Below are 144,179 nucleotides of genomic sequence, written 5' to 3'. Positions count from 1 at the left end.
AAAAAAAACCGCAAACTTCAGATTAAGCAATCCATACCGTTGTAAAAACGGGGAAAAAAACATCCAAACAAACAAGGGGGTTGCCACTGGTAACCAAACAACTTTAATTCCCCAGATGCGTGGATGTGGAGGCCGAGCCGTCTGTTTAGTGTAAGGAGCGTTCTGTGGGTCCGCCGAGCCCATCTTGTACGGTTCTGCGGCATTATGCTATTTACAGGAAAATAACAAACAGCACCTGAAACACAATCCTAACAGGACCAGCTCTTACTGGGAACGGGGTAGCGGGAAACATATTCCCAGTGTTTGCTCTGGGCTTGGGGCGGAGGGGTGGGTGGGGTGCCGCGAGTGTGCGCCTCTGCCAGCTTTCCCCCTCGTGCCGTGACCTGCCGCTCACCCTCTGCCCGGTGTGTCCTGGCAGCACGGCAGCCTCCTGCCCCCACCTCCTGGCCCATCGCTGCGCTCTTCACTCCAGCGCCCCGGGGGGGTGGGAGGAGTACAGGGGTGCGAGCGGGAGAAAGCCACGCAGGGATGGAGGCCACATTGCAGGGAGGGTCAGGAGGAGGAGGAGGAGGAGGAGCAGGAGCGGGAGCAGGTGAGGAGCTCCGCTCTCCCAGGCTGGACACCATGTGGAGGAGGGTGGCTGCGGCCCACAGCTGCATCCGGAAAAGCTGCGAGCACAACAAGTCATTAAGAAGTAAAAATGTCTGGAGCATATTATTTCCAGCACTATAACTCCTACAGGAAGAGCCTGGTAGTAATTCCAGCACAGAGAGAATGAGATAGAAAGAGATGGAGAGAGAGAGAGAGAGACGTGGAAAGGCCTGCTGCTAACAAGGGTGCTTTTTTCAATGCCACTTTAATACATACAGTAAATGTATATGTGTGTGTACATATATATATATATATATGTACAGTATATATAAGGGGGCGTGGTGGCGCAGTGGGTTGGACTGGGTACTGCTCTCCGGTGGGTCTGGGGTTTGAGTCCTGCTTGTGGTGCCTTGTGATGGACTGGCGTCCCATCCTGGGTGTGTCCCCTCCCCCTCCAGCCTTTCACCCTGTGTTGCTGAGTTAGGATCCGGCTCCCTGTGGCCCTATATGGGACAAGTGGTTTCAGATGGTGTGTGTGTGTGTGTGTGTGTGTGTATGTATTTTTCCCACACATTTACTTTACTGTCAGAGTGTCCTTGCAGGCAAGCCTGAATTATAGTGCTGCTTGAAAGTATGTGAACCCTATAAGGATGGCTATTACTCTTAGAAAAATTATTAAAATAAACCTGAATGATTAATTATGAGCTGGTAGTGTAGTGGTTAGAGCTGCTGCCTTTGGATCTAAAAGTCACGGGTTTGGTCCCCAGCTCTGGTAGTAGTACCCTTGATTAAGGCTGTTATTCCAGTAAAATTACCAAGCTGTATAAATGGGTAAATAATTGTAACCTTAACATCGTAAGTTTTTTTGGAGAAAAGTGTCAGATAAATGTCAACTAAGAGAAGATTATGATTTACACACCTGGTTCTACTACCTCCTTGGTTTAACCAACGCAACTTGGGGTTCACTTATTTTTGCACCTGCACTACTTCTGTGTTTCTACTACACTCATGATTTCCTCTAAAGCAACATATGGAATTGGTCATTATACACTTACTGTATCACATGAGAAAGACTGATTATCATTAAGTAACTACACACATCATCTGAAACCACTTGTCCCATGCGGGGTCGCAGGGAGCTGGAACCTAACCCTGCAACACAGGGCAAAGGGCTGGAGGGGGAGGGGACGCACCCAGGACGGGACGCCAGTCCATCGCAAGGCACCCCAAGCGGGACTCGAACCCCAGACCCACCGGAGAGCAGGACCCGGGCCAACCCGCTGCACCACTGCACCCCCTCATTAAGTAACTATTCTGTGGTAAAAATAAAGGACACAAGGGCTCCACATACTTTTAAGCAACACTAACTGACCTTCATCAGCATAACATGCTCTTTTGGAAAATAAAAACAGAACACGCTTCTGTTTCTGGCTGAGGGTCCTTTGTCAGTATTGCTGTGATTTAACCATAATTCTATTTCATGCACTCGAGTAAAAAGTACCGGAGTGAGTAAAAGCCCGACTGCAGTGTGCGTTCTGCTGTATCCGCTGCAGACGTGATGCCGTCGTGGTGTCGTGCGACTTGCGGAGAGGAGGCAGACCGACAGTGTCTGAAGTTTACGAATTGCCAAAATAACTGAGGGAGGCTGCGGACGACTCCGAACGGTCCTGCGAAACCTCCGTTGCCGAAATCCTCGCGTCTAAGTGCAATTTTCCTCTGTTTGTTTTCGTAGCACCGGTCCACTTTCTCGGGGACACTGCGCGAGTGTTTGTGCGCTTTCGCACCGCTTGTTTCACGGCTTGGCAGTTCCGCGCATTTTTCTCAGGCTGAAGGTCTCCTGACTCGCTGCTCGGTCCAAACCCGATTCTTTGTGGATGAGACAGAACTCACATCTCCCACTTCCAAGGCAATTTGTCTGTGGCCCCAAGCCAGCGGAGGGAAAGCAGGCGCTCGTATACTGTACCTAAGCGCGAGACGGGAATGTCCGGCCGGTGGGGACGAGCGCCGTCTGGGAGGGCTGCGCGCGGTGCCCTCGAACCTCCGCGGTAAAGGTGCGCGGAGCCGAGCGCGGGTGCTGCAGGTGTACGCGGCCACTAATCATAAAGTGCATCTGACTGCTGTGACCCTGGGGCTGCAGGTGCGCAAACCTCCAAATTACAGGTGGGCACGAGGGAGAAGCAAGGTGCAGGTGCAAGTTGCCGCTAAGTACAGTGCAGGCATGCGGAAGGCGGTGCCAGTCCCACAGTTATATCTGCACTTTGGTACCACTGTCTGTAGAGCCTCACAATGTCCCTGGTGCACCCTGTCTGCACTGTGTTTCTCAGGCTTCGCTGTGGTGTTGGAGTGTGCGTAATTATTATTTTTTTTCTCATTTCACTATGATTTACTCTTGACTCTTACGTTTACTATATTCTGATTTATTATTCTTTATCTTACTATCTAATTTTCCTCTGTTATTGTTATTTTTTATTACGCTGTTCGCCGCGTGGTATTCGTCTCCGAATTTTTCGTTTGCGTCTGTGATGTGAAGTGCTGCGAAAGTCGCCGGAACAGAGTGCTTCTGCTGTTGGGGAAGTTGCGCTCGTTTGAGATTGCGTGAAGAAGCGCTTGGAAGGTCTTTGTGGGTATCACATTGTAACCTGTATCGTATTGTAGCATATGTTATATTGTAGGTTATTTCATATTGTTGCCTACATATGCCGCCTGCATGGGGGCACAGCGAGTAGCGCTGCTGTCTCACAACGCCCGGGTGGTGCGAGAGAATGTGGGTTTAATCCCCGCTCATTCTGTGCGGAGTTTGCACGTTCTCCCCGTGCCTGCATGTGGGTGCTCTGGTTTCCTCCCACACTCCAAAGACACGCTGTTCACGTTCCCCATAGTGTGTGAGTGACACAGAGAGTGTGTGTGTGTGTGTGTTCCGCTGATGTATGGATGAGTGACCCAGTGTAAGTAGTGTATCCTGCAGTGTAAATCACCTTAGTGAATAAGGTGTGTGGGCTGATGACACTACATAGAGTTCATTGGAAGTTGCTTTGCAGAAAGTGTCTGCCAAATAAAAAAATGCCTATCATACTGTAGCCTATGTCATACCGCAGCCTGACCTCTACGCAGTAGGCCGCATATTTTTGTAGCCGATATTATATTGTAGGTCATATTGTAGCCTATATCATTTTGTAGGCCACAACGTGGTGGCAATGGCATTCCGTCCAAAATGTTTCTGCAGTTGCGCATATAAATGTACGTAAGAGTGGCCTTCATTCACAAACTGAAATGACAGCACTGCTACCTGCGAGTGTGTAGACATACAGCAATTCCAGCAACACGTACCGACACAAACGCCGCACGAAAGGATCCCTCGGCGGAAACCGCCAAGGTTCCCTACGTCCGTGCAGGATACGCAACCGGACAGTACTGGTTAAAAATAGTAGAAAGAGATGGGAAACGCATGTGCGAGCTGTCGGCTCCCCTGCTCCGCGGCGGACAAGAGAACACGGCTTGGAAAAAAAAGAAGCTGTAAAAAAACACGAGAACCACGGGGAGATAAAAGTGACATCTTTCTTATACCGGGTGGCCAGATGTGAGTAATGAAGGGGAAGGATTCGGGCTGTGGTGTCAGAGCAGTTTGGAATTAATTCTTTGAGGAGGACGTTGTTTCCCAGAATGCAGCTGTTTCCCCCAGCACACACCTGCGGAGTAGTTATGAAACTGTCCTGCGCTGCGGCTGCCAACCATAACATCCTCCTCCTCGAGGGTCACCTCCTCGCCTGCCAAGTCTCTGCGCTCCAGCATGTGCACCACATCCAGCAGGCTTGGGGGTGGGAGCCTGTGTTCACGGAAAAATGTTAAAAAAAATTCTTTTTCTTTCTTTTTTTTTTTAAAACGCCTGGTGCCACAGCAGGGCCACTCGCTGCTCCTAACATGATGGAGCGTGTAGGGACATATGACTTGCGGATCCAAACTGGAAGCGTGTATTTATTTTCCTCTTCAGATTTCTTCCAAATCGATCCAGTGTGTGTGTGTGTGTGTGTGTGTGTGTGTGTGTGTGTGTGTGTGTGTGTGTGGGGAGGAGGAGGCAGCGGAGGAAACCAGCTGGTTGTACATCTGCGCACAAAGGTCGGCTTGGAAAAATTGCGGTATGGGTGGGTTCTGGAATATTTCCATTTTTTTGTTCACTTGCGTTAATCAAGTCGCACATGACTGCAGGCAGGTTAATATAAAGGGAGCTGTGTTGCTGCGGTCGGAGCGCGACGGGAGATCAGGGACACCATGCCGGTCCAATCAAGAGCCAAAAAACACAAAGCTACAATACCCTGCCCTGGTTCTGGTGACTTCAAAGAGTGAAACCTTCACCTTGGTGGTCAGTTTAATTAAACTGTGGATATTAGTGCGGTACAGTACCTGTGTTTACCTGCACGGTATTGATCAACACATTGTGGTCAGTTTCCTTCTGCTCAACTAACCTCTTTTTTTTTGGGGGGGGGGGGTGTCCAATACAGATGGACATGTGTTTAAATGTATTTGTTTACCAAAGCACTTACACTCTTGCTATAGTTATTTACTCATTTATACAGCTAGGAATTTTTACTGTATCAATGTAGGGTAAGTATCTTGATCAAGGGTACAACAGCAGTAGGTGGGATTTGAACCTTTATCCTGAAAGCAGGAGCTCTACCTACAACACTGCTAGCTACCCCAGTGCAATTTTGACGGTATAGTTGCGTGTTAGAAAGAAAGGACCGGCGTGCTCTAGAAGGAGCCGCAGAGTCCGTTTTCTTTGCCATCATGACACTCACTGAAGGCTTTGTCGTTGCGTGTTGTGCTGAAAGGACCTGATGATGCGTGTGGGTCAGTGATCAGACTTCTCACTGGACCACCATGTGTTCACCCAGTCACTCAATGCCAGTAGATTACAGTTGCATACATGTAGTCAAAAGTTTAAGTACATCCGGAAGGCCTGAGCAGCATGGGAGAAACTGGAAAGAGGACCCAAAGCATCTCAGTTTTGTGTCAAAAGAAAGAGATGCAGTCTCACTACGAAACAAAAACCTTCTTGAAACTGTCTTTGTATAATTTTCTGTGGTGCAAACCTCTTCTGGCTTCATGCACGATAGTAGCACAAGAGGATCAGAACCAAAAAGGCAAGAGAATCTCCTGTACCAAGTTCGCATTGCCCAGGTAATGAAGCTGATGTCTGCTGAACTGCTATCGCATCACGGAGGAGGAACAATGCTGAAAAAAGTCTCTGACTTGTTTTCCTGGCAGACAGTAAACATGGATTTACCGCCTTGAACTTCAGCTCTAGTTAAGGGCTCTGTGTTTGAGAACTTTTCTCCTGGCATCCACAGCACATGACCCTGCAACCTGCTGCCATCTCATGGTGGTAGGTTTGCATGGACTAGCTTCTGTGAAATACATTCTGTGAACTAGGTCACATGGACTAGGTTCCTTGGACTATCAGTTCACACACACACACACACACACACATTTTCAGAACCGCTTGTCCCATACGGGGTCACGGGGAACCGGAGCCTACCCAGCAATACAGGGGCATAAGGCCAGAGGGGGAGGGAACACACCCAGGACAGGACGCCAGTCCGTCGCAAGGCACCCCAAGCAGGACTAGAACCCCAGACCCACCGGACAGCAGGACTGTGGTCCAACCCACTGCGCCACTGCGCCACTGCACCCCCTCCACTATCAGTTCAATTCAATTTATTTTTTATAGAGCGCTCTTCTCACACAGTGACACATCATAGAGAAAAGAAATAAATACCTCAGACAAGGAAACAAAGAAAGTACAGAATTAGCGTAATACATTATCAATGCTTTTATAAAGGTATAAGTATGTCTACTGGCCACGGAGGAAAGTAACAAAAACTCCTGAATGAAAGTCGAAGGAGAAAAACCTCTGGGGGTCCATGGCATTGTTGCTGTATGGTAGCTTGATTTCCCAGTTCAACAAGATATGTGTCATCCATTATGACGGTTGCTCATCATCTTCAGTCAACATGGGGTGCAACTGTAATGGCCGGACGGCCTCCTCAGGTCTTATTGTAGGGAAACAATGCTCAACAAGAAGAAATTATTAGTAACTTATAACTTAAAGAAATAAGTTTAACACGTATTGACACAAAGATGGGAAAAAAATTTAAATCGCAGCCAAGTGGAATGAAATTTTGTAGTGATATGCCCGAGTGAACATGTAAGTCTTTAGTTTTGATTTGAAGACTGAGACAGATGGGACATTTCTGACAGTAATTAGTAGACTATTCCATAGTTTAGGTTCTTTATAGCTAAAGGTGTGACCTGCTGAGGTCTTATTGATCACAAGTACTTTAAGGTAACCCTCATCCAATGAATGAAGATATAGTCTTGGAATGTAAGAGTCAATAATCTCACAAAGATCAACCAAAGCAATGCCATGTACTGCCTTATAGGTCAGAAACAGGATTTTATAATCAATTCTAAGTGTAACTGGGAGCCAGTGCAGTGATTTCAGCACCGGTGTTATACGATCGTACTTCCTAGTTCTAGTGACAATTCTCACAGCAGCATTTTGTACCAACTGTAGCCTGGATACAGTCTGGTATGGACAACCCGATAATAAGGCATTGCAATAGTCCAGCCTGCTTGAAATGAAAGCATGAACCAGTTTCTCAGCATCCTACCTACATCAGCTGAAGGAAGCACAACTTCGTCAAAGCATTTACATGAGACACAAATGATAACTTTCCATCCAACAAGACACACAAATCCTTAACACAATCGGTACGCTTGAAGCTTATACCATTTCTGGTAAAGATTGGCATGATTGTGTCAAAGGTTTTGGCATTACCACCCACCACAAAAACCTCTGTTTTGTTAGCACTGGGGGTGGAATTTGCTCATAGTTTTATGTTGGTGAAACAATTAGCTAGACACACCACGTGTGATGGGTCATCAGGCTTGAACGAAACCTATAACTCTGTCATCGGTATGTGAATGGAAACTTTTATTGTGTTTACAAATAATATCACCCAGTGGTAACATATAGATTGAGAACAATAATGGACCCAACACAGAGCCCTGTGGCACACCACATTGAACTGTAGTTGAGATGGAGGGGGAGCAGTCATTAGATTTCAGAACAAATTGGTCACTGTTAGTTAAATGGGGGCGTGGTGGTGCAGTGGGTTGGGCCGCAGTCCTGCTCTCCGGTGGGTCTAGGGTTCGAGTCCCGCTTGGGGTGCCTTGCGACGGACTGGTGTCCTGTCCTGGGTGTGTCCCCTCCCCCTCCGGCCTTACGCCCTGTGTTACCGGGTAGGCTCCGGTTCCCCGTGACCCCGTATGGGACAAGAGGTTCTGAAAATGTGTGTGTGTGTGTTAGCTAAATATGAATCAAACCACTTCAGGACAGTATCCCTTATTCCAACCAGGTTTTGAAGTCTACTCCATAGGACACTATGGTCTACCGTATCAAATGCAGCACTCAAGTCCAGTAACTTAACAACAAAGACCAGCATCAGAAGAAATAAGAATATCATTAACAACACATGTGAGTGCCGTTTCAGTGCTGTGACCAGTGCGGAAACCAGACTGAAATTTTTCAGATATATTATCATGATTAAGATATTTTACAATTTGGGAAGCCATGATCTTTTCTAAAATTTTGGATGAAAACAATAGATTGGAGATGGGTCGACTATGTTCTGTAGACTAGGTTCCATGGATGAGGTTATACGGACAAAGTTTTGTGGACTATGTTCTGTGGACTAGGTTCCACGGACTAGGTTTTGTGGACTATGTTTTGTAGACTAAGTTCCATGGATTAGGTTATATGGGCAAAGTTCTGTGGACTAGGTTGCTTCCACTGACTCCTAACGGTGGAAGCAGTCTGTGAAGGCAGTCAGTCTGGAAAAGAGAGGAATGGTCTTGATGTCTTGACCTCATAAATGGTTGCGGACGACCTGGATATTTGCTAAGGAATGTTTGTCCCCACACAACGGAATTTGTGGTCCCTGTCAGTAAACAAATAAATAAATAAGCAAAGAAAGAAATAAAGTTATGCTGCACCCTCCACCCCCCGAAAACAATTAATTCTCCCAGTCAAAGCGAAGCAAATCTTGGCTCCTTTTTCCTCGCGGGAATTTAAGTGTTGTTCCCAGCCTTTGAGAACAGATGCCAGGAGGTTTGCAGTTCTCAGCAGACAAACTCCAGATGGTCCTAACGGGGCTTCTCCTCCAGCGATATTCAGCCAAACCCGTCTGGTTGGTGGGACGTTACGAAGAGACGCGCAAAGTTGATTAAAGTCACGTTTCCGAAGAAGCTCTTTACTTGCGCCACACTCTGTGTCGGCCGAAAGGGGCCCTGATGGATTTTAATTGTGTTTTGTTTATTTCCGCATTTGGCTGCGCTCTTGAATTCAGTGCTTCTTCTTTCCAGATTGTGGTCAGAGCACGGGAACAGCGCTACGGAGAAAACCTTCGCTGCGCCCTTCCACACCCTGCCGCTCGAAGCCTGTTGCTTTTTCGTCGCAGTTCACGCATTGCGTTCTCGACACGAACCCGCTCCTTTGAAAGTGCACTGAACTGAGTTTGAGTCCTGAGCAGCCTTTCATGTGGCCAAAGTTCTGCACAAGCATGAAAGCCATAACACACAAATAATCCATTTAAGATTATGATTTGAGAGATTTATTTCCCCCTGTCTGAACTGCCAAAATGCGTGAGTGATTTTCTCCTTGGTTTGGACTTGGCCCGTTTCTTGGAGCCGCCATTGTTCCGAGTCCCTGGCCTGTGACAAATGGAGTGGCTCTTACGCACCCTGTTATTGGTAAAATAAATCCCTGAGTAATGCCAACATCTCACTGAATGGCTGCCACCTTGCATTTCTCCACGTGAAGGATGACACTGGCTGCAGGTGTGTGGAAGAGGGCCACTGTAAAGGGGCCGCGCTCCCTTAATGCCCCTGCGATTGTGAGCGGTTCCTTTCAGATTGTTAACGGAGCAGAGTGAATGTGCCTACGGTGTGGTGTTCACCACCAAGGCTCAGCCATGATGAGGATGCCCGGGGAATTCTTGAATGCTGGAGACTGAATTGGTCCACCGCAGTAACTCCTGCCTTCTGACACACCTCCTGCATGGTGGGATTTTGTTTAGCCGTTCGAAAGAACTGTTGCGGTTTGGCCCAGAATAACCAGCTGGAACTTCTGCATGGTGACACCCAGACTAGTGTCATGAAGCAGCTTCTGCATGGTGGGACTCTAAAGAAATATCTAGAGCAGTTTCTGCATGGCAAGGCTTAAAATAGCCTTGACAAGCCGCTTTTGCATGGCGGAGCCCAAAACAGCGTTTCTGAAACGACTCCTGCATGGTGGGTCTTGGTGTCGGCGCCTACAGCAACTCCTGCACTGTGAGGCCCAGAATAGCCTCGAGCAGGAAGTGACTCGCAGCTGGAACGTGGGCCGAAGGACGGGGGCCTGGATTCCTCATCTGCCCCACAGCTCTGTGGCCTGCCACTTCCCCACACTTCAAACGTAGCAGAAATAACAGCCTAGACCCAACCGGGACCTGGCAAAGGCCTGCTGCCATTCTGCCCTCCACCCTCCGCTTGTGATCTCCTAGAACCCTGTTCCCTCGCTTACTCTCTGCCAGCTTCCCGGTTTGCTTGGGTCGGAAGGGCTGATGTTATTCCGATCTATTCACCCGGCTTCAGGACCACAGTGCAACAGCGAACACGGACGCTTTAGCACATGGTCACCAGGGATCACGCCCACCCGGGTGTATCGAAATGAAAGTATTAAAAGCAGAACAACCGGTTTCACAGTCACGTTCTCATTCCGTCCCAAAACTCCCTGCTTTACAATCAGTTACCCACACGCACACTTCTGTGGGGAAAAAAGGACATCATGTGCAGTATTAGTGCTTGGAAGTAACTTCCTATGGTCCTTGAGTGCATTTAAAACTTTATTTTCCTCACGGGAACAAGAAAGTGATCAACGTGTGGGCTTCATCTGCACATCAGTAGACATTACACAGGTTCCTCAACTTATTCACACTGTTGGGACTGGAAGTCTGCTCCTGATTTGTTTTGTCTGCAAACTAAAAGTCAAAATCGATAAAGACTTAGTAGTACAGACAGGTCTTTGTTGCTTTGCTCATTAGGTTCTGTGTAAATCTCAGCTATAGCTATAATAAATGTGCGTGCTGTGGGTTTCCTCTGGGTGCTGGGTAAGGTCACGTTCATCGTCGATGGGACACCAACCCATTATTGGGTACTACATAGCAACCCAGTTTCATTTTTTTCTCATCTATTGTCTAAAAGTTGCGTTTCAAAGCAAAAACAACCAGTATTTACATAACCAGCCTGTAGATGGCAGTAATGTAGGGGGTTTGTGTGTGGCATCATTGCAACGGAATGGCATCCTGTCCAAAGAGCACCTTTCCTAGCCTACCACGCTTTCAGGATTGGCTCCACACTGCTCACTCAACATATGATTATCAATAGTGAGTGAGTAAGTGAGAAACACACACACAGACACACACACACATTGTCTGAAACCGCTTGTCCCAAGTGGGGTCGCGTCAAACCGAAGCCTAACCCGGCAACACAGGGCATGGGGCTGGAGGGGGAGGGGGTCACACCCAGGACAGGATGCCAGTCCGTCACAAGGCACCCCAAGCAAGACTTGAACCCCAGACCCACCAGAGAGCAGGACCTGGCTAAACCGCCCCCCCCCGTAAGTCAGAAAATGCAATTAAAATAAATAATCAATAATAAATAAACTAGAAAATGTTAGTCTTTGAAAAACCATAACAGTCTATAATGTGAGGAGCCAGTACACTATAAATTACGTTCAACAACCAAAGTAATTTGAATTGCACAATTTTAATCTGAATTTTAGAGTTTACTGTCAAAACCTTTTGACTGCAGAAAAAGACATTTCGTGGATATGTTGCACGGGCAACTTATTTTCTTAATTGATACATAAGATTTTTATTCAAATAAATCATCATTTTATTCTCCTCGATGTCTGTTCATACTTACATCTACATTCTGAAACTCAGAGATTACAATTAGAAACAGCACAGCCTTTTCGCCATTTTTAGACGTGTACTATTTCCCCAGTAGCAATGTTTCTTGGATGCAGATATTCAGAAAGTCATTCCCTGAGTCACCTTTCCCAGTCGTTGTCATTCTTTAGTCATCTTTCACAACGATTACTCACATAGTCATCTTTCACAACGATTACTCACATAGTCATCTTCGGATCCTACTGTAAACGTACTATAAACACTACTTTGTTTTTAACATATTACTACATTCATAAGCACACAATCTACCCTTTCCATGGAAAATAAGTATCTGGCTAATATATCATGGGTCTTGCTTATTTACCCCCACCCCTCCTCTTTGGACTATTAATGTTAAAGCCAGATCAACTGTTTTTTATATAATCATTGGACCTTACCATGACAACGCTGAAAGTTGCTAGGGATAACAGAGTCTGGTAAAAGAATAAATGTCATATATAAACTAGCCAGTGGAGCAGGTCTCATCGCAGGTAGCTTGTTGGATTTTGTGCTTGTAAGTATTAAAACTTATGAAAAATACTTATAAAACCAGTGTAGCTCAAGTATTCCCTGTTAATTGCCCACCTCTTCGCTTTGGTCCGAACACTTGACCCCCCTATTAATAGATTCCACTTCATAACTAAAGAGCCCAGATGTAACACCGCTGAAGTCATTTAAATATTGGAATCGCAGAGCTTCCCGTGAACTAACTTCGGCATATTGATCTTTTCGGTCGCATGTGTTTCCGATTTCCTTTTATTCCGCAGGTCGTGAACAGCAACAGCAGCAAACAAATATCAACACAATTTCGCCACACAGGACGTTGGATCTCAGCGTGCAGCCGGCGTGGCGTGGCTACGAGGTGCGCGGGGGGAACAGGCGCCCGAAAGCGGTTAACACCATCACATGTCCGATTCTTCCGTGTTGGCTTCTGAGCCCAGGGCGCCCTGCCCTCGTAGTCCAGTTACATGCGGTAACATGTTGGCATTTCCAACAGCCTTTTTCACAGCTGTGGATGGTAGCAAAGTTATATAAAACATTCCTTTAGGTTAAAGTAAAATTAAATTAGTTTAAATGCTACAGCTTTTATTTTTTTTATTTTACATGGCTTTCCACACACACACACACATCATCATCTGAAACCGCTTGTCCCATACAGGGAGCCAGAGCCTAACCTGGTAATGGAGGGTGAGAGGATACACCCAGGACGGGACGCCAGTCCATTGCAAGGCACCCCAAGTGGGACTCAAACACTAGACCCACCGAAGAGCAGGACCCAGTCCAAACCACCACACCACCTCTTACTTGGCTTTCCTTCTTGTATTATCCCAGACCGCCATGGTGTGTTTTCTGCAAAGAACTGTGACAGCATAAGTCGTGCGTTAAAACGGCACATCCACAGCACAGTATAATATTTTTTTAGCTCCCTTTCGGTACGAGAAAAGCAGTTACCGTTCGGTTTATTGTCAAAGGGGAGGGAGCAGCTTGACGGCAAAAAACCAACAACTGACACACATCCAGCGCTCTGCTGATGGAGAGACTGCAGCTGAAATGTCCTGCACTTACTTACACATCCCGCTATTATATGGCTATTTAATTGCTTTGGCGGAAATAGCAGTAACTAGTGTTTCCATGTTTCTGTTCACTAACTTGGCCTGTTTGTGTGTTTTTACTGTTTTTTCCCCACTGAGCAAACACAGGTTGGGGTTTGTTGAGGTTATTTACAGTGGAAAAGGTAGAGTATAGTATGAGCACAGTTTCGGTTTCAGAGTGAATACGTGTGTTTGGAATACATTTGCTGCAATGTAATAAGAGGAGTGATGTAAAATGCTGCCTTTTATCAGTTACTTAATACATCAAGTATATTCTTAATACTTTTTCCAGTTTGAACTTTACTGCTTCACTTTACTGCTTGACTATGGTAAAAAAACAGAAAAGTCGTGTCTGAAACTCATGGTATATAGTGTCCCCTTCTGGCAATTTCGTGCATTGATAGCACAGCACAATAAAGGTTCCCTTTGCCAAAGGACACAGGGACAGAAGAAATGCCCCTAATGATGGATGGGCTGCTATCATGCAGCACTGCTGGTGTTACTGTTGCAAACACATTTTTCCTGAAGCTCTTTCAGTCTTTAGCTTAAAGACCACAGAAGATGTGACAGAACTACTGAGGCTATGGAAAGCAGTCTTTTCCTCATCAGTTCACTGGACTGCTGGCTAAACTTAGACTCGATAGAGTGCCCTCCATGGTGCTATGGCAATGTATCTGTTAACCCAGTGCTGCTGCAGCATTCTTGGCCTCCTGGGCTCACAATGAACTAATGTGAACCATATTTACAGTGCCTTCAAACATTAACTTTATACCCCACAGCATGGTGGCACAGCAAATAATGCTGCTGTCTCACAGGGCTTAGATGGTGCAAGAGGATATGGGTTCAATCCCTGCTCAGTCTGTGTGGAGTTTCTATGTTCTCCTTGTGTTTGTGTGGGTTTCTTCTGGGTGCTCTGGTTTCCTCCCACAGTCCAAAGACATGCTGTTCAGGTTCCCCATAGTGTGTGAGTGACACAGAGAAAGTGTGTTCCACTGATGTATGGATGAGTGACCCTTTGTAAGTAGTGTATCTAGCAGTGTAAGTCACCACGGTGAATTAGTGTTTAGGCTATGGAGAGGAGCATCTAATAAATGCACATTACTTTCAATTCTAAAATATTTTTCTTCTTTTTAATCACAGTGATCATTTTACATTTTGTCCTTAAGAAGAAGTTATTTTTGCTTTTTTTTTTTTTGCACAGCACTGGGGCAAAACAGCACACAGACAGACAGTACACTGAGGAAAAGCAAATAGTGTGTGCTAAGAGGCAATTATTTTTATTTTCTTCATGTACACAAAAGGTCCACAATAAAAAGCACAAAAGTTTTTCAGTTCTTGCTCCGATGTGGTGGAATGACCAGTCTGTTTCACTCAGAACTGCTGACTCAACATTCAAAGACCTCAAAAATCAATGCTTTCAGACTCACTTTTCTTCTGATCTCCATTGTGCCCCATAAATGTGTACCGCGTTAAACTCAATATGCAGCTACTCATGCAATGTATACTAACTTAAGACTGTACTCAAGAATCATCCAAATCTCTCCTTCTGTTGGTGTAATGCATTGGACAAAGTTCATTAGTTAGTTCCTCATTCATCAGATGACATATTGGACAACGAGTGCTCTCCAATGGGCTTGCTGGCAGCAATGATTTCAGCATCTGTTCATTTGACGTTCATGGTATTGAGGTCTTCTTGAAAGGTGGAACGTCACGTTTTCGGTGGTTGACCCTGTCTGTGGTTTCTCTTTTTTTTTTTTAACCATAACTACTCTACTGGTCACATTCAACATGGATAAAACATTTTTAGCTGTGTTGCGATATTTTGTCACATGTATTTAAAACAGGGGGGTGCAGCGGGTTTGGCCCGCGCCTGCTCTTCGGTGGGTCTGGGGTTCAAGTCCCGCTTGGGGTGCCTTGCAATGGACTGGCGTCCCATCCTGGGTGTTTCCCTCCCCCTCCAGTCTTGCGCCCTGTGTTGCCAGGTTAGGCTCTGGCTTGCCACGACCCTGCTTGGGACAAGTGGTGTCACACAATGTGTGTGTGTGTGTGTATTTAAAACATCTAATTTGTGCTGACCTAAGCTGAAATTTATTCGACAGAGTGAAACAATCAAGCTGTCCACACGTGGTAAGGCCAACGAACACTCGCGCTGCGATACACTGATGTAGTGGCTCGTCCACGGCCTCGTGCAGACGGAGTCATTCTGTTACACTCAGGAGAGATGCTCTGTTTTGACTGCTTCTAGCAAACACAGACACATCGTCCGCACGACTGACTTCACATTGGCGGCAGCCTGCAACAGCATAAACCCAGAATTAAACACTCCGAACTTTCTCAGCTGAGAGACAAGCAGTTACATAATTTATGAGGCAAAGATTTAAACGCAAGGAAATGATGTGAGAGATTTGATTTCCATTCGGTTTCAACACACTGTGAATATTTACACGGAGCAGCTGGACGTGTCTGTAAAAGGGGGCCGATGCCAAAAAACAAGACACTCGCTCTGAACTACATCAAAAGTGTTTTATGGGTCTCAACAGCTGAGTCCAGCCTTGAAATTTACTGACCACAGAAAACTAGCATGTTCTGACCAAGCCATTTTGCCAGCCACATTGCATTATTATTTGCATTATTTTAACAGACTGTACTGATCTGCTCCTACTGTTTGTACAGATTGTTTTTTTCTCCCTTTCTGAGATCATCAACCAGTATCAGCCTGCACTATGGCCAGATATAATAACTGACACATAATTAAACATGTCACAGAAATTAACTAGAAACTAGAACACTTCATCTCTAGTATAGTCCAACATACAGGAGTTGGTTATGGTTTGGTGTCAAACATGAGAAACAGGACAATAACAACACTGTAACCACAACATCTAAACAATAAATAACATGACAACAGCAGTGTACAAGTGAACACTGTGCAAACAAGGAGTGTAATTATCAGATGTAGTGCAACACAAACAAAGTGTAAAACTTGACCAGTAGGGGTTGAGGTTGCTTCCTGGAGCCGGATAGCTTCAGGAAGGAAGCTGTAGAGATGACATGAAATCCGAACGCCCTTGGACTCACGAGAGCAGTTTGGTGGAGAGCTGACATTGATGTCTTCCCAGCTCTCTTCCTCATCCTGGCGGTGGACAGGTCCTTTCTTGATGGTCGCTGACAGCCAGTGAGCTTCGCAATGGGGCAGACCACTCTCTGCACCCTGGTCTTGGAGAAGGTATACAAACTATTATACGGCCATGGTGTTTAACTAGACTTAGTGATAGGAACGTTTGCAGCAGAAAGCTAAAACACATTAAACCAAATACTCTCAACTTACCTCCGAAGCCAAACTGTAGTATTGTAACGACCCGCGTTACCGTGAGTTTGGGCAGGAATACGGGTCTATTGTAAATAGTTGAATTATGGGAAAAAATGTAAAAAAGTTTTCAACCATTGGGGGGACTTACGGGGAATGTAATGGGGTGACTGTGTTTGCCAACAAGAAAAAGAAAAAGCTTGGGGGTGCTAAGCAGGCTAGTTTGAGGCACAGGTTCTTGATGAAATGGGGTCCTTGGACCAAGAACATTATTTTCCTGTGTGCTGCTCTTCAAACAAAACATTCGTTATGAACACTGTCTGTATGATCTTCCTCGGTCCATACAAACTCAGCGTGCTGTGCGCCATAATATAGAATGCTGTTTGTTAAGTATTTGCTTACTAACAAGAAAAGCTGCTCTAGTAAATGATTTAATACTAAGTTACGAGTCCAATTTCTTCTTTCCAAAACCTGCCTCAGTGAGTCCAACACGGTTCCGCACGAAACCCCTGCAGACGAATATATTTCCATAAATCTCATTCTATACTTTGTGGAGATGGAGTCTGTGTTCTTTTCAATAAGAAACTACAAATAACACCCAGAAATTGTGATAATTTCCCTCATTTGAAGTTCTACCTCTAGGTTTAAAGTCAAAACCCAATAATTGTGTTTCATAACTTATCCTATCATAATGATGTACTCTTCTTTTCTCAAGGAATTCAGTAACTTTATAACCAATTTAGTCATTCATTACTCATGACAAAATTATCTTGATGGGTGATTTCAATATTCATATAGATGTTTCGTCGGATACTTTCACTAATGGTTTTACGTTTCTCTTAAATTCCATCTGTTTTACTCAAGTTAATGGTCCTACTCATTCCCGTAACCATATGCTCGATCTCGTCATAACCTACGGTGTAGCTGTTCGTCATCATGTAAATATTATTCCTTTAAATTAGACTATTTCCAATCATTACTTATTAACCTTTGATCTATACCTGCCGGTGCCGTCAGACAGTAGTAAAACTAAAATCATGCAACATATTGATGAAAATACTACTGCAAAAATTATTGATTATAAAAAACACTCTGATTTTGGAACAAGTCCAGATATTGATCAAATGGCTTTTGAGTATAAATGAGTGGTGAAATTCTCCTTAGATTCTGTGGCTCTACCAAAAACTAAACTTATTCGAACTGTAAGAAACTCATGGTGGTTTGACAAATCAACTCATACAATAAAATTAGATTAGAATATCGTAAGTTAGAGCGGAAATGACGTTCAACTAAACTCAACGTTGATTATGTAGCCTGGTCAGATTGTTTAAAAAATTATAGAAAAGCACTTTTCATGCCAGATCCAAATAGTACGTAAAATTAATTGATGAAAAACAGAGAAACCCTCGTCTCTTGTTTGATATCATCGCTTACTTAACTGGTAAACACAAAGATAAACAAAGTGTTTCAGCTTCTATTACTAATGATGAATTTATGTTGTTTTTCAATAAAAAATTTGAGAATAAGTATCCAGGCATCCATAGTGCCCTCTAGTTCGGTCTTAGCCAGCTTAAGTAGTTCTGATGATGATGATAATATTAGTTGCTGCCCACACCATTTCAGTAGTTTCAATGTAATAATTGTAGAAAAAATTATGCTAATTTGCTCTATAAAAAGGTACTACCTGTGCTTTAGAGCCAATCCCCACTAAATTATTGAAAGCTGCAGTTTCCCTGCTTGCAGAAGCTATTGTTAATACAGGTGGTCCCCGACTTACGATGGGTTTCACGGAACGTAACCCCTAACTTCTGTAAGTCGAAAATGCTTTTAATACACACCTCTGCAAGACAGACTGGGTGATGCGGATCGCTGCCACTGCCCAGCATTGCAAGAGAGTATCATACGGCATATCGCTTGCCCTGGAAAAAATCAAAATTCTGAATTCGAAATACGGTTTCTGTTGAATGTCTATCGCTAGCTCACCATCGTAAAGTCGAAAAAATTGTAAGTCGAGTCATTGTAAATCAGGGACCACCTGTATTGTTAATACGTTGTTACTTAATGGCTGTATTCTGAAAGCTTTTAAAGTCACCATTATTAGACCCCTAAAGAAATCGGATCTGGATTGTAATAACCCATGTAATTATAGACCCATCTCCAATCCACCATTTTTTTCCAAAATTTTAGAGAAGATCGTAGCTTCCCAAATTGTAAAATATCTTAATGATCATAATATATTGGAGAAATTTCAGTCTGGTTTCCGCACTGGTCACAGCACCGAAACGGCACTCACACGTGTTAATGATATTTTCATTTCTTCTGATGCTGCGACTTGAGTGCTGCATTTGATACTGTGGACCGTAATATCCTACTGAATAAACTTGAAAACCTGTATGGATTAAGGGGTACTGTCCTGAAATGGTTTGACTCATATTTAGCTAACTGTGAACAATTTGTTCTGAAACCTGATGACTGCAACTACGGTTGAATATGGTGTGCCACAGGGCTCTGTGCTGGGTCCATTACTGTTCTCACTGTATATGTTACCGTTGGGTGACATTATTCACAAACACAATGTGATTCCATTCATATGCTGATGACACACAGTTATATGTTTCATTTAAGAATGATGACCTCTCACATGCGGTGTCTTCAGATGATTGTTTTACCAATATAAAACTATGGATGAGTAAAAATTTTTTTGTCTAAAAGTCAACAAAACAGAGGTACTTGTGGTGGTTGGTGATGCCAAAACTCTTGACACAATCATGCTGATCTTCTCCACAAATGGTATAAGCTTCAAGCGTACAGATTGTGTTAAGGATTTGGGTGTCTTATTGGATGGAAAGCTGTCATTTGTGTCATCTAAATGCTTTGACAAAGTTGTGCTTTCTTCAGTTGAGAAACATCAGTAAATTAAGGTGATTCCTATGTAGGCAGGATGCTGAGAAACTGGTTCATGCTTTTGTTTCAAGCAGGCTGGACAATTGTAATGCTTTACTATGAGGTTGTCCATACCAGACTGTGTCCAGGCCACAGCTGGTACAAAATACTGCTGTGAGAATTGTCTGTAGTCAACTGTCTTCTTTGTTTCTTTGTTCAGATTTTTTTTGCCTTATGCTTGTGTTAAAGCGCTCTGTGTCACTGCGTGAGAACAGCACTCTATAAAAATTAATTAAATTGAATTGTCACTAGAACTAGGAAGTATGACATTATAGCTCTAGTACTAAAATTGCTGCATTGGCTCCCAGTTACATTTAGAGTTGATTACAAAATCATACTTCTGATCTATAAGGCAGTACATGGCATTGCTTTGGTTGATCTTTGTGAGATTATTGATTCTTACATTCCGAGACTATATCTTCATTCATTGGATGCGGGTTACCTTAAGGTACCTGTGATCAATAAGACCTCAGTAGGTCACGCCTTTAGCTATAAATAACCTAAACTGTGGAATAGTCTACCGGTTACTGTCAGAAATGCCCTGTCCTTCTCAGTCTTCAAATCCATACTAAAGACTTACATGTTCACTCAGGCATATCACCACAAAGTTTAATTCAATTTGGCTGTGTTTCAGTTTTTCCCACCTCTGTGTCAAAACGTATTAAACTTATTTCTTTAAGTTAGTAATTTCTAATAATTTCTTCTTATTGAGCATGACCTGAGGAGGCTGGCCGTTACAGAAGCACCCCATGCTGACTGAAGATGAGCAACCGTCATGATGGATGAGACATACCTTGTTGAACTGGGAAATCAAGTTACCATACAGCAACAATGCCAGTATTACTTGTAAACTTAGAATTCTTATTTAATCTAAAATACCCAGGAGGGGTGGGCAGCCGCTGGCATTAAGACCGCCAGAGTTTTTTTCTCCCTCCACTGTCAGTTGGGAGGTTTTTGTTCCTTTTCTCCGTGGCCAGTAGACATACTTATAGCTTTATAAAAACACTGATAATGTATTACGCTAGTTCTGTACTTTCTTTGTTTCCTTGTCTGATGTATTTGTTTCTTTGCTCTGTGCCTGTGTTCAAGCGCTCTGTGTGAACAGCATACACACACAAACATTGGCTGAAGCCACTCGTCCCAAGGGGATGGGGGTTGCGGCAAACCGGAGCCTAACCCGGCAACACAGGGCGTAGGGCTGGAAGGGGAGGGGACACACCCAGGGCAGGACGCCAGTCCATCAAAAGGTACCCCAAGCGGGACTCGAACCCCAGACCTACCAGAGAGCAGGACCCAGCCAAACTCACAGCGCCACCACGCCCCCCATGTGTGTGAAGAACGCTCTTTAAAAATACATTTAAATGAAGGTGGAGGAGGGGGGAAACCAGATGCTGATGAAGACAGTCAGTGATGGTTGTGTAAAAGCATCTCAACTGCTCTATACGTGTTAAGCCCACACACGCTAGTCCATCACTCTCTACCATGCGTTTCATTTACAGTTATTAATTTAGCTGACACCGTTCTCAAAAGCAGCTTACAATGATTTACCCATTTGTACCACTAGGTAATTTTATTGAAGCATTGTAGAGTAGGTGTTAGGGTTAGGGTTAGGCTGTTTCAACTACACATTGCAAACTTTTTTAAACTAGAAAGGATTTTGAATTGAGAGGAGATGACACTGTCACATTAGTCTCGCTTTATTGGACCATTGGTGGATCACTGCTCTACTTGCTACCTAGTGCTTGCAGGCACCATCTAAAACTGGGACACCAAAGAGGGGGAAGGACATTGAGCCTCCAGACAGAACTCGTGACTGGTCACCTTGCAGTGAGGACAACCCAGTTGCTATGATGTATAAATTATAATTCATCATATTGTACCAGTAAATAATTTCATTCCACTTAAGAATTCATAGTGGGCGCAAGACCACACTAAACAAGACTCAAGGGAAGGAGAGGAGAGGAGATGCCTGGTCCAGAAGGAAATGCAGGCAGCAATGGAAGAGGAGAAAACCAGCAAGGCAGCTGGAATGCAGCAGCGGGGAGCCTGCACAAAGCAGGAGCAAGCCATGGAGCGCAAGGTCTCATGGAATGAGCTGCGGAAAGCCGAGCCTCAACGCATTAAATTCCTGATCCAGGCTGTGTACGATGTTCTACCAAGCCCATCCAACTTGTGCTGCCGGGGAAAGGTAGAGACTTCAGCATGCCCTGCTTTCCAAGAGACAGGCATATTGGAGCGTATGCTGAGCAGCTGCAAGAAGGCTCTGAGCGAGGGGCGTGACCGTTGGAGGCATGACCAAGCTCTGATGGCAATGGCAGATAACTGCAGAGGGATGGCCGGAAGCAAGTGGCTCTACCAAAGAAGAACTAAGCTAATTACCTACATAAGAGCTCGAGAGACCTGTCCGATATTACTGCAACAACTTAGGTAAATACAACATTAAGTTATTAAAACAGTGATTTCATCACATTATCTAAAGTAATTAAGTGGGATATTTACACACACACACATTTTCAGAACCGCTTGTCCCTTACGGGGTCACGGAGCCTAACCCGGCAACACAGGGCGTAAGGCCGGAGAGGGAGGGGACACACCCAGGACGGGACGCCAGTCCGCCACAAGGCACCCCAAGCGGGATTCGAACCCCAGACTCACTGGAGAGTAGGACTGTGGTCCAACCCACTGCGCCACCGCACCCCTGGGATATTTACGTTTACATTTATTCATTTAGCAGACGCTTTTCTCCAAAGCGACATACATCTCAGCAAAAGTACAATTTATCCATTACATTAAGAGAAAGAGACATAGCTGCAGACATGTGACTCAAGGAAACCTAGTTCGTTACCTACCACTTACTGCACTGAGGTTCAACGTTCAAGTAGGTGCATAAAACACAGGACAGACAAATCCTGATACCCTCCTACCAAATTTTTATTTTTTATATAATACTATAAGATACACAAGCAAGCAAAAACAATGCCGGAGTAGTGGCTGAATAAAGGCTTTATCTGGTGATGAATATCAATCCACATGGTTATGTTTTTCTACAGTAAATATTAAAATTATCCATCTGTCCATCCTATATAAATAACGTCTTGCCCGGTACAGGCTCATGGTGGTCCAGAACCTATCCTGGAGGTAGGATACACCCTGAACAGGACACTGATTCATTGCAATCACACACCCTGCTTTAAGAGCAAAGCAGTGTGGTATTCTCACTACCGCAAGGCATTTGCCCAAGGCAGGGCTGCAGTGTTCTGGGGCCTATCTTTGAACCATGGGCCTTAAGCCGTAGTGAGTGGACCCCTGACGCTTGTCCATCACGGGTTCAACACACATACTCACACTGAGTGACCAATACAGGTGTCTTTGGACTGTGTGGGAAAGCCAGTGAAGAACATACTGGAACAGACTGGAACAAACTGGAAGGGCATTGAACCCACGCCCAGTTACTGTGGGTCAACCGCTCTACCCACTGCGGCACCCGAACAGTATTCTTAAACAAAATTCTTGCATTTAAAAAATAAACAAATAAATAAACAGCAATATGCATAGCCCGTAGGTCAGCTGAGTGGCGACTTTAATGCAAACAAAGATGTGATTGAAGAGTCCAGCAACGGTTCTCACGAACCGCTTAAACTGTTTTCAAAAAATAAAAAAGAGCACAGACACGGACTGTGAGGCTGCGGAGTGACACTGACACGCAAAAAGTTCCTCAGAGTGTGAAGAAACCAAGCGCACAGACGTGAAAAGCAATCGCCTCAACACGCCACAGTCACACACGCCACACCGCTCAGCGATATTAACTCCTTCTGCTGGGGTGCGCGAGAGGTCGCTGAGCTCGACGAGGAGGAGTTTCCGCCCAATACCGCTCAGCCCCGCCCCGTCCCGCCCCTCCAGGCCCCGCCCAGCCCAGTGCTCTCCAGCTAGACCCCGTAGCGGAGGGTTCGCGCAGTCCTGCGAAAGCGAAAACATACGCTGTACCTACATATAACTAAAGAGAGAGCGTGCAGCAGCGGAGGGATTGAGAGGCGCGAGCAGCGGCCCCGGGGCGCTCCCTGGCGGACGGACAGCGGGCAGGCGGCTCTGCTGCTGCTGCTCATTATGGTCGCGCGCGGAGGGCTGTTCTTCTGGTGTCTCCGCTGCCGTGGCGTCTTGTAACCCAGCAGCGCCGAGTCGAGTCTGTTCGTTCCGCGCGATGAGCGATGGCGCAGAGCGCGCCCCCGTGTACGAGCAGGCGCGGAGTCTGCAGGACGCGGGCGCTGACTGGGACCTGGCGAACGACGTGTTCGAGTGCTGCTGCGAGCAGCCGGTGGGCGAGCCGCTCCCGCCCGGGCTGGACGGACACCTGCCGCCGCAGGAAGCCATGATGCTGGGCCTGGTGGAGGAGCCGTACCCCGGCTACCACAGCCACCACGGGCCCGGCGCCGCGTGCCTGGACGTCGACGCGGGCGGCGTGGCCGCCAGCAGGAGGCGGAACCGCTCGAACCGCTCGAGCGGCTCGAGACAGCGCTTCGAGGTGGTGGGCGAGCTGGGGCCCGAGGAGGTGCGCTGGTTCTACCGGGACGAGCGGAGGACCTGGAAGCCCTTCGTGGGACACGACTCGCTCAAGATCGAACTGATGTACCGCAGGTTCGGCGAGCTCACCCCGCCGCCGGCCGGCGCGAGACGCAGGGAGCTCCCGGACACGGAGGACGCCGCGCAAGCGCAGCCGCAGGGGGCGGACGCCGGGGGCGAGCCCTCGGAGGAGAGGGGGCTGCTGGAGGTCGATCCGGTGTGTGTCCGCGGGGGGCTCTACGAGGTCGATGTCCGGGAGAGGGAGTGTTACCCCATCTACTGGAACCGTGAGTGCTCGAGCGCCGCCGCAGCCGCGTGACAGCAGCGCGTGACAGCGTCGGCGTCGCGGCCCGCAGCAAAAACGCTCCGGGAACCGAAGCGCGGGCGCCCCACACGTGCCTAGAATTTAGAAACCGGCTGCCAAGTTAACCGGATCGTGACGGTTTGCTTTCTGTTGTTGTTGTCATCGCATACTGGCAGGGGGGCTCGTTTTGTTCTGCCAGTCTTTTTGCGCCTCTATACTAATACTGCATGTGTATCATGTATGTATAGAAAATATATGTATTTGCTAGAACCCGGGGTAGGACGGACACACACACACAGGCTGAGGCCGCTTGTCCCAAGTGGGGTCGTGGCAAACCTGCGCCTAACCCTGCAACACAGGGTGCAAGGCTGGAGGGGGAGGGGACATACCCATAACGGGACGCCAGTCCATCACAAGGCACCCCAAGCGGGACTCGAACCCCAGACCCACCGGAGAGCAGGACCCGGCCAAGCCCGCTGCGCCACCGCGCTCCCCTCCCTGGGGTAGGAGCTTGGAAGAATCACAGTTCATTCAGCTTGTCTTCTTTTTTACCCCCTATGGAGCGCTGCACATTGTAGTCCAGTGTGTCTGTTGTCCCTCCCATTGGACTGTCCCCCTGTCCTCCACAAGACAGTACATTGCTATGAGAAGGTGGATGCCCTGGATCTTCTCTGAACTACTGTACCAAACACCCCTCCAATGCCCAGGGATACCTGCCCTCTCTTAATGCCCCGCTGCAGTTTTTTTTTTTTTTTTTTTTCTTTTTTTTTTGAGTGGCAGGATGCCTTGAAGGTTTGGTTAGCCTTTTCTTCCTGAGAAGCGTGTTCTTACCGACAAGCACTTTAAAGGCATCTCCATCCCACTGGCTGAGTTAGCTCTTGTTGGGAACTGGACAAGGATGGAGCGTCAAGTCCGTTTTCCTCCTTATTTGTTTAGTTTATACAGCGATCCGGAGAGGTCTCGGTCACGCGGAGCGCGTGTAACTCACTGAATTGAGTGACTCGGTTTCAATTAAAAAGACGCGAGTGTTGCGAACACCCTGGGAAAAGCCTTTTATTGTGAAAAGTACATTTCTGATTCGTGAACGTGGCCCTTCGAACCTTATAGAATTGTGAAAATAATGAAATCCTCTCACTTCTAATCTTGACATGAAAACTTTACCTGCACATTTCGAGTTGTGTTTTGCAGAGCAGGAACGCATTCCCGTGATGCGGGGGCAGTGGTTCGTCGACGGCACGTGGCTCCCCTTGGAGGAGGACGAGAGTGACCTCATTGAGCTGGAGCACTTGGAGCGTTTCCGGGGACAGCCCATGCAGGACACCTTTGACCCCGACGCGGTCCCTGCGGCCGTGGACAGCAAGGACGGTGAGAGCAAGCTGGGAATCTTGGGTAGGGAGAAGAGCCTCGCGAAAGATCGGCCGAAATGTGTCATACGGCCAAATCTGTGATTGCGGTGCTTAAAGACAGGGTAGCGACGTCGCTAATTAGAATTTAACACCTATGTAAAGTAACACATTGGCAAAGCGGGATGGCGGGAAAAAAGGCCTGCAAAACGGGGTACGGGAGACGTCGAGTCGTAGCGAATTGGAGAAAGTGGTGCCGGGCGGCGATGGGTGAAAATCGGCAGCTGAACGATCGTACGTGATCGGTGTCGGTCGGCGACGGGCGCGTTTATGAACGAACGCGCAGCGAAGCACTAATTTTAAACGGTGTCGTGGCAGCTGCCCAGCGCGTCTAAGAAACGAACCTGTGTTCAGTGGCGTAATGAGCTATGCTGCGGAACGACGCCCCTCTCCGGAGCGCGGTGCCAGCAACGGCCTCGGCAAGTCATCCGGCGGTCATTTGCTGCCGTTCACGTTCGAATTGCTTCGAGTGCAAAATGTGTTGCGCAAAATAACGAAGGAGATGCTCTTCGGAGAAATCGAGAAGTAGGTGGTTGAGGATCCGCGGAACGGCATCTGGTTTGCTGTCAAAGCATGATAAATGGTTTTTCTCTAAGTGGGGAAATAGGGGGGAAATGTTTCATAGGACACACACACACACACACAGAACGGAGCAGTGCACCGCAGTGGGACGCAGCGACTCGTGTTGCTGGTAGCCAGTGTGTAGGTGCTCTGAATAGTGGCTTTGTATCCTCTGTGACACATGACATGCCCCCCCCCCCCCGCCAAGTGTGCCACCGCCCAGAGATATAAACCGCAAAAGGACCTTTTCAGGATGGCGTTCCTAACGGTCCATTTAATTTAATGGCGGAGCAGCGCCGAACGAACAAAGCGTCGAGCGGCAGGATCTCAAAAACGAGGTCAGACGTCCCGGGAAGGAGCTTTTTGTCCCCCAGCACCCGTGGTCCCCGCGTTAAGTGGACAGCCCAGCAACAGCCCGCTTGTACGGAAGGATTCATAGTCGAAAGCTTTCTCGTGGGAAATATGAACTTTGAGTGTTGGAGATTATTAATCCTTTATTATCTCATATCGCTTTCTATCTCTTATTATAATAAAGCATCTTATAATGCTTTATTATTAATATCTTGTCTTTGTACCATCAGCACTCAGCAGGAGAGTCTTCTAGCTGAGAGGAAGAAATACTGCGCTGTACTGTGTTCACATCAGAGCCTCAGCGTGGTACAAATGGGGGGGGGAGGGGGAGACACCCCAGGAGGAATGTTTTCTACTGCGGTCTGATTCTGATCACTGTATTGTACTCACTTTTTTTTTTTGCACCATTTACAGTAACGCAATCAAAGTTGTCAGTAATGCCTGGCTGACCTCCCCCCCTTTTTAGTCAATATGGAACAGGTTTTCATCACATTTTACGCATTATTGCAAATTTCTGCTTGAAAAGCACACACACACACATTTTCAGAACTGCTCATCCCATATGGGGTCACGGGGAACCGGAGCCCACCCAGCAATACAGGGCGTAAGGGCGGAGGGGGAGGGGACACGGACGGGACGCTAGTCCGTCGCAAGGCACCCCAAGCAGGACTCGAACCCCAGACCCACCGGAGAGCAGGACACGGTCCAACCCACCGCGCCCCCCTTGCTTGAAAAGCATCGCAGCAAATAGCAGATTGAAATAAGATGACACACACACACACACACACCGGCGAACCGGAGCCTAACCCAGCGGTATGAGGCTGGAGGGGACACACTCACTCCGTCACAAGGCACCCCAAGCGGGACTCGAACCCCAGACCCACCAGAGAACAGGCACAGGCCAAACCCGCTGTGCCACCGCGCTCCCCTGCTAAGATGTTCCTTACAGAGGGCTCTGGGTTCAGATGGGTCGAAGAAGGACGCGTGGACCGCACGCACCATGAGCGTTCATTGGAATACTAGCACACAGTGAAAGATATAGGCAGGAACATAAAGAAGTGATGCTTTCGGTTCGAGGACCCCTTTTCCTCATGGACCTGCATCTCAAACCAGCCTCCCCAGCTTGCTTGGCGCCCCTCAGGTTTTCTCCTTTTCGCTGGCCAACACACTCACCCCTTTATATTTGCCGTGAGTCCCCACAGCGGTTGAACGCTGACTTCACATTTTACCCACAATCCAGCTGTTTCCAATAAACAAACCCATTTTCCCGCTCAAGCACCCAATAACGCAGGTCCTTACAATACGTTTTAACTTAACGCAAATGTATTGAAGGGTTAGTGCTTTCCTGTGCGTGAGCGCACCTGAGGGAAGCGTTAGCCCCGCTCGTGCCGGCGCCGCCTGCTTTCAAAACCTCTGCGGCGCTCATCTGGGTGCGGCAGCAGGTGAACCGCACCCACCCTGCGGTCACGCGATCGCGTCGACGCACGGAACCGGACGCTCGCGGCGCTGCAGGTTATGGCTCAGGAAACGGACACGATGCGCTATGCGTACGTAACATAAAATACGGCCCCTGCCGTGGCGCTTTCATGTGCGAATTGGCAATAACGGTGCATTCCTGGCACGCTTCGTAATATTGCGCAAAACGTCCGTCTGTAATTACACACGTGCTTAGTGTGCGAGACACCTCGCCTCTGTAATTAGTCGCGTACAGAACCGCGGTGACCCTGTTCCTCTGTAATTAGAGCTTTATTTAGCACGAGGGTGATTCTCTTGCTCTCAGATGAGACATATTTAGTTTTACGCCTCCTCCATCTGTCATTAAAGTTGTAATAAATAAGATGCACAGAGGCACAAGGTCCCCTTTAAAGGTAATGTTCCACGATGGTGAGCGAGGGTGGCCTTTGACCTCTCTGACCTCTCGTACTGCTCTTTCGTTGACAGGTAACCTCCCATAAGGGAGCTCTCTCGGCAATATCGCGGCACTCTACTGTGCCACGCTGCGTTGCCGAGACGGATGTGCCCGTTATTGCTGGTCAGACCTTGGCCTGTAGTGCTCGGAAATCGGCCGTTCACAAAATGTCTACCTTTTAAAGACTTAAATGAGTAGCCGTGTGTCACGCTCATTCCCTTAGGCCCTTCACTTTCATATGTCAGCTGTAGAAGTATCTTAATGGATGGCACAGCGCCTGGGTGGCGTGAGAGAACGCGGGTTCGATCCCTGCTCGGTCCGTGTGGAGTTTTTGCATGTTCTCCCCCGTGTCTGTGTGGGTTTCCTCCGGGTGCTCTGGTTTCCTCCCACAGTCCAGAGACATGTTGTTCAGGTCCACCCACAATGTGTGAGTGACAGAATGTTCCACTGATGTATGGATGAGTGACCCAGTGTAAGTAGTGTATCTAGCAGTGTAAGTCACCTTGGTGAATAAGGTGTGTGGGCTCATAACACTACATAGAATTCATTGGAAGTCGCTTTGGAGAAAAGTGTCTGCTACATTAATAAATGTAATGGGGTGTCCCCCTACCAAACGGTTCACACACAGTGGCTGAAGCCGCTTGTCCCGAGTGGGGCTGCGGCAAGCCGGGGCCTAACCCGGCAACACAGGGCGCAAGGCTGGAGGGGCAGGGGACACACCCAGGACGGGACGCCAGTCCGTCACAAAGCACCCCAAGCGAGAATCGAACCCCAGACCCACCAGAGAGCAGGCACAGGCCAAACCCGCTGCACCGCCACACCCCCTCAAAACAGTTCAGTTCTAGCATTTTCTGTAGAATATCTTTGTAAATCATTACAACTCGATTGAGATCACTCAGAATGCTTTTGAAGCCTCTGCACTTGGGGTCACGAGTTCAAATCCCACCTCCTGCTGTAGTAGCCTGGAGAAAGGTACTTACCCTAAATTATGTTTACTTAAATTACTCTCCAAAGCATCTTATGATGATGTTAAGTCACCAACTGTTTATCCATTTACACCTTTGGGGAGTTTTACCAGAGCACCTTAATGTGAGTACCTTGCTCAAGGGTATTACAATATTAAGTGAGATTGGAACAGGCAACCTTCACATCTGAAGTCTGAAAGCAGCAGCTCAAGCAGCAACACTAATAGCTGCCCTCATATTGTGTTGCTGCAGTAAAATTACCCAGCTGTGTAAATGGGTAAATCAGTGTAAGTAGCTTAACATTGTAAGAACTTTGAGGAAAAAAGTGTCGGCAAAATTTTTTCTTTTTTTTTTTTTTAAAGTTAAACAAATGTAAATATGGAAAGCACCACTTGTTGATGCTGTTAACAGCTGTGGGAGTACAAACGGGTTCCGCAATCTGGAGGGGCACCATTGCTGAGATTGCTGCTCTCCTCATTTATTAGTCTTCCTTCAGTCCCAACGGAGGAGGCATGAGCAGACGTCTCGATGCAGAGCTGCACTACTGTATGGTAAATTGGGGTTTTTGACCACACGTTGTAATCGTTGCAGGTGAAGTCAGCGATGGGCTATGCTTTGCTGTGATCCCTGACTCTGCTGTCACTCAGACTGCTCACGCCTGTCACTGAGCCACCAGCCCCCCTCCCCGTCTGCCCGGAAGCATCGAGCCTCTTTTCTGCACCAGGAGCGATGCCTGCGAGAGCCAGCTCATGAATTAATTAGTGCGCTGGAAGCTCTTGAACAAAGTGCCCGTTCATACATAGCAGGGGTGGTTGTTGGCGCCGCCGGCCCTAGGTGCAAGAGGAGCAGTCATCGGAGACGGACTTTACACGCGGGAGATAACCGTGAGAGCCGGTTTTCGGACGCTGCGCACAGAGGCATCGTGGACAGAAGACACATTATAAATAGTAAACAATGTCTTTTACAGTAAACAGAAAACACAACTGGCAATATCCAGAATAATATCTTAATAACAGTAACATCCAGAATAGCATAGTGACAAAGAATAGTACAGTACTATTAGTAAGATAAGTAACGTAGTAATAATAGTAATATACAGAATAATGTAGTAATAACAGTAACATTCAGCCAGTGTTTAAAGGGAGCTTTCCGAAGAAGCCTGTCCCCGAATCGTGCTCGTGTTTTCGGTGCCTTGCTTTAGTACCGAGTTCTTGTTGTTTACCATGGAGGGAACGAAAGGGTTTTTCTTTACCACGGTGCTGAGGGATGTGATATCAGCACTTTTAACCGCACGTCTTCTGAGACGTGAGCTGCTGCCTCTGTGCCGAACTGCGTCCGGGAGAGCCGTGCTTTGGGCCGCACGCCCCCCTGCGACGGTCATCCTCGCACGCTGCGGTGTTCGCAGGGTAAATGTGCCGGTGGTTGTTCCAAGGTGATGACGGGTAAGTGTCAGCCAAGTCCTCGTCCACCAAGAGTCCAGCGCAGACTCGTGGTGGACGAGGACTTGCCCGTTGTCCTCTGGCCGCGGTGCGGGCTGTTGTGTGTTTGTTTTTTTTTTTTTTTGGCTTGTGTCGCAGTCTGGGGGTCACAAGCCGATGAGAAGCGTGTTTCTGGGGTTTTCCGGAGCTTGTGATGATCGACAGACGATTAAACCCAGACAGATTAAAAGCTTTGTGCCTCTTATCTGGACCGGGCAAATCCAGTCACGTGACCTAATGATTTTTTGATTCTAAGTCAGCTCCGTCGAAGCACTTGCATATTCCGTTTTGGGAGGTCAGTGGCTCCGTGATTTCACTCGTCGATCACTAGCAGGTTGGTCGGTGTTGTACGGATGAGTTTAGGCTTACAGAAAAGCAGTGTGTGTGGAAACGGGCAGCAAGACATAGGATATGTACATCCCACTGTCATATATACTGTGCGCGTTGTAAATACAGTAATGCGTTCATTTCCCGTTATTTCCACTTTGAACACGTCAGACATTGGACGGCAAGTTGAAAGAATATATTCTTATTTTTTGTCTGACACACATCGTCTGAAACCACTTGTCCCAAGTGGGGTCGCGACGAACCGGAGCCTAACCCGGCAACACAGGGCGTAAGGCCGGAGGGGGAGGGGACACCCAGGACGGGACGCCACTCCATCACAAGGCACCCCAGGCGGGACTCGAACCCCAGACCCACCGGAGAGCAGGACCCGGCCAAACCCGCCGCACCACCGCGCCCCCCACTAGTCTTATTTTAACACCGTTTATTTTGCCCAAAGAAATTCTTCCTTTCTAGATGTTTTTGGGTTATACAGTGTGTCAGCTGTAATCACGTAGGACTGAGTCAATCAGATACGAACAATTATAGGTTCAGATTGAAGTAGGAAACGTCTTCACGTTGTACCTTTCCTGAAAACCTCTTTACAGACCTCACATGTTTAGTTGAGCCTGTCGTTTGGCTTCTCGCCTTCATTTGCCTTTATTAAAATGTCTTTAAGGACCTACGTCGAAGAAGAACGGTTTTACTTGGAACCCTGAACCTCATTTGGCCTCCCGTTTGTTTCCAGTCATCCCGACCCCTCCCTTTTTTGTGATAGAAATGTGCCAGAATAAAATATTTAATTGCCAAAGAAAAATAAGTGCACACGGTCCAGAAAATGCCTCCCACTTTGCGATACAGATGATGTGGGGGATCGCAAAGTGGGGATGGTGTCCCGCTCTGCCGTGTCTTTAACCGCTGCCGTCTCCCCGTCTCTGTCCGCCCCGTCTCCGTAGCGATCCAGAGTCTCAAGCTGAGCCGCTCCCACGTGGACTGGCACAGCGTGGACGAGGTCTACCTGTACAGCGATGCCACCACCTCCAAGATCGCTCGCACCGTCACGCAGAAGCTGGGCTTCTCCAAAGGTCTGTCCCGCATGCCTCGGAAACTCATCCGCCGCACCGTCTTCCTTCTGCTAATTTCACCGGCGCCGGCTCGCTCCGTTCAGTCGCTCGTTCGCCGTGTTTGCGTTCACTTCTGAGAGAAACGTGGTTTGAATTGTTCTGGTCAGAATCACTCTATCGGTGGGTAAGCAATTTGGAAGCAGTTGAGTGTGAGGTGGGCAGGTTGGACGCAGAGGACAGTAGCGGTTCAGACATGCCTGTATTAAAATGATGGGACGCGGAAAGTGGGGATGCCTCTCCTTTCGTAGGCGAACGCAAAGCGGTAACGCAGAGAGGATGGGAAAATGTAAGAAAGGAAAAACAGGAAACCCATCACCGTACTCAGAGTTCATCTTGTCCCTTGTAAGCCTTTACCTAGAGTTTACCCTACAGTCGTGTTTATTCCTGGCTCCGCCCCCGTCCAGCTCTGCCCTGCTAGCCTTTTTGAGCCTTTGGAGTCTGACACGTGTTCAGCAGTCGTAACGATAAGCAACGAGTGCGTGTGTGGATAAAGAACGTTCCCAGTCACGTACTCGGGACAGCCCAAAGTGGACCGTAGCACAGCCGGTAACGTGGTGGTTGGAGCTGCTGCCTTTGTACCCAAAGGTCACAGGTTCGATTTCCACCTCCTGCTGGAGTACCCTTGAACACGGTACTTACCCTAGAATTGTTCCAATGACAGTACCCAGCTGTATAAATGGGTTAATAATTATAAAATACCTTAATCTATAATTAAGGTAATAAATAATCATAATTATAGTAATAATCTACAATTGTATAATTATGTATAAATAATATTTGTAAAATACCTTAACCTAAGTTGCTTTGGAGAAAAGCGTCAGCTAAATGAGTAAATGTACAGTAGTCCCCCCTTATCCGCAGGGGGTATGTTCCAAGACCCCCAGCGGATGTCTGAAACCGCAGATAGTACCGAACCCATATACTATGTTTCTTCCTATACAGAAGAAGAAGAAAGAAAACTAAGGACCAATGCCCAGGTCCTCATAAGTATTGATTTTTTTTAAATAAAGTTTTTTTTTAATTAAAAAAAAAAAGGGGCGTTACTTGAGCACAAGCACCGAGATACCGCGACAGCCGGTCTGATAACCAAGACGCTACTAAGTGACTTAACGGGCGGGTAGCATATACAACGTGGATTTGCTGGACAAAGGGATGATTCATAACTCGGGCAGGACGGCGCGAGATCTCATCACGCTCCTCAGAACGGCGCACATTTAAAACTTACGAATTGTTTCTTTCTGGAATTTTCCACGTAATATTTTCGGACCATGGTTGACCGCGAGTAACAGAACCGCGGAGAGCGAATACACGGATAAGGGGGGGCTACTGTAAATGCAGCAGACCACTATGAACCAGACTGAAGATGCGGTCTCTGTGCCCCCAGCTTCCAGCAGCGGGACACGTCTCCATCGGGGGTATGTGGAGGAGGCGTCCCTTGAAGACAAGCCCCCGCAGACAACGCACCTCGTCTTCGTCGTCCACGGGATCGGACAGAAGATGGACCAGATGCGCATCATCAAGAACACGGCCATGTACGCCCCGTTCACTGTAGCGTTAATGAAGCCCCAGCTTGATGACACTGATTGACCTTCTGCAGCAGAAGTACACATTCATACAGCTAATTTCTTTTTTTTAGTCCATGGTTGGGTTCTGCAGAGTACCGAGTAAAACACTGCATGTTTGACCCTTCAGGCTGAGGGATGCTGCTCGGAAGATGGAGGAGAAGCACTTTTCGGACCGGGACTCGGAACACGTTGAGTTCCTCCCTGTGGAATGGCGATCCAGGCTGACGCTAGATGGAGGTATTCTGTGGTTTGCCTTCGGGTTAAATGTTGGGTAATTTAGTTTGTCTACAAAACAGTGACTTAAGTTCTAGTTAGTGATTCGTAAGGCTATTGATGTTAAAATATGACTGCAATTTGCGTGTTTTGACAGCCAGATAGAGCTTCAGATTTTATACTTGCATACTTGGGTTTGATGTGGTGTATCAGTGTGATATCGCTGTTCCAGACACCGTAGACTCAATCACTCCAGACAAGGTTCGAGGCCTGAGGGACATGCTGAACAGCAGCGCCATGGACATCATGTACTACACGAGCCCTCTGTATCGAGACGAGGTGAGAACTGAGGCACTCGTAACCCAAGACACACACACACACACGAAGACTAAAGAGAGGAAAACGATCAATGTCCCTTTTTTGAAGAAATTTAGAAGCTGGCGCCACCTAGTTAGTGACACTGAAGCACATACAGTATTGACACTGCAGTAAAATGGAAAAATGATCAAAGTCCATGTATTTAGCAGGCAGTGTAAATACAGCCCAAGATGACAGAACGATCGGAGTTCATAGGGTAAGAACGAAGTCATCAGTTTTATTGGTATCTTCAGTATGGCACATGGTCGTGAGTAAATCTGTTTTGTTGCGATCGGTCGATTAATTTTAGGTTGGAAACAGTTTAAATATGAAAATTTTAGAAACGTTGGACGGTTTTGGTGGACTGCCAAGTTTGAACAGCTAAAGAAACCAACACCACGGATGAAGAGGATTGTTACTCCCACCTGCTTTCCATAACATGTTTACGTGAACATGATTCATTGAGTCTTAATTATAATGTTGATGGACCTTGATTGTTCTTCCCTTTCCATTGTCTCACACACACACACACACGTAAAGACACCAGTCCTCATCAAGACAGAGGGAGTTTCATTCATTGCACTGTACTGGCCTATAATAATGGAGGTAAACACGGAAATCTTACCGCGGCGCCGAGGCCTCGACCATATGGAACACGCAGGCCTCTCTGTACACGAGCAGAGACGTTTTGTTCACGGATGTAGAACGCACAGTATGAATAATGGCTCGGCCAGAGATGCTTTCCAATTACGCCGAGCGTGGTGTGTAGAAACAAGATTTAGTGGAGATTAATCTGTGGATTAATCAATGCGGACTCGTATTTTCAGCAGAACAACTGCGGTGAGGTGTAAGCACGTTGGATGAAGTTGTGCCATGTGGGTTTAGATTCCAGGACCACGCAAGAAGTCGGTTTACGTGAATATATGCGTGTGATAATTTATCACACGCAAATATATTTGTTCTTCGTGGCTGTCGGTGCGAGGACCGCACACGGGGAGCTGACGGAAGCATCGTGCGTCGCTCAGCCGTTCCCTGTGGTTGTAACTAGAGCAGCGGCAGGTGCTGACAGCGTGTGTCCCGTGCACACGTTTCTTGCAATATTGGCTAATGGTACAAAATGATGCACACAATGAGCGTATGTAGATATTTGGATTAAATTATAACGAATTATGGCTTGTTTTAGATAGATGTTCCCCCCCCCCCCCAGCTTTGGCTATCATGGTATCATTTGAGGAACATGTAAAGAGGTGAATGAGTTATATTATCTATCCACACACAAACACGGACACAGAGTTATGCACAGCACTTTCACGGAGCGATGGAAATGTTAATGGGTGGGATTTACGGTAAATGTCGGGATTAAAAATGGTGGCAGTGTCCGGAATGCTCGGATTAGCATCTTCCCCTGCTCGCAGATCACCAGGGGGCTGACGCAGGAGATGAACCGACTGTACTCGCTCTTCTGCTCGCGCAACCCGCAGTTTGAGGAGAAGGGCAAGGTCTCCATCGTGTCCCACTCCCTGGGCTGCGTCATCACCTTCGACATCATGACCGGCTGGGACCCTGTGCGCTTCTACCTGCAGGAGGGGCTGCAGGCGAAGGAGATGGAGGCGTGCAGAATGAGCTGCGAAGAGCGCCGCCTCCTGGAGGAGCTGTACCGCACGCGCCTGCGGTATGGAACGCTTGTGCGCCGGAGACTCCTAAACGCCCGCCTGGGATTCACGCTCACATTGTAGAGTCGCGCCTGAATTCGGATTCAGAGTCGGCATTTCTGCTCTTAGTCCTTCGCTTTCATTGACAAACCCTTTGTCCTTCAGCTCATTCTCTACCTGTCCTCCTCTTTGTGTAGCCCCCCCCCTCATTCATTTGGATATCCCCCACAGGTTAAGAGAGCTGGAGGATCATCTTGAGAGTCTCGAGTCCCCTGCAGTCCTACCTTCTCCAGTGTTAAAGTTCAAGGTATGTCTTATTTTCCGGCTCAGAAACCGCTGTAGAATTTCTTTATCCTTCTCTCTTTTAAGGGAGAGAACTTGTGCTTGGGTCCTCGCTGGAGAATTTTTTTTTCCTCCGTGTTTGTCCTCTCCCTTTCGATACCAGGTAGAGAACTTCTTCTGCATGGGTTCGCCGCTTGCTGTGTTTCTAGCCTTGAGAGGCATCCGGCCAGGAAACGACGGGACACAGGATCACATCCTGCCCAAGTCCATCTGCCAGCGCCTGTTCAACATCTTCCACCCCACAGACCCGGTGGTGAGCCTGCGTACCAAGCCCTCGGTTATCTCGATTGACTAAAGAGTGCCCCGTTGGATATTTCATCAAGTCACCCAGCACTGACTCTGTGTTTCTGTAGGCCTACAGACTGGAACCTCTTATCTTGAAGCACTACAGCAACATTGCACCTGTTCAGATTCACTGGCAAGTGTCTACCCTGTTCCTCGCACACACACGCACAAGTGCAATTTCACACGGCACCGCGCGATATAGAGTGTTGACAAAGAGAAGGAGTAGATCTTTGTCGTGAGTGTGACAGCGCTGTCCATCGGTCTCAGGTGCAACACCTTGAGCCCCACACCTTACGACCAGATCAGGCCAACGTTTATCAACCCTGTGAAGGAGGCCACGTCGGACACGGAGAGCAACCCCAGCCCCAGCACGTCACCTGTGATGGCACGGCGGCACTATGGGGAGTCCATCACTAACCTGGGCAAAGCCAGCATCCTGGGTAAGGGACCGCGTTCTGCGCCACATGCATGCGCGTAAATTGAGTACTATTAGGTGTGTGTGATCCTGGACCAGTAGTTTTGTCCACTTCTTGACATCTTATTCGCCTTGGTAGTTGCCGCTCGGACGCAGACGCTTTATCTAGCAGAGGCGTTTCTGGTGGCAATATCAATAAAAATAATTTTCACCGATCTCTCGCGTAACAGGGTCCCCTACAGTGACTGACTGCCACTGTACTGAATTGTAGCATTGATGTCCGTTTCACGGTCATTCTGCTTGCATAAATATTCTTTGTGTGATGTTGACAAATATGGTACGGTATAGCCACACACATACGCACTCAACTCCACATAAACAGAAAATTCTGTCTGTCCGTTTTCAATAACCGCTTTTCCCGATAAGGGTCGCGGTTATCCGAAGCCTATCCCAGACACACTGGGCGCAAGGCTGGGAGGGTTACACCATGGATGGGATGGCAGTTAATATCTGGGTAGCTACACATGTGCAGTTGCACACTAAGGGCAATTTAGAGTCACCACTCTACCTGAACACACACACACACAGTCATTCACCCATTCACACCCCAAGGGCAATTTCGCATCACCAGTCCAACTGAACTGCATGTCTTTGGACTGTGGGAGGAAACCAGAGCACCTGGAGAAAACCCACACAGACGCAGGGAGAACGCACATACTCCACACAGACTAAGTGGGGGTCAAACCCGTGTTCTCTCGCCCCATCTGGGGGTTGTGAGGCAGCAGCGTTATTCACTGCACCGGTGCGCGGAAAATTACGAAATACAATAAAATTGTTTAACAGTGTACAGTTTTATGTCCAGTGCAAGTCAACATTGTAGAACCATGGCCTGTGGCAGTGATCGTGTCAGCAAAAGACAACCATCGACTGTCAGTCTAATATCACAACTGATAGAGCAGTTCAAGTCGAAGGTTCAGCCTTCTGAGGATTAAAAGCGTCAGATAAATTTAAAAAAAAAAAAAAAAAAAGTAGACTTTATTTTTTTGTTAATTTCAAACAAAATTAAAATATAAAGTCATGGCTATAAGACAACACTGGATGCAGCATTTTGTAGTAAAGGGAAACTTATTTATCAACATGAAATAAAATTGAAAAGAGGGTGACTGAAATGTAACAAAGGTGTTTTTTTTTTTTTTTTTTACAAATGTGCTTGAATAACAGTAATAAAAGTATTGCCAGACCTGCTTTAAAAAGTACCATTTGTCCAGAAATTTACTTAAATAACGGAGGAAACGTAACTCGTTAGGACCCGGCTCTGTCTGCGTGTCTCTTATGGTTAACTGTTGGGAAAGTTTTGAGCGAAACCCGGCAAACTGCAGATAAAGAAGCGGTATGTTAATGTTTCTTACGCGTCCTCTCTGTGGTTCGCGTTCTCACTGGGACATTTACCCATGTATGTAACTGGATGGACAGTGATGGGGTTCGAGAGGATCAGCGTAAAGTAGGATGACTGCTAACCTCTGAACTACCCCAATGGGAAGGTGCGGCAAGCATCGGGAAGGGGATCGGCGGCATCCTCTTCTCGCGCTTCTCCCGCTCCACCAGCCAGCCGTCCGGCGTGGAGAGCGGCGCTGCTGAGGGGGAGAACCAGCCTTCGGAGGCCCAGACCTGCGTGTCTCCATCTGCCTCAGCCATCATGGACACCTCACGTGAGCGAACTCTTCCTCCCCCTCCAGACTGGGACGTTTGTAAGGCAGTGATGGAACAGAGCCGTTCCTCCCTATGTCACACACATCACTCTGTGTACCTGTGATTTGAGTATTGGTTGAGAGCATCTACGCTTACGCACACTTGGACGTGTTGTGTTTCACCAAGTTTTGCAACTGATGGCATAGCTGATGGCCGAGGGCTTCTCAGGTCTTTGGATGATGCGTGCCATTTTCGTCCACTACTGGTGCTGAGCATGGGGCAGCTGGTTGCATAGTGGTTAGAGCTACTGCCTTTGGATCCAAAGGTTGCGGGTTTGATCCCCACCTCCGGTTGTAGTACCCTTGAGCAGCACACTTACCCTAAACTACTCCAGTAAATTACCCAGGTGTATAGACAGGTAAATAACTAAGCTTGTAATAACTGTTATCTTAGCATTGTCAGTCGCCTTGGAGAAAAGCATCAACTACGTGAATAAATGTAAATGTCAGCATAATGGTGATATGTGTTGGAGGGGATCAAAATCCGCATCCGTCGAATGCAGATTTAAACTTAAAAATCCACACAGATGCAAACGCGGTTTTCAATAAATTGAAGTGGAAAGTATAATTTTTACTAATCCGGACGCACATATCAATTAAAAGATAAAGAGGAATATTTATTTGGTTTCGGCTTTACCCGCAGGAGTAATTATCCTTCTCCGCAATTAAAAAGCATTGGTTTATGCTCAAATTAAAATTTTGTAAGAATAAGCATTCATTCATATTTGAGTGTTTCCACTTAAAAACACAAAACAAATTGCATATATACGAACTTCCACAAATCACCTTACGCTATGCAAAAGACCACGATGACACACACGGGATGCAAAGTCTTACAAAGTAGTCCTAATGCATTTCGCTGCGTAACTAATATACATGCAAATCATCGAGTAGTGATCTGCATATAAAGTTGTATACAGGCAGTCTCCGGGTTACGAACGTCCGACTTACATACAACCCGTAGTTACGAACCACGGCCCCCCCGTGAAGCCTATTAGATATAAAAAATTTGAGCGGCATAGAGGGGGGTGCGGTGGCGCGGTGGGTTGGACCACAGTCCTGCTCTCCGGTGGGTCTGGGGTTCGAGTTAGATACAATGATTCGTAATAATAAACGGGCTCTACTTCGTAACTCGCATCAAAACATTGTGTCTACAGCGTTTCGTCGGCTCATGGGCACGTGGGTCCAAGTTAGGACGAAGACTTCGGTCTAAACTGTTTAAGAAGAGTTTCTTTAATGTTTTTTATACCTACACGCATACACATTCTCTCTTCATCCTCCTCTTTCTCTCTATTATGAATACTGTAGTAACATTTATTATTAATATTAAATATTACGTATTATTACCACTGTATTATGTTAGATATTTTAGTATATCTGAAAGTGTAATTCTTTTTTGCATAGAAAGGTAGAGTATAGACTACATATTAAGACAAACATTTGACTGACATCAGATACAAACTGTACCTAATTGCTCCGACTTATAAAGACAGATTTGGGAACGGAACTCGTTCGTAATCTGGTGTGCATGTAGTAGCGTACAATCATTATCGCTATTGCCCCTGGACTTTCGGACAGCAACACATATAGATATAAAATAAAGCTTATAATGAGATGTGTTGCTTTGACTACTTTCTTCCCCGCATCAGCTTCGTATCTGCCGATAAAATTCGATGGATTTCGTATCTACCAAAAGCGCTCTAAGTTTGAAAACGTTCAGGTTGGAACTTTGTCGCATCCCTAGCCCCGGCCTGCCCATACCATAGTTATTTTATGCATGCTGAATGTGTGGATGAGATGTTCTCGGGTGACGGAACTTGTTTCTGTTTCAGTTGAGCTGGAGCGGCGCGTCGACTTCGAGCTGCGCGAGGGCCTGGTGGAGAGCCGCTACTGGTCGGCAGTGACGTCGCACACATCCTATTGGTGCTCCCTGGATGTGGCTCTGTTCTTGCTGACGTTCATGTACCAGCAGGATGATGTGGCTGAACCCAGCACCCAGAGTCCTGAGTCTCTGTGACACACGGTGTAGCTTCCTCTTTCTACATACTCAGAGACGGATGTAGACACACACACACACACACACACACACACACACACACACACACACATCCTGCTGCTCTTGGGAATTGCACAGCTAGAGGCATGCAGTCTGAATGCTGTTTTGTCTACCTGCAATGATGGGTTTGTCTGTGCCACTGTCTAGTCCCATCACTTTCACTTGTCCTGATCACTGGGGCCTTAGAGGATGTCTAAACGAGGATCTTGCAGGGATGCTGGCAACAGTCCTGTGTCAGAACTTGCAGCCCAGCAACGCGTGCTCAGTGTGAACCCAAGCTTGAGCTCGGTCTACCGCAATTTGGGTCTCGGTCCTCGTTTCCCGGTAATTGTCTCTAGTAACCATGGACTCTTTCTATTACCTGTATGTTGAGTTAGGCTCTAAATCATTGGCAGTTTGGGGGAAAAAAAAAAAAAAAATGTGTGCTTAGTATGGGCTGTAGTGTGGCAGAGGTGGCTACAGACCAGCAGGACTTTCCAAATAAAATAGGTTTATTACAAAACCAAAAGAACAAAACCCCCCCTTTTAGGCAAAAGAACTAAAACCACTTCTTCTCCAGGTCACCCTCCCAACCAGGCCTTCACCAAAGCACTGCTCTCCAAAGTGTTTGGACAAGCTGCCTTTATCGTCCATTTAATTGGCCGTACAGCGTCAGCAGCTGGCCGTCATCTCTCGGTTAGGGCAGGGGCAGTTCCTTGGGAGCTGTCCATCTTGCTGCTCCTGCCTTGGCTTGGATTGCCCACTAGCTTACGTTATCTTTCAACATTAAAAGTTTTAAAATTATTTTAGTTAAAAATTCCAAATGTCTTTCCCAACGCCACAGAACTTTAATTCTAGTAGGGTATTAAAAGCTTGTCAGGTAAGCCTTCTCTGATTTGGCTCTGCTAAATGAGTTCATCGTAAATGAACCAGAATTTGTCACATAGGATGTTAATTGTTTACAAATGGGATTCTTTATCTGCAGTTTTTTTTAAATAATTCTTTTAAACTGACATTACAATTTTTCCGTTTTAGAATATGCTTTTCCATTATGGGGCCAAAATTTCTTTTTTTTTTTTTTTTTTTTTTTTTTGTCTCGCCAGTTTTTCCATTCAAGGGACAATGATTAAGTTTGTTACTCAAAGCTCCGGCTTTGTTCAACACAAGGGTCTTGTGTCTGGTTTACAAAGGCTGAAACAAATTTTTGCCTGTTAAAATTTTCATTAATGCTATTTTCAATGTTGTAGTGGTTTGATAATACTGATGTTTACGGAGATTTTGCTCAAGTCAAGTCGACATTTTTTTTTCTGTACTCTTTTTGTGTCCAGTAGATGTCGCTCTGTTTTTAGAAACTGTAGACTGAACTGAGTAGCTTGCCATTTGGACCCGAGTTTGACAGATGCGCTGCGGCGCGTGGAACAGTCCAGAAAAGGGACCTTGTCCCTTTGCGTCGGGTCGTGATGTCTCCCTACAAGCGAACCCAGTGGACTGACGGAGACTGTCCAACGTGGATGAGACTGGACCACACCATGGCTCTGAGGGATGGGGAATGGGTCCTTTCGTCAGTTCTCCTATTTCTGCCTCGTATTCTTCTCTCATTGTTGTTTCTTTTTGCCTCTTATTGTTTGTGCATTGCTAAAATAAGTTTTCTGTACTTTTATATTTGGTTTTCTTCTGAGAATTGACAATATTTAATCTTTCCCCCTTTATCTTTTTCAAATAATAATATTAAAATGGTTGTTACACGAAGGTGGAAATATAAAAAGATGTGGACATGACAGTGCAGAGCGTAAAGAAACGCAGTGATTTGTTTTCCCGTTTGTTTAAATCACAGCAGTTTAATGCGAAAATGTAGCGAAACGCAGGATTAGAAGTGATTTGGAGGTTGTTGTGAAAACAGGGCCTCTTATTCTGTTTTGTTTCCGAGCGCTGATCCTGCAACTGGAGCATGTAACACTTAAAAACGACAAACTGGGACCTCAGGCTGCTGTCTCACATTTAGCGTGAGCTCCAGACAATATGCACCCGGGGTCTCCCTCAAGGACTGTTCTTTACTCTGTTCACTAGCTCCTGTCCTCCAGCTGAACCTCTGTATGCTGTTTATTTTCTAGATGTTATTTATTTGCATTATTTCTCTACTTTGTATCCATTTCTTCCTCCCCAAGCAAAGCACAGCACATACGGTACGTGTAGGTTATGGTTTAGATGTCAAAGCGTGAAGATGATGTGGTGCTGCTGGAACTTCCAAGCACGTCACTGTGCTTTTGACTTGCTTCAGGCCGGGCCCGTAGAGGACAGACCACGGTACGAATCCTTGAAGCCGTGAGCTCTGGCCAGTGTTACTTTTTACTCAGCGTTTGTCAAGATCAGTCTGTCTCAGCTGAATTGTTTGCACAGAGTGCGTATTTTTCGGCGAATTTATTGCACTACTACGTAGCATGTTGAACAGTGCCACGAAACCTCGAACCCAAGACCTCTTCTTGCGCATTTTGCCGAAGTATTTTTTTCGGATCGTCTCGCTTTTCGCACAGCGCTCCGTCCGAGGACAAGTCATTCGCTGTAGCGTTTATTCTCGAACGCGGGAGCGGCAATAACTGCATCGTTACGAGCCTTTCGGACGGATTGTTTGGAGTAGCGGCAACGGTGCCACGTCATGCAGTCAGTCATTTTTCCACTCAAACTTCTCCTTTCTCTCGAGTTTTCCCTTTTTGCCACCTGAAACGAAGCGACCCTCAGCTCTCGGCTTCCGCTCATTAACGGAAACGCGTCTTTGTGTCGTGTGTTCTTTGTACGTCTGATCTCCTGTTAAGTGCTCTGACACGTCCTGTGGTGCTCTACTTGATAAACCATTTTGTTCATGAAAACAAGCCGTGGCTCTGGACCTCCTTTCGCCTCGCCTTCTGAGCCCCAGCGCTGCACGGGGATCAGCCTTTTATCCTGCAATGTTGGAGATACTAGCTCCACCGCGGTAGCTCTTTGAAACCTTGAGTGCGGCACTGAGATGTCGACCCTAACGTTGCCGCAGGGATTGGCGCGCTCGCGCTGTTCGTGTCCGAGGCGTCTCTGCGAAACATCCCTCAATTAAAGCGGCGCTTGCTGGGATCAAAGTGTCTGTAAACCTGTGAAAATATTGGCTAATTATGAGTATGACCAGCAGCGCGCCATGGTTCTTCTACCCTGGTCTTGTAAAGGAGATGAAGCAGATGATGGCTCCAGGTTCAAGGAGCCTCTTCTCTTACGGAAGGTACGCAACAACTGAAATAACAAAATATTTGCTTGAATACCAGTATGTTTTTGTTCCAATAAAATATACAATGTAAATTACCATATTCGGGGTGGTCGGTAGCACAGTGGTTAGTTACTTTAGAAGGCTGCAGGTTCGAATCCCACCTACTGCTCTAGTACGCTTGAGCAAGGTGCATAATCTAAATTTCTCCAGTGAAATGACCCAGCTGCATAGATGGGTCCGTAATTGTAGGGACATTAACGTTCTAATTTGCTTAAGAGAAAAGCGTCAGCTAAATGAATAAAACATAATGTACTGTTTAAGTGTCAGCTGAACCGCGTAAGACTGCCAGAAAGGTTTGTGGCCGTGAGGATGCCTAGTAGATGCTCTGGGCCGGTGCCCTTATTGCCTGCATACATGACTTCTTACTGGACCAGTTTAGTGCACTGCAGCATTAGGTGGGATTTGAACCAGCAACCTTTGGGTGGAAAGATAGGAACACTTACTACTACATTACCAGCAGCCCTGTGTACATGCAGCACATACAGGATGATGATGCAAGGTCCTCCAGCTTTATCTGCTCCCCCAGCTGGATGCAATTCATCTGGTCTTTGCTTCTTCTCTGTTCAAAGGTTCGCATGAATGTACATTGTGAATGCTTGACATTTAATTTGAATTTATATGCGGGTGCGGTATGAGTTATGCAACCAAGACCTTGGATGGCGCTCGTAGTCTTGTGCGAGATGCGCTTCTCCGACCGCGTGACTGACATCAAACGCGTTTCATCTGACAGCGAGCCACACTGCTACTGATGACGTGTTCCTGAAGGTCCTCTTGGGGTCTCTTTTGGAAACGCAGAAGGAGGATAAATATCAGATCTCGACAATAACGGCCGTTTCGCTGGCAGATTCTACCTTTTGTGACTCGCTTTGTCAAAGTGACCGAAATTTTAAAAGAGGGGTATGCCATCAGTGAAGCGCTCCCTTCAAACACGATGGTAAAATTATACACGCGCACAAAAAAAAAAGTGGGATATTTTCCTGTATTCTAGCAATTTTATTCAGGATCTTTTAATACGTCGCAGACATATTACATTTAAAATACATCAGCATTGTCATCTGTGAGATAAATCTGTCCAAGTGCGAACGTGGTTTGTCTCCATTCTCTCTGGTGGCCTCATATCACACTCAGCACTACAAACCCCAAGTTACCTGTCTGGGGTGGCACTACATCCTGTCCCGACTTGCACCCTTCCTTCTCCCTGGCTTCATCTTTCACGAAGGCTGCCAGTTGCTCTTAAGATCGCTGATGTCCTCCAGGGATCTCAGTGAGCTGCCAGGGTACCTGTCAAGACAGACGGGATGGTGAAGCACTGGGCAGAATGATTGTGGCCCATCTGCCTTTCCAGCACCGTCACTGGACATGCATGTGGTGTCCTTAGCCATTGAGATACATTCGAGCTCCAGGTGACAAGTAACTGCTCTCATCTGATTGCTTACTAGAGTACGAGACTAAGGTCAAGTAAATGTTTCTTTGCCCTTCAGGAGGAACAATGTCGCAAATTGCTGTCGTGCCCCAACGGCAATGAATGGATGAACAAAGTGGATGGGAGAGGCGGGGCGGTGGGAGCGGCGGTACGATCTCGCTGCGTCCGCAGGACTGCGGGTGGAATCGGATACGTAGTGCTCCGCGCCAAGCATCTTTTGGCACCCGGCGAAGTCCGTAGGCCAAAGAGCAGTTCATCCTTACCCGGTTGGTCTGGCTTAAGCCATAGTGACTGTGTAACTGACTGCAGCAGAGACAATACAAATGTATATATGCTGTGGTATACCGAACATATATACTCTCTTTCGATGTTGCTTTAGTGGGTTACATATGTGTGTATATATGGATATGCGTATAAAAATACATCAGATATAAAACCATATTTATACAGTATATGAATATGGTTTAACTCTGAATGCGGGTGGCATGGTGGCACAGCAAGTAGCACTGCTGTCTCACAGCGCCTGGGTGGCGTGAGAGAACGCGGGTTCGATCCCTGCTCGGTCTGTGTGGAGTTTTTGCATGTTCTCCCCATGTCTGCGTGGGTTTCCTCCGGCTGCTCCGGTTTCCGTCCGAAGACGTGCTGATCAGGTTCACCCGTAGTGTGTGAGTGACAAAGAGAGTGTGTTCCACTGATGTATGGATGAGTGACCCATTGTAAGTAGTGTATCTAGCAGTGTAAGTCACCGCGGTGAATAAGGTGTGGGATGATGGCACAACATAGCATCCATTGTAAGTTGCTTTGGAGAAAAGCATCTGCTAAATAAATGTAAATATATTTATGTACAGTGCTACTCGAAAGTATGTGAACCCTATAGGGATGGTCATTGGTGTGTATAATTTAGACTCCTGGTTCTACTTACCCACTTGGTTTAACCGATCTGAGTTGGGGTTCACTTATTTGTGCACCTGCATTGTTTCTATTGCGCTCATGATTTCCTCTGCAGCAACATAGCGAATTGGTCATTGTCATATCATGTGCCATCAACTCGGGTTCGAGTCTTGGTGACTCGATAGACCGGTGAATTAAAAAGGACTCGGTTTTGCGCTAGTCTGATGAGATCCTCGAGCGTCCGCCCCGTCATCACTGTAATCGCATCGATCCATCTCATTGGTGGTCTTCCTCCGCGCCTCGTACCCTCGATCTTTCCAGTCATGACGTCCTTCTCCAGTGATCTTTCCCTTCGAACCGTATGACCGAAATATGAGCAACGCACCTTCATCAGTTGCGCTTCAAGTGGCATTTCCGATTTGATTTGCCCTTCAGGAGGGACGATGTCGCAAATCGCTGTCGTGCCACAACGGCAATGAACGGAAGAACGAACTGGATGGGAGAGGCGGGGCAAGCGGGAAATTGGTCATTACACACCCATTGTGTCGCATGAGAAAGACTGATTGTCATTAAACAGCCGTTTCATGGTAAAATTAAGGGACACAAGGGCTTCACATACTTTCAAGCAGCACTGCATTGATATATGTGTGTATTTATACATATAAAATGAAGGAATCTGCGTGAATTGATTTGTTCTGCCAAAACCGGTAGTAAGGTCCTCTGCAGACCGTACTCCGTTCTGACGCAGCCGAACGTTTAGTTTTACTCTCTCCGAATGCGGGAGTTCCTCCAGCGTGTGCGTTCCGCTAGCAGCTCCGGCTTTCTGCAACACGAGCCGCAGGAGTCCTTTCCAGGTCTCCAGGCCCAGTTTATATCCCTCACAGCTGTTTCCACTTGGTGGCTTTTGTTGTATGTAGATGCTGGAAAAAGACCACAAACCACTGTCGTATCCAGCCGGGGCCCAGCCGGGGCTCAGCCGGGGGTGGGCGGGCTAGGCTCTTGTAGCGCGGGCTCACGCTTACACGCGTTTCGGTGTTTACCACGGATTTCCCCGGATTTCTTAATTAATTCAGCCGTCTGGAAGTGACCCGCACTTGGACGTCACCGAGCATACGGTGCAGGTGGAGACGTTCCCCGTTAACGGACGTTAGCGTGTGAGCTCGCCTTAAACGTGTGGACCTCGAGCCGAACTCCGAGAGTTTGCGCCGGAGCGAAGCCCCGAACGTCTTCGCTTCCGCCCTCCGCCGCCAGCCGCGTTTCATCACCCCTTGGAAAATGTGCGGAGAAAGAGGTGCGTGTGTCATGGTGGTACAGTTTGACCGTACGCCTGTTGCCTTAGAATCGCTGAGAGCGGAGCCGTGTGGCTATACAGCATCGGGAGGCACGATTCACCTCGAGTCTAGACGGGTGTCACCCGAAAGCTCAGAGCAGCTTTGTCAGCCTTCGTCATCCTTCCGGCCTTGAAGATACGCCCTTGTTCTGTAAGCAGCCTGAAAAAGCATCGGGACCCCTGTCAGGAGCCCTACGAGCTATTTCTTCATTCTCCTGTTCGTTCTGAAAACAATGTGATGGGAAGCTGCATTTCTACTCTGGAATTCAGCCTTTTTGTTGTTATTTCTCAGAAAGCCGTCTCATCCAGATTTCCGCGGACGACCCATGCGTTGATGCGTTTCGGCTAGAGGCGATCGGGGTCGCACCCGCCGAATAGCTGCTTGCAGATTCCCGCAGTCCTCCGGGAACCCAGTGCCGCCGTTCGTCTGCCGCGGCGTGCTGGGTCGCACGCTCTTGGCTGACTGCGTCCAAACCCGAGGGGAAGCGAATTCCTGATCTCCGCTGTCGATACATCTAAAGGTGCATCAGAGGGATGGGCACACCTATTTGTCAGGCTTTGAGAGGTGTTTTAAAGTTATTGCACATCTCTGACCCACACTGTCTCCATTGTCCTTTCTGAGTTATCGCCTGCACTGCAGAACCTGAACCATCTCCTTCACAGGCACTTAAGAAACAGCTGATTTCCAGCAGCATGAGGATGCGATGGCACGGTGGGTTTAACTGGGTCCTGCGCTCCCCTAGGTCTAGGGTTCGAGTCCTGCTCGGGGTGCCTTGCGATGGACTGGCATCCCGTCCTGGGTGTGTCCCCTCCCCCTCCAGCCCTTCGCCCCGTGTTGCAGGGTTAGGCTCCGGTTCCCCGCGACCCCCTATGGGATGAGCGGTTCACAAAATGCGTGTGATTTCCAGCAGTGCTGATTAAACGTACTTCAGTGATGTGGCTGGTGGTCCCGTTTTACCATCCTCATCCCATGTAACGTGGTTTTTGAGCCCCATGCTGGAATAACCTCAGAAGGTCAGCGTGACCAAACCTGGCAGGACGGTTGGGCCCTTCGGCACTGGCTGGAATAGCAGATAAACACGGGGCCCAACGTGATCTCTTTCCCAGGACCGTGTCGCCGCTGGTAAAGAAGCAATTCCTGTCCCCTTCCAAACCAGCGCCTGTCGGCTTCATTTCTGACATTTAGACGCAGTAATAGTGCAAAGAAAGGCACAAAAAAAAGAAAATTACTAAAGCAATCTGCAGCCCACTAAACAGTCAGAGCTGGCAAAGGATGTCGTCACAAAATTCAGTTTAAAAAAAAAATAAAAAATTGTGGACGCAGCCACATAAAGGATTGAACACTTCAGATATTCGTGCAAACGTAATTTCCGTCGATTTTCCTTCTAAAATATCCTCTTACAGGACAGTCTTGTTTTCGGAATAAAATTCAATTGTAAAGAATAATAAGGTAATAAAAGGAATAACGGACATGAAAAATCTATAACTGTATCCCTCACCTGTCAGAAGGAGTTCCTGCGTTTGATAGCACACTATATCACTCTATTCAATTTAGACTCACATGTCAGTTTTGTGTGATTTAATGTAAAGAGTTTCTTCCTTCTGGGCAATTCTTGGGCTTTCAGTCCCTGCTCTATGACCGACAGCGCGATGGTTCCCCTGCTCCGACTTTTTACCTTGATTTACCGTGTCTGTTACGTGGGACAATTCAATACAGCAGCGAGCCGCATGCTGAGATCCTCTTGGCCGTTGACTTTCAATGGACGGCCGTAATTTTGCGCCACGGAATAAATTCAGACCGGGCAGCCTGATTTATGATTAAATTAAGCAATCAATTTAACTGGCTCGCTGGCAAGTGGTTTCTGTTTATACCCTTTACTTTGTTTCTACTTTGTGAGCTCAGCAAAGTGTTGCGTGTTCGCCCCAGCTGTCCTTCACCTGGAGCGGGGCTCTTTCGGGACGACGGTGCTTTGGCCCTCTGGTGACAAAAAGGTGGAGGAGGATGAGAAGGAGAGGTCTTCGCACCCAAGTGCCGCAAGCGAACGTAGGTTTATTTACCATCCGGTCTGGATGGAGTTTCCCCCCCGTGTTCGTGAAGGTTTCCTCTCGGTGCTCTGGTTTCCCCCACAGTCCAGAGTGTTTCACATTGGTCGCTCTGCATTCTCTTAGTGTGTAGGGAATGAGTGTGTGTGATTGACCTGGACTGGTGTCATGTCCAGGCCATACCCTCAATAGCCTCGTGATATGTACTTCCAGGATGGGCACCGCAGCACTGTGACCCTGACCTGGGATAAGTGGGTACTGATAGCGAGTGAGTTTAAAACAAAAACAGTTAACGGCTAAAATGGGGCCTTTCTGCTGCCGATCAACCCTAAGAAACTGCTCACAAGCCTCGGTGTAGCTGGGACTTGATGAGTGGGACCAGAGATGTGTGCATGCTGTATTTGCAATTTTTTTACATATTTATACAAATCTTTTTTTTTTTTAACTGGAGTAATTTAGGGTGTTCAGGAGCACTCCAGCAGTTGGTGGGTTTTAAACCAACAATCTTCACATCTGAAGGCAGCGGCGTTAACCGCTACGCCTCCTGCTGGGCCTGTGTGGACACGCAGTAACCGTCCACGATGTACAGCAAAGCTCTGCTGTTACCTCCCGCAGCTCATCTCCGTATTCATGTCTTCGTGTTCTACATTCTGAGCTGCGACCGTCCGAAGACGACGGCGCTGACTTGGTCTGTTACGTTTCATGATTTTCTGCTGCTTAAACACGTAACTGCTGCCGACATTTACCTTGTGAGCCTGAAATGCCTTTTTCCTGTCGGTCTGATTGAGCTTTAAAAATTTAAATTTTGCTACAATATTAGTGTGTGAAATTTGATTTCGGAATGCTTGTAGCTAATGCGTCACGGGAACGTGATGTCGTTGGAAAATAACACGTTCTGCCCCAAGCGATGGAGCTGAATATACTGTAAGTGATTATGTTATTATATTAAGGACGTTTAAATGTGTTTAAAAGCGCGTGATGGAAACGCTGGGCTTTCGGAGCCCGTGCGCTCGTAAATCCGCCCTCTCGCGAAGGAGACCGTAGGCCACACGGGCGCGTGAATACAAGCGGGGTTCTTTGGAACCTGCCAGCATTTACCTGTGCGGGAAGGGGACGTAACGTGATCGGTTTGAAGAGGCAACCCATCATACTGTCTCACACGTTCATCGACTCGTTTATTTTCGAAATGCCGCTAATATGGAAGGCCGTCAACTCTCCCGGGGCCCAGCTAGGGCTCTGACCGAGGTACTCTCGAATAATAAAGTACGGCGCTGTCTGGAGTCACATGTGAGCACAGCCTATTGATCCACTCATGGGTTCATCAGCTTGGCTGCCAAACCCCTGGCAAGACCCTAGTGGAGTCTTTGCTCCTTCTGGGCTTCACTAGGGTGTCAATGAAAGATATGGTAAAAATGATCTTACCTGCTCATTTTCCTCCTCTTGACATAAAGATCAACTGGATGTTTTTCCTGCCAAATATTTGTCTCATGGTTGATCAATGACCATATATTGTATAATTAACATGGTACCTATTTCTATTATTAACAATAAACAACTATGTATCGTTCAGAACTGACTTCTGGCGGAATACATCAGTTCTTAATAATTTAGAACACGTGGTTAGTCAGGGTTAGAAAATTCTAGCTCTTCTTTGGTTGTTCTTGCTTTTACCGTGAAACAGGTAATTGTTTAGGACATGTACATCGTTCCAAGTGCAGCATCTGCTACCAGTGTCACAGCAGGAGCAAACTGAGTCTCCTGCATTCGGCGAGTTTGAAATTTAATTTGTCAGCGTTTCGACGCTACTTTGTTCTTGCTTTTAGGCAGGGACACCGGTGCTCTTGTATGTTGTTTGCATCAGCTGCGTGCAAGTAAAAAACTCGTAATGAGCGCACAAAGTACTGTAATGACCCGCGTTACTGATTTAATGAAAATAGTTGCATTATGGGAAATCTGTAAATAATGTCCGTAACCGCTGGGGCTACGTCGGGGGGAAATGGTGGGTTGACTATGTCTGCTACTGTGTTAGGGAGAGCTTAGGGGCGCTAAGATAGGCTGGCTGTAAGTGTAGGTCCTGGAAGAAAAGGGGTCCTCGGACCGAGAGCATTATTCCCTTTGCGCTGGTGTTCGAATAAATCGTTCGTTATGAACGCTGCCTCCGCATCCTTATTCGCTCCATCCAAACCCACGGCGCTGCGCGCCACAGTACTATGACATGCTGAGCGACAGCATTCTCTATTCGCTCTTGCTTTTAATGTTCTTATTGCCTTTTAGGGCAACGTTTTACAACAACGGCAAACTTTAAAAGGAATGAAAAAGACACAATTTCACGTATGGTGAGGAGGTGGTAAATATAAATTTAGTGCAATAATAAACACTGTGCCACACACTGTGGTCGAAACACCTTTAGACACTGCGGTTAAACGCTGTGTTAAAAGGAACAGTTTGGATGGGTCAGATGCTGCAAATCTGAACCTTTGTTTTTTTGTTGGCACCCTACGCTGCACCCTGTACCACAAGTAGATATGAGGTACAAGGTTTTTCCCAGGTCTCTGATGGAGCGGCATGGACCGAAGGACTGAAGGCTGTTCCTGGTATGTACTACGGTGTCGGGTGCAGGGTGAGGAGCGTCTGACAGGACTGAAGATTCCAGTTCTGCAAATATCTTTATGCTCTGTATGGTTATATAGAGTTTACCAGGGGTTAAGTAGGGAAAACGCGTCACAAAGCACTCGTCCGAATTTTAAAAGACAAGTAGGTGCAGGGGTGAGGAATATGACCCCCGTGTCCCTGTCTCTGTTCCACGGCTCTGCGATGTGCAGATAGACACACCCTAAGGCAGAGTATCTCCATTTGAGTTACAATGCTCAACTTTCCAGTTTCTTTTTATACTTCAGCTTTCAAAGCATTTTTTTTTTCATCCATTTACGAGGACCGAATTTGGATTTTGCAAGCCTCCTGACAGCTGAGCAGAGCGAGATTTTTACATTTATGTGTGTTCATTCAGCAGATGCTTCTCTCCAAACTGACTGAAAGTGATTATTAACTAGGATTTAGCCGATTGATTTATCCAGGGTAACTTAAGAGTGTCAGATACACCGAACACCCTGCCATCATTCACTCATTTGTGCAGCAGAGCAATGTAACACACTCTTAAACACACACGCACACAAAATACACACACTTCAGTCAATTTAGAGGCACCAGTTCCTCTTGATACATGTCTTTGGACTGTGGGAAGAAACCCATGTGAACAAGGGCAGTCATGAAAAGGTATTTATGTATGGTTGGCATTTATATGTCCATTTTATTCTGTGTATATTGGAATTTTCACAGGTTTTTTTTTTTTTTGTATTTATAAGTAATTGCAAAATATTTTTATAAATGTCTAGTATCATGTTTTATTAATTTTGTGTAAGAGAGACATTATTGTAGCATATCTCATAAGGTTAATGTGCTGGCAGGGTTAGACATGGGTTTTGGCTTTATGCTCAGTTAATACTAACACACACGCACACAGAGGCTTTGTTAAGTGTGTGATGTGTAATAGCTGGGAAAGAGCTAAAGAAGCAGAGATAAACAGGGGCAGCTGGTAGAGTAGTGGTTTGTGCTATTGCCTTTGTGCCCAAAGGTTGCAGGTTTGATCCCTAATGCTAGCTGTTGTACCCCTGAACAAGGTACTTACCCTAAATTGCTTTAGTAAAAAAAAAAAAAAAAAATTACCTAGCTGTATGAATAGGTAAATGATTGTAAGTGTATTATAATTGTGATCTTAACATTGTAAGTTGCTTTGGAGAAAAGTGTCAGCTAAAAAAAATAAACATAGACTAAAAAAAATGGAATGTAGCTCTACTAAAACAATACATTTACAATCAACTTAATGCATATGAGGTGAGAACATAATTAGACCACTGATCTCCATAAAACTTTTTTTTTATTGTACTGTATGTGCTACCAAACCAGCAGAAAGTGGTTATACATTTTATTATATGAATACGTAGGTAACGACATGATCATGGGTAAACAGCTCATTTATAATTGCGCCGCACGTTAACACATAATAATGATCATTATGATAATGATCTCTATCAGTAATCATGAGCACAAGACCTAGACTAAGAGCTTCCACTGAGTACAGTTACAGTTACACCCACCCTGTAGCTACATTACTTCACTTGCTTCACTGTCAATACTGAAGCAAGTTGATCATAAAACTGCTGCCGCGGCTTTATTTTTTTTATTGAACAAATCACACACAAAGAACGTTAATTCGGAACAGTCAACCTAGCCGGGGGGGGGAAAAAAAAAAAAACACCAGTAACAGGACATTACATCAAGACCTTAAAAAAAATTACAATAATAAACAGTCTTAATGGCCTTCTATTATCACACTCCTCAATAGTGTTTATGTACTGCTTTAACTTCTTTAAGAAAAACAGAAAATATAGGTTTTTTTACTAGCAAATTTTGACCTGTGTATATGATATTTAGCCAAAATGATTAATAAATATATGCTGTTTCTCTGTACATCTATCAAAATGAAGGAACCCAAACAGTACACATTAGTACAAAGAAAAATCCTTACACAGTTTATCAATAATAAATTTAGAGACATCTCTCCATAGCTTTTTGATATAATGGCAGTGCCAAAACAGGTGAGGCACCGTTTCTGGATGCAGGTTACTGTTGCGGCTATCGTGATCGACTGTCACGATAGACTTTTTTTTCTTTTTTTTTTTTTTTATTATGAAACAAATCACACACAATACCAGAACATTAATTCAGAACAGTCAACCTAGCCAGGGGGAATTTTTTTTTTTTAAAAAAGAAAAAAAAAAAAAAAAGGAAATTATAAAACACTCCAATAACTAAATATTACATCAAGACCTTAAAAATATCACAATAAGAAAGTCTTAATAGCCTTCTTATTATCACATTCCTTGATAGTGTCAATGTACTGCTGAACTTCTTTAAGAAAAACAGAAAATATAGGCTTATTAGCAAATTTTGACCTGTGTATATGATATTTAGCCAAAATGATTAATAAATCAATGATATAAGCCTGTTTCTCTGTGTGCTTATCAAAACGGAAGAACCCAAACAGTACACATTCATAATACAAAGCAAAATCCTTACACAATTTATCAATAATAAATTTTGAGATCTCTCCATAGCTGTTTGGTATAACGGCAGTGCCAAAAGAGGTGAGGCACCGTCTCTGGGCGAAGACTACAAAAAGAACAATTTACATCGATCCCATCCTTGAATTTTCTAAGAAAATGCTTGACAGGATAGAATTTGTGTATAATCCTGAAAGAGATTTCCCTAACCTTGTTGGTTAAGAAATATTTGTGAGTCAACAGCCAAACTTTCTCCCATGGGACCTTGTCAACAAAGGAGTTCCAAAAAGCAGTGACATAAGGTAAGGTGGCAACTTCATTCCGAAACAAAGATCGAACCGCTCTGTTATTATTTCTGAGAGACTGCGAAAAACAGATCCTTCCACTTGGAGTATCAACTGGGTTCACTACAGAAACAACAGCAGGGTGAGACACCTCCAAGCAGTCACAGAACCATTAGGAATAGCCTGCATTACCAGGCCAAACTCTTCCCTTTGGAGAAATCCAAAACATGATATAAAGTCAGTGTAACTCATGAGAACTCCTCGTGAGGTCATCAGCTGGCCCACTAGAAGGGTATTTCTCTCAAACCAACTCCTTAAAAAGATACTCCTACCCTTATACAGGATCTCATCATTGTTCCAAATATAGTACCGGTGTGGAGAAAAGTTGTGCTTGTAAATTAGTTTTAGCCAAGCCAACAGCGCCTGTTTGTGAAAGGCTGACAATTTAACAGGTAACTTCTCTATGTTATAATTGCACATCAGAAAGAAGGAGAGACCGCTGAGTTGGTCAAAAACAAATTTCGGAATGAAATTCCAGATGGAGGCATCATGTCTCAGAAATTGCCTCATCCAGTTAATTTTAAGAGTCATGTTCAAACTAGCAAAGTCCAAGAAATCAAGCCCACCATTCTTATATGAGTTGACAACCACAGACTTCCGGATATAGTGGACAGAGCATCCGGTCTATTGTTTTAGCAGTTTTGCTGTCTAAATGTACCGAAGAGGCAACATAAGTGAGCCTAGAAATACCTTCTGCTTTGGACAGAAGAACCCGCCCTTTTAAAGACAAGTCCCTCTGCAACCAAAGATTGAATCTGGTCCTTGTCTTCTCAATCATGGGGGAGAAGTTAAAAGCAATTCTGTCCAGTGGATCCTTAGTTATCTGAACCTCTAAATAATTCACCTTTTCTTTAACAGGGATGCCACTAATAGATGTTACAGGACAATCCTTCAAAGCAAGCAGTTCACATTTTTCAAGGTTAAGGCACAAACCCGAAGCCTTCGAAAACACTTCAATCAACTCAACAGCAGGTTGCACCTGTGAAACTCTCTCAAGAACAAAGCTGTATCATCCGCAAACTGACTTATAATAAGACTTCTCCCTGCAATAGAGATACCCTCCAAACCACTTAACTTAATAAAATGACAAAAGACTTGAGCGACCAGAAGGAAGAGGTACACAGAAATTGGGCACCCCTGCCTAATACCTCTTTTAACAGCGAACCTTTGAGAGGTGCCATGACTCAACTTCACAGAGCTGTTACCATTCGTAAAGAGGGCTTTCATCGCGCTACAAAAGTAGACTGTCACGATAGTCGTGGCAGTCATGTGGTAGTCGCGACAGTCACGTGATAGTCGCGATAGTTGATCGCGATAGTCACGACAGTCGTCCGCGATCGCGACAGCTGATCGCTATCGCGATAGTCGTTACAGTTGCGTGATAGTCGCGATAGTTGATCGCGATAGCCACCACCGTGGCCACGATAGACGCAACAGTAGTCGCGACAGTGGTCGTTGCGGGGGGTTGTCGTGAGAGACGCGGGAGTGGTCATGATAGTCGCGACAATGGTAGTCGCGGGAGTGGCCTCTCGCTGTGTGCCGGTGTTCCAATGACTGTTACTTTGTTGAGTAATTAATGAAATGAAACTGTCTTGCGTTGTTACGAAAACTAATGTTTACACTTTAAATAATTGTGTTACATTTTGATGGAATTTGGTAATTCAACCAAACCAGACCGCTACGTAGCCTACGTTCCTCCACCTCTGCCTGTTTGATGGTCCAACTCAGAAAAGATCCAAAAGCACAAAGGTTTTCGGCTCTGGCTTCGATGTGGTGGAATGACCTCCCCCCTCTCACTCAGAACTGCTGAATCTCTACATTTAAAAAGGGTCTTAAAGCTCACCTCTTTTGGACTCACTTCACCCATGATCTCTTAAGTTCATGCAAGGTGTGAACATTCATGTTATGACTTTATAACTTTGAGATCATAACCATTGAATAACAGATTATTTTTCACGCCATTACTTGTGTAATTTAAATGTTTAATTAAAAAAAAATTATTGGAGTGTGATTAGGAATTGTTGATTATTTGGGTAAACCTTTATACAGCTACTCGTGTGATGAACGTTGGTTCATGTGATGAAAAGTAACAAACCAACTGTACTGAAGAATCACGGCTCTGCATCTAAGTCCCTCTTTCTGCTAATGTGATGCACACATTGTATTTTCTATGAGATGTTCGTCACTTTGGAGAAAAGCGTCTGCTAAATGAAGAAATGTAAAAGTAATATTTTAGTTCAAAAATGGGTGTCAATTTTGCTGGTCAGGAAAGAGCGTAACATCTAAAAAAAAAAAATACCCACTGGAACTAATTATAATTACTGAGAATTCACCTTACAGGCACTTTTCAGGAGGGCATCACCTCTGTAAAGTGGGGAAAAGTACTTTAATTGCTGCAGCATACTGACTGCACTCTGGAGAAAGTGTTTTGACCCCAGTATTCAGCCTCACGGTTGCCACACATGTGAACAAAGGAAGGAAGTCTTCACTTCAGGTTAATGGGCAGAAAATGAATTTATTCACCCCGAAGTGCGATTTTCTCTTATCGCTCAGTGCTCGACACTGTTCCTTTAGTTCCCTGAAGGATAAGCCATGTTCATTCCAGCACTTGCTGACTATCCCAGCAGGCTGTATTAAACAGAGGAAATAAAAACGTACTCCACGATTCAGCTCTCCAGGGTCTCTTGATTAATTTGTATCTTTCTCCTCTGATTGTGATCTTTTTTTTTTATGAAATGGCCATTGATTTATGGAAAGCTTTATCTCAAATCCAGACTTTAAATTGAATATCTGGCAAGGAGAAGCGCTTTGGCACGGATGGGCCCCTGAATGCTCTCGTGCTCTCTCTGCTCCGTTGGCTCGGGGTAAGAGGACTATTCTCTCGGGCAAAAATCTTTGTCTTGCCGTAGCAGACAGATGTAAGAACACCAGTTGCTATTGACTAATCTGTTTGTTTGTTTGTTTGCTTGCGTATATATTTTATTTGTGAAGTTCCCTACAGGGATTGAAAAGGTTCATGTTTGTCGAAAAATAGACGTTAGACACGAACCGTACTAACGATTCCGACTTACATAGAAATCCGACTTAAAGACAACTGAGGAATGGAACTCGTTCGTAATCCGGGGACTGCCTGTATGCTACCTGTGGATAGAATAATTGATATAGTGAGATATTGTGGGGGGGGCGTGGTGGCGCAGTGGGTTTGACCGAGTTTTGCTTTCCGTTGGGTCTGGGGTTCGAGCCCTACTTGGGGTGCCTTGCGATGGACTGGCATCCCGTCCTGGGTGTGTCCCCTCCCCCTCCGGCCCTACGCCCTGTTTTGCCGGGTTAGGCTCCGGCTCCCCGCGACCCCCTATGGGACAAGTGGTTTCAGATGATGCGTGTGTGATATTGCAGATTGTTGAAAACACATAGAGTCAAATATACTCTGGACGTTAGGCAATGAATAGTGTAAATGAATTTCGATGCTTTGAAGCAGGTAGGGACATGCTGTTCTGTGAGACCGTGGTCAAAACAGCTGATGCGACACAGAGCCAGGTGATGGAACAGGCTGTGACATCGCGATTTCCCTCCGCAGTTCACAAAAAATGAGGATCAACGCGGAGTTCATTTCCACTGAATGCGTAAGGACAATCGCTCCTATCAAAACTCATCTGAGGAAAATTCCATTCCCATTCATTGTGCTTTTCTTGCGGAAGCCTCACGATTGGTTTGTGTCGCCTGGACCCTGACCTTATCCATCGATGGGCTGGCGATCCCTGCTGCTGACTGATGTCATGGAGAGGTAACCCTTCCTGTTATTGTCCAACACATTTCTGTCGCCTTTTCATACACTTGTGGATTGCGGTTAACATGTATGCACTTTAAAGATTTTTTTTTTTCCTTGTGAAAGAAGCCAAAGTGGGACACATGGGAACAAAATTAATTAAAACGTTGGAAACCGGCCTTTCAGATTCCACCCAAACAAACTCTGACAGCCGTTTTATGACTCCTACTCGGTGGAATCTCAGAGGAAGGAATATCTTCTAAACTGAATGTTTTCATCAGCCTGAACTATTTGTAATCCTTTCTTTTATATATACTGTATGCACTCCCTGAATAATAATAAAGGAAATAATACAGAAAGGCCTGAATAAAAATACAAAACATTGATCAGATTTTTTTGATCTGATTCTATGTCAACAGGCATATGAAAATTTGATTTATGTCTTTGTAGCTTTAATCGTACCAAACTATGTGGAACAGCACAGTATATAGATAATACAATATGTAGCATTATGCTTTTCTTAAATTTGAAGACTCCTACAGCTATTTGCATCACACTGTCTTCTCTGAGGAGGGGTGCAGTGGCACAGGGGGTTTGACCGGATCCTGCTCTCCGGTGGGTCTGGGGTTCGAGTCCCATTTGGGGTGCCGTCCTGGCTGTGTCCCCTCCCCCTCCAGCCTTTTGCCCTGGGTTAGGCTCCCGCGACCCTGCATGGGACAAGTGGTTTCAGACAGTATGTGTGTGTGTTCTTTATACAACTAAATGTACTTGAAATAGATATACCGTAGTCCCCCATTATCCACGGGGGATATGTTCCAAGACTCCCAGGATGCCTGAAACTGCAGAAAATATTTAACCCTGTATATACTATGTTTTTTCCTATACAGAAGAAGAAGAAAGAAAACTAAGGATCAATCCTTAGGTCCTCATAAGTACTAATTTTTTAAATAAAGTTTTTTTATTCAAAAAAGGGGTTACCTGAACACAAGCACTGAGATGCATCGACAGTCGATCTGATAACCGAGATGCTACTAAGTGACTAATGGGCGGGTAGCATATACAGCGTGGATACGCTGGACAAAGGGATGATTCCCGTCCCGGGTGGTACGGCGCGAGATTTCATCATGCTACTCAGAACGGCGCACATTTAAAACTTACGAATTGTTTCTTTCTGGAATTTTCCATGTAATATTTTCGGAACGCGAACCCGCGGATAAGGGGGATTGCGCTACGTTTCTCTACAGTTCTATGGAGTTTTCGAAGCGAGAGGAGGACTGTGCTCGTTTTCTTCGTAGGCCGCCGTCGCGAGCGACTCTCGGATAGAGGTGGGAAGAGTGTGACCCCCATTCATTTGTCCGCTGCTCTAGAGGGCCGTTGGGAGATGCCCTGCTCTTGTGACAGCTGCAGAAGGTCACGTGACAAAAGTGCTGTGTTATCCTCAGGAGTTTCCCCCACACTGCTGCCAGAATGTCACCAACACCACTGAGAAGATCTCCAGCACACCCAGCAGGGCTATCTTCCTCCATAGCGTGAAACTTGGTGAAACCTTTTTAACCGCATCATTTATTCACACATTAAAGTCTCTTTGAGAACCTTGAGGGGTCTCGGAGATCAGAAGCATCTTTCTGAATTCCGCTCAGGCTCAATGTGGTATCAGAAACTCTTGCTGGAGACAAACTATTTTAACAGTCAACTTCTATTGGGACATAAGTTTTAAAAGTCTTTCACAGGCTTTAAAATAAGAATATTAGCTGTATCCCTTGTGACTCCACCACCAAGTTTTACTGCTTTTTCTTGTCCATGTAGTTCTAGAGTTGTAGAACAATCAAGAATGTATTTATGTTTCAGTTGAACATTAAAAGCTTTTTTCTACCATAGGCTACTGCTTTGGAATTTAGCTATCTTCTCCCTACTCAGGAATTCAAGGCAAAACAAAATAACTCAACAGGACGCAGCGGGAATAAGGAGTGGTCTGATTTTGAAGCCAGTTTGTGGTTAAAGGGGATACAGAGTTCAGCGGCCGGGCTACCGTCTTCTTAAAGTAAAGTATTCAACTAAAGGCCGGATGCTTCTGTCATTACGTTTGTTTCTTGTTTTGTTCATTTTTGGGAGAAGTGGTTTTGTTGACATTCTAATCACCTGCAGAGTACTCTATAGAGCAGGTTTTGTGGGCCGGGTACCGAAGCCACATTTGAAGCCATGCTGTGTGAAACCGCGTGGGTTCCCAGGGTCCCCTGCATTAGAGCTGATTGACGGGCTCAGTGTGGCAGCATGTCTCGGAGGGATTCAGTCACTCTTGCGGTGCCAAAGGTACGATTCTGAGCCCCCGTTGCCTCCAAGAGCGATCAGGCGGGCTTTGCTTTGGTGCCAGCTCTGAAGTTTGCTTTGGAAAACCATGTTGATGTGGAGATCCCAGTGCCCTCTCCTCAGCACTATGAGACTCACGGCACTGGTGCCCATCTTTATGGCATCTCCTACATACTTCAGATTTTGGCTCCTGGGTTGTTCATCAATTTCCAAAGCTGTGTAATTCTGCTTTGACTGGTGTTTTTTGTTTGTTTTGAATTGAAGACTTTATTGTCATTGCACTGCTGAGTAATATGACGAAATTATAGAATTTTCTGAGGAAATAACCCTTTAAGCCTTTATGGTACACCCCTTGAGGGCGTGAGGTCATATTCACTCCATGGGCTGGTGTATACACAGAGAAAAGCTATGGGTGTTGACCGTTTTCCCATTCCTCGTCACGTGGGGAGGAAATAAACCCCAACTGGGTTTTAAAACACTGCAAGAAATGCTGAGTGTTATTTTTAAAATGTGATTTTAAACATTATTGTAGGAATTGTTTTGTTGGCAGACACCATGTGTTCTATGAATCAAAGCAGATTTAAAGAATATCATCGGCATCCTCAATCTTTCATGCTGTTTGATCAACAGATGTTTAATTATACTACTATTTCCCTTTAATTCCCAAACAGTGCTGCAATTTTCTATAGCTCTCCAGTTAGTCGATTGACCCTGGTTTTCACTTTCAAGAGCTGCTACGCCTCGTTAGGTTGCATAGTTGCCTGTTTCTTAAATTGCTGCACCGGTGTCACTTGAAAGTTCATGTTTTTCTAATTGCAGTTTTCTCAGGTAGTTGATTTCACACAAGCATGTCAGCGAGAACAGGTAATAGAGTACAAGCTTACCTGTTATGGGAAGAAGGCGTCCCAGGGTGCAGTTATCCATTTTCACAAACTGCTTCTTCAAACAGGGTCACAGTAATCCAGAGCAAGTCTTGGGAAAAACAGGGCATAAAATAAAGGGAAACCCTTCATAGTGCGGGACAGAGATCTCATTGTCTTACACACACACACACACACATATCCATACAAAGGACAATGTGAAATCATAGGCTCAGCTAAACCACATGCCTGTTGTACCGTGAAAGGGAAGCCATTGCATCACTGGGAGAACCTCTAGACTCCACACATGTAAATCTACAACCATGAAGCCCCAACTCTGATTGACCACCATGCTGTCAATGGTTTCGACACAGTTTTAAGACAAAAGCCAAGATGGGGCAGCACATTTGAGTGTACTGAAATAGTCGTGTTTTTTGTAACTGGACAGTGCGATGCCTTCATGAACGCACCCATAGAACTATTTCGGTAAACTTTTTCTTGTGTGCTCTCCCATCTTTGCTTTAGTTTCACATATTCGGAAGGTTCAGAGCACCTTTAACGTGATTGTTCCAATGGAGTTGAGGGTGTCTTCTGTCTTTCCAATATTTCATACAGTGTGGGAACTGATTCTAAAATAAAGGTAGTGTTTGAAAAGAAACCTCTGCATAATGAGGCCTCCACCTGCATCTTTGACCTTAGGACAAATAAGTGGCCTAAGCAGTCCAATGAACTGTAGGGGACATTTTGCATGAAAAACATGAAATATAATTCAGAAAAAAACCAAAGAAAAAAACGCAAGGCCCTGTCGCAGACTAAAGTGGTACATTCCTTACCCAAGGATACCCTATTCCTGTTGGAACCAGGGTATCAGGGTGTCAGATGTTCAAGTGTCAAAGAACAGAGCTCTCCTCTGATGCGAACTTCTGGTCCAGTTCCCTACAAACTCTGAATAACTGCTTTATTATATGCATTAGTATATTCTTATTTTAATACTACTTTATTCGTTGCATGTTTTATTGTACGTATCATTATATGATTGCTGTTTCACCGTTCACTGGAGATGTCCGTTTCACACCCAGCCCAGTGACCACACTGGGAATGACTCTCCTGTTTCTGTTGAAATGATTCCTGACTTTGTCACTTGTGCCAAAACTCATCTGAGCTCCTTTACAGACCTTGGTAGCTCTTAAAAAAAAGTTAATGAGCCTTGGTACAGCGCCCGTCTCTGCCCCTTGGAATGTGCACATCAATCCTTTGCTGAATTCCTAAAAAGATACTATGGATTTCTTAGCAGATCGGTAACACTTAGCACAAATATAAACCCAGAAAGCAGTACATCATGATACAGTAGCAAGGACAGTATATACACACACACACACACACACATTTTCAGAACCGCTTGTCCCATACAGGGTCACGGGGAACCGGAGCCTAACCCGGCAACTCAGGGCGTAAGGCTGGAGGGGGAGGGGACACACCCAGGACGGGACGCCAGTCCGTCGCAAGGCACCCCAAGCGGGACTCGAACCCCAGACCCACCGGAGAGCAGGACTGTGGTCCAACCCACTGCGCCACCGCACCCCCTCTGACAGTATATATATATATATATATATATTTTATATTGAGGAACAGTGCTCTAAACTTAAAAGGTAAAAAAGGGTGTTTCTGTATTACATCGGAAACAGTTATCGTGGTGCAGTTGCGAAGGGTGTCTGGAAATACGGTATTTGTTCCTTTCGAGACAGAACTCTGCACGTATGGGACCTCATTTCAGCTTGCTGTGTAATAGGTTATTTCAGCCTCAATTTTTGGAAGTAGCATAAGCAGTAGTCCTTCATTTATTGGTTCCATTTTGGATTCCACCGAAAATACCCTGATTGTGTGTCTGTTGTTAAGCCACTTAGAGCTTAATTCAGCACAACACCTTTTATAGTGTAAGAAATATTAATATTCGACAAAAGACACACCACTTTCCACTCTAAGGGCAAATGGAAGACACATTTTACATGAGGCTGCCAAGTGTCGACATTGACTCAATGGCACTTAACAGACCCAATTTTTGTTTTCCCTAAACCGTATAATAATAGCACCCAAAAATTATAAATAGCTGGGGAAAAAAAAAGAGAGATGCCATCTGCCAAGCCACCAGTGTGGCCGAAAAAATATCAGATGATCGGAATAAAGGAGAGGAGAGGTGTCATCATGCCAATCACTCGCTGTCCAGGCTGGAAGGGTGTACAGCCAAGTAAAAATAGATGGTAGATAATAGGGCTTCTGGGATTCACGCTGTCATTCTGCTGCTTCGGCTGTAAGCAGAGAACCGTCTGTATTTGTTGAGGTACACCGCAGCAAAGCCCAGCCCAGGTCTTCATCAACCAGCCCCACGTCCTTAACCACGACCTGGTGTCTTTTTTTCCGCCGTGCCATGTTACACGTTGGAAGAAGCTATTATCTGTCATGTTGTGCTTAACAATCTTTAAATCTCTGCTCTCCCTCTTGTATTTTTCTGCTGTCGCCGCTGCGATATGAGACAGAGATGGAGACTCCTCAGAGCCCGCGCACATTATTTCCCCTGTGACCAAGCCTAACTTGGACTCAGAAGTAGAACTGGATCCTTCCAGGGACTCGCTATTGATCTGCTAAATTAGCTAGTGCTGAAGGTCATCTCACAGCCCAGCAGTGTGGTCTTGTGCCACAGGGGACCTGAGGTGAGTGCATGTGGGCTGATGGAAAGGGGACCACAGTATTTTACATCTGGACAGAATTTGGAACAGCCTGAGGCATGAAAAACTCACTGATTGACTTTGTTCGGTATTCCATAGCCTGAGAGTGATTTAGAAGGACGGTTAAGCTGTCACATATATTCATTTTTTTTTGTAGTTTTTTTATTGTTAAAATGCACGTCAAGATACTGAGCCGGGATCAGCTCCGAGACAACGGCGTCCCAGTGGTGGGGATGTGGATCAGAGAGACGCTTGTGTGGGAAAGCTAGAAGTGCATGACTCTAGCGGTATTGAGGGTGTGTGTCATACGGAGACGTGAGGGTATGTTTTCACACTGAACACTGCACCCGTCCACTGATGGTATCAGGGCTGGGGGGTCAAGGGTCACACACATGTCCCACACATTTTATAGTGTTTCTTTAGCGTGCAGCAGGTAGGACAGCGGTGTCAACCGTTGCCTCGGGCTTAAAAGACTCACGTTTGGAATCCCTGCCTCTGCTGTACTGTCTCTGAGCAAAGTCCTTATCCTAAATTGGACCAGGCAGCATAAATGAGGGAAAAAACAATGAGCAGCTTAATATACAAACCTAACATTATAAGTCGCTTTTGGAAAAATCTCTCAGCTAATTGAAAAAATAATAATAGTTACCTTTGTAAGAGAAATGAGAATTTGCTATTGTAAAATTATGAGGATATGCCTGGATTGTTCCAAATCTCTTTTTGTTTTGAGTTTTGGTTCTTTATGGGCCTTCTGATCTGTATGGGATTATCGTTCTTTATTTTGAGTGCTTTCTGAGTTAATGTCTGTAACATATTACAATAATTTATTCAGATTTTTTTCTCAGCCTGCAAAAAAAAAAAAGAAAAAAAAATACCATTCATTACTTTCAACATCCATGGAAATTCTGATTGTTCTTCACATCTTGTGATTTATGAATCCATTGCTGGAAAAATCTTTTTCTCCTTAGGTTATTCATATGCATATGTAATGCGCCATGAAATTATTCAGTACGCGTTTGATTTTACATATCATTTTTGTTATTGATAGGTCAGCCTTGACGTTTTTAAAAATAATAGCCTTTGCTTGGGCCATACATAGCAGCTGTAATAGTTGTAAAGGAATGGTGGAAGGACAAGCTGTCACAGTAAAAGAAATTGTTTGCTGCTATTGAAAGGGAACTGAAAGGGAACTGATGCTTGTGTCAGATGTTGGGCTGTCACCCTTGCAACATAACACGCATCAGTGTGTGTACGACTATAGCTCGGACATAGCACGTTGTCATTAACACCTGATAATGCACCAGCAGGCTGTGGACCTGAAAGCCTTACTGCGCACTGAGATATCAGTTGTTTTGAAAGCCTTGTTTGAAAACTCAAAACTTATCATTCCACAGAGTCTGACAATGGTCTCAGGGGCACTGAATTTTACAGCAATTTAGAATCCAGCCAGGTTCTGGCAACAGAACGGCACTAACAATAAATGGATAAGCTTACCACGAGGAAGAAATCTAATGTGGACTGTTTTTAGAGGTCGCCCAGAGCAATTAAATGGTTTGAAACAAGTACATTTCATCAGGCTCAGTCTTTGTCTGAATATAAACATATTTAATCTGCTTTCATATTATTGTTTTTTAAATTTCATATGTAAAATATTTAACTCTTTTGTTGGAAGTTTGTGACATTGAAAATCTGCAGTTGATTGGGTTTTTAGAAAGCTCTCTGATTTTGATATTGAGGTATACAGTTCCAGCCATAAATTTGAGTATATCCTGGCAACCTGGGCAATACTAGTATGAAATTAATTAGAGAGAAATTGAACAGAAGAGTCAAAGCAAATCAACCTCCAAGTCTCTTATCCTACAAGTGTTTGGAATTTGATGCAGAAGAGCTGGGAAGATACTGACTGATTTCCTGCTCAAATTTGTTAAACAATGCCTTACAGAAAAAAGGAGAAAAGAATCTTGTTTCCAGCAGGTGTACTCAAACTATTGACTGTTACTGTACTTGTAACTGTGTTTCAGTTTCAGTGTCAAGTTTACTTGACCCTACTAAATAAATGACTATGACCTACAGTACTGTTAAATTTTATGGCAGTTATAAAATACTGATAAAAAAAAAACTATGATTTCCCAAGAGAATCATGGAGCCATGGATTCTGTGAGTACTAAAAGTTCCACTCACTTGAAAGACGGATCATTTCAATGCCTTAAAATATAATTAAATTTCACAACTGATTCAAAATATGAAGTCGGGGGTGTTTGGCCATGCTGCCAAATGTCTTCAGAAAAAGTGTGTGATCTAAATGGAATTTGAACATAATTCTACATGGCTTATGGAATATATGGCTGCGCAGAATCAATAATAATCAAATCTCATTTGACTTTATTAGACAAAACTAATCTTGATTAATGTCATGCTCTGGATCTGCAGTCATTTCTAAAGAATTAAGTGAAAATTGACTGTCTTCTATTGTAATATAGTGTACTGGTCTATAAAAATATCAAGTCAAAATATGACTAAGTTGAATATTACAAGCCTTTTGACACGAGAGGGGCATGGTGCACACAGCCTACATGTACTGTATATCTTTTATGCTTATATCCTTCTGTTGTTTTGTATTTTTTTCCGGCACTTTGAAATTTAAATCCATGAAAATAACGTTTTCCTGTCACCGACGCAATAAAATAAACACACCTATGAGTGAACAAACATTTTATTCACAACATTTTAAAGAAACTAACATCTTTTCAACTGCTAAAGAAGTCATTCCATATTTAGCCAGTTCTTTGTAGGTGGGCTCTGGTACTACTTAAAACTCTCAGTCTTCATGGATATGTCTGTGAACTTTGAGTATCTAGATTCTGGCAGCAAATTTACTCCAACTGTGCCAAGTTGGACAGCAAAACACTTTTAAACTGCAATTTTCAGGCTATGGCAGATTTTCAGTGGTATTCAAATCTTGAATTTGGCAGAATACTTGGTTTTGGCCATTCCTTTGTAGTTTGTATTTGTTTTGGGTAATTGTCCTGTTAGACCTTGAATCTTGGCCATAAATGCAGATCTCTTGATGACTGAAACAGGTTCTCCTGCAGGGCCGGCACACATTTGGCTCGATCCAATGTGCCCGTGGTAGCAATAGGCTTCCCAGTCCCTCCTACTAAAAACAACTCCACAGCATGATGCCACCACCAGCATGCTTTATTGTAGGGATGATGCTACGAGAGCGACAGGCGGTGTTTGTCACCAAACACAGTGCTTCATTTTCAGGCATAAAAGTCAACGTTGACCCTAGACAACAAAATCTTATTTCTGAAGGTCTCAAGGTCTGTCACAAATATAAGCATCACTGAGTGCTGATTGGTAGTGCACATAAGATGGACAGATGGTTTGTCCAATCAGTTATGTTACAGCTGGCGGGGACGGAAAAAATTAAAAGTGAAGTACCTGGAAAGTTTTGAATTGGAGAACCAGTGTCTGTAAGAGTGTACGTAAATGTTAGAGCTTTGGTTTCTAAGATAAACGTTTCACCTGTCCCATATGAAGACTTGAAGTTTGTTGTATTGAGAAACTTTGCTATCTGAAGTGGGGCTGTATAACAGTTGGATATTCACTAGAGGTTGGTCTTCATACGGCATTTCTGGATGGCGGTCACTGGAGTGAGTCTTCACTGGTCAAGAGGGATGTAGCACTGTGGGAGACCACTGCGTTGCTTTCTGATGAAGGGAACCACAGCGGGAGATCAAGTGTGGATGGACTGCAGAAACTGCTGAGAGCTGCGGGGCGAACAAAGGCCGACAAGGCAAAGCAGCCATGCGCCCTTCCATCCAGTGATCCCAGGTGGTGTAGTGGTTACATCTACTGCCTTTGGACTCAAAGGACCCATGATGAAACTCTAGCCCCTGCTGCAGTACTCTTGAGCGTGGTACTTACCCTTCGTTGATGCAACGAAAATTACCCAGTTGTAACTGGGGTAACTAACTGTAGGTAAGTGTAGGCTACAGCAAGAATAATGACTGCAGTGGTGGTTTGTAGATGTTTTGATGGACTCAGTTGCATGTATGTGAGAGCACTGCTGGTGTGTTGGGGTTATAGGCCTACTGGTGGAATTTAAACGTTCTAGGACTGCCGACCACGTGGCGTTGCTGTGGTTGCAAGCCATGGTGGGAACATGCGCCACCATAGCGGTCAGCGTTGCTGCTCTTTACCTGTACTGCTTAATTTGAATCTCTTCACTTTCAGCAATTAACATTAGCTGTACCACAATTAAAAATGTGGCCTGTGTGAATATTTTCTAGATAAAATAATATACAAAATGTTCCAAAAAAATTACAGAAGGCAGACGTTTAAAGTATGATTTGATAATTAGGTTGTAGAAGTAGTTAGGTTGGTACAGTATAATTTAATATCTACTCACTCAGTGACTTACATTTTAGTAGATTATTATTAACTAATGTTATATTCGACGACAGGTTCTCGAAAAAACTCGATTGTTCTTATGAGACACGTGCCGCGGTTCTTTATTGCACAGACGTTTCATTTCGTGACAGCGTTTTCCATGTGAAACACAAGTTTTCCACGGCTAGAGAGCGAGAACCGAGAAAAAAAAAAAAAAAGAAGCATACCGGCTTTATCTCGACAAGGAAAAGAGTGAATATACGTGCTGAAATTTTCTTTGACTTGTTTAATAGGAGAATAGTTTGGCGCGGAGACCAATGAGAGTGGAGCGCGGCACGCAGACCTGCTCCACGTGACCGAACCGCCCTTAAGTGGGGCGCTGCTGCCACAGCTATGCGGAGCGCGTCGCGCGCGCAACTACTGTGCTGTTAACAGCGGTGAGAGGGGGACGTGCGCGTGAACGCGAAATATGATCTCAAAGAGTCCGAGGAGATAACAGGGTCGTTTCCCCCCCCCCCCCCCGTCGTTGAGGGACTGACCAGGGCTAGTCAAGTAATCACAACCGAGACTCTTTCCACGTGGAAGTGCACCAACTTAAGTGAAAAAGGAAGGAAGGAAGGAAAGAGAAAGTGGTAGGTGGTCTACTCTACTCCTCCTTGTGGACTCCTGTATCATTCGTTTCATGAGTGTGTGGTGAAGAGGTAAAACGCGAAATGCCAGCTGTCAGGCTGTGCAAAATTCCTGCGCGCGGCGGGACACAGACGCAATTCGCGGTTCAGTGAGTGGGGTGTCGCGCGCGCGGGAGCGTCTGATATACCTCGCGCACGCTCGGGAGCTTCCTCGTGGCGCGGTGCTGCTGATGTCGCTGTGGCGCTCAGGCGATTTACGGAGTGATTTACGAGTCGTCCAAACGACACGATGTTCTTATTCACCAGGCTGTGTTTTCTTCGCTCGGCTCTCCCGGTTGTTTAATGGGCAAAATAGCTCCCAACCTTGGCGCCGCGCTTCATTCATGGCTTCAGAGTAGCAGAGACACACACACCGGTGACCGGTCCGGACTGGCGCGAAAAAAAAACCAACCCAGCCACACTGTGACTGCGGCGGCTCAGCTCTGAATCAATTATTATTATTTATTTGCCTTTTAAGTTTTCGTTTAGAAATACTATGCCGGCGTTGAGTCCGGTGTAGGAACAAGTATTCTAAAATGAATAGCTGCACGTACAAATAACCAGCGCGAGCTGTCTGAGTTGTCGAGCTGGTACTTTCTGCGTCGAAAACTGCTCGATACAGGAGACACAGACAGAGCTAAGCAAAACGCACAACAACGATTACTGAGTGTATGTGCAAACACCGCGCGATGGGTAGACATGCATGGTAGTAGAGTGTGTATATGTGTGCGCATTCCGGGGTTCTGGTGGACGTATCGTGTGTGTCGCGCATACCTGTGTGGTCTTTACGCAGACCGTGAAAGATGCCCTTCCCGTGACAGCGCTCGTTCCCCTTTTTAATACGGTTGAAGACAACTACTATTGTCGACACACAGACAGACAAGACACCTACCAAGTTGTTAAGGGGGGAATCGTACCGCAGTGGCTGTGTCAGTGTGTAGAGGTAACCTTGCCACTGCCACACACAGTACACACGTTGGCATGCCTGCTGTGGGAAACATTCAGGTTCCCTGGCCATATGAAGTCAAGTTCTGAGACAGACAACGTCCCACTCACTCAGTCATGCTTCTTTAGCTCCTTTGTGGATGTAATTGGTTGGCTGAGCTAATTTGATCCGTAACTTATGTCGAGCTGGTGAGCCTTAATGGTATTGGAGCGTATTCTGGGCTTTTTCCACCTTTTTAAATCTGAAGTTGCCTGGTGGGTGTGAAACATCCCGTGCTCATGTTTCTTTGATGTTTTGTAAGCTGGTTTCACCTTGTCCAAATTGATTTGCATCAGGCCTTATCCTGTTTACTTGATCCAGCTGCCATGTTTACCGGAGTGGCGATTTCCTGTCATGCTGACACCAGAGCGGGCGGAATCCTTGATGTTGTGGAAGTGCGATACATTTTATTTCAGGTGTGACGAATGTGGCGTTGGTCTGCCAGCAGGTATGTTGACGCGCCTGTCTTGTGAAGTAAAGTTACCGGTTTTTTGATGACCTTGACATGCTGGTATGCAAGTGCGGTGCAGCGTTCCAACTTTTGACTTGAAATGTCATCCAAGTGTGTGGCAGGTGTTTTTTCTTCCGAGGCTTTCTACTGATAAGGGCAAGTTAGACTTGGCATTCATATTTTACCTGTGGCATCATTTGAGGTTTTAAATTACAGGTATGCATGTTTCTCTTTCCCTTTTATATTAAATCCATGTGTTGCTGAGAAAAGGACTGGAATCACCAGAGATGATGCCTTCTAACTGCTCACCAAGATCCCCCTGAAGTGTAACTTGGAAAGGGAGGATGAGTGAAACGTTAACCGTTGAAAGCGAAAAGGTTCAAATTATGGTAAGAGATCAGAGGTGTGGCACAGAATGGGGCTGAGCTGCCTGACGGAACTTCTCGCTGGCTGCTGTGCCACTGATTGATGGCTTTTCATTGATCTTTTATCTTAGGACCTTGGAATGCTCCAGAATGTTCAAACTGTCACTAATGCAGAAGTTGGTGGTGTTTGTAAAGGCCAGTCTTACTTGACATTGGATAACTGGGTGATCAGAAAACAAGCTTGTGTTGCATATTGTGGCAAACTGAGGTAAGGTCTAGAAGCTTTGGTGAAAGTGGAAAATTAACAGGACTTTTGTTAGACAGCAGTAATGGTGGGAAAACTGGTCAGAATGCAGTAAAGGACAGCTAAGTTTTTTCTTTAGTTTAAGAAATTTTGCTTAGACTAGAATTCATTTTAGTTTCGCCATCTGTGTAAACATTTCAAAAACAAGGTCCCCCCCCCATCAGATAGGAAAACTGTTGTGGCTCTCTTCCCTGTCGTTGAGCATCTGCACAAACTTAATATTTAACTAGATGCACTTTGTCCACCTGAACTACTTAATGTTTTAAGGTCTATTTGACTTGTATCTAATGAGATTGTGCCATTAGGAATTAAAAAGGAATGAATGGCATGTGTTTGGCAGGGAGAGAATGGTACTTAATCTTTCTGGTCTAACTTTTTAACCTGGGATCTACTGTTGGCAGAAAACTCTGGATAAAGCATGGTGCTGGGGAATGTTGCTCAGCCAGAACTGTAATCAAGCCTTCTTCAATTTATTGGATTCATGCTGACAAAAGCTCTGAAGTAACTTATTAGGAATGGTGTTATTGACTTTTTTTTTTTAGGAATTTTTTGTTCTAAAAGGTGCAGAAGGCAAGTTTGTGTGTAGAGCTCTCTTCACAATCACAAAATCTCTGGTTGGATTTTACTTGCGTTCTTTTGGGTGAAATACTTGCCTTCAAGTCCATCACTTAATGATTTCACTGTAGGAATGTGTAATCTTTAACTAACTTAGTATAGTGTACATAAGTAAAGTTGCTTTGGACAAAGCTGTCAGGTAAATGATACAGATGAACAGTGATGTTGGGGAAATTCAGGTAGGTTTTAACTCATAGTGTTGGAAATGTATTATTTCCTCTTTTTTATATATAAATTGTCCCATGAACCATTTCTACTTTTTCAAATGACTCAACCTTTTTTAAACTTGCTTTTTAAACAACCACAGTCTACCCAATGGGGAACCATTCTGCTGAAGTGTTTAGCAAATAGCTCTGTGGAAACTACATGCTTCAACAGAATGCTCATTGTTCCTGGCAGGCCATAGATTGCACTTTTTTTTTTCTCTCTTCTCCTCCAGAAGGCAAGAGCTTTGTGCTCTACAGAGGGTCAGTTAAATTTATAAATTTAGCTGATGTTTCTCCAAAGTGCCTTAAAATGTTCTGCTGTCTAACTATTTACCCATTTATACAGCTGGGAAATTTGACTAGAGCAATTTAGGGTCAGTACCTTGCTCGCATAGTATCTCTAACAACTATGTTCTCAACTGCATTTAGAAGCTTAATTTTCTGTTCTAGTTTCATAGTAACTTAAATACCTCTTAAAGATGCAGACATCTGAAAGAATGGCTTTTCCACAACAAATGCTCAAGAATGGAATGGAACAAAATAAGTGATATGTTGATTGTCATTGAAATAGCTTGTTCCTTGCCATTGTCTTGCACTGTGAAATTAGATTGATCTGAGTGCAAAATGAGCCTACTGTCTAAATTTAATTTTTAGCCAATTCTGGGTAACAGTGGTGCTACCTCACACTCCCTGGATGGTGTGAGAAGATGTGGGTTCAATCCGCTGCTCACTTGGTGTAGTTTGCATGTTTTCCTGCTGTCTGCGTGGGTTTTCTCGGGTGCTCTGGTTTCCTCCCACAGTCCAAAGAGATGCTGTTCACCTGTAGTGTGAGTGATAGTGTGTTCCACTGATGTATGGATAAGTGACCCATTGTAAAGTACTGTACAGTACTAACATTGTAAGTCACCTTGGTGAATAAAGTATGGGCTGATAACACTACATAGTTTAGAAGTTGCTTTGGAGAAGTGTAAGTTTTTGTTACATTAAAATGGAAACTGAAGTGTCAGTTGTTTTCATGTGTTAAATGTTAGAGGGGAGAAGTGTAAATTTAAAGGATGACAGATTAACTGTACCCCAGAGACTGAAAGTGAGAAATGGAAGCCTGCATGCCTTTGTTAGTATAATGGTCTGTGTAGACTACTTAAAACTTGTCTTCCTTCAGCATGTTTTTAAATAGATACATGAGATTTTACTCCTGCATTATCTTATACTTTAACTTCTTAATTTTCTGACTTAGTGCTGTTCTGCTGAACAGTTAAGCTTGCATAAGGGTTTCCAGAAGAATGACAGGATTCCACATTTCATTGTGGACAGGGTTTTATGGTGATGTTTTATTGCATGTCCTCCTTTTAAAGTCTGGATCAGGTGTGTTTATTATCAAATAGGTGATTGCTTGGATGGACTTCATGACAACTTTGTGTGGAGAAATTCTGCAATATTCCTTGTAAGGAATAGGGACAGCTGGTATTGTAGTGGTTAGAGCTACTGCTTTGGAGCCCAAAGGTTGTAGGTTTGAATCCTACCTCCAGCTGTTTTACCCTTGAGCGAGGTATTATATCATAAATTGGTCCAGTTGACCCAGCTGTACAAATGGGCAAATCATAAGTTTCTTTAGGGAAATTCTGTCTGCTAAATGAGTTTTGAAAAGCTTCCCTTTACTCGACTTCTATTATTGCTTTGTTCTAGGCGGTAATGTGGCACAGCAAGTAGTCCTATCTCAGCTCCTCACGTCTCATGTGTTTACATGTTGTCTCTGGGTTTCCTTTTGGTGCTCTGGGTTTCCTCCTGCAGTCTGAGGACAGGTGGTTCAGGTAAACTGGACACTCTAAATTGTGCTTTGTCTGCGGTTATCTTACAACTAACTGGAATTCCATCCAGGGTGTACCTACTCAGTGGTGCCAGGACAGGCTTTGGTTCATTGCATCTTTGCTCAGGACAAGCAGTTACAACAAATCATTCATGCAATTTAAGTATCTTCTTTTAGGGGGTGCTCCCCTCTATCTCTCTGTAGGTTCCATACACCATGGTCTCACTGGCTGATTTTCACTTCAGAGGCATCTTAACAAATAGTGTCAGTGCAAATGTTTGGGAAAGGTGTACACTGGTCTCCAGTCATGGCAAAACGGGATTAATCCTTTTAAGGTTCATTCTTGTTATGAGTATAAAAGTGCAAAACACTTCTTGAACTATGTACATACTCAGAGCAAAGGGAATTGAGCTGCAGGGATTTCAGGAAAGTACAACTGTCAGTTTCCTGGGAAGTCCTGTTCCTGGCTGTAACGTCACTGTGAATGCCTGGGGTGTAACCATGCATAACAGAGCACGAGTATTGCATAATCCCTGCCTTTCTTCAGGTTCAGGTTGAAGTAAATCTCTGCTACATTCCAAGCAGATGGTAAAGCACTATGATTCTTTAAAGTACAGATTCTCCTCGACTTACAATGATTTGGCTTAAGATTTTTTTTTTTTTTTGGACTTTACAATAGTGAGCTGGTGATCCAAGTACAGTTCTGAATATCTAATTTTTATCCCCTCACCCAGGCAATTGATATATGGTGTGGTGATCTCTTGTGATGCTGGGCATCCTGGGCAGTCTACCACATGGACACGATACATATACCCGCGTTTCTACATCGTGTTTTGTGCATCCGTAATGTTACAGATGCCCATCTGTGTCTCCTGCTACTGGTGGGAAGAGGAGGGCAATTTCTCTTGAGGAGAAACTCAAGATAATTGCTCAGCATGAAGGTGGCAAGTCCGTAATGGCCATTGCACGTATGCTGTGTTATGAGGTTAGGCATATTAAATGAATTCTTGACTTATGATGGGTTTTGCGTTATGGATCTTATACATGCCTGCTAGCCTGATTAAGTTCTGAAATGCATATGTGTAAAAAGTGGCTTTTCCTCTCTTCTCCTCCCCCGTGTAGTAGTCTACCCCTGGCTCAATCATGAGTGCCAAATCTGCCATCAACAAGGACATCTTCACACCACGAGACGAGAAGATGCTAGCAGCTGTGCAGGTCAGGAGGCGAACAAAGAAGAAAATCCCCTTCCTGGCTACTGGGGGCCAGGGAGAGTACATGACCTACATCTGCCTGTCAGGTAAGCTCTCCCATTGCCACTACCTGTTCTTTGACAAGTCACTTCTTTAGACACAGAATACTGTTGGAGAGGTGGAATCCAGTAGGTTCCCTAATATGAATTTCACTTCCTTGGTCAGTACCTTCTTTAGACTTGATAGTCATTCTTTGAATTGGGCAGAAAAAAATTGATAATATTTAAAACTGCAAGTTAGTAATACTTGAGTGAGACAGTTAAGGTACACTGTCTCAATTTCCCGTTTTTCAGACTGAATTGTATTGAGTTGAACAGAGAATACTTGGCAGTAAATCCTGGAGATTAGAAAATGTAATGTGCCAAGTGATATGATGTATAGTAAAGCCCATAATAAAATACTTGGCAAATGAAACTAAAACAGGTGGTGGTATTTTCAATAATGCAAATATGTTCTGGTTTCATACAATTTAAAATGGCACTAACATTTTCTTCAGTGAATTCAAATTAATTGCATTAATCTTAATGTCATCCAGTATCTTCTAATCAAAGTAACAGCATATGCTGTCATTGGTTATTTTTTTAAATGTTTACACCTTTTTGTATGTCTAGGTTCCCCCCTCCACCCCAATAGTTGAAACCCACAAAAGCTCTATGGCAGACATTTAGTCAATATCCTAACTGAAGAGCACCCATATTTATACAATTTGCTCAATATGTCAGTAAACCTTTTGTCAACCTCCTTGTTCCAATTCTGTCATGACTTCTGTAATTGTTGCAGGCAGATGCGGTTCTTCTCATTAATGCATGAAATTCAGCTTGAGGTCCCTGGCACTTTAGTAGGGGGGGTATGCCAACAGTGTTCAGTATTCTGTATTTCCTGTCCATGAGAATTTATAAGCGGATGTCTGATTTGGACTTATCAGCCTGCAGTACCAGTGAATGTTTTGAAACTCTAAGTACTCTTGGTAATTCTTATTTCAGATAGGTAAGCTCGCATACTTCTTTGAAACAAGTGTTCAGTTAGCTGTATAATCAACACAAGCATGAGTTAAAATGCATAATTTAAAAGGGATTCTTTCCTTTTTCTGGTAGCAGGTATGCATTAAATAGTGTAGTCGAAGTTTTACTTCAAATGTGCACAGAGAAAGTTCTGTTGACTAATGGATCCACTTTGTGGAAAGTCATGAACCGTACAGGGATTTATTCAGGTTCATCTTTTGGTTTGAAGCCAATACCCCAGTCAGTGTAATTACTGATACTTTTGCTTTAGCCCCTTAATTTTTGGTGTGGAGCATATTCAAGTTCTGTTGCAAAAAGGAGTGCACAATTTTTTGTAAATGTAAGGTATATTCTTTCACTTCAGAAAAACTGCCCTTTACATACACTGAAAGTACATTTTACTTTTTATTTAGCAGACTTTTCCTCCAAAGCTACTTTTGAAGAACTCGATGTAGCATATCAGCCCACACGCCTTATTCACCAAGGTGACTGTCACTGCTATAGAAACAATGTACAATGTGTGGCTCATCCAAACATCAGTGACACATACTTTGTCACCCACGCTATGGGTGACTTGGTCCTCAGACTACCTAAACAGCATGTCTTTGGACTGTGGGAGGAAACCGGAGCACTTAGTTAACCAATGCAGACACGGGGAGAACATGTAATCTCACAGAATGAGTGGGGTTTGAAACTTAAAACTTCAGTTTTTGTGTAATCCAACTAAAGTGTGTGAATCATGATTAAAGCTCTATGAGGAACATGACCTGCTAGTTTGCATTTGAATATTCAAGTATTTTTTTTTTTTTTTTTTTTTTTTTTTTAATGGTTGCAGGGTGGTGTACAAGGCGCAGTTTCATGGTCTACCTTGCAGAATGTGTGCCTTGAGCAGAAATTTATTCTCCAGAAGCTGTAGATCTCATGAAATGCCAATCTGGTTCCCTGTCCCCAGGTAGCCTCTGCATAGTCAAGTCAGCCATGACCACAGCAGTCCTGAAGATGCTCAAACACTTCTAGCACAATTGCTTCTCGAAGGCTGAATGAGGGTAGCAGCAGTCCATAACCCCTTTGATAGCTGTGTTGCACTGACTTCTTGCAACGTGCGTTTGGAGGTAATTACTGGCAGATTGAACCTTGCTCTTGTTTACAGCAGGTGTCCAGAAAATGGCCTGCTGAGTTCTGATTTACTGCACTGGTGGCAAACACTGTGAATGGGTGGAATCTCCTGGCTAGGCTTGGCCTGCAAACCCCTTTCTTACCCCTGGAGTCTCACAAGCTTCATAAGGAGAGTGATTGATTCTTTCACATGTAGAATACATTGTGTCAGTGGAAAAAAACACTTCCGCATATTCTGATCTGATAGTCAGTGGAGACTGGAGCCAGTGAAATGCAATCTGTTTAAACAGTGGTTTGCTAGTCTTTGGAGAGTTAGAATTGCAGTGGTACATGCTATGAGTTCTATAGTATAAACAATTTGTAGTGATGGATTTGCAAAACAGTGAAGTCCTGTTCCCCCTACACTTCTGTCCTTACCTCCTTCCTTTTACCTGAAAACTGGGAACTTACACCTAAATCATGTGATCCTGACCACCTTGGGTTTCTGGTAAGTTAGTTCAGTTTTTTCCTAATCTCCATTTGAGTTGTGTATTTTACCTTGAGATTCATATTTTTAACTCAAGCTGTTTTTTGCGCATTTACTTCAACTGACTGGGAAAGGAATTTAGAAGGATGTGCAGTTTTCTCATGGAGTTGATGTGAGTAACCACCACTAATTTCTCCTTGACTAAATGTGTTCAATAATTATTTCCTCTTTGGTGTCAAGATTAACATTTTGCAGCAGTTAGTGGCGACACTGATTTCACTCATGATCAGTGCTGGGAACCTGAATATACAGGTTTTGGAGGAAACTATCAATTGAAGGAAGCAAACTAGCATACATTCTCATGTGCTGAATACAGGAGTTGGTCTATATTGGTGTTTGTTTTTACAGTGCAACACTGGCTATGAAACTTGCACATGCATCTGCAAGTACAGTGGCTGGTGTAAACACACTCCATTTGCTACTTTTCCAACAGGGTTAATAGCGTGACAGTGCCACACTTGCCTTGGGTGCCTATTACACTATTTTAATCATTACCCAGGGTTCTTGAATTTAGCATTCCTATTGTGTGTGGTTTTTTTTAATACAGTAGCTTCTCCATAACTGCTAATATGTGGCTTTAATCTGTTCTAAATCTCCATTCTTTTCTCTGGGCTCCCAGCCATTTTTATGTTTTTCAGTTTGCTGTTAATAAGCTCACTGTGCTCCAAGGAGTATAGGTCAGGGAGGATTGATCTGTGTGTGCAGTTTTAGGAGGAAAATATTTAGTGATGGCTGAACTACAGGAGGCCTAAATGTAGTATGCAGGTTCCTCCTTGGCCCTGTTTGAGGTTATCAAATTTGGTCGTAGTTGCTGTTGCCCAGTGCAGTCTACTGACTGTCTTCAGTTGCATTCCATTGTAAGTAAGTGCAGGTCAGAGTAATGTGGTGATGGGACTTTCATGCTGAAATTCCTTTTGAAATGCTAATAGCCTAGGGTGTGTCCGTATTCCTGAGAATAGAAATATTGAGACTCGGAGGTGTTTTTCCACTGACACAATGTAGTTTTATAGGGGCAAATTCGTTCTTTCCTCCAGACTGCAATTGTAATTCATCTGCTTTTCTCTATGTCCATTGGTGCAAAGCTCCTGAAGACCTAAGTCTGTGGAAGCCTTCCAGCCACTCAATATGCCATAGGCATGGGGGTTATGCTGTTGAATAATAAATTTGGCATGTAAACAGTGAGATTGGTGGCTGTTATCTGGCATTGTGGTTTTTTTTTAATATACATTGCTTTACTTCCATCACATTTTAAAATCACCCTTTCTTATCCTGATGTGAAAGTACAATATCTTCAACCAAGAATTACATCTTGGGGGGGGGGGGGGGGGTAGTCTCTGCCCCAGTGACCTTGACGGTAATGGTTTCAAACAGAATATTTTAAGCCTGTTATATTCAGCTCATTCTGTAGCCTACATGATAAAAGGCTTTAAACAACTTGATGTATAGCTGTAGCTCAAAAGACTAGAGAAATTATAGGTTTAGATGGTGGTAGTTTTTGTTTTCAGCTTGATACTGTGGCAGGTCTAGTATGGGTGTATATTTGGTCACAGACCCATTTTATAAGGCATTGATTCTCACACTGGTTTAACATTTTTGTCCAGGCTGTGATCACTAATTTGTTAAACTCAGAAGTTTGAGGGATGTGGTCCTGTGGCCCAAATGGCATTTAGTTTTGTGAGTGTAATCTGAGGCCTCTTTGTGACTCTCTAATGTTGGAAACCTAGAAGCAAGCTGTATTGTTCAGTACGGTCAACTTGTGTACTGCAGGCAGTTTTTCCACTGTACTTTTGTAAGGGTATGGAATGTGAAGTTGTCTATTTGATACAAATGTATGATGCTGGGCAAGATTGTAAACAATTCTTTCATAGTTCTCTAGAAAGCACAAATTCTTTAAGCAGTTTCATTGCGCTTTTGAATTTCTTTGGGTATCTGTGTGATTCACTGTGATCATTCCAACTGTCAGATTACACTCCATATTTCTCAACTTTTACTGTCAGTACTGACAAAGGTCCAACTGCCTTTAGGGATTTGTTTTCTGGTTGCATGTTGAGTCATGAGCCTGGCTTCAATACTCAGGTTTTAATGGACAAACGCTTTGGGGACTTTGCCCAATGTTTTTATGTCTCCAGTATGAGTCAGCATCTGGTTAATCCCAGAAAGTCATGGGAGATTTTGGGTGTTAGTGAATTTACGCAGCATGTTTTCTGTCTTTATTCAGTGCACTAATTAAAAAAAAAAAAAAAAATGTACACAGTATTTGAGGGCCATTTGTCTTTAAAAGTGTAATTCTTGCACGCTTTGAGTGAAGCCTTAATTTAAAATGTCTGGAATTGCTCTGAATAAAATATACACTACTGCCTGTGGACATGAAGTCCAAAAAGTTGCAAATGTGGTGTTCAGAGCTGATTTCCCCCCCCCTCAGATGTGTGCTTCTGCTTGTCTTTACATTGGGGAAATACAGGGAAGTTGATATGAAATCATGTAGACCCTGTGACTTAACCAACTACACATGACTACAAGGAAGTGGAGGGAACCACCTCTTATCTCGTGTTCCTCCTGTGACTCTTACCCAGCACTTGGTGTATCACAAGATTTATTGTGATTCACCTGAGGAGGAAGAAAGAGTGAGCCAGGGTGGCATTTTTCAGAGATCTGTTTGTTTGTAATGGCTTTGTTTGGGATGTTAAATGTGGGAAGAGTTGGATGGTTATCTGTGCAAGTTGTGCTCTGGTGGAGAGCATGATGGTGGGCTAAAGTTGCTGGTGGATATCTCCCCCCCCCCCGTAGGGGAGCTAGAATGGCAGATGTGTTCCCTCCAAGGTGGGGAGAAGTGCAAGATACTAAAAGGTGTGCAAAGGCCTCCTTGACCCACATTGAGTACCATACCGGGTATTCAAATGTGCATTGGATGTACTGATATTTTTGTGAAGATTGATAGTTCTTTGGAAGAAGGGGGTCATTCTGAAATCATGGCAGAGAGCAGGAGGGATTTTTATTCCTAAGGACAAGGATGCTGTTGGGATGGGCTAGTTTAGGCCTTTTTAGCCTCCTCAGTGTTGAAGGGAAAACTTTTAGTGTTGTGGCATCCTTCAAGGTGACCAGGTTGGTTGATAACCTCTGTGCGGGCTTCAGGGATGCTTGGGGTGCTTGGAACACATCCAGTATAATATGGCAGTAGATACATACTGCCAAGAGAGAAAGATCTCCATGTTTTGTTTTTGGACTTGGCAAACACTTTTGGGTCGATCCCACACAGTTTGCTATTGGAAGCATTCAAGTGTTTCTAAGGTACCTGAGATTGTTACAAGGCTGGTAAAAGCCTACTTTGGGGATATTCAGTTCTGATCAAGTACAGAAAGCTATACAACATCTTGGCATCGATTGGAGTCATGGCTGGATGCACAATTTCACTTTTTGAGTTCATGATGGCAGTGGAAGTTATAAGGGCTTTCCAATGGGTGAGAGGCTGCGGCATGAGATGTGCCTACACCCTGTTTGAGCATTCATGGGTGACATGACTATTACAGCTATGGCTCCTTGTACTCATTGTCTAAGATGGGTGATAATTTGAAATGGGCTAAATTGATGGTTAAGTTAGTCTCTCTCAATTGTTGGTGGAAAGGTGGTGCAGGAGAGGTTTTGTATTATGAGGAGGCAATTCCAGAAAAGCTAGTTTAGAGCCTGGGAAGGTGGTATGATTCCTTATCAAATAAGGAGCAGGTTGTGGCACTAAGCCTGGTGGCGATAAAAGGTATTAAGAGCATTGCATCCCTTCTGCCTGGGAAATTGAAGTTGTCTGCGATTTGGGCTGTTGACATGCATTAAATGGCCACTTGCAGTATAGGAGTTTTTTGTCCACGAAATTCAAGTTGACATAGGTTATTAGTAAGGTGGTTTAGTGGTAGGGAGTGCCATGTTGTTAAAGTAGTGTAGTGTTGAAGTTGCTGGTGACAAATTTTGGTTGAGGAATACGAGTGTGAAGTGGGATTGGAGATAACCTTCGTGGAGTCTAAGATGGGTTTGTAAGAAAAGTGGTGGATTTGGTAAGCAGGGATGTAGGGTGGAACCCCAGAGATGCAGTCCTAAGTGCGAATGGGGCATTGCAGCTGTTGGGCGTGGTTGTTCACGTACAGAGGAGGAAGGTGGGATTTGGCTCTGTCCAAATATGGTGGCTGTGGAGCGCTGCCCCGGAAGTGGATAAACGGCAGCTGGCCCTGCATCTTCAGGTGCAGGAAGAGGAGGCGAGGCGTGCGAAGGCAGTCGTGCTAATTAAGCAGGGTCAGTGGATGAATTACACTGCCTTTAGTTGTTTTAAATTATGGATTAACTCAAATGAGAAACTTTTTATCATTTGAGCACACACAAACTTTTCGTTTGATTTGTACACTTATATGATTAATCTTGCAATAACAAATATGAATAAAATGTACCTCATGCTCTACTGCCACTAGCCAGCTAGAACTTTGGGTGCACCTGCGCTTAATTAGTAATTAAGTAGCAGCTGAAAAAATGTCGCAGATTTTCTCGGTAGACTTGTCGTCCTCCCTTAGTCACTCTTGCTGCTTTTGAAGAGCACGCAGTGATCCATATTAACTTATGCTGCCTTTGCTCCCAGTTATTTGATGAAGCCCGTGATGTATTTATCATATGCTCAGAACAGATCTTTAGCAACATAGGGCAAGCTTTAAGCTGTTAAACTTTAGCTACATGAAGCCAATTTAACACCGGTATTGTTTGTCCAATGCCAATGCATGGTTTCAATTATTTTACATGCGGGTTCAAGAATACCACAAATAAAATGACTGTCAAATAAGACTGCAAGAAACTATAAAGGAGGCATATTTTACATTTTGAGCAAAAAATGGTTTTTGAACAGTTAATTTGTCATTTTTAAAACAAAGCAAATGAAGAAATTTTGTTTTTCAATTTCAAATCAAACGAATGAAAGCAATGTACACGGGCGTACAGGTATGACTCCTACATTCCATGCTAACTTACATCTTTCGAGGGCCAACCGGTTGGTTAGAACAGCTCTTGGACATATGTCAGAATAGCTGTAATACGATTGGTCTTGTGCAGATGGGAGAGTGTTACTGTGCAAGAGTGGATGTGTCTGGGTAGGTGGGGTAATGCACAGGACTGGAAGCTACTGACTGATGTGGGCAAAAATCTCCAAGTTCTGCAGGTTATTGTGGCTACTTCATTGTGTCTGGATATGATGTTGTATTTGGAGTGTGAGCAGATCGTGCACATTGTAGAATTAATAATGCCTTTTGAGGATTCTGTTGAGGCATATGAGTGGAAAATGTTAGTGTGTGGATCTGCTGGCAGAGGGCGGGCTCATGTGAAACAAGTAGAGGTAAGTGTTGGGGGATTTGTGGGCAAATTGGCTACATTGTTTGGGGATTTTGGTGTCAGAAGTTGGTCATTGAGTGTGACATTGAAAGACCTGTCTGTGGCTGCTGAGAAGGCAAGTCAGTGGTTATGGTTGAGTGGAGAGCAGTGTAGTCACGATTGCAAGTTGGACAGATGTGTAGTGGTCATTAAAATTAATGGCAGGTGGCTAACGATAGGAGGCAGCTCTATGTAAGGAGGCATGGCCTTGTAAATTGAGTTGGCTTAAAGTTTGTAGAGTGGTATGTTTGCATCTTTTGTTGGCAAGCATGGAGGTATGGTGCAATCTGGGATGGGTTGGGTATACAGCAAGTTTGACAACTACTAAACACTATGAAATGAAGTGCAGTGGTATGGTTGGTTCAATGAATAGAAAGAGATGTAAACAGATTTTAAAGTGGTAGTGTAAAGTGTGTTTTGCAATAATTCTTTGGAAAAGAGGGGTATTGTAACCTAATGTAGGTGAATGTGGGATGTATTAATACAACAGCTATACTTGGTCTGGACACTAATTTAAGTGAGGTTTCAGGAGAGACTGTCAGGGACCTGACAAGAGTCTCTGCGGACTGTACGAAAGTGGCTGGTGCCATTCTGGATTGGGAGGGATTTGGTTCCAGTGGTTAGAGTTCAGGATTCTGACAGCTTGAGGGGTAAAAAGCTGTTGCACGGTCTGGTGGAGCTGGCTCATATGCTCCTGTATCTCTTCCCAGACAACAGGAAGCTAAAGAGGTTGTGGGAGGGGTGTGTGGGGGTCCCCATGATCTTGGAGGCTTTGCAGGCATGGTAAATGTCTTGTAGGGAGGAGGGTTGAGTACCAAACATCTTTCCAGCTGTAGTCACTATGTGCCATATGGTTTTGCAGTCAGAGACACTGCAATTCCCATACAACACAGTGATACAGCTGGTCAGGCTGCTTTCAGTGGTGCCCCTGTAAAAGGTGTACATGATGTGTGGTGGCACACTAGCCCTCCTCAGCCTCTGCAGGAAGTGTAGGCGCTGCTGGGCTTTCTTGGGTCAGTGACGCAGTGTGGGTTGTCCAGGCGAGGTCATTGGTGATGTTCATCCCCAGGAATTTGGTGCTGCTGACTCTATGGCAGAACTGTTGTTGGTCAGTGGAGGATGATGGGTATGAGCTCTCCTGAAGTCAGTGATGATCTCCATTTTCTGCACATTTAGGAAGAGATGGTTGTTCCTGTACTGCACAACCAGCTGGTTTGCCTCCTCTCTATATGATGATTTATCACTGTTGCTGATGAGGCCTACCACAGTTGTCGTCAACAAATTTGATGTGGTTGGAGCTGGATTTTGCGGTACAATCCTCCTTCAGTAGGGTGAAGAGAAGGGGACTGAGCATGCACCCCTGGGGGGGGCCCTATGCTCAGTGTGGTTGTGCTTGAAGCCCTGCTGCCAGTCTGAATGACTGAGGAAATCCAAGATCCAGTTGCAGAGGGATATGTTCAGGCTTGCCTTGTCTAGTTTTCCTGTGAGTTGCTGAGTGATGATGGTACTGTTAATTGAGAATCAGAAAAACTCTCATTTCTTGTTTAATACCATTAACTGGTGTAAACAAAGATGAAGTGTTTCCATTACTGATGAATTTCCCATTTTCTTTTTTGAATAAATTGGAAAATATTCAGGCATCCATAGTGCCCTCTAGTTTTTGGTCTTATTCAGTGTAAACAGTTCTGACAATTACTTTCTTCCCGCACTGTTTCAGTAGCTTCGATGTAAACTGTAGAAGTTTTGCTAATTTGCTCTATAAAAGGGACTACCTGTCCTTTAGACCCAATTCCTGCTAAATTACTGAAAGCCGTAGTTTCCGTGCTTGCAGAAAATGTTAATATTGTAACGACCTGCTTCACCATGTGTTTGAATGGGAGAATGCATTAATTGTAACTGGTAAGATTTGGGTGGCTGTGTCTGCTGCAGGAGGAGAAAGAAAACAAAGCCTGGGGGGCTGGGAAGGCTGGCTTGAGGTGCAGGTCCTTGAAGAAAAGGGGTCCTTTTGACCAGGAGCATTATTTCCTGGTGTGCCGGTGTTCTAGTAAAATGTTTGAAATAAATACTGCCTGTGGCTCCTCCTCCTCCCCGTCCAAACCCAGAGCGCTGTGTGCCGCAATATTGTCAATACGTCGTTACTTAGTGGCTGTGCTCTGAAAGCTTTTAAAATCACCATTATTAGACTCCTCCTAAAGAAATCAGATCTGGATTGTAATCACCCAAGTAATTATAGACCCATCTCCAATCTACTGTTTTAATACAAAATTTTAGAAAAGATCGTAGCGTTCCAAATTGTGAAATACCTTAATCATAAAATTTCAGTCTGGTTTCTGCACTGGTCATAGAACTGAAATGCCACTCACACGTGTTAATGATATTTCTTCTGATGCTGGTAAGATCTCAGTTGTTACTGGACTTGAGTGCAGCATTTGATACTACAGACCATAGTATCCTACTGAATAGACTAGAAAATCTGTTTGGACTAAAGGATACGGTCCTGAAGTGGTTTGACTCATTTAGCTAACAGTGAAGAATTTGTTCTGAAATCTAATGACTGCACTTCCTCCATCTCAACTACAGTTTGATACGGTGTACCACAGGGCTCTGTGTTTGGGCCATTACTGTTCTCAAGCTATAAGTTACATTGTGTTTACAATTATCACCCTGTGGTAAGTTTTTCATTCATATGCCTGATGACCCATCACATGTGGTGTGCCTTGTTAATTGTTTTACCAACAAAACTATGAGCAAATCTCTTTCCGCTCCCCAAAAAATGCCAACAGAACAGAGGTTCTTGTGGTGGGTGGTGATGCAAAAACTATTGACACGATCACACCAGTCTTTATCACAAATGGTATAAGCTTCAAGCGTACAGCTTGTGTTAAAGATTTTGGTGTCTTGTTGGATGGAAAGCTGTCATTTTGTCATCTAAATGCTTTGAAGTTGTGCTTCCTTCAGTTGAGAAATATAGCTAAATTAAGACTATTCCTATGTAGGCAGAGAAACTGGTTCTTGCTTTTGTTTCAAGCAGGCTGGACTATTGTAATGCTTCACTATCAGGTTGTCCATACCAGACTGTATCCAGGCTACAGTTTGTACAGAATTCTGCTGTGAGAATTCAGTAGAACCAGGAGGTATGACCATATAACACTAGTACTGAAATCGCTTTATTGGCTCCTGTTATGCTTAGAGTTGATTATAAAATCCTGCTTCAGCTCTACAAGGCAGTACATGGCATTGGCTCTGGCTTACCTTTATGAGCTTATTGATTCTTACCTTCCAGGCCGATACCTTCGTTCATTGGATGCAGGTTACCTTAAAGTACCTGTGATCAATAAGACCTCAGTAGGAGGTTGTGCCTTTAGTTAAAGAGCACCTAAACCGTGGAATAGTCTACCAGTTACTGTCAGAAATGCTTCATCTGTCTTCAATTCCAAACTAAATGATTACATGTTCATTTAAATAAATGTAACTGGTGCAACAAGTAACACTGCTGCTTCAGTGCCTAGGTCAGGGGTTGGCAACCTTCCGCATTAAAAGAGCCATTTGGGCCCGTTTCCCCCCAAATAAAACCCCTCTGAAGCCGCAAACCCAATTTGATCCCTAAAATGAAGAAAATGCAGCATATATAGTTTCATTACACTTATGCTATGTATATGTCACACGGAACACAGGGAGCCGGGATGGCTGAACCCAAGTGCAGCGTTGTTTGTCCGGAGACGAGGGATGAGACAAGTTTCCGGTGTCGGGAACAGGTGAAGGGTTGGGGTCAGAGCAAAGATCCATGGACGAGGTCGGGAGACGTAGCGAAGGGTCGGTCGAACGGCGAACAGGACAGGAACGAGGATCCGTGGTCGGGAAATGAAGCGAGAGTCAAAAACCGGAGGACGTGAAACGAAGCGATGCTTGTGCACGAAGTGTCACGGGAAAGGGGGGTTGTACCTGAGGAGATTCTGCAGGGGAACGGGAGCTGAAGAGGGTCTTTATGTGGTGAGTGATTATGTGAGTTAGTGCGGAGTCAGGTGCTTGTGCTGTGGGCATGGACTTGACAGTATATAAAGACTATGATTTGTTACATTTATGAAATAAAGGAACTACAAAGAGAAAACGACTGACATTTTATTTCTAAATTATGTGTAACAACCAAAACAACATTCTTTTGAACTTTTTTTTTTTTTTTTTTAAAAGACACTGGCACATATAAGTTTTTATCCCTTATTTGTGGATTTTTTTTTTTTTTTTTTTTAAAAGAGCAAACAAAAAAAAATGCCAGTTTATTCTAAAGGTTGCCGTCATCGGTTGATTTCCTCAGTCGTGTAGCTACAGCAGTCAACCGCCAACCTGAATATAAAACATAACGACATCAGTTCAGGGTCCAATATAAAATATATATTTGCAAAATAACTCATTAAATGATTTTGTTCACTTGGTTAATGTGACTTCTGCTCCTGAACCTCACTGCACAGCTCATTAATATCAGGGCTGTAAGACATCACTTTAATCTTCACGCAGGATTGCAAGCTGTCAAAAGTTTAAGACAAGTCACTTGCTGGGCGGTGACAGGTGACGCATACAATGGTATCAACCAATACAGAGTTGGGATGCAAATTTTAATCGACAAAATATTACGTCTTATTTTAATGCTACAAGATCACCTTAATCTCCAAAAGAATAACTATTACATTGATAAAACTAAACAAAATAATTTAAATGAAATAGCCATTTATTCACATTTTTCCAAAGCCACGGGGAGCCACGGCAGAGGGATGAAAGAGCTGCATGCGGCTCCGGAGCCGCGGGTTGCCAACCCCTGGCCTAGGTGGTGTGAAGTAGAGAATGTGGGTTATATATCTGTTTAGCTTGTGCAGTTTGTATGTTCTCACCATGTCTGTGTGTTTCCTCCCACAATCGATGAGCTGTATGTTCAGGCAGATTGATGCTGTGCGTGTGTGTGTGCGCGTGTGCGCGCCTACTTTGGGCTGGCATGCCATCCAGGATGTAACACGCCCTGCCTTATGACCAGTGATTCCAAGGTTGGCTCTGGATTACTGGGATACTACTGATGGCAAGCAGCCATTGAAAATGGGTGAATGGATTTTACCAGCTAAAGTTACCTGAACTTGCATCATTGTGTGAACTGTGTGTGTGGTTTGGCCCATTTGTGACACATGAACCTGTTCAGTGTTAAATTTCTTTTCTACTCCTGAGTATGACAGTGACAAACCCAAAACACGACTATGAAGCTAAATTTACAAAATTTTAAGAGAACAAGCTAAGAACTAGATGTTGACAGTCAAAAATGCACTAACGCATATCATGTTTTCAAAGCTTTCATTCGGGCACCTGCCTGACAGTCCTTTTGTACTGTCTAAACTGTACAGATGTTCAGGAAAGAATATTCTAGGACTCTTGTTCAAGGCTGAAGTTACATATTTAGAAATGGTGAGAACTTGTGATTTTCGCTATTTGGTAATTTATTGACAATTTAATACCACGGCTGCCCTGTGAGTTGCTGCGGTACTACAACTCTATAGAGGCAACAGTTGAATTGAAATATGGGTTGAAGTTGGCGGGAGAGAGCTTCTTATTAGATGATTGCAGTGTGTCTACATGTAGGAATCACAGTTTGACTTTAGGAGCACCATTTTTCACACTCAGTCACAGATTAATTTAAAGATCCTTTTTTTTTTCCTATGCATATTCACAGTGTTAATTGGTATTGTTTCCATGGCACACAGGGTCATGTTAATGGTAGCCATTTATGCTGATGATCTGACCTGTAGCCGCAGGGGCCCAAAAATTTAAGTTCATAAGTGTTGCACAGTCATTATGCAGATGAGAACTTTTGTGAAAATATGTCGTCTTGCCCTCAGGGTCAGGACACCTGGGCCATGATGAAAAGTCTGGAAAAGATTAATTGGTGGATGTAAGACTAATCTGTGGCAAGCCAAATTCTTGTGCTTAATTAGTGGACTTCACGAGTAAATTTACTGAATCTAGTTCCAAAAGGGTAATCTAGATCCGAGTAGTTCTATGAAGGGCACATTTTACTGAGACTAATAAACCAGCGGTTTGTGTGCCTTTGGACTATATGAAGTCTGGTACCAGTTACTCTAAGGTACAGTGAGGACTTTCTGTACTAAAGTTATTAATGAACATGCAGTCAAGTAAGTTAATGCTTCTTTTGGAACCAACCTGGTTCCCCTGTGGATTGATGGCAAGCAGCACACTTGATTGGTCTTGTGCCGACTTATCCCAGCTGGCTGCTTCACTGCGTGTCTGCCAGGAAACTGTGAATGTTTGCACACTGAAGGCCACTAGAAAATGTGACAAGCAGCCAAGTACCCAGAAGCCTGAACTGGACCTAGCAGGAGAGTTTTACACAGCTCACTGGCACAGAATATGTCTGTGCTTCTCTGTCAGGGTCTTGCAGCAGCAGGAGGGAGAGACTATTTTGACTCACCAGTCAAACTGCTTCTATTGAAGGCTCAAGACTTTATTTATTTTATTTATTTATTTATTTATTTATTTCCCCCCCCCCCCTCTCCACAGAATCATAGAATTAAAAGACCAACTTCTGTCTCAAGGTCCCAGCAACATCCCACTCACTTTTTTTAATACTGTATATTGCTCAGCATCTATATAGAGGTACAGAATCATTTATCTTTGCTGCTGAGAAATTTCTGTGAGTATACAGATTTTGTAACTGTTCTGTCCATTCTGCAAAGGAGTGGACTAGTGGAAACACTGGTGATTAATCCTTCGCATGGTTCCTTGTATAATAATCCTAGTCCAGTTTTGTGAAGAGTCTGGATATCATGAATTTTATCATTTTGGTATTGGTGAGATTTTAACATTTATATAGATTATCTGTGCCAAAATGTCACGCCACTGTTGTGGATTCTTACTCCATTTCAGTATACAGTGGGGGTTCTTCTGCAAAGAATTCTCTCCAAGCACATAGTTTGATGGATAGGAAGTTCTCCCAGTATTCAGAGGAAATTGCTAAATGTCCCTTGAACAGAAAACTTTTTTGTAAAGTCACCGACAGCCTTCAATAAGCAAGATTTCTTGCTGTTTAAACTGGCACTTTAAACTGATAAATTTGCAAGAAGGGTGCCTCCTACTTTAACCTCTTCTCTTCTTCAGTTCCCTGTGAATCCTTAAGTCACAAGGGTCTACAGCATCCCCTGGACAGCCTTTGCATGCATTCCATTGCCCTTTGCAAGATTTAAGGGAGGATAAGCTATGGCAATGAATAATAAAAACCCCTTAGGTTTTACGTGTTTTGATGCTGTGTGAAATTTTTCTGTCTTTGGCACTCACTCAGAGTGCTCTTACTGGGGCTGTCTAGTCACCTTGCTTGAGGACCAACTGTGACAGATGAATTTAATATCCTACAGACACAAAGTAGGCCTCCTGGTTGTGTCTGCAGCTTGTCAACATTTGCTTTGTCACTCCCACTCTGGCACATTTCCTCTGACGTGTTTGCCTTCCCAGTCAGCCAGGAGGGAGCTCTCCTGTAGTCCAAAGGCATTTCATCAGGGGCAGTAAAATACTGCAAAAATATCCTAGGAGCCTCTCCTTGTATCACCACACACTTCTAAACATTGATGTCTCCTACAGTTTGATCAGTAGTGCTCTCACATTTACAATGATGAGCATATGGACAGCATGGGGGTGGCAGACTACAGTCTCTGAATATGTTGCTTCCCTCCAGCTACCACTTTTTCAGGTACTGAGAAACTTGTATAGCATAGTGTGATTATTTCAATATTCTCTTCCTTTATTCAGAGATGCACTACACTGTATGCTCAGTAATATTTTTACAGTGAGAATGTCACTCAGTAAGACACAAATACTGGAGGCATTCAGCTCTGTGACATCTCCCAAAGGGGTTTAAGTGGAAAAATTCTTGTTCCCATGGAAACTTGTGCTTTTTAGCCAAAAAGGATTTCCCAGGAGTGTTTCATATTGTGGGGGTGCAGTGGCACAGCAGGTTTGGCCTGTGCCTGCTCTCTGGTGGGTCTGGGATTCGAGTCCTCCTTGGGGTGCCCTGTGATGGACTGGCATCCCGTCCGGGGTGTGTCCCCTCCCCCTCCAGCCTTGCGCCGTGTTGCCGGGTTAGGCTCCGACTCGCTGTGACCCTGCTTGGGACGAGCAGTTTCTGACCGTTTCATATGGTTGAAACGGTTGTGTGCAGAGCAGGGCTGGAGAGTGAGGAGTGTGGAACTGTTGTATAGTCATAAGTGTCATGTGTGATCTAGGGTGTCCCACCGCTATCGGGGTTTCATGATGAGGGGGAATGGACAGTGAAGAATCTGATTGGCCTGCAAGTGAGGTGGACATTGCCAAGGCATGTTGAATACTGTGTGTGTGCGTGCGTGCGTGTGTCTTCTGTAACTTTGAAGACCGCTAGGAAATTTGTGTATCCTCTGCAGATCAGTCTGCAGAACCACACAGTTTCACACTTGCATTTATATACAGGCTTATTCACAGTGAGTAACTGTGTTTTCATAAATAATTTTAACATATACTGTAAATTGTGTGTTGCATGTTTGCGATTAATCTTGCTCACCATGATCACTGCTGTGGGCTTGTTGTGAATAAGGTCTTGTGCTAAATGTGGTTATCCTGTTAAGTGCATCTCGGCTAGAATGGCCAGCCCTTACAGGGAATGTTTTCCATGCCTCTTGTACATGTGTACATGACTGAAATGTCCCAAGTGCATGCTTGTTTATGCACACTTTGGTCGCATAGTTGAAGGTGTGTCAGTAATGTAGGTCTGGTAAGCCTCACAGTTCTCTGGTATGAAGAAAGTACTTGACCACTGGTTGACCCTGGCCAAGGGAAGGATTCCAGTGTCCGCCTTCTAAGCTGTACGGCTCTTCCAAAGGCCTGAGCAGAACACTCCCTCACACTCTCATTGTAAACAGTCCATACCTAGACTTTTTGGACACTGCAGGGTGCCTGCTAACACTGTAGTGGCTGTTGCGCTGCAAAATTAGTTGACTTTCTAAAGATGTCTTAAAAAAGGGCATTTGTCATTTTATAATTGTTTGTTTTTTCAAAACTCAGCATAGGAGTTCACTGACTTATGGGGCACAAGTTTCCTTGAAACACTGATTTGAAAGATTCATTCATTCTTTTAACACTCTTTATGACTTTGATTGGCTGGCCAGGGCAGTTTGTTTTTCTAGAAAATTTACATGAAAATGTATTAAGTGCTTAAAAAAAAATTGAATAGACATCCTAGTATCCATTTATCCCCCACTACAGATATTTGTGTTCTACTTTGTATGCAGCTTATAGCTTCCATCCTTTGAGGTAAGTGAATGTGGTTTGAGTCAAATTAACACTGATGTGGACTGTCAGTGAGTGACAGTCCATTCCTTTAAGGTAGCTTATTTTTAGTTACCTTTTAAACAGTTTTCCACGTGTTTTGAGATCTGTTTGACTTGTATATTTTATGGCTGGCATTACAACCCTTTAGCATTTGCACATTTTGTCTTTATTTTGCCTAAATTACTGTGTACTTCAAAATCTTAGTTTCTGAAATTACCTAAAACAGTGCCTTTGAAAAGTACTGTCTTATCTGAAAATAGTACTAATAGTTCAATCTAGTACTAATCCTCTGTAGTACTTTGTGCAGTAAACTTTTAAAAACTCCAGATTATCCATTTCAAATGCTTTTGAGGTTGAAAGTCTGACTAGAAAGGTTAATTTACCTTTATAGTTTCTATAATCAAGGCTTGTGGCAATTTTTACTAGTCATACTTTACTTGAGAAGAGATTTGGTATTGAGAGGGAACAGATGGATGACTTTTTTTTTTTTTTTTTTTTTTTTTTAAAAACATGGCAGCTTTTCTAACCATGTTTCCCCAGACTCCATTTCTTCCTCTCCTTTTGAAACGGTCTGCACTGGCAGCACATCCTGTGGTATATTCCTTAATGGCACCCATTGCATGTCTTGGGAATCGCACAAACCACCCGATTAGGAGTCATGTCAGAAGTGTTACTGAGGACCCTGCTGCAATGCCTGATAATCCCATGATGTATGGGTTGGCAAGGACAGACTGAGAGCTGAAGAAGATTAATAAGGTTTGCTACTCTAGATTGTGCCTGGGTAGTGGAGTTGGGGGTCCTGTGTTTATACACTCAACCCTTACATTACAGGGTCCTGCACAATAAAAAGCCACTACAAGGTTATGAAAACATACACCCTCCCCACAAAAGGGTTATTCTGTGTAATGGTATTTTTGCCTCTTTTACATTTATTCATATGGCTGATACTTTTCTTCAAAATGACTTCCAGTGAACCCTGTGTAGTGTTTAGCATGTTCCTTTTCATTCAAGCTTACTTAGAATTCTTGATCCACTACTGCATAGATGACTCACTACAAGTAGTGTATTTTTCTCACACACTACATGCAGTTATTCACCAATTTGCTGACAAACATGTCTTTGGAGTGTGGGAAGAAACCAAAGCATCCAGGAGAAACCCAGGCAAAGTCAATATAGACTGAGCTGGGATAGAATCCATGGTTTTTCACACTGCCCAGGTGCTGTGAGGCAACAGTGCTGCTTGCTGCACCATTGTTAGTTCCACATCAGGTGGTGGTTGTATCAGCTTGAGACAGATGCATTCTTGGTATCTCAAATCTGAAAGGTTTTAGTTCCTCAGTGATGTCAGTTTTTGGCTATTTTCTTGCTGAATTGAATGTATTAACATCCACGTTACCCAGGAAACAGACTGCTGTGAAAGGGTAGGGTTCGAATGGTGGTGGCTGGACTCCTCTAATAAACATATAGGGCAGGTTTGGATTGAGACAGATTGCCACAATGACACAAGGAAAATTTGAATTCTCTACTACCCATTAATTTCATTGATACTAATCATAAGGTAAATTTGCAACTGAAAGTGGTGGTAACTTTTGACTTTCTAAAATAGCTACATTTCTGATCTATTTAAATGTGGACTTCAAATCACATAATGTTACAAGCATAAATAAGACCTTAATCTTGTGAAATTGAAGATTGAACTTGATGCATGTTGTGGTAGGAAAGAACAACATCAACTTTTCTCTGTTACAGAAGCCTAATGCAATATGTGAGCCTCCTGGGAGGGAGACACAGAGGGCAGGCAGAATACAGATACTTATACACCACAGGGTAGGGTTAATAATGACTGTTAGTTCAGTCTTTGACTTCTTCCTTTGTGTGTTCCTCCTGTGGGGGTTGGTTCCTTCTTTCCTGCAGGAAGGTTTTCTTCATGTGGTGTTGCCATCTTTTCTTTACACAGCAGCAGATCAAGTGTGGTTGTAATGTGTCCTTGCAGATGCAGCCCTACCACTCACACCACACATTTCTGCAGCAACCACAATCACTGATTCATAGTTCAAAGGTGAATGAAGGTCCTTACATTTATTCATTTAGCTGATGCTTTTCTCCAAAGTGACTTACAATGTTAAGGTCACAATTACTACATGCTTACAATCATTTACCCATTTATACAGCTGGGTAACTTTACTGGAGCAATCTGAGGGTAAGTACCTTGCTCAGGGGTACTACAGCCAGAGGTAGGGATCAAACCTGCAACCTTTGGGTCCAAAGGCAGTAGCTCTCACCACCACACTACCAGCTGTTCCTAGTTTGTTTTTGGGGGTTTTTTTTTGTATCTATTGTTTTACTTACAAAAAGTAAAACAATAGATACAATTTTTTCTCACAATGTATTCATGCCAAACTGTCTTAACAGTACAGTGACAACATGCTTGGCAGGGGAGTTTGGGAACTCAGGTCAAATGTCTTGGAAATGTTTATTTAGGGAGTCAATTCCTAGGTTTGTGATGTTGGCAATATTGTTACTGTTGGTATGAGGCCAGTTACTGTATGAAAGACAATTTTAGCATTACCTAGTGTTTGCTTCTTTTAAAATGTTCCATCTTGGAACGGGAAAGGCATTAAAAACAAAATTCTTTACAGATGGAATTGCAATACAGTAGTTTTGCAGAAGGCTCTCATTGCCATAGTAGCTACAGTTTCACTCTGCAACCAGTATGGTACTCTGTACAGTTTAAAGTGCTATTGCTTTGAGAAGACTTTAGGTGAATAGTGAGCTTCATGTTTCTAATGTTTTTGAACCCAGTATACACTGTGTATATTGCTTATTTGTGTATCTTATATTTAAAACAAAAAAATGGTGGGAGGGTATCAAGATTTGTCTGCACCTACTTGATCAATGAACCTCGCTGCAGCAAGTGGTAGGTAACAAACTAAGTTTGCTTGAGACTTTCATGTCTGCACCTATGTCTCCTCCTCTTCCTGTAATGCATAAATTGTACTTTTTGCTGAGATGTATGTCGCTTTGGACAAAAGCATCTGCTAAATGAATAAATGTATGTGACAATTCTAACATTTGTCACTTTATTTTATTCTCTGTAGGGTTTTTTGGCATTTATCTGAAAGCACTTGGGGTGGTTTGATGTGATCTTTGAGACTGTATCACACATCCTTCTGGGGTGAGGTAGAGCCCCAGTGGTTTTCCTGCCTGTTGCCTTGTGGCATGGCACTGCAGTGTGGCAACCTCTAAGCCTGTCTTTGCTGCCGGTAATCGGACGTGTGGAAGTGTGTTCGACAGTGCGGCTCAATTGTCACATTCTTGAAACTGCACAGCTTTTGGAGGGGTGGTCTCAATTAGCAATCAGCTTATAACTAAAAACAGGTGAGGTGGCCTGTTATGAAAGTAAAGGAAAAAGACTAGACAAATCTATAAATGCAAATCGTGCTGCTATGGGATTCACGGAGACTCCCTACTGTTGTGCATGTGCTCAGGGCAGTGGTTTGCAGTACATGCAAGAATTCCAGGGGGGGTTTAAGCTGGCTCTCTGTTCTGTATGCCTGCCATTGTTCCAGGTTAATTAGGCATGTCTGCGTATACAGCAGAGCCCCTTCAGCATCCTGACCCACTACTTCTGGGTGAGGTACCAGCTCTGGCAGAGTGGGGAATGGACATTTTCCCCGAACATATGTCACAAATATGCCTTATCTGCAGAGCCTCTCATTCTGATCTTCAGTTTTTTTTTTTTTTTTCCCCCCTCTTCTCTTCTTCATTCCATCTCCCACTTCTTTCCTTCTCTCCTCTTTTGTGTCAGTAAATGAGACAATTCCAAACCCCTTTCTTGTCACTCCCAAGACAAGACATTGATCAGCCAGCACAAGCAGTGACTGTACCCCAACTGAGAAATGGTCTCTGTGCAAGACTAGGAAAGTGTGTGTGCAGGATTTTCAGCAATGGCAGTCATACTTTGATTTGATTCCCTGTGGGCTGCCTTTGCTATAGGCTTTACAGGAATAGAGAAAGTAGATCTGACCAGTCTTCATCTCCACATCACACCATAGCAGCAGGGGGCTAGGGGTTTTTGTTCTACGCTTTATCTTTTTCATTGTCCTTCCTCTATCATTCCTTAACTTTCTTTGCCCCGTATTGATTTCGCCTTTCAAAATGGCAGTGTAATTGATTTTATAGTACAGTCGCACTCTGTACGTTTTTCCTGCCTGGCAGGAAGCATAAGGGCTTCAATTGGCTGACTGCCATATGACCCCAAAGGGAGGCCTTAGCTGCTTCTCTTCGGACTAACAAGCGTGCTGATTAGCCGTAACAAAGGCCACCTCTTCTGCAAGCTGTGTGTCTGCACTCCAGCCTCATCTGCCTCTCGAAGGGGAGGAAGTACTTCCAGTCATGGGGACAGGAAGGCTTTTAAAGGGTACTTTTAATTGGATTCATTTTGCAGCAAGACCCCGGTTGAGATGATTTGCTGTGCGGGTGGTGACTTCAGTGGCACTGCAGAGCGCTGACATTCAAGGAAAGCCAGCATGCTGTGGTCCTTGATGTGGGCCGTATGCTCTGCAGCTGGGCACAGAAGAGCTGCCTTCACAGTGCAAAGTGTATACAAAATGCTTTTGATTTTGCCTGTTTTCCTTCAATACCATGAGCTTTGACAAAGACATGTCTTTGCCCATTTGCTACAGTACATGTAAATTTTTGTGAATGTGCAAAATTATAGCTGTTTAAACTGTTAACTGCTTCTGCTTTTAATACTGCTGTTTGCCTTTGGATTCCATGTGGCTCAAGAGCAAAAGGTACAAAACTTAAAATGGTTGGATGGCCTCCCTGGAAACAGTGTCTGTCTTTGGAGGATGTACAGGTTGTAAGCCAGGCTTGATAAGCTGTTTCTTGTCTGATGCCATCAGGCAGAGAGGTGGGGCACCTTGGAGCCTGTCTGTGAGCAAGACCCTGCAGGGTGTGTCTCACAGGGCTGCTGCGGCACATATGCTGCTGTCCCCTTTAATGAAGCTTGTTTTCTGGAAGGATGGAGCTGTGCACCCACCCACCCACCCTGAGTCAACAGTCCTCTGTGCATGTGAAGCTTCTGCTTGATGTAGAAACTAGTGATTCCTGTCTGTAATGCAGGCATTCAGTCTGACTGAAACCTCCAGGTATGTTGGAAGGCTGTTCCATTATGATGCATAAGTGCAAATGCTTTACTTCTATCACATGTCTGCAACTGTCTTTTAATGTAATGCACAAGTTGTATGTCGCTTTGGAGAAAAGCATCTGAGAAGAATAAATGTAAATCTCTTCACAGTATAAATAAAAAGGGGGAGTGGAAGTTTGTCACAATACAGTAATACAATGGAAAGCTTTAACATTACACAAACATTGATCCCTTTGACAGTCACATGAGAACATGAATGACTGTCAGGAAGGAGACTCACAGGAGTTTCTCTGTTTCATTGTGTAGCTGGAAACAATGCTGCCCTGTGCTCCTCATGCCCTGGGTATAGCACCCTCTTCCACCTATTGCCTTGTTGGTGTCACCTCTCACCCAGCTGCAGTGACAGCTCCTGTTTTCCAGCTGTTTAGTCGAAGCTTATAAAGGCTCCATAAAGTTAACAGTGAAAGTGGGGGGAGTGGAGGGGACAACCTGCTAATGACCTTGACTTGCAGTCAGTGGTGAGCAGGGGTTGGGGGGTAGTGGTGGGTACTCATTTCCTGTTCTATATGATTAGTGCCATAATACATGACAAAACACTACTAGGTGCTTCTCGTGGCAATTCTTGTAAATTTCAATTCAAAACTTGTTTTCCTTTTTAAATCTGCACAACTTAATGTACTAAACATTCAGATTTAGTTAAGTGATTTTATTAGAGTTGGGTTTGTACACTAAAGTAGCAATAGATTACCAGTCTGTACCTCTGGGTCAGAGGGTTGTTGCTGTTTGACATAAGTCACTGAGAGCTTTGCCTCTTGGGGTCAGTCAGCAAGTGGTCTCTGAAATTTAGCAGAGCTGAAATGAAAGCTCTGTAAGATGTCTTCTAATTTGCTGATGTATCCCCACAAATGACATTTAGAGTTGTAAAAATTCTCCCTCCACCTCATGGCCCTATATGGATGTGAAAACCCATAGCTGGTGGAGTCCTTTGAGGTAAAGTGTTGAAGACTAAGTGTATTGTGGACAGATTGATCTTGGATCAAATCAATCTAAAAATCTCTAGAAGCACAAATGATGACTGATCATACTTTAGCCACATTTAGAGAATTAATGCTCCTCAGCTGATACTTTGGAAAGTGAAGGGAGAAGACAATTGGATGCATGGACTCTGACAATAGACTTGCAATACTAAGCATGCATGGACTCTGACACATGACTTCCAATACTAAGGGTGCAAGTGGAGGACAAAACATTCTGTATTTGAGTCAACATAAATTTAACATCTTAAGGCATTTAGGAGCAGGACTGTCAAATTGTGTGGGGACTGCATAAATACAGTTCCTGGAAAAACTGATTTGTCCATCCACAGACAAAGGTCTAGTGGTTTTTTTTTTTTTTTTTTTTTTTAGCTCTATATTAAATGAAAATTGGTGGTGGTAAACGGGTTTCATAATGACATTTATACTGTGTTCAACAGCTACCTTGTGAAACATTACCTGTCTTCTGTTGCCATGGAAAAGATACTTATTTGACCATTGTCAGAGGTTAGGGAATATCCAAACCTTAGATTTTTTTTTTTCTTTTATTTTAAAAGGCGTGCCTATCAGAGGTACTATTCAGTGTGTCCTCTACAGTATTAACTCAGCTGATGGATTTCAAGTCTTAACAGTGGTGTCAGCTACATCTTGTGTTCTGTTTTGAGTGAAATAAATACAAAAGTGGCACCAGTATGCTTGTGAACACACATTTTCATTGGACACTTTGTGTGGATTCTTCTGCGGATTGAGGATTTCATTAGTTAAGGTTCAGCTTCTTCTTGGTTATGCAGCAACTGGGCACGTTAATGTGTCCATTGCTGTGGGCACAATCTCTGTAGGAATTTTTCACATTTTTGGGGTTGGGTATTCTTTTGAGAAGCAAGGACATTGTATTGTCAGTTTTGCTCTGTTGCCAGTTTCACAGTGCTTCCTCATAGACATTAACACAACTGTTTTATTGAGATTTTATCAAATTATGCCACTAAACATCCAGCTGAACTCTTGCATGGAAAACAATCTTGTAAAGCAATCAGTATTCTCCACATGCTTCCGATGCAACCTCTAGCTTTAAATTGCTACAGTTAAACACAAACTGCACAATAGTGATCATGTCAGTAAATGGAACTTTTCCTTTATCAAGGAAAGACAGCTTTCCGTTATCTTTTTAGGTCTCGGCTTTCCCAATGCTTCTCAAATTGCAACGTAATCCCTCTAGCTCCACTTTTTACTTACCCTGAGTAATCCTTATTTACAGAAACTAAAAGAAGACTGAAGGCTTTAAAGGCCTGAGTACTAAATATACAGAGAAATAAATAGTGTGCGTTTAAACGCTGTCAGAGGGAACACTGTAATAATACCGTTTAACATAGTGTAAGAGTACAGCTCCTGGGCATTTGGGCTGGGCTGACAAAGGCTAGTTGCTTGTGCTTTGAAACTATACTTTTTAACAAAAAATGCACTGTACCCAGAGCTCCTGGGCATTTGGGCATGCTGCTGTAATGAGCAAGGGTAATTATTGTAGCCTTTTATGGAACTGTTCTGCTCAACTTGAGGGTTTTTTCATAAGTAAATGCTGCTTTTGACATTATCGCTACAGGGGTTTGGCACTGAGCTACCTAGGAATTGTGGTTACTTGGCATTTATGCTAAGCTTTTTATGCGTGGCAATGTAACACTTTTTGGACGTAATTGCCTTTTTGAACGCCGTATTTAAGCACAGTTTCAGAAGGAAGACGTAACAATAGAAAAATAAATTGCTCTGATTGCACAAAATGTCCCCAGTTCTAAAAATACAAGCCAAACATCCTATTACTCTTTCCCCCCCCCCCCCCCCCCCCCTTTGCCTTAGCCTTCTATTAGCACTTGAAGATTTGTCTCAAAGTTTAGGAAGTGGGAAGAATTCTTTGTGATCCCCTCTATGTGAAGCGCAAGCCCCCTTGTTCTCCAGCAGTGAGCTTCCGTTTTGCTTTGTCGTGTGTTGTTCTACAAACCTAAACCTCAGGCTCCACAGCATTTTCCTTTGAGCAGGGTGTGCGTGCGTGCGTGCAGCTGTCAGCATTTCGGTCCAAGAAGACCATTGAAGGCGGTGTTGAAGCCACTTGTCCTACCAGCTGAGAAAGTCCCTAAAGAGAAGGAGAAATTTGCCGTTCTGGGGTACATAGCTTAACATGCCATACTTGTATAGCGTTCTGCTTGTTTTGAAGACTGATTTGTGAGCTCAAGCCTGAGAGGTAAAGCAAAAGAGCATTAACCAGTTTTGGGAGTGCAGATCTGCCGTAAGGCCTTCACCTTTAATCGTGTGCTCAGCTTCTCTGTTGTCAGATGCAATGCACTTCAGTAAACTGGCACCTGAGGCCCTTCTGTCACTGCTGAAACGTGCTCCTCTGGAGAAGCTGGTCGTTTTGGGGAAATATGACTGGAAATGGACTGGGGCTCTAAGCAGGCTGAGGTGCCCCAATTTGTTCTTGCAGTCTCTCCTGCTTTAGGCTGTTTTTTCTAGTCTTGTGGTCTGTCTCTAGTTTGTCTAATTTTGCTCAATGTCTTTGGATTCTCTCTCCGTTCTTTTTGCTTTCTCTTCTTTTCCTTCTTAGTCTTGTGAAGGTGCTGAGCCAGCAGGGAGATGCTGAGCTGTCTCTCCAGAAGCAAAGCCAAAACTGGCAGATGGTTGCTGCTGTGTGTGTGTTTTTTCTTAAGTGATGTGGTTACTCTGCTTTATAAGGTCTCTCTGAAAGCAGGCCTTGCAGACATGAATGAGGGCTTGTTCCTCAGGGATGCTGGAGTCTCAACTACCAGTGTGGCCCTTCTTAAATTGTGTTATGAAGGGGTTGAAAATAAATCTCCAAGTTTTGCTCCAGTGCTTTTCAGTTAGCTTATGCAAGGAGTTCCACTTTTTTTTTTTTTTTTTTTTTTTTGTCAATTTATTTTTTTAAGCCTCACTGAGTTTCCCCACCCTTCCCCTTACTCGATCTTGGTTCATTGGTGTCTCATAGTCGCTAAGATACTGCAGATGCTGTAACAGCTCCAAGAAGATTTTTGCATGAGTCTAAAAACTGTTTTGATTTGGCTTTGTACCATGGCGGTTCCCATTGCAGTATCATTTTTCTGGTTCTTGGCTCCAGGATTTTGTGTCCCTGGTGAAATTTGTTGAGGACAATCCGCATGAACGTGCCCACCCCACAATCCTGTCCTACCCATAGCGTCTAGCCTCTGCTGCGCTGTAATTGAGACGTTGTCATCCAGATCATTCGTGCAGAAGGTGAATAATGAGAATGTCAGTGTTGCAGTACTAAATGAATATTTTATAATGTAATCTGCAGAGCTGCTGCGATACTTTCTCTGAGGGTCATGACACCTCCTTGGTGAGGAGTATGCTGCTGCACAGCACATCTCCAACATGAATTTCTAAAGTTTTTGAATAGAGTAATACGCACTATTCAGTGTATACTGTACTCTTCATTAAATGTAACACGTTAAGGCAACTGAGATGAATTTTACATCTTTAATATGAAAATGGCCATTTTGGTCCTCTATGTTTGGAAAAACAAAGCAACTTTTTTTTTTTTTTTTCCCCATTTGAATATTGCATAAAGAGGTTTAGTTATGAATTCATTTTAAATGTTTGATTAACCTTGGCTGAACTATTTTTACTTTGTTCTTGGCAGAATATGCATATGCTTTCTAGAGCTATTTGTTACAAAAATTTTTTTTTATAATTTAAGTTGTGCTCCTCGAAGTTTCGTGTCTGAGATACTCTCTTCAAAGCACCTCTGTCAGCATCACAATATGATTAAACAGTGTTTATCCAGCTCTTAGTACAGCTTTGTCTGTATCTGCAGTATCCTTGTGCTAGTCTATTCACCTGTTAGTGTTATTCCAGTGTCTTCTCATTACTTTCTTGTGTTTATGTAGCTGATGAATGAATAAATGTAAATGTAATGTAATGAACACATTGTATTTTCTCTGAGATGTCACTTTGGAGAAAAGTGTCTGCTAAATGAATACATGTAAATGTAGCTGCATAATTGTTTCTGTAATTTTTTATAAATCCAACTTTTTTGATTTTCTTTTTATTTATTTTTAAGATCAAGTTCAAGGTGGCCTTATGCCTTTCAGTCATGATGTATAAAATCATGAGCACTAAAGATCAGCCATTTGTCTAGCTGTTATACTTTAGAACAACACATTTTAGACTCAAGTGATCAGACCTCATTCAAATGGAGAAGGCTATCAAAGGATATTTTGGTACATTTTATGATCATCCTGGGATGGCATGGATTATTAAATTTAAGTGCTTTTGCTATCTGTGTTGTCTCCCCCTTCCTGTTTGAGCTGCTTGTCACAAAGTGCTCCTTTTTCAGCCCGTCTGATGTGCAATGAACATATCCCTTGGTTCTGGCTCTGATCCTGTCAACAGTTTTGATTAAAGATGGTGTTTAGACGTATTTCTGTGGTGGTGGCATATGCATTCATCTTCTCCAGTTTATATTAAAAAAAAAAAAAAAAAAAAAAACAGCTTTGGATATTCCCTTTTCTTGTTAGGGTGGTGTCTTTAAGATTGCCAAATTTCATATCCAAAATTAATCTTTCCAGTGTCTTTGTACTATTATTTAGGAAATTATTAAAATGAAGGTAATGCTATGACTGTCAGTATTAGGAAGGTATTTCTGTTGATTCTCTTTTTTTTTTTTTTTTTTTTTTTTTCTCCCTCCCTCTCTCTCTCGCCCCCTCTTTGATCAAAATATTTTCTGTTCAGCTTTGTATTTTCATAGCTGAGCTGATTTGCTCATGGAAGTATTTTTTCTGGAAAGGTGATTTGGAACATGGCTGGATGGGTAGATTAACAGGTTTACTGTTGCTGGAATTGATCTTTTTCCAGACTGTTCATGGTTCTTTGGAACCTCGATGGGTCACAAAGCTTATTTTTATTACTGTTCTCCAGAGTTTCATCACAGTTATACACACAGATTTGAAAAAAGATCTTGATCTGTGCTGATAATATACTTGTGTTCTGTATGTCCTGTGTATTCAAGTCTTTAAAAGAAAAAGCTTGTCAAGGCCTTATAACTGCTATTGCTGGTCATTGGGAAAATAACCACGTTGCATAGGCTTTCTTTATTCTGGGACTCGCTACAGTATGCAGTAATAAATAAAATTAAAGCATGCAAAGGTTACACTCTAACAAGTATTTGTTTTCTTGGCTTTGACCATGTTTTGAATATATTTTAAACTGGGAAGTTGCGGTGCAAGGTAATGTATTGTTTGACTTTCCTTGAAATATTCAGCTTTATTCAGTTGAAATGTTGACATTCAACAGTAACAAGTGACTTAAGATCACGTATGATACATACGTATACCCTAGAGCTCTATTTACATTCATTTTGAAGATGCTTTTCTTCAGTAACATCCACCTCCAGACAACCATACGGAAGTGCATTGTACCAGCAGGCAGGTCTACATGCAGGCAGATGATTCTTGAAGTGTGGCAAGCAGTTGTCTCAAAAGGCTGATACATGAAGAGTGCACACCCCTCTGTACTCCTACGATAAATCTGTCAGCAAGGTCAGCTTTGAGTCACACTGGGACAAATTGCTTCGTCATTCTATCAGCACACAGTGGAAATCCCGAAGTCCCCATTTTGAATGTAAAAGAGATATCTGTTGCAGAATGTCTAGTTGCATACCAGCCCCTCGATACCCATATCTGATTTCGGTAACTGAGAGCAAACGAAGGAATTCGGCAAAACTTGTTCTGTTCGCCTTTACTTCAGCAAAGGCTTCCGGGCCACTTGCAGGTTGTTGCAGTCTTGAGTACAACAGTTGACTCAATGAATCTGCCATCCTTTCAAAGCTCTAACCCTTACCTTGCTAGGGTGTAATTGCACGAAGACTCAAAGTATTAATATAGTGCATACTTATGTTATCTACAACCTGTCTCTGAACAGACAAGCCATTCCGCAACAATCGGACAGTTAACTCAAAATTTTGTCCTGTCGTGACGTTGTCATTCACATACTTTTTTTAAAAGTGTTGTACATTTTTGAGAATATTTCCTGAATAGTTTTCTGGCAGTTGTTCTAATGAAATTTAGTTGTGATTTTGGGGGAGGGGTGTGAAATTAAACTGTTTTTCCAACATTGTCTTTCTGTCCCCAGTGGGACCAAATCCACTTCTTGATGGCATGACAAAAGGGGACGGACACACACACACACACACACACACACACACACACACGCCGAAACTGCTTGTCCTAAGTGGGGTCATGGTGGACTGGAGCCTAACCCAGCAACACAGGGCGCAAGGCAGGAGGGGACACACCGAGGACGTGACGCCAGTCTGTCGCAAAGCAACCCAAGCAGGACTTGAACCCCAGACCCACCAGAGAGCAGGCACAGGCCAAGCCCGCTGCAACATCACTCCCAAAGGGGATACAGAACATGTCAATATAATTTATATCCAGCTGTTCAGTTACATGGCTGCTACAGTGCTATGTGACTGCCTGTCTGTTAAATGAGAATTTGTTTTTCTTGAATATGGAAACAATGCAGTCTTTCTACAGGTTCCACCCTTGGTCATTCCAAGGTCTTAATCTTTGAAATGTAACAGGACAGTTTCGATACTGAACCTTTTGTACAACACTGACATCTGCCCTATGTTTACATTCCCTTTGACCTTGTGAGCTGCATGCTTGCACTGGTCTTGCAGGTCTTATATGAAAAGACATGTTCTTTCAGGCCTTCTTTGGTGCTGGATCCAGCTGAGGATTACAGCTGTTTGGAGGCCAAGAAGTCATACTGACCCGTGGATAGGTACTTTTTGGTGGTACTATATTTTGATAGACTTGTAGCATGCTGAGACGATGAGAAAAGGGGGCGGAGCCCGAGGGAAGCTGCCCACAGCTGAGACTAACTGCCGCCTCTATGTCTTCCCCCCCGGGACTCCCAGTGAAAGAGCGAGACAAGAGACGAGGTGGAGGCAGACAGCCAACGCATGCCCGATCACCGCTTTTCAAAACCCTGCACACGCCCGCACCTTTGTCCCCGAGCCGCACGACAACACCGCAGTCCTCAAAGTCCTGCCCCCAAATACCCGTTCCCGGTGCCCCCCCCCCCGTTCTGTCATTGCACCTTATTGATTCAAAGGAGCACGAGCACTCACCTGAGCCAGCCTCTATCTGTTGCAAGACTGTATCCTTTTCTTGTTCTAAATGTGCAAGGAAGTCATCTACATTGTGGCATAGTCCAGAAATGTTGTTAATGGACTTGGTGGATAAACAGTTTTAGAGAGCAGTTACAGATTCTTGGTGGGTACACATTGCAGGGGCATTGCAGTTTTTTTTATAGATGTAAACAGTGATCCAAATATTTGTTTTGAATTCTTTAAACGTCCATATACCGTAAGTACTTGCAGTTAATTTTACATTAATTCGTTTAGCTGATGCTTTTTCTCCAAAGCGACTTACAATGTTAAGGTTACAATTTAGTTTCCAGTGAGTACAGATGGTAATCAAATTCATGCATGAATACTGTTTTTTTTTTTCTTTTTTTTTTTTTCTTAATGAAGGAGTGGGCAGGAATCTCCACATTCTGTTTCACAAGGAAGGTCCAAGGGTTGTTCGGTAAAAATCACGTGTCTAAGACCATTCGTCCTTCTTGTAAAAGGGTGTTTTCATGTTTGTGATGCATTGCTGAAGAGCATATCTGCTAAATGAGATCAGTGCTCTCCAACAGTGAAAGTAAAACTCATAATAGTGGACAGCTGCAAAGGGTGACAGTTTTGTTGCCTTTTGCTATAAATTTGCTCTTATCCACATTCTCAGAAATCTGCGAGTGCTGAGGAACCAGAAGTTGGGTGTTACCGGAGGTGGAGTGCTCAGCACCACTGGAATGAGTTAATTATACCATGTTGCATGTAACAGAAAGGAGGGAGCTGCTGAAAGTGGTTTATTTCATACTTGAGTTTTCGGAAGGACAACTTTTCCTTCCCACTCTTCCTTGTTGGTTGGAGTGCTGTGTATCATAGCACGTGTATTGTGTTGCTGACTGGGTCCCACTTGATTGAGTGCCCAGCAGATTGCTGCCAGGCTCAGGGGAGACGCTAATGACACGCTTGTCATTCAGAGGCTTTCATCGCAAAGAAAGATGTATTGTTAGCAACGTGTCCGTAAGACTCTGGAATAAAATCTCTTTTCCTTGTGTGCTCTGTTGTTGAAATGTAGTGTTTTTGAGCCAAACATGCAGTGTCTCACCTGTTGGAGTTTAAGGGCCAGTGTCTCTGGAGGTTGGTTGCATCAGCAAATGTGTGGTTTTCAGTTGAGAAGGGAAAGTGTCCCAGAAGATCTTTGGTGGTCTCTATTCACAGGAGAAACCACTTTGGTTTGAAACAGCTCAGTGGTTCTGAATGACAGGAAAAGACAACACTACGGTTATCTCTTCCGGAGAGGAGAAATATCTGACAGTCTTGTCTTGCAGCAAAAGAAATGCCTTCCTCTGAAACAAAAGTTCCCTTTGAACTAAGCTGTGTTTGTCCAGATATCATGAGTTTAAGGTAGTGTTACAAACCAGAACAACTCTACTTAAACCTCTGTCCACTGGGAACAATATTCAGGGACTCGACAGCTCAAAGAAATTATTTCGGTCCTCTGTAAGCAGCAAAGATTTCTGAAGTAATTAGCTATGTTGCTTGGTGCCAACCTGGATCTTCAAAGTGGTTCAGCATTTGCACAGCTTGTCACAATGTTTTACTCATTTTCGCTTTCACACACACTTACATATAACAGATTTTTCCATTTGTTGTTTCCGCAACACTCGGACACTGGTCCTTTTGAGTCACTGACTCAATAGTGTGACTCAGCTGCTCGGTAATGCTGTACCTCCAGATCAGCACTCTTTCTCAAGGTGCACAAAATGTACGTTTGCACTATATTATATTAAACTGGATTTGGAAATCATATTTAAAATCATTTTTGACCTTGTTAATCCGATTACTATGAAAAATATGAAACCAGGCTTTTCTAAATAGTTGTGAAAGGAAGGAGTGGGTTGGGGTCCTGCCTCCAGAACAGTAATGATGGAAAAGGACACTCTCCCATGTGCTGGTGGGAGCAGGAAGCTATAGCAGAAATGACTTGTTACCTTACCTAGGCCTACCGTAGAAGGGATTAGTCGGTACAGATGGTGGCGGCAGTGAACCTCAGGAGCATTTCGATGGCCGACTATAAACTTTTTTGCGGAGTTGGTTTGCTCAAGTTGAATTTCTTCCTGGCGATAACTATGTGTACACATGGTGACCTCACATTGCGTTACGTCAGTCTTAAAAATAACCAGTCTAGACCTTGAAGTGCTGCAGGGGTAGAAATACTCATCTGTAGTCCAAACAGAGCGGCCTTATTTCAGTCTAGGGAACTGACAGAACATCTTTGTCTCTAGCCACTTCACATATTGATGCCACAAATCATACCAGATTTATTAAAAGGGGATATTAAACTGAATCCATTTGTCAGGCTAGATGATACCTCTTCCAAAAACCCATTTCTCTTCTGTGAAGTGTGTAATGTATATTGAAGCGTAAGCATTCTGTGGTAGAGATCAATAAACTCAAAAGGGTAACTTGCAGAAGATGGGCTCAAATTAGGTTGGATAATTGCTCAGGCGTAGTGTTTATTATGTAAGTTAAGTACATAAATTTGTCTCTCTTGCCAGAAGCAATTTTGTTTTGGCATGCAATATATATATTTTTTTTTTTTTTTTTTTTTTGGGTAGCTCTCTCTCGGGGCTTTGCAGGGCCACAAGGGAAAGTTGTTGTTGGCAAGTGTAAAGTCATCCATTGTTCAGCCTCCCATTTAGCGAAGCAACCAGTAGAAGAGCGGAAGCTTCTTTTTCCTCTTGTTTACTTTACTATTTTATTGGTTCAAGAATGTGCTGCTGATAAAGGCATGGTAAGAATTAGTGTATCTTGTAGTGTTGAAGTATGATTGTGTGCTTTGGACTTCGGGTTTCATTGTTTCCTCTCCCATTTGGGTTGTTCAGGTTGTTTGTCTGTGGGGGGTTGGTACCAAAAATCAATGTTGATATATTCACAGAATATTGAAAATGTTAGCTGTTGTGCTGCCCTGTAAATAAACTTGTATAAGTTAATATTGTCAGTATTTGTTGACTTTTTTTTTTTTACATTGATAATATGGAGCCATATTTGGTGAAAGACATTCAGTCTCTGAAAATCTGACTTTATTCCAACTTTATTTCTCAGTGACAAACAAGAAGCCCCCTCAGCTGTCAATCACCAAGGTCAAACAGTTTGAGGGCTCCTCCTCTTTTGCTCGAAGGTCCCAGTGGACTGTGGACCAGCTCCGACAGGTCAATGGCATCGACCCAAACAGAGTAAGTGCACCTTTCCCTGCCTTGATACTAGCTGTTGGGTAATGTTAAATATTTCTAGTAGTTTAGGGAAGGATGGTTTTCATACCAACAGTGGTAGTTAATGATCTGTGTTTGAGTACCAACCTTTGAGGACACCTGACTTTAAAAAGGCCCCTCCTTTTTAAGGTTAAGTTTCAGCCAGAAATCTGTTGGCACCAAATGACAGAACAGCAGATGGTGGATCGGGGGGTACCCAGTTTACTAAAATAAGCTTATTACACCAGACTGTAGTTCACGGTACCGACCAGCCAGCCCCTAGGCTTCAACAATTTGCTTCGCTTATTTATTATTATTGTACTTGCTGTTAACCTCTTGTACAAGTCAGGGTCACAGTAGTCCGGAGCCTATCCTGGAGGAACAATGTGCAAGGCTAAGCCAAGTATGTCCTGGAGAGGACACCAGTCCATCACAATATTATTGCAGTGTGTTGATTTCCAGTGTGCATACAACTTCGGGGAGGAGTTCACATGTTCACTGTGCTGGACTTTTACAAGTACTTTGTCACGCAAAAAAGACATGCTGTATTTATCTATATGTCATGACTTAATGATATGTCTGGCTGAGGGAGGTAATCTATATAATACAGTTGCAATCTAATGATATTTTCTCCATTTCAGACGTTAAGAGTCAACATGTCACTTACTGTGATTTTACGTGTGGTCCTCTAAACAGTGCACAATGATTGTGGCCCTTGGCCAAAAGAGGGTTAAAAGATTTAAATGATTGTTTAGAGTTGATGTAATACAGTTATGCAGGACTTGCTGTTAATTGAATCTGACATCCCTCCATTGATGTCACTTGGGGGTTGAGGTGGGCGGAGGCTAAGAAGTGCTTTGTATCTGTGGTTCACACAAGTTGCTTGTCCTGTCCTGGTCTCCATCCAGTACAGCAACAGTAAATCTGCCCTTTACTAGATTTATGCAGTTCTGTGTTAAATGTTTTTCTGCTGCCTTCTGGATTTCTCGGTCAGACACATTTGGGCGTTAAAACCACTGCCATAATTTGATTTAGTCGTTTACGGGACTGTAACCTCACCCCTTCTTCTTGACATGTTTACCGACCACCCTTTTCCCACAGGACTGCCCAGAATTCGACCTGGTTTTTGACAATGCCTCTGACCAGTGGGTAGCTGGCTCAGCTGGGGAGAAGTGCACGTTTGTCCAGATTCTGCACCATGCCTGCCAGCGGCACAGCGGCGAGCGGAAACCAGAGTTCATCAACTGCCAGTCGAAGCTGCTTGGAGGTACGCCAAAGAGATGTGCGCTTCCATAACTTTGCCTCTTATCCCCGCCCCCCCCCCCCCCCCCCACTTTGGCTAGACAAGCTAGCTTTTTGGCCCCAACTGCTTGGCTGTGGTGCTAGTGGGACTCCCATAAAACGCGGGGCTGTTTTTTCAACACTTTTGGAAGAAACTCTTGGATGCTTGTAGAAGGATTATCTTGGGTGAAAACGAATATTAGCAGAGTCATTCGAAGGTTATCCAGATATGTTTTTTCCTCCTCCCCCCCCCCCCCCCCCCCCCAGGCCTGGACCCTAGATCTGACAGTAAATAACTTTGATGGATCAGGTCACAGCCACTCTTTAAGGAGCGCTCACCAGACCAGATGGTGCTACAACTAAAATATGAAATGTATCCTAAATTTAATTGTACATTGAGCTCAAGTGTTGCTGTTGATGCACATCCGTGACCCACTAGTGTACAGTTCAGGCCATGTACAACAGTGACAGTCCTCTACTATCAAATAACAAATGCCTCACTAATCTTGGTTGCCTCCTGGGCTATGCAGTTTCATCCCCATCTGGTTCTCCTAGTGGCCCAGGGCCAAGCCCAGAGAGGGTGCTCTTCTAGCAAACAGAACTGCATTGATGCCAGTAATGTAAGCCTGTTACAGGCTTTCTTGGAAGACAAGATGCTCAAAATGATCAGAGACTAGAGCAGAAAAGATGGCTTCCAGAAACAAGGATTTTGAAAAAGCAGTCCTTGGAGCACTAACTTCATATCCAGAAGGTTAATGCACTTACAACCATTGTGTGAAACATAATAGTGGATGAGGCTGCTGTACCTCCAGAATACAAATTGAGTGGAATTCTAAAAGATACACCTTTTAAATACACTTCAAGTTTTCAAACTGGTTTTTGTATGATTTTAATATTTTGGGAGAATGACACTGATACTCGGTTTGAATGCGTCACCTAGGCAGGAAGGTAATGAGAAATTGTCCCATCTGTTTGGGTGCCTCCGATTTATGTAGGGAATAATAATTTGTACAGTAAGGTTTCTTTTGTCTAGAAGTCTCTAGCGGTGTTCTGACTGTTGGTGTTATCCTGAAGGGTCAAGCAGCCTGTTACCATATGTCGGTTATCTTGGAACAGGAGTACCCTGTTAATGCTTTGACTCACTAGCCCTCCCAGTTTAAGTCTCACACCAGTGCAAAACAATGATGATGTGGCTGCTCAGGTGTGGGACAATAACTGTGTGGGTCACTACTTCTCCATTTCCCTGCATCTTTTGACAGTGATTTTCTGTTCTGCATTATCGCAGTTCACGTGAAACCGGTGTTGAGGATCTGGAAACTCTGAAGAATTGTTCCAGTACAACACTTCATTACATGGTTTTGAAGTGTTTACTAGCGTTGGAATTTAGTGCGCCGTAAATTCCAGCACAATGTAGAATCTATGTATCTTAGCCTTGATTTACAAAACTGCAGTCCTTCCACACTGTTGGCGAGTGTGTAGGACAGGCCTTGTTTGAGTACCGTCGTGTTCTAGATTTATTGGTTATGGAAACTATGATTTTTAGTGGAAGATTTCTGTCCACTTGTCCAAGTTTTTCTGTGGACTTTGGCCGCAGTTGCTGTTTGACAAGCGGGGATATTTGACCAAGCTGCAAGGATTTGGGTGATTCATTTATGGCTTGTTGATTCATTGAGGAATCTTGTGCAATTTTTGCAATGCTCTGTAAATGGTCCTGGTTGTTAATCACGTGTTCTGCAGCACTCTTTGTAAGACGGTATCGGCCTAGAAAAGGAGCTAAATGAAAAAGGAGGGACCTTGATAACAATACACTGTTCTCTGTACATTTCCGCTGTCATTATTATTCCTGTTAATCATTCTTCTGGAAAATGCTGTGGGCCAGGAGTAGTATCTAATAAATTTGGTGGGCTGTGTAATTTGGTGTGACTTGAAAAATAAATTGGAATTCAAATTGTTTAATTTTCTTTTGTCATCAGCATTAGATTAGCCATGCTCTTCCGAATCCTTCACGTCTAAGGTGTCTGCAGCCCCTGTCTCTGCTGAGGGAGTGGGTAGCCTTGATCTGAACTTGTATCAGAAAGGTTTTGGTGTTTCCCCCCCCCCCCAGAAAAAAGCTGCTTGTTGATACTTTAAGAAAATCACTTTAGCTGAATTGAATCGGCTAATATTTAGTCTTGATGAGTACATGAAAAATTGTGCTGTGTAGGTTACTTTGGTCACTTGAATGAATCAGATCAGCATATCTGTAATATGCATACTGTAATAAAATGTTTCTTTTAACTTGGTTTGTTGCTGTAGATGTATGATTGGAACAGGGAGTCTGAAAAAGGTGATGTGAAATAGCCTGTGATGTTGGTCTTGCTTCAGCTTTATTGGATAAAAGCAAAGTAAACAAGGGCAGTTTACTTCTTCTCTATTGCTTTTTGGAAGTATGTGTATGGGATGTGGTTTTGTGGAAGCCTGTACCACAAATGGGAGTCTTCAAAAGCGCACTTTCTTTTGCTGCTGTCATTGGGGTGGAGAGCCTCCCTGGTAGATTATATCCTTTCTTCCCATCAAGGTTACCGGACCATGTCTGCGTTTTACCCTTTCCAGTTTTTACATTGCTAATGTGTGTAACACTGTGCAAGTAAAGTCAGTCCAGTCAAGTTTACAGTGTTTTGAAGCACTAACTCTTCTAATGCTACATCTCAGTGTCTAATACGTAATCCTGGCTATGCTTTCCCAGGCATATTTTGAAATAAATTATGCTTCGAAATGGTATCAACTAAATTGGTTGTGCAATGCTTGCATAACTAATCTGCCATTTAAAAGAAAATGTCAGCATAGATGTAAAAATGCCAGAAGGCCATCAAAAATTGAGATGTTGTCTTTTCTGTTCTTGCTCAGTAAGTTCGGTCATTTTCCATTGCAAGAACTTTTTGAACAAAATGAGGGGTGCGACAGTATCGAACCAGTGTCCTCGTCAGAAGGAAGGTAAGAAAGAAGTCCTGAAGATATTGTTTCCTACCATGCTGCCAGTTTTTGTTGTGCACAAGATGTCAAAATTGGGTTTTTCAGCTTTTGCAGAGTAAATCATAACAATACATGTGAAAATTTCCAAACGCACTTTTAAATCAAACTGCGATATGAACATGATTAACTGCTGCAGTGATTCTTGCCTCATTCTGTGTGATGTTGCTGAGCAGCAAATGACTGCTGGCACCTCGAAGCGCACGGAACTCTGCGCCAGCCTGAGACATTTTTATAATCACTAGTCGGCTTTCCAATTTGTTTTTATTTTGTTTAAACACAGCTGCTTTACATTTGTTACATAGAGCTCCAGCAAATACAGAAGGAGAAAAGTAACCCTACCAAATCAACATGGCGTAGTTATTTGGAACAAAGTTTTCCTATCAATGTTGTTGGAACGTCTCTCACCAAAGGTTTGGTCCGCTATTAGTGAAAGTGATGACATCGGTCATCGTGACGGAACTTCAGCCATAATCAACATAATTTTATTGATTGCAATAGGTTTTAAACTTTGCAGTGCTTTTGGCAGGCGACTGCAGTTGAGAAGGCTACTGAGTAGCAGTCTTGTACCTGGCGAACTCCGTTTGAAGAACTCGCGAATGTACATGATCAGGGCGAGTTACGGTGCACATTGTTCTCTTTGCTAGCAGAAGAGTTTGGAGACTGAATAAATATAAATGTGCTATGCAAAGTCAGCCAATATTTATAGCAATCACTAGTGTCGAATGTATGTGCATCAAAACTTTGGGAGCCAGAACTGGCTTTCAAAAGAGATGATTGTTCATAATGCATTACTGGTTGGAGAGACCACCCTTGGCCGGTCAGTTGACTTCATCAGTGTTGTGACCAGGCTGTCTGGCACAAAAATCCAAAGGGCACAAGATGAGAGAGCAGTGGTGAAGGACTTTTAACAAATAAGCAGATGTCCATGATACATTCCATAAAACACTTATTACAGGGTTTCCATTTTATTGATTATTAGTGTTCAACTAGTGTTCAGTCCTTTTACCCAAGAAGGCTGTTGGACTGTGGCGTTGGCTGAGTAATGCCACGTGGGTTTTTTTTTTTTTTTGGGTCAGACTTTGTCTTCATTTATTTGTATTTGTAAATGCATGTAAGCGTGTTTTTCTAAACAGTTTACCTAATGGGTTCACTGGAGAGGGAGTTTAGGTTCCTCCCTAATCATCTTAGTCTGGAGTTAATATTTAAATGAAAATACTGTAGCGTGCTGTGCTTTTCCTTTTGGATGAGGCAAAGGAGGATGCACAAGCCACATTCATTATGAACCTATATTGGAACACCCGCTTACAGCGAGAGGTATCGACACAAACCAACGGAAAAACGCTTTCAGTCCGAGAACCCTTTTTCCTCAAGGACCTACACCTCAAGTCAGCCTGTTCAGTCTTCACCTTCTCACACTGTCCAACGGGCACTCACTTCCTTATAATCCCTGTTAGCCCTCACAGCCATTGTACAACTATTTTAAATTTACCACAATTTACAGCTATTTACAATAAACATCTTTTTGCGCTCAAACCTGACACTCCCCAATAATGAGGGTCGTTACAATACTATCATATTTTGTTGTGGCATAACATATTAGAGCGTGAAGTGCCGCTTTGCCTTGGAGCCCAACTTCTGCTGAAGCGCCACAACTTCAGGAAATGGCATTTTCTTTGTGTTTCTGGTTGTCGATTCCACATGTTGGCTGTGCAAGTACAATTCTAGGATGACCTTTTCAACAGTAGGCACTAAATATGGGTTGTGGAGAAACAATGCCTTTTTTTAATTTGTAATAATGTTAATTTGTCTGTGCTTATCCAAGATTTGCCTAACTTAACACGTAAACTGATGGCTATCTATCTGTAATTAACCTTTTGAATTTGTAGATAACGAAGTTAAGTGGCGAGAAGCTGGAGGATGTTGCACAATGTTCCATAGCCATTGGGACTCATTAGGAGCTTATGGAGATGATGGATTTATTATATTTTTCAGTAATTTTAAATTAATGTTTGAAGTTCATAAAGTCCTACAAAGAATATTTATAATTTTATCTAGGATTTTTGTAGACCCCAATGAGCAAATAGTGTAAACTGAGGGGCATCTGTATTACTGAGATTCTGCATGAATTAATGGTAATTATTTTGGAGTTGCAAACAAATTGAGTTGGACAAATGGACTTCTGGGTCCAATTATTTTCACAGGTTGGTCTACCAATGTACTGTTTTTTTTTTTTTACTGTGGTGACTCAAAGTCCTGTGATTGGGCAAAAAAATAAGCTTTGGGGGAAATCCATTATGTTTATTCTCGGTATTGGAAATTACTTATATGTGAATAAAGGTTTAGCCACATGATTAAAAGTGTGAAGACTGAGTTAAACACTAAAAGTGTAAAGATTTGCCAGTACTGAAGTGCGTGACAATGTTCCCTTCAGCGCTAAACTTGATGAATTTTATTAATTAAACGGTAGAGCATTCTTTTTGGGGCAGAAACGAAGGTCTATATTTACATGAAGGCAGGGCAGTGATCATCGAGGGTGTCTGAGTGCTGAGCGGAATGCAGTTTCCTGCTTGGTGGGTAGAAATGAAGCCTTGTTCTGCAAGAAAGGTCACAAGTCTGTAGGATGCCGTATCCTGCGGGCACCTCCTTGCGTGGGGTGACCTTTCGGAGCAGCCCTGAACCAGCAAGCCCCAAAAAGGGTTCCTTGTCCCTCGCGCTCACCAGCAAACATGCCTCCAACTCCTGCACGAGAACCTGCGTGTAAGAGTGCAAATGCTCTCAGAAGCGACTGCTCTGGTTCTCTGCGAATGACTCATGGCGTTCAGCACCACCAAATGAGGAGGGATGAGATGAATCAACTGAATTGTTTTTTCCAAAACACATGGCTTCCACAACTTTGTACATGCTGTACAACACAACTTATTTTTGCAGTAAATGACAGCTCTCGACTTCTGATGAAGAAAAGATAACCTAGGGTATTGCTAGTGTCCTTTGGAGGGTTAAACTCAGCCTTTACACTTTTAATCATGTGGCTAAACCTATATTCACATATCAAGTAATTTCCAATGTTGAGAATAAACATAATGGACCTCCCTCTGCTGTATTTTTTCACCTGAAAACCATCCATGAAATTTCTTCAGCACTTTATCTAAACGTACAGTTATGATGGTAATTGCCTGTGCTTTGTCTCTCTCTGCTGCTCGAACCTTGGTTGATTTGATTTGAATTAGGCTGCTTACACAACCATAGCAGGAAGATGTTGGCGCCATCGCCGTTCTGCTGCGCACGCTGTGTTCAAAGGCTGTCCAATTAGAGCGGTCCAGAGAGCGCCTGGTGACTCCTGCTGCTACTTGCTCCATCGTTCCTGTGGCAGAGGGGTTGTCTCCCAGGGCCCTCAATGCTTAAACTAGCAATAATAGGGCAGCTGAGAAGGGTCCTGTGTCACCGTCTGCTTGTAGGGTGCCATTATCCTTCTGCAGAGCACATGTCTGTCCGTGGAAATTGGCACGCTGACAGTGCCTAGGCAATGGGATATAACCGGTGTCGAGATGCACATGCACACGTACCGGGCAAGCGCTTGTAGCTGTGCAAGTGAACACATGTCAGAATCCCTTGGATGTTTAGCTGGAACCTTGTGAGAAGGGAGATGGAAGTCATAGGTGTGCCTGTCACTTGGTTACTGACTGACGCGCAGCTTCCTGTGTATGTTTTCGTGATATTTAGTAGAGATGTTCTGTTAAAAGTGTAAACAGTGGGCCTTTTGAAGCTGCTCTGGTCCAGAGGATTGTGTTCTCCTGGAGAGCCCAGCGAGACATGCAACGGGGGAGTGGTATTGGTCAGCCAGGAGAGCGGTCCGCGGTTGGACGCGGCATCTCGCCCCTCCAGTGGCTCTGTGGATTAGGGAGGACCGGTGGATGTGCGATGAATATGCAGACATGCACCATACATTCCTCGCCACGGCAGATTGAGTGCCGCTGCTGGTGTTTGTACTCTCTCGCCCCTCGGGCAGCAACTGAAGAGGTCATGTTGCTCTGCGAGAGTCTTTTTTGTCACCTCATTCTGTAAAGGAGAGGAGTTCTTCTGCAGCTTAAAGGAGAAAATGGTGTAATTCTTCCATTGACTACAGCACTGTGAACTGAATATTCAGCAGGTTCTGCTGTTTGACATTGCTGGGAAGCTTCAGGGGAGTCAAGCCAGCAGAGCTTTCATCTTGGATCCTTGCGCCCCGAGGATGCCTGTGTCCATGTTGCACTTTCCAGGGGGCTCGAGAGAGAGGCAAGCTTTGTTTCCGCCATGAGCCACAATGTCTCCCCCCATTTGTTTATTGTTTCTGCACCCCCGGTAGCACACCCAGGCCACAATGGGACCTTTTGTGTGTGTGCCCCACCCACTCACCATGGAAACAAAGGCTGCCTTCAGGAACTGTAGCCCCAGTCCCTGTGAATCAGTCCTGGGCTGTGGAGAGGGGTCCGCTGGGCACCACGTAAACCACTCCTCTTGCTAAACGTGTACCATCTGCTGTTTCCTCTGTGTACAGTATGTGCGTTTGTGCTGTTTTACCTAATGTGCAAGACATGAGTGTCTGTGGCAAAGGAAGAGACTGCAGAACACAAATCTCTCGGGTGTGGAAAAGCTCAGAGGATACTGGAGTGCTCACACATTTATAGGTAATTTTCTCCCCAGCTTACCGTGTTCTACACATTTGTACAGTTGTCCGTTTTTACTGCGGCAGTTCAGTGTAAAAAATGTTACTACAGCAGTTGGTTGGATTTGACCCTGGAACCTCAAAGTCTAAGGCAAAGGCTTTACCCACTATGCCCACTATCTGCTCTCCATTCAATCATCTACACATTTCTGGGGAAGCCTTACCTCATATGCTGCTATTGCATGTGAAGTTCTAAAATATGACACGTCAAAGCCGTGCTCCAAACGAACTGTTCATACTGTATACTCAGTTTCTTGCACATGCAGCTCACCGAGATGTTGCTCTACACACCCAGATTTTGTCCGAGTTTGTACATTAGAGACTGAGACCTTCTGGTTCTCTCCTTCTGTTGTGCATGATAAAGTATGTGCTGTGTCACCTTTCCATACTCAACTGCATCTTGACTCTCCTCTTTATTCCTGCTGCCGGTCTCAGTTGCGTCAGAGTGGAAATGATTGGAATGAAGACTGATGAAGAGCTCCAAAGGACTCGATTTCTCACTGCTGCCACCCTTTGCCTTTGCTCACAGGTAACAGTATACTGCACTCTGCAGCAGGCAGCGTGACCAGCGCCGTGCAGAAGGCCAGTCAGGCGCTGAACGAGCGCCAGGAGCGCCTGGGTCGGGCCGAAGAAAAGACGGGGGAGCTTATGAATAGCGCCCAGCAGTTCGCAGACACGGCACACAAGGTGAGTGTAGCCCGGGGACTTTGACCCCCAGCGTGGTATTGCACTGCACTCCAGTGATGGCATTGAGCCACCAAAGTACCTGACCTTTGAGCACCTTCTTAGATGTAAGGGAAGGAATCACTCCCAGTAGAGCAAAGGTGATATTTATGGTTCACGATGTAATGAAGCTCACAGACAAGCCAGCTGTTCCCTAATTGCAGGGGAGAAGCATGATTGGAGGGCCACTGCAGCAGAGTGGCACTGAGAGAGTGAACCTGCCTCCGTGCTCTCGCTCCCTGTGTTTAACTCTGTAGTGTCACACTCCTCATTAATTTGCAGACCCCCCTGTAGCTCATTAATTCAAGTGAACTCTGGCCGTGCCTCGTACAGTTGGGTGCAACACTGCGCTCTGCATCAGCCTTGCGTGTGTTCTATGTAACCTTGTAGTCACGGCAACAGCAGAGTTTCTGCACAGCTGATACGAACTCCATCATAGCGTTACATTGTTCATTTGGTATGCCAGCACATCTGGCACTAACACACTTCAGGCATGGTTCTTTTGCATATTATGGGGGTGGTGCAGGGCTGTTGCCACACTAGTCCTAGGCTCTGGTTTGGGAGATGTTGACAACAGAGCCCAGGGTGCTGTTTTTTGCTGCTGTGTACCTTGTGCAGCTCATCCACATCAGAGCCCAGAGGAATCAATGCTTCTGTCCAGGTAGAGCTGTTCTAACACCTATCTGTGTGCCCCAGCAAGTGCTGCAGAGGCATGTAACTTCTTCTCTGTCTGCACAATTAACATAACCCTTTCAGTATCTTTGCCATGTTACTTGTGTCCTTTATGACAGGGTGTTGTCAGCTTAGCTTTAATCACTGCAGCAGTCTCTCAGAGCACAGTGGTCTGAACTATAGTGCTTTGCTTTCTGCTATGTAAGATGAATGAATGAATAAATGAATAGTAAATGAAGATAATGACAGACTAATTGAGTCTCCTTTGATAGATCACTGCCCCTTCACTGTTAAGATGAATTCCCCTCTGAGTGAGAATTATGACTAGATGAGAGCGTTTGGGCCTTTTTCACTTGCAGGGGACATACAACTGCAGTAAAAAAAAAAAACGGTTTGCTCCAAAAAACATCCCATTTTTGTACAAGCTATTAAACATCCTATTAATTTGCCTGCTAACTAGTTGAACATCTTGTTCTAATTCAAATTAGTAACGTGAACATATTAGTAAAAACATTGATTTTCATTCATTTTATTCTCAGAGTGTCGATGCAGAATGCTGGCTATCTGGTGTTGCACCATGCATGACCGTGCAGTATACGCAGAGAGCCAAGTCTGAGTTCTAGTGTCCTCTTGGAAGATACTGCAGGAAGTCATAAGGATACACTGATGTAAAATCCATTTTAAATAGTCCTCGTATCGTCATGCAGGATGTAAATTGCCTCCTCTCTGTATTCAGCAAGGCAGTGGTGCAGTGAATAAGTCAGTTTCTTTACTGAGCTTTTGCCTTTTCGAGCCCCAGGGTACATCTTGGTATAATTCTGTGTTCTCAATGTAATGCAATTTTAAAGCTATCATTTAAAATTTGTCATAGCATGGTTGGATATATTACCGAAATGAAGAGCACTAAACAGTGGCTGAAGCTGGTTGTGGTACATAAAAGGTGTGCACAGTTGGGAGATGCTAGTCCCAGGTAGGGAGCAGGTTGGGCTTTGACCCTTTGCTAAGAAAGAGATGGTGGCCATACTGATTACAATGATCTATGCAGTTCAGCAGGGTTTCTGACCTTAGGGCTGTACAAATTGTTGGCCATCTGTGCTTTGTGGGGTCACATCTTTGTTTTGCTGCCCTCTGGTGGTCTTCAAATCGCAGCACCATTTTGTGTGTGTGAAGTGGATGCAGTACGTCTACATCGATTCATTTAGATGACGCTTTTCTCCAAAGCAACTTAGCGTTAAGCTGCCTAGGTTATTTACCCATTTATGCAGCCAGGTATTTTTGCTGGAGCAATTTAGGGTAAGTACCTTGCTCAAGGGTACTACAGCTGAAGATGAGATTCAAACTCGTGATTTTCGGGTGCAAAGGCAGCAGCTCTGACTACCGCACTTCCAGCTGACATTCATTGCTTTGCATGTCTTCAGCAAAATCATCTACTTGATGGAGGTTGAACTTTTGACAGACAGGCTCATTGCTGGGATATCCTTTAGCACTAATCACTGTTCATTCCCTTGCCTTCTGCTCAGTTTATTTGTAAATGTTGAATTTATTTCTTAAATGCTCTAAGTTTATCATCTTCTCAATGAGTTATTGTGGAGTATACAATATGGTTTATCCACATTTCTCTGTGTACAGCTGGAATATGGATTGGGGGGCACGATCTACAGTATGATTGATCAGTTGATCTGTGTGGTCACACTTCTCTTCCTTCAGCTTGCCATGAAGCACAAGTGTTAAACAAGGGAACCCTCTGGGGATCTGGACAGACGAGAAAGGCACCGATCCTCTGGGACACCTTTCTAATTGTATTAATGCGTGTTGTTTACCCCCCACCTCAAACACCATCATCACTAATGCACTTTTCATACACCCTTGGACCCTTCCTGAGTGTCAGTGAAGGTATGGGCATCACAAGGGTGTGGACTGAAGAGGATGTGGCATGCAGCTTCAGCACAATGTTGCCAGCACATCTCATGGCCCAATTCCTCCATGGCCTAAGGAGCAGCAAAGCACCACTCCCTCATCCTGTCACACTGGGGTGCTGGGAATGGCCCCCTACCTGCCTCCTGGGACTTCTTCAGATTTCTCTGGTAGTGACATGTAGGAATGCCTTCTTGCTTGTGTGAAAAACATTTTCATTAATCGTCTGTGATCGCAGCTAACAATAGAAAGTAGTGTAAAGTGTTTAATACTGCATGGCACTACTTTCATTCTTTTTTTAATTTTTTTGTTTGACAGTTTTCTTGAGGGGATAACAGCATTAATTGACAAGTAGGTCAAAAAGTCACAAATGAAGTTCCAAGAAACTTGATGTGATCAATGTAGGTGTACGAAGAAGCGGTTGCCTGCTCCACAGATGGCACAGCCTTCTGCTTCACATGGGTTCGCTGTCTGAATACAGTATGGGCAATAAACTTTATATAGTATTAGTTTTGAATATAAAAAAATGGAAGCCTGACTGCCTGTTATGGTATCAGTGTGAAATTGCTGTCTGACTTTACAGTTGCAGATCACTGACCTCTGCCCAGCTGTGTAATTAATGGTCATGATTCTTCACAATATGTGCTAAAATACTGCTGCACTTACACAATTCTTTTAGCGTATATCCATTATTACAGTGATTGTGACAACTAAACTTTCTGGGAAATTTTTGAAAATAAGTTTATTCCCCTCTGTCATATAAAACTTTTTTTTTTCCCTTTATTCCAGTGGTCAAATGGGAAATTAAAAAAAAAAAAAAAAAAAAAAAAAAGCCTTTAGTGTATATTGTGTTTTTGCATTGTTAAATTTCTTTACGGCTATTTTATCACAACTCGTATTTGATTTCGGTGTCATTTTAAATCTGCAAGACTTTATAAATTTAAAAATGTATCTAGAGGAGAATGAATAACTACACTTTGTGATTACTTCTTGCTTGAACATGAATGGTTGTTTCCTTGCTGTTCTTTCTTTGACCTTCAACTGTAAAATAAAGCATTCTGTTTTCTGTGGAAGCAAACAGCAGAGTTACCTTTGAGGTAAGATAGCAAAGAGCATTATCTTCAGGTTTTTAAGGTGAGTGTCAGATTTGTATAGGGCGGATGGTGAAGAATGTCATTTGGCTTGTGAGGTAGAGTAAGTGGACTATGTGGGGGAGTGGGGTTTTCTTCTTTCTTTCTTTCTCTCTCCCCCTTTTTGTCAGGTTATGACTGCTCAATATTTTCCATAGTGGGAAGCCTGACTGCAGGTGAGGAGAAACAGAACCTGCACTAGCACTGCATTGACACCATTTTGGTCAGAGCACTCTCATTCTCTTCTCGGGTGTCAAGTCAAACCATCAGTTAAAAATAAACACTGGTCCAATGCAGGGACTCGGTAGTCCGGAACCTACCCCAGAAACATAGGCTGTGGGGCAGGGTACACCCTAGATGGAATGTCATTTAGTCCTCATAAATTCTACTTCAATACACAGCACAGAACAGTGACATTTTGTGTGTATTGACCGACCGTACAGTATCTGGTGTTATCAGTGCTTGGTGGCATGGTTTCCCTGCGGAGGGTCAGTGGGGAACAGTTGTCAGGCTATTGTAGACATGCATGGGAGAAAAGGGGGGAATGGACTCAAGAATGTTGTCGGCACGATGCTTTTGCTAACGTTCACCTTCTCACGAAGGTCTCGCGTTCCTGTTTGTGTTCAGCTTCACGGCTGATACCTTTTTGGACCCCTGCAGTCACTGCGACATGATTTCGAGTTCCAGAGCACGTGCTAAAGCAGCTTCACGCCGAAATTGGCAGTGCGTGTACATATAAGGTGTATATGAAAACGAGCCACCGATGGCTTTGGTTGTCTTTTCCTTTACAGCACAGTGTCAGGTTTGCTGTGGGCTTTGTTTTTGTGCCATGAGTCAGTGTGTAATGTTGTCCTACGTATCTGCTAGAAATGCTTCTGTGACTATTGTATGTGGCTGGGCCATTAAGTCATTTATCCCATGGTTATTCCCTCATGTTCGATTTGGGAATGTGACATGTGAGCACACCAAACACATTCAAAGTGCAATGATGCTACATTGGTGCCTTCTCATTCATGTTGAACTTCTGCATACCCCTGTGTGGTGATGTATCGTGTAATGTAGTGTAATCTGTGTATATAGCTTCTTCAGAAGACCAATTATGCCAGGGTAACGTTCTCTTTTAAAAGGTAATCTTTGCTTTAAATACCAAAAATCAGTGTGATGTACTATGCTGGGTGTCATGTTCATATGTGCTTTGTGTGTCTGTGTTTATTGATGTTAAAGGGACTCAAGGTTTGAAGCTATGGGATGGTAAAAGTATGAGGGGGAGAACAAAGAGCACTGGAGATAGTAGCTCAGGCCCTTTTTGCACCTTCAGTAAAGTATGCTTAAGACCCTGGGGATGTGGGAATGGTCTGCCATAGAGCTGACGGTGTAGCTTGTCAGCATTTTTCCCAAAAGGTGCCCCCTCCTCTACATTCATTCAGTTCCCCCTCAGCTGGTCTCCTTGTTCCTTGAAGACCCAAAAGCTGTGCAGGAGTGAGAAATGCTTCTGTAACGGCACCAGAAAATGTGTCCAAGTTGAAGTTGAACAACTAAAGTGTTCAAAGTGTGGACAGGCTGCTCACATCCTGCCAAATGATCCCCAAAGGTGTCTCCACATCCATGACTGTTACACTGGGATTCCGATGCATCGCTGGGCTGTCAGAGCTCAGTCAGATCACCTCTATTAGGTAAACGACTTTTAACAAGTGTTTTATTTCTTGCACAAGTTGTTTCTGGAAAGAATGTTGACAGATACTGCTTATGTATTACAATAAACTGACCTATGCTTCTGCTGTTTAGGATCTAACCTGCTGACCTCATGCTCAGTAGATGAACAGAGCTGTTTAGTTTTCCATATATCAATTATCAAAATTTTTGACCTAAGGTTTACGTTTTTGTTAGGTTCCCTACTATGAAGGAACATTTCCTTTTTATGGAAATTCTCTCTGAAACAGGAAGTCTGATTTGCAAACACTATGAAATCAAAATGGTTGAATACATGGCAACCAAATAAAATGTAACCAATTCATGTTAAAAGCCCTGTATGGAAGAATGTCTGTTTCAAAAAAAAAAAGTGAAACTGAAAATGAGCTTTTGTCCTTCTTATTGTGTAACTAAAATAATAAATTGTTACACTTCAATAACTGCAGCTGTATCGTCCATCTTATTGGTGTGTTTGTTACTGGCTTACACTAACCCATGTGCTCACAGGGCTTTGTCTCTCTTCCAGCTCCCCCCCATATGTTGTACAAGGGAGCTTGCGGTAGCCCCATGAATGTGCCCCTTCCTGGTAACTGCTGGCATGTCACCATGCTCACTCTACATATTACATTATATTTACATTTATTCATTTAGCAGATGCTTTTGTCCAAAGCGACATACATCTCAGCAAAAATACAATTTGTGCATTACATTAAGAGAAAGAGACATGGCTGCAGACATGTGATTCTAAAGTAAACTTAGTTTGTTCCTTTCCACTTGATGCACCGAGGTTCATCGCTCGAGTAGGTGCATAAAACACAGGATAGATGAATCCTGATAACCTTCCTACAAGAATTAATTTTTTAATAAGGTACACAAACATTCACATACAATGCCGGAGTAGCGACTGTATAAAGGCTAGTCTGGGGATGCTCATGAAGTTACGGTGCACGAACACGACATACACGAGCTGATGAGATCTTGGGTGAAATGGGTCCGGAAAAGGTGAGTTTTCAGACCCTTGCTCCAGCTTAGCTTTGTGAGATTGATTTTTATAGGTACAGATGCTGCTGTACCTTACCTTTACCACCTCCCTTATTAATGAACCAAGAGAGCCGTACCCTGTGCCCACTGTTGTCCCCCAGGGACCGTGTCTGAGGGTGATGCAGGCTGGTTTGTGATTCACATGGAACTCGTTGCAGCTGCGCTCAAAATTTGCAGTTGTCTTTTTTCGTGTTCTTCATTTTCCGGCACCTTTTGGTGAGCCACCCTTTTTTAAAGATTTCTGCGTGGTTCAGCCTTAGTTGTTTCATGTTCAGGGATTAATAAGCATAGTAACAATGAGTGATGCCAAGACCCCCTGTAGGGGGCACTTTCAGTGGACACCTTCTGTATTGGCACTCACCATTGCAGGAGGTTCATTTTTTACCTGCTGCGTACAGCACCCTACTTGAGTGCATAGTCGTAAATGCAGCTCTGGTGTTAGTTTAATGGTTGTCTTATTAAAGTGCAAATGGTCCGGAACAGATATAATTAACGGAAGGCATTCATTGCCTTTTTAAAGGCCGTGAGAATTTGTAGTGGTTTGGAAGGGAAAATCCCGTTGAACATTAGCATTGACTTTCGAGGCTGCTGGATCATGGCCGACCTGAAACTCTCTTCCATGTACTTACCTGTTGCATTGTTATGGGTTGTGCTGCTCTTTTGGAATCAAACTGCTTGACTTTTGTTGGATGCTCAAAGCTAAATCTCCGCAAATGTGACCTTGTCCCTTGTTCTGTAATCTTCAGTTTTTTTGTAGAACACTCTTCTCACACAGTGACACAGAGCACTTTAACACAGGCATAAGGTAATAAAAACAAATACATAAAAATAAAATGACAGTTGACTACAGATGATCATAATATAATGCTTTTATAGCTTTAAGTATGCCTACAGGCTGTAGAAGAAAGGAACAGAAACTCCCACTGGAAAATTGAAGGAGGAAAAAAAAACCTCTGGCAGTCCAAGGGCCAGTGGCTGCCCACCCCTCCTGGGCATTCTAGATTAAATAAGACTTCTAAGCCAGTTTACAAGTAATAATGGCATTGTTGCTGTATGGTAGCTTGATTTCCCAGTTCAACAAGGTACGTCTTGTCCATCATGGCAGTTGGTCATCTTCAGTCAGCATGTGGCGTGTCTGTGACTGCCGGCTTGCCGGCCTCCTCAGGTCTTACTGTAGGCAGACAATGCTCAACAAGAAGATAGTAATTTGTAACTTGAATTTAACATGCTTTGCTATAGAGGTGGGAAAAACAAACACAGCCAAGTGGAATTACATTTCAGGGTGGAATGCCTGAGTAAACATGTAAGTCTCTAGTCTGGATTTGAAGACTGAGACAGACTGGGCTTTTCTGACAGTAACTGGTAAACTATTCCACAGTTTAGGTGATCTGTAGCTAAAGGCGCAACATCCTACTGAGGTCTTACTGATCACAGGTACTTTAAGGTAACCTGCATCCAGTGAATGAAGATATCGTCCTGGGATATAAAAATCAATCTCACAAAGGTAAACCAGAGCAATGCCGTGTACTGCCTTATAGGTCAGAAGTAGGATTTTATAATAAGTTAAGTATCAAGTTTGTCATAGATACAAGTACCGTGTACAAGTATCATTAAATTCTTTTTGAATAGACTCTAACCGGCAGGCAATGAAACAATTTCAGTACCAGTTTTACATGGTCGTACTCCCTAGTTCCAGTAATTCTCGGAACAGCATTTCATACCAACTGTAGCCTGGATACAGTCTGGTATGGACAACCCAATAATAAAGCATTGCAATAATCCAGCTTACGTAACAAAAGCATGAAGCAATTTCTCACCATCCTGCCTACAGAGGAATCTCCAAAATTTAGCTATGTTTTTCAACTGAAGGAAGCATTACTTAGTCAAAGCATGTACATGAGCCACAAATGACAGCTTTCCATGCAACAGGACACCCAAATCCTTGACACAGCCTGTATGCATCAAACTAATACCATTTATGGTAAAGCTTGGTGTGATTGTATCAAGAGGTTTGGCATCACCACCCACCACAAGTACCTCTGTTATATTGGCCTTTAGAGAAATGTTTATTCATCCATAGTTTTATTTTGGTAAAACTATTCGCTAAAGAGGGGTCATCAGGCTTAAATGAAACATATAGCTGTGTGTCATCGGCATATGAATGAAAACACATTGGGTTTGTGAATGTCACCCAATGGTAACATATACAGTAAGAATAGTAATGGACCCAGCACAAAGCCTTGTGGCATACCATATCAAACCTTATTTGTAGTCATCAGGATTCAGAAGAAATTGTTCACCGTTAGCTAAATGAGTCGAATCATTTCATGACAGTACTCCAGTCCAACTAGGTTTTCAAGTCTATTCAGTAGGATATTATGATCTACAGCAGAGGTGCCAAACTCATGGCCTGCGGGCCAAATCCAGCCCGCCCCCTCATTTTATGTGGCCTGCGAGAGCTTACAAATTATTTTATTGTTATAAATTTTATTTTCGGGACCTGAAAATGCATCTCAATTTTATTGCCTGCATGATGAAGGCATCTAGCCAGTAGATGGCAGTGTCTGGATATCTGTTTTTTTCCTGCGGCGGTGTTCTAGTGGAGTGACAGGATTAGTAAAAAAAAAAAAATATGAATAGACCCATCATGTCGAAGAAAAGTTGATGCAGATGTATAAGTAACGATTTTTTCTTAATTTCATGAATTAAGTTCATTTAGAATATCACAGAGAAATCTGAACGTGTGCTCACATACAGAACAAATGTGTTTTTGTTACCTCATTTATTTTTTAAATAAACTACAATATTTGTACACTTGAATAAACTTTGTCATTATTTGTCCTGGGCTTCTACTTTCAAAGCTAGGTATTAATTGAGTTATTACCAAAACCAGTAGTAATCGAATGCAGAGGTAATTATGTAATGTAATAAAAGAGTAGATACATTCATATAGTCTTACAGTTACAACCGGCCCTCTGAGAGCAACCACAATGTTGATGTGGCCCGGGATGAAATTGAGTTTGACACCCCTGGTCTACAGTATCAAACCCAGCACTCAAGTCGCAGCATCAAAAGAAATGAAAATATCATTAACGTGTGAGTGCCGTTTCAGTGCTGTGACCAGTGCGGAAACCAGACAGAAATTTTTCAGATATATTAGGATTAAGATATTTTGCAATTTGGGAAGCTACGATCTTTTCTAAAATTTTAGATAAAACCAGTGGATTGGAGATGGCGCTATAATTACATGGGTTGTTACGATCCAGATCCGTTTTCTTTAGTAGGGGTCTTATTACAGCAAATTTAAAAGCTTTCGGAACACAGCCATTAAGTAACAATGTATTAACAATATTGACAATAGGTTCTGCAAACATGGAAACTGCAGCTTTCAGTAATTTAGTGGGGTTAGGGTCTAAAGGACAGGTAGTACCTTTCATAGAGCAAATTAGCATAATTTCCTCTACAGTTATTTTACAGTTAGTTACGTCGAAGCTACTGAATCAGTGCGAGCAGCAACTAATGTCATTGTCATAACCGTTGACGCTGGCTAAAACCGAACTAGAGAGCACTATGGATTACCGAATATTCTCTAATTTATTACTGAAATACAACAAATTTAAGTAAGCAATGGTACTAAACAAGAAACAAGGGTTTTTCTGATTTTCATCAATTTTGTGTAGCTTTCGGATCTGGCATGAAAAAGTGCTTTTCTTTAATTTTTTTAGACAATCGGACCAGGCTATATAATAAATGTCTAGTTTAGTTGAACTCCGTTTACTCTCTAATTTACGACATGCTACCTTTATTGCACGAGTTGATTTGTCGAACCAGCGCAAGTTTCTTACAGTTTGAATAACTGTAGTTTTTGGTGGCGTCAGAGACTCTAACTAAGGCGAATTTCACCACTGAATTATACTCAAAATCCTACATCCACACTGGCTCCAAAATCAGATTTTCTGATGTAATTAATTTTTAGTAGTATTTTCATCAGTATGTCGTACAATTGTGGTACTCTCGTCAGATGGCACCAGCAGGTATAGATCAAAGCTTAAGTAATGGTCGGAAATAGTCTTGTTTAAAGGAGTAATATTTACATAATGAACATCTATGCCGTAGGTTATAATGAGATTGAGCATATGGTTACTGGAATGAGTTGGACCTTTAACTTGAGTTAAACCTACGTAATTTAGGAGTGACAGAAAACTATTAGTGAAAATATTCGACACGTCTATATGAATATTGAAATCACCAATCTAGATAATTTTCTCATGAGTAATTGCTAAATCAGTTTCTAAAGTTACTAAAATCCTTGAAAAAAGAAGAGTACATCATTATAAAATAAGATTATGATTAGAAACAATTATATTGGTTTTTGACTTTACATCTACGGTAGCTGTTGAACTTTGAATGAGGCAAAATTGTCATGATTTCTGGAGGCTATTTGTAATCTGTTATTGAAAAGAACACAGACTCCATCTGCACAATGTACAGAACAAAATTTTTGGAATAATTATATTAGTCTGGAGTGGCTTCTATTAGTGGAACAGTCAGTGTCGAACTCACTGAGGCAAGTTTCGATAAAAAAGGGGAGATTGGACTTGTAACTTAGTATTAAATCGTTTTCTAGAGCAGCTTTACTTTTTAGTGAGCGAATATTTAACAGACGACATTTTATATTATAGTTTGGCCTCGGTGGTAAGTTGAGTGTTTGGTTGAATGTGTTTTAGGTTTCTGGTGCAAGCGTTCCTATCACTAAGTCTAGTTAAACGCCTTGGTCTTATAATAATTTATATTTTTTGGCTGAAATTAATGCTTTTATCTAAAGTTTTAGGCCCACATTGGAAACAGCACAAGAGATCCCATCACATGAGAAATGTCCACTGGTACCAGAACGAGTAACAGACCCATCAATACACACAGCTGCTAAAGTAGATGACCCGAGCTGAGCCAATCCTGCAACTTGCAGGCCAAGTTCTGTGACAGAACAAACCATCCCCTCTAGTTGAGAGGATGGTTTGTTCTGTCCCAATCATCCCAGTTATTAACGAATGAAATGCCATTAGAGCGGCACCGCGACTCCAACCACCTGTTAAAGGACACCAGTCTACTGTAGACCATGTCCCCCATCAAGAGTCTAGGTAAAGGACCAGATACTATTAGATTCTAACACTTCCTTATGGTTTTATTACACACTGAAATAAAGTGGCTTTTTACCACCTCAGTGTCGATTACAGTGGTTTGAATGCTATCACGGTGCGATACCACTATCTGCCTTTGATCACTGTGGCATTAGAATGAATGCATGATGCAAAGATTTTCATGAAATTGGACCTTCGGAGTGCATACAACCTACTCTGGATCAGGGATGGTGATGAGTGGAAAACCGCTTTTAGCACCACCCTGGGCTACTATGGGTATTTGGTCATGCCTCTCGGTTTGTCTAACGCATCCTCAGTGTTCCAGGCATTTGCCAATCACGTACTAGGGGACCTGGTGGAAAACTGCATCCGGGTGTACCTGGATGACATCTTGATTTTCTCCAAGACCCGGGAACAAGACGTCCGCCAGGTAAGGACAGTGTTAGAAGGGCTCCTTGAACACCATCTATATGTAAAGGGGGAGAAATGTCTGTTCCACCAGTCACGAGTGCTGTTCCTGGGTTACATCCTGAGTGACGTGGGTGCGGCCATGGATCTGGAGAAGATCCGGGTGGTGATTGCCTGGCCACGACCAAGAACTATGAAGGCCCTGCAATGGTTCCTGGGTTTTGCCAGTTTCTATAGGAAATTCATCAGGGTTCAGCTCCATTGCTGCCCCCTTTACGGCCCTTATGGCAGGTAAGGAGACCCATCTGACTTGGGATAAGCAGGCACAGCGAGCATTGCTAGAGCTGAAGACTCGCTTCACAACAGCACTGATATTACGACACCCAGACCCCACACTGCCATTTGTAGTGAAGGTGGATGCCTTAGAGGTCAGAGTCGTGGGTGTGCTGTCCCAAAGACAAGGCGACTCACCAAACTTTTCCCCTGCACGTACTTCTCGCGGAAGCTGTCTCCACCCGAGCAGAACTATGACATTGGAAACTGAGAGCTCTTAGCCATCAGATTAGCCCTGGAGGACTGGAGGCACTGGTTAGAAGGGGCCTCGCACTCCTTCCTTGTACTAACTGACCACTGTATCCTACAGTATCCCCAGATAGAACGCCGGTTGAACCCACACCAGGCCCGATGGGCCTTGTTCTTCATCAGATTCAATTTCACTGTATCGTATTGGCCGGGTTCTAAGAACACGCAGGCCGACGCCGTGTCACGGCTGTATACCAGTGGTGCCTGACCAAAAGCCCCGAACTGATCCTACCCAAGAACTGCGTTGTAGCCCCAGTATGCTGACACTTCTTTCGTGAGCTCCAGGAAGCACAGGCAGCTGAGCCTAGTCCACCCGAGGCACTGGAAGGTAATGACTATGTGGCCTGAAAATGCAACCAGCACTCCTACAGTGGACTCATGACTCTCCCACAGCCGGTCACCCCGGCATGCACCGAACAATGTTCCTCCTTCAAGGGAGATACTGGTGGCCCTCCATGCAGTAGGACATGCAGGAGTACATAGAGGCCTGCGCAATCTGCTCCCAGGCCAGAACTCTGACACAGAAACCTGCTGGCTCGCTGGAGCCGCTGCTGGTGCCCTTGAGGCCTTGGTCTCACCAAGCGGTGGACTTCCTGTTGGACCTTCCCCCTTTGGATGGTAAGACTCTGATACTAACCTTAATTGACTGATTCTCCAAAGCCTGCCGCCTGATCCCTCTGCCACGGTTGTCCACGGCCCTGGAGATGTTGGAGGCACTATTCCAACAGGTCTTCCACCTACACGGCCTACCTGAAGACATTGTGTCAGACCATGGCCCTGTGGCTTGGTACCTGCCCTGGGCCGGGTACGCCCACAGTGCCTTGACCCACTCCTCCACAGGTATGTCACCGTTCCAATGTGTTTTAGTACCCCCAGCCAACCTGTTCTGTTTCCTTGGTCCTCGGCCCAAGCAATGTACCCGCAGTCAACGCCTGGCACCAGGCCAGCTGGGAGATGTGACGTGCTGTCAAGACCCATCTCTAACGTAGCGCCCACCGCTACAACCAGAAGGCGGACTGCCACCGGCGCTCCCTCACCTTCCGGCCAGGGCAGCGAGTGTTGCTGTCCACCCGGGACCTGAAGTTACTCCTCCCGTCCAGGAAGCGAGGGGGTACTGTCACTGGCGTCCCTGATGACTGCACGCTTGACGACCATGTGCCCAATGACCGCACGCCTAACAGCTGCCTGTTGGATAACCACCACGACCCCCCCAGTGACAACGCCCACTTCGACGCACTTGGCTGCGGAACCTCACACTGAGAGACGTTCTCCTTACCTATATTCCAAGGCTTTCTGTTCTGCTCTGTTCTGTGAGTGCAACACTTGTGTGATACAAATAAAATGACTTAAGCAACAGCATTTGAGACCACCCACCTGGTTTCCTACATTCAACCATGACACTCAGACTGTTGGTAACGAATATCATTACCACCAACATGCACCATAATGGTCGACACCGCATTATCGGCCAAAGAACTGATATGAGCTTTGATGTCAGACACATGTAAGCATGGGAAACACTTCACCTTTACACTTAGATTTCCAGGCCCCCAAACCTCAACATTTTGGAGAGCTGAATCTCCAAAAATAAACATAATAATAATAATAATAATAATAATAACAAAAAAAAAAAATACTATTATTATTATTATTATTATTATTATTATTATTATTATGGGGGGGCATGGTGGTGCAGTGGGTTGGACCGGGTTGGACCGGGTCCTGCTCCCTGGTGGGGCTGGGGTTCAAGTCCTGCTTGGAGTGCCTTGTGATGGACTGGCATCCCGTCCTGGGTGTGTCCCCTCCCCCTCCAGGCCTTCACCCTGTGCTGCCAGGTTAGGCTCCGGCTCCCTGCGACCCCGTATGAGACAAGCGGTTCAGAAAGTGTGTGTGTGTGTGTGTGTGTGTATTTTATTATTAGGTGAATGGTTTAGAGCTGAATATCTGTTTTGGGTTTGGACGGGATAACCTGAACCAGGAACCCGTGGATTAGGCTTTGCTTTGTTCGACTTATTCCGAACAATCACCCAGTCGCTATGAGGGCGGTCTGGGATACCCGGCTTTTCACTGCCTGTACTGGGGCCTATAACTGTCGACGCTGAGTTCAACAGTACAGAGGCATCGGGACACATCGAGTCCAGCTAACTCTCCGTTTCTCGGATTGAAATAAAATTCTTAACGCGTTCTTCTAAATTGCGGAATTTCCGCACCAAGTCATTATTTGTCACGCGTTTCGAGCAAATGAAATGTTCCCCAATGTCAGCAGGTGCAACTAAGCAATACACATTACGTGATACACAACACATAGGTGTGCTGTCTGACGATACGTTCAGGATGGAACTTAATAGAACAGGGACTCCCTTCTTTCGTTAGATGCTCTCTCAGCTACCGCTGTTCGACTCCTCGCTGTGGACACTGTGCGGACAGCTCCTGAGGTAAAAACCACAAATTGGACATCGATTCTGGCGGCTCTCCAACCCGGAAACTCTGATTCCCGGAATCTTAAATTTTAATATCTTTCCAGGGGGGCAGCGATGACATTCAATGAATAAAAATGAAATTCAATGCATTTAATATTTTCAGGGGGGCTGCAATGGGTAACTAAAACTAACAAGACATGTCAGTCAGTGTTTTAAATACTCATTTAAAATGGGTTTAAATTTAAATGTACATAAATATATAACACTTTTCAAAGCAACATCAGATTAACTGGTATTTTAGTTGATACCTTTAAAGTGACTTACCCAGTTTGATTTGACTTCAGTCCAGTATATCATTCACACATCTATGCAGCAGAGCAGTGCAACACACACACGCACACGCACACGCACGAAATACCAGCAATTTAGTGAGACCCGATTCACCTGAGATGTATTTAGTCTTGGAAGAAATGGCACAGTGAAGATGGCTAAAGAAGGAGAAATGTTTTGCTGGTGGGTCAGACTGTACATAGCAGAACATTTCAATATAGCTGCAGTCTAATATTTAACTTGCTTTACTGTTGAATAAGCTGTTTAACACCTTCAGTATCATTGACCCACCTCATTGGCCAGTGCTGTTCTCCTCTTGAGCACATTCACACACACACTTTCAGAACCACTTGTCCCATACAGGGTCACAGAGCCTAACCTAGGGGCATAAGGCTGGAGGGGGAGGGGACACAGCCAGGACAGGACACCAGTCCATCACAAGGCACCCCAAGCAGGACTCGAACCCCAGACCTACCAGAGAGCAGGACCCGGTCCAACCCACTGCGCCACCACACCCCCCTGAGCACATTCAGCCATACTTATTCAGATTATTTCTTCTGATGTCAGTGCTTTGTTCCCCAAGGTACTGACCCATTTATACAGCTGGGTGTACAGTGTTTACTGGAACAGTTCAAGGTAAGTACCTTGCTTAAGGGTATGGCAGAATGAGCAGGGCTCAAACCTGTAACCATCATTACATGTACATGCCAAACCACATCATATTAATATCTATGTTTATTGTCATTTACTAAAATTATTTGATTATATTTATTCACTATATGGTTTCTTTCTCATATGCTTTTTCTTGTGTCTCTGATACGCCTTTTTGTGCAGCGTTCTAGAATAGAGCACCTTGATAACTTGCTAAAGTTAAAATCTAAAATTCTGGTGAAATAACGGTCGAGGCAGGCAAGGTACTGCATTAAACAGTGGTAAACAATGAGCACTTGGAAGACGATCGCGATGCTTGGCCTGGTATGCTCTTCTGAAATACCCAGTTGTATATAGGGCAGCTTATGAATTAATAATACAAAAGATTTGTTTCTGAATGCCTTTGGTATTAGACTAACATTTTTTGAGGTGGATAAGAAATGAATAAATGTTTTATTTCAATAAAATATCTGTCCCATCGTGCACTGTCACATTGCTGCTGTGGTTTGCTGCTCTAAGTGACAGCAGCCAGGTGTATGTCTGCAGTTTGTCTACAGGTTGTCTCACACTTTGCCAGCCTGTGCTGAATGGACACTCATACCATAGACCTCAGTTTGGGATGGAATGTGACCTTGTTATTGCTTAATGCTTATGCTGGAACACTTTAACCTTGCTTGTCTCTTGCTATTTATCCCTTAGTCCCAGTGCCTGGATTGTGTTTGGGTTGAAACGGTAGGTTATTGTAGTGTTTTTCTTAATTATGTAAAATGTCTGTGGCTGACCTAAGTAGAAACAAGCCACACTTTTTCTTACACCTTATTGGATCATTTGTTTTAAACTTGACCAGTAATTAAGCTTTGACCATGTGATGGACATGTGGCCATTTTGGCATCAATACTTGTCTTAAGGGGATTTACCTAAAGGTACTCTGTGCCAGGGAGCGTGGTGGTGCGGTGGGTTGGACCACAGTCCTGCTCTTCAGTGGGTGTGGGGTTCAAGTCCTGCTTGGGGTGCCTTGCGGTGGACTGGTGTCCTGTCCTGGGTGTGTCCCCTCCCCTTCCGGCCTTACACCCTGTGTTACCGGGTTAGGCTCCGGTTCCCCGTGACCCCATATGGGACAAGCGGTTCTCAAAATGTGTGTGTGTGTGTGTGTGTACTCTGTGCCATGCTTTGACTGAACAAATTGCTAAACCAATAAAGTACTAATCACTGCAAGGTTCTAGTGTTGTGGGGTTATTTATTAAACTTGAAAACCTGGTTGGACTAAGGGATACTGTCCTGAAGTGGTTCAGCTTATATTTAGCTAACCATGAACAATTTGTTCTGAAATCTAATGACTGCATCCCCTCCATCTCAACTACAGTTCGATACGGTGTGCCACAGGGCTCTGTGTTCGGTCCATTATTGTTCTCACTCTATATGTTGCCATTGGGTAACATTATTCGCAAACACAATGTAAGTTTCCACTCATCTGTATGTTTTGTTCAAGCCTGATGACCCATCACATGTGGTGTCTTTAGCTAATTGTTTTATCAGTATAAATCTATGGATGAGTAAAAATGTTTTATCTCTAAATGCCACTAAAGCAGAGGTACCTGTTTCTAGGTGGTGATGCTGAAACTCTTGACACAATCACACCAATCTTTACCACAAATGGTATAAGCTTCAAGCGTACAGATTGCATTAAGGATTTGGGTGTCTTGTGGGGTGAAAAGCTATCATTTGTGTCTCATCTAAATTCTCTGATGAAGTTATGCTTCCTTCAGTTGAGAAACATAGCTAAATTAAGGCAATTCCTATGCAGGCAGGATGCTGAGAAACTGGTTCATCCTTTTGTTTCAAGCAGGCTGGACTATTGCAATGCCTTATTATCGGGTTGTCCATCCCAGACTGTATCCAGGCTACAGCTGGTACAAAATGCTGCTGTGAGAATTGTCACTAGAATTAGGAAGTAAGACCATATAACACCGGTGCTGAAATCACTGCACTGGCTCCCGGTTAGGGTTAGAATTGATTATAAAATCTTACTTCTGACCTATAAGGTAGTAGTACATGACATTGTTCCAGTTTATCTTTGTGAGATAATTGACTCATATCCCAGGACGATATCTTCGTTCATTGCATGCAGGTTACCTTAAAGTACCTGTGACCAATAAGACCTCAGTAGGAGGTTGTGCCTTTAGTTACAGAGAACCTAAACCGTGGAATATTCTACCAGTTACTGTCAGAAAAGCCCTGTCTGTCTGTCTTCAAATCCAGACTAAAGACTTATATGTTCACTCAGGCATCTCACCACAAAATTTCTTTGCACTTGGTTGCTTTTCAGTTTTCCCCACCTCTGTATCAGAACATATTAAACATTTCTTTAAGTTATAAATTAACAATTTCTTCTTGTTGAGTATTGTTTCCCTACGATAAGACCTGAGGAGGCTGGCTGACCATTACAGAAGCACCCCATGCTGGATGCAACTCTGATGATGGATGACATGTACCTTGTTGAACTGGGAAATCAAGCTATCTTACAGCAAGAATGCCATTATTACCTGTAAACTTGGAATTCTTATTTAATTTAGAATGCCCAGGAGGGGTGGGCAGCCACTGGCACTTGGACCCCCAGAGGTCTTTTTCTCCTTTGACTTTCATTGGGGAGTTTTTTGTTCTTTTCCTCCATGGCCAGTCGGCGTACCCATAGCTTTATAAAAGCATTGATAATGTATTACGCTAATTCTGTACTCTCTTTGTTTCCTTGTCTGAGGTATTTATTTCATTGTCTTATACCTGTGTTCAAGCAAGTATTCATTAATGCAGGTGCAGCTGGTGTTTTTCCACAGCAACTGAAGTGCAGCAGCTCTTTTAGTTAAAAATCTTGAGATTCAAGCTTCCTCACAGTTTTTTAAAAATGAGCACGTACTTATTCTTTCCTAATGCTTTTATTGTGTTAGTTGATGGTGTAGTGGTTAGTGCTATTACTTTTGGCCCTACAGTTTGCAGGTTCAAGCCTCCCCTGTGGCTGTAGTACCTTTGAGCAATGTATTTACCCTAAATTGCTCCAGTAAGAAGAGAAAAAAAAACATACCTAGCTGTGTAAAGGGGTAAAATAATTGTAACCTCAACACTGTAAGTTGCTTTGGAGAAAAGTGTCAGCTAAATGAATAAATGTAAACAAATGTGACTTGTATGTTCCCTACCAAGCCACTAGGTGGCAGTAAAGGCTTCTCGCTCAATTGGAGTTTAGCAGTACTGTGATTCAGTTCACTGGCCTGGTAGGTATGGCTTGTGTCTGGTCATTTATCAGTTTTAGTGGTCCTAATAGTGCTAGCGAGAAGCAAAAGATTTTTACCCTGGAGACTGGAGTGCATATCATAAAGAACACTGAAAGCTGTGAGAAAGCTTGCAAAACTAAAAGGGTAACTTTGTCCGCTGAGATTTAACTGTGGTTTCTGGATGCCAAGTATTTATACTTGTAGTATTACACACACACATTTTCAGAACTGCTTGTCCTATACAGGGTCACGGGAAACCAGAGCCTACCCGGTAACACAGGGTGTATGGCCAGAAGGGGAGGGGTCACACCCAGAACGGGACGCCAGTCCGCCGCGAGGCACCCCAAGCGGGACTCGAACCCCAGACCTACCGGAGAGCAGGACCTGGTCCAACCCACTGCGCCACCACGCCCCCGTTTCAGTATTATATCAATTTAAATCTACAATGCAGATGAAAGTTATAATATAGTCACAGTAGTTTTTCATTGAGGGGGTGTGGTGGTGCAGTGAGTTGGACCGGGTCCTCCTCTCTGGTGGGTCTGGGGTTCGAGTCCTGCTTGGGGTGCCTTGCGATGGACTGGTGTCCTATCCTGGGTGTGTCCCCTCCCTTACGGCCTCCACCTCCGGGTTAGGCTCCAGCTCCCTGTGACCCTGTATGGGACAAGCGGTTTCAGATGGGGTATGTGTGTAATTTTACATTTATTACAGCTATATGGTTGATTTTTACAGAATAAATTGCAAGTATACCAAGCCCAACAAACAGTCATTTGTATGTATTTTTCCTTTGTAAGTTTTTTCTTTTTTTAAAAAAAAAATATTATTATTAGAAGTGAGAAGTGACACAGGAACAAAAATTTTGAGCAGTCCTTCAGTCCCAATTGTGTAAGCTGAGGAACTGATATGCGCGAGGCTATACCAACAGATTCTTCTGAGCTTCCAGTCCACAGCTTCTTCCGAGCTCTTGGTGTCAGTAGCCTTTAGTGGAGTGAATCCAAGTGCAAATAGTAGTATGAACCTAATTGCTTTCACTATAAATGCCAAGTCACTTTTTGAAGGAATCCCGTTTTGCCGACATGTACATTCTATGCTGTACCACCAAGGGGCGCCAGCACTTTATTTTACACACACAATAAAACATCCTCTTTGATGTGTCGAACAATTAAGTGACATTTCGTCATTAATAATGCAGACTAATTGGATCTCAAAATAGTTTCCTGTGGAGAGCAGCGTTTTGATCGTATCGGTGAATCTTTAATGAAGCAATTTGTAAAACTCTTTTGGTGGTTTTTGAAAGTGCCGCTTCACACATCAGTGCTGATAAATTTCACATTTCCCTCTTAATGACTGCTTTGTGATCAGTACTACCTTATCTCAAAGGATTAATTTTTTTTCTTAATCCTGGGTTATGGCAAGTTGCTATAAATCATTTAAGGTGTTGGCCTCATTGTAAACTGTGAAGGATCACGGTTTCAACGAAATTAAGTGTTTGCAGGGGTTCTGATCAGTTAATGACTCGGGCCCATGAAGTATATAAGGCACATAAGGCCCTTCATACCTGTGATGCTGATGTTCTCTGTTTGTCATGGTGCGTAAAGCTATTCACTGCTTCTCTCCAACACACGGAGCGTATTGACGAGAAAACTGCACTGTTCAATAGTTCAGCTGAAAGGGCTTTGTGGAGAATCTATACATCCTAGAGGAAAATACAGGGAATAGATGTTATTTATAGCTCAAGATGCAAAATGTTTTCTTTCACCGTGATTCCAGAAATGGTGGCTTTGTTCATCTTCTCTGCTCTCTAATCATAAAACCAAGGACGAAGGAGGCTTACGTTCCCAATAGTGACATCTCAGTGGTTTACGAACATCTGCAAGTGAAAAGCGGAACAATTCGCTCCATTCAATACAGCAATGTGCCATAATTTCTTTTCTCGGTAAATTCAAAGAGGATAGTTGCAGGTAGCAGCTAGAGGTGACAGGGCAAAGGGGTTGAGATGCTTCTGTGTTTTCATTATCATCAGGTCTAAATCCTAAACCATCATTTTCCATTTATTTTTTTGACCCTCCACGGGACAACTTTGAAAGCATTAGTAGATATAGATTATAAAACAGTAAATCATTCAAATTCCAAACCATGTTTAATGTAACCTTAACAGAGCTTTAGTACTGCGGTGATGGATAACATATCAGCAAATGATTTTTAATTTTTTTCATTATCGTACTCAATTATGTTCTAACTCTTGACCCATTTGGGAGTGACTGCCCTTATCACTGTCCTATTTCACTTTGAGGAGAAATGTAAAGACATACAGTATCTAATCAGTCTTATAATATTCTGTATAAACCTGTCAATAAAAATCACACACACACACACACACACACTCTGTGTATATACTGTACACAAGCATTCAGAAATTTGGAATCACCCAGAAACTTTCATGTTACTTCTAGAAATTGATACTTACTTAATCCATACTTAATTATTTAATGCTACTAGGTAGCATTAAATTGATCAGAAATAAGTCAACACATTGACAATGTCATAACACACACACACACACACACACACTGTCTGAACCGCTTGTCTCATACGGGGTCGCGGGGAGCCGTGTGTTGCCGGGCTAGGCTCTGGCTCGCCGCAACCCCACTTGGGACAAGCAGCTTCAGTGTGTGTGTGTGTGTTTGTTTGTTTTAGCCCACGCCTTCTATAGTGCCTCCCAGAGGTGCGCCTGGATCGCAGGGCATTTTTGTCTGACCTTACGGGGAAGCTCCTTCCACAAGAGCTCGATAAGGTTTGAGATGCAGCAATCGTGCCGGCCAGTCCATCAAAGACAGTACCTCGGCTATATATAACATACTGATTGAATATAACAGTAAAAATAAAGAGTGTAGATGTGTATTGAATTACCTGTTGCATCATTTTCTTCTTTACTGATCCTCTGAAGAGTTCATAAAATACATATCTATATTTATTTTGCAAGTTACCAGTGCCAGATTGAGGCCAATACCCATACTTAGGAACACAGGTACCCACCTCCTGTTGGTGTTATTGAGATCACTGACAAGGAGGATCAAGTCCTGTTTCTCCTCTGTTTATATTTCCTGGGTCTTCTTACTGCTCTTGGGTATTGTGGCTTCAAGTACATGTGTTTGTTTAGGAAGTACTTTTCTCCAAAGCAACTTGCTCTGCTTGTAATTATTTACCTAGTTATACAGCTATTGATCAAGGGTACTATAGCTAGAGGCTACATTCAAACCTGTGACCTTTGGTTCCAAAGGCAGCAGCTATAACCACAACGTTATCAGCTACCCTACAAGTGCTTATCAAATTATTAAACCAGAGTAATATGACCTCACCCTTACGGCATTAGAGTAACATTGAACTTAGCTATTGTATGAGGGAAGGGCACAGCTCCCCCGATTCATGGGCAACAATTAGTATAAGTAGATGAGTTCCACAATGTACAAGATAATTTATGCTTCAATAAGCACCTTCCACCATGATGAATGGGTTTAGGGGGTCAGCAGCTCCCGGCTTTGTGCTGCAGTCAGGTTTTCCGGAATGTGGAATTCGTGAGAGGGCAGCCACCGTGGCGATGCCAAGGAGTGTCTTGAGAGGACCATGTGGAGCTCCTCTGAGCATGAGTCGTGCCAGGTTAACCCGTCCCTTGCACTGCTTCTTAGTTAGTTAGCTGTCCTGTCTGAACCTCACACTGAGCCTCTTCCTTGGTGGTGTGTTTTAGACCCTAACCCCAACCCCTTATACCTTACACTGGAGTGCTCATTTCACTCACACCCTCTCATGGGGAAGGATATAGGGTTGCACCATTGTACGCTGCCTGATTTGAATGCTATTCAAAAATTCATGAAGTATGGAATTTAGCTCCTGAAGTTGTACCCTAGAGTAGGACTCATGGTCTGAATTGCTTCCTGGAAATATCAGGATGTATGAATGGGATCCATTACTTAGCTCATGAAATAATGCAGTAATACTTTTGAAGGAGTGGGGGGTGTAGTGGCACAGCAGGTTTGACCAGGTCCTGCTCTATGGAGGATTTGGGGATCGAGTCATGTTTGGGGTGCCTTGCGATGGACTGGCGTCCTGTCCTGGGTGTGTCCCCTCCCCATCCAGCCCTGCACCTGTGTGGCTGGGTTAGGCTCCGGTTCACCTCGGGACAAGTGGTTTCAGTGTGTGAATGAATGAATGAATGAATGTAATGTAATGTACTCATTTTTAAACATGATTAGTTCTGGATTGCCTTTTTTGTTTTGCACTGTGCTCGATTCAATAAGACACCCAGCACACAACTTTGAATATATTGTTTACATTAACTTTTCCATCACTGACCTTCCTCTAAGCTTTGGCAGTTCAGTGCTCTCCAAACATCACTTGGCCCAGCTTGGTTTCAGAACTTCACAAGGGTATATTACACATTGACGCAATGGACAGCTTCATATGCATAATACCCCTGGCGTAAATGAAACCATTTACACATCACTATGGGTATTTCTTAACCAGCATGGTAGGCAGCACACCATTTTAATTGGATTATCCTCCCTTGTGAAAATAGCATGTTAAAATATTAATGAAGGATAAGTTGTATGGCATATCTCCGGTCCTGTCATGTGCTGAATTAATAGGTGATGTCGAGAAAATGGCTTTTACTCAATATCTGTGAAAAATGTAGAAATGTGCCATGGAAGCATAATTTGTAAATGTCATTTTAAAAATTTAATATCTTCTATGATATTATTATGAGAAATATGATACTGTGATTTATGGTGGGTTATTATAAATGTATGAATTAAATCAACAGCCTATGTTCTTGGTTAACAATTTAATTTCCTCTTCATTAGAGATGATAATCTTATTGAAGTGACATACTGAATTGATGTGTTGTGTTGAATTTTCATTTTCCAGAAGGAAAGCTGTCCAAATACTTAAGTGGTTGGGTGTGTTGTTTGTGGAACTGGTTAAATCAGTGGTGTCTCTCTTTTTTGTCCAAAGGTCACAACCATTACTGTGCATGTTTCCATGGGCCTCCCGTGTAAAAAT

The 144,179-nt window shown here is 43.9% G+C and overlaps 2 protein-coding genes and 1 long non-coding RNA gene across 4 annotated transcripts; all 3 read left to right on the top strand.

Moving 5' to 3' along the window:
• The first annotated feature begins 23,594 nt into the window (after positions 1-23,594).
• ddhd1b (DDHD domain containing 1b) lies at positions 23,595-44,313 on the top strand. The gene is made up of 13 exons (XM_029256485.1): positions 23,595-24,325; positions 25,531-25,707; positions 32,290-32,418; positions 33,842-33,989; positions 34,150-34,259; positions 34,468-34,574; positions 36,008-36,264; positions 36,476-36,551; positions 36,690-36,839; positions 36,940-37,004; positions 37,139-37,311; positions 38,828-38,995; positions 40,867-44,313. The coding sequence occupies exons 1-13, from the start codon at positions 23,680-23,682 to the stop codon at positions 41,049-41,051; spliced, it is 2,391 nt and encodes a 796-aa protein (XP_029112318.1). The 5' UTR covers positions 23,595-23,679; the 3' UTR covers positions 41,052-44,313.
• A 25,593-nt stretch (positions 44,314-69,906) lies between these two features.
• stxbp6l (syntaxin binding protein 6 (amisyn), like) lies at positions 69,907-123,255 on the top strand. Of its 2 annotated transcripts, XM_018735311.2 has the most exons (7): positions 69,907-70,192; positions 76,084-76,258; positions 110,023-110,153; positions 111,270-111,435; positions 114,336-114,422; positions 119,693-119,850; positions 122,266-123,255. In XM_018735311.2, exons 2-7 carry the CDS (start codon positions 76,105-76,107, stop codon positions 122,287-122,289), a joined length of 720 nt encoding a protein of 239 aa, XP_018590827.1. In that variant the 5' UTR covers positions 69,907-70,192; positions 76,084-76,104; the 3' UTR covers positions 122,290-123,255. The 2 variants fall into 2 exon arrangements, with proteins under 2 accessions (XP_018590827.1, XP_018590829.1); XM_018735313.2 differs by lacking the exon at positions 114,336-114,422 and having other exon boundaries at positions 69,912-70,192.
• On the top strand, positions 106,508-107,058 carry LOC108924127 (uncharacterized). Its single transcript, XR_001965268.1, has 2 exons — positions 106,508-106,583; positions 106,720-107,058. It is a non-coding gene; the product is annotated as an uncharacterized LOC108924127 (long non-coding RNA).
• Positions 123,256-144,179: the final 20,924 nt, after the last annotated feature.

This window comes from Scleropages formosus, chromosome 1, assembly GCF_900964775.1.
Source record: "Scleropages formosus chromosome 1, fSclFor1.1, whole genome shotgun sequence".
Lineage (NCBI taxonomy): Eukaryota > Metazoa > Chordata > Actinopteri > Osteoglossiformes > Osteoglossidae > Scleropages > Scleropages formosus.
Note: the sequence above shows the minus strand (reverse complement) of the source record. Positions and strands in the feature narration are given on the sequence as shown.

What these genes read in the sequence shown, in the direction of transcription:
- ddhd1b (XM_029256485.1), top strand. Translation starts at nt 23,680, where the DNA reads ATGAGCGATGGCGCAGAGCGCGCCCCCGTGTACGAGCAGGCGCGGAGT. An exon ending in TCCACCCCACAGACCCGGTG is followed by an intron (nt 36,840 to 36,939) that starts GTGAGCCTGCGT and finishes GTGTTTCTGTAG; the next exon opens with GCCTACAGACTGGAACCTCT. An exon ending in AGCCATCATGGACACCTCAC is followed by an intron (nt 38,996 to 40,866) that starts GTGAGCGAACTC and finishes TTTCTGTTTCAG; the next exon opens with TTGAGCTGGAGCGGCGCGTC.
- stxbp6l (XM_018735311.2), top strand. Translation starts at nt 76,105, where the DNA reads ATGAGTGCCAAATCTGCCATCAACAAGGACATCTTCACACCACGAGAC. An exon ending in CCAGTCGAAGCTGCTTGGAG is followed by an intron (nt 111,436 to 114,335) that starts GTACGCCAAAGA and finishes GTTCTTGCTCAG; the next exon opens with TAAGTTCGGTCATTTTCCAT. An exon ending in GTGTCCTCGTCAGAAGGAAG is followed by an intron (nt 114,423 to 119,692) that starts GTAAGAAAGAAG and finishes CTTTGCTCACAG; the next exon opens with GTAACAGTATACTGCACTCT.